Source organism: Haliotis cracherodii, unplaced genomic scaffold (assembly GCF_022045235.1).
Source record: "Haliotis cracherodii isolate W230 unplaced genomic scaffold, xgHalCrac1.p SCAF_30, whole genome shotgun sequence".
Classification (NCBI taxonomy): domain Eukaryota; kingdom Metazoa; phylum Mollusca; class Gastropoda; order Lepetellida; family Haliotidae; genus Haliotis; species Haliotis cracherodii.
This window is the reverse complement of record NW_027266287.1, coordinates 911820-1039034: the sequence shown is the minus strand read 5'-3', so window position 1 is coordinate 1039034 and position 127215 is coordinate 911820. Positions and strand designations below refer to the sequence as shown.

The following is a 127215-nucleotide window of genomic DNA, read 5'->3' as shown; positions in this document are numbered from 1 at the left end:
AGCGTATGTCATGACAAAAAAAATCAGTAATATGAAAGAAAGAACAGAGTAATTTTGAACTTCTTTTGTGTAGAACATATTTCTCAAAGGTCGGTGCGCTCTTCCCATTACTTTTCAGAATGGCGGATTCACGGACTTCTATACTGAATCTTATTTAGCAGCATCATGAAACGTTTCTGCTCTTAGTTTTTCCGAACAAGGGTGGAATTACTGGACTCGATCGTAGCGCCACCAGTGGCTATTACCAATTACGTCCCTTCTAAACCTCTCATATGGACCAATCAGATTCCACCTGTCGTATCACGTGCGTTTGTTTCCCACATAATGGTGGCGCCCAGTCTGGACGATCTGATCGATACTCGAGATCTATATTGTGATAAAACGAGTCTTACATCGCGAAATGCATCAAATCACGTCAGCACCTTGATTAAAAACATGAAAAGATTTGGAAAATATCTGCTGACAACAGTTGGCGGTGCACATGTTTTGCAAATCCTGCAATCGACCGAAATCTGCACGACAGTTTACGAACCGGATTTCGATTTCGGTGCGCGATTTTGATTGGACTATGCATAGACTCGTTAGTCCAGCCAAAATGTAACTCCAATGATTCCAACAGCCGGGCAATAAACAGAACGATGTCGCTTTGGCCAGTAGCAAGATTATTATGTAGTTCGGTGATGTCAAGTAAAACTGGATGCTGACACGAATTGTTTTGAATATCCGTAAGACAGGACAGAGGGTCTGAACATATAATGATTTGTTTTAGATTTAGACTGTTTGATATATTCTAGAGCTGTTAAAAGAGTCTTTGATTTGGCTGTAAGAATGGAAGAGTTACCTGGTAAACGAGTTCTGGATACAGCGATAGTGGCGCTGGCAACAGCGTCACCATCCTTGGAACCATCTGTAAATATCGTTTTGTATGTATTGAATGACTTTCTTAACTGGTTATATTCTAGTTGATATGGTAAATGATTTAGTTTAGTTGGGTCAATGACAGGTCTAGATGTGGCTTCACTTATTGCCAAGGAGGAGGAGACAGCAGCTGGAAAGGACATATGCTATCAAGTTCAATATTAGCAGCTGAAATAAAAACAGGATGTATGCAGGATTAGATTCATTGGAATATAATCAATTGGAATTGTGATATACTGTAAAAATAGTTTAATGCGTAGTTGTTGATGCGATGGCTCATCGGCTTCAACGTTCAGACTGTCCAAAGGAGAGGTTCAGAAAGATCCCAGACAGAGTCTTAGACCTTGATAGTGGATATAATCTAAAAGTGCAACATTAATTTTGCAGGCTCCATCGTAGATGATGCAGCCATAATCGAGTTTACAACGGATAAGTGATCTATACATTTGAAGATGGGTTGACGGGTTCCTGCCCACTTGGAATAAATTCAATAGATCTATTGCTTTCAGGCATTTTGCTTTCAGATATTTGTTACATGTCGATATTGAAACAATATGTTAATCCAGAAATCTTCAAGTAAAATAACTTAGTGTGAAATCAACAACCAACCAATAAGTTGTATGTAATCAACACATGTATTACAAACTTCACTAAGTTTACAAATCAGTATACATACTGCACAGCAATTATAATGACAGTAAACAATAGAGTGGTAGTACAATATTCAATGGCAATAATTAATATGATGGCAGTGGTCAGTATCAAAAACAAAATACATTGGTGTAAACTGAAGACAGTGATAATAATATATATTCACCCAGAGGCTACAGTGGTCAAGCTTTCGAGATGGGCTAGAAAGGAAATCAGGGATGATGAGCGATCCTCACATGAAAGCGGGCACCGAACCTATGAAAGAAGCTATGGCCAAACGCACCACCGTCCCCTTATATGCAACCCACCCAGCAGCTAGAAATATATACTCTGTAACTATCACCGTCCGCGGTATTCAGGCCGGAAGTTTACACACCACAATAGCATCTAAATTTATTAACTTCCTGTCGACTGATCACTGCCCAAACACAATGCAACCGAAACTCAATTGAAACGATGTTACAACACCGTTACAATCTTTGTTAAACAAAAAAATACACTGCCACATAACGCATTTAATATGTTGAGACTTTCGAGGTACATGTATATAACGACTCTGCAACGTCAAGCTACAACATTCACCGAGACATTTTTTCCACTGTTCATCACGTAAACATGTTCATGAATCGCACAATCATGTATCGGAATCAGCCCTGGAACAAACGTTTTCAGATTTGTAAACAACTGGTTTTGAGTAAATTCTGAGAGGACCTCGTGTAGGTCATACTTTTTCCAACAAGTATTTACATGAATGAAACCGAAACTTGTCATGTTAAGAAGTAGATTCAGACAATAACAATCAACATTGGAATTTAAACTCGCCAAAACATGTAGTTTAAGAGATAAATATTGATATTTGGTGGTTATATTGGATTTATACAAATGATTGAGTATTCTACATGCATGCTTGTGTCTGCTTACCCCAATATAGAAGTTCAAATCACTCAAATATGTCATCAGAGATCAAAAGTGTATTGATATTCTATGTATATATTCTAGCAATCAATCTGTTGGCGGCCATCTTGCAATTTTGGGCCACAAAGGGGCTCTGGTGACGGAGTGTTAACTATATCAGGTGAATTAGTGTTCCAAGTTATGTACATATAAGTCCTAGTACACTGTTTTAAAGTTAAAAGATTCAACAGAGTAAACACACAAAAAAACAACTTGTCAGCCATCTTGAAATTGGTGGCCATTTAGAAATTTTGCAGATTTGTCAATTGTCGAAAACGTTCAGAGGTTGTGAATATCTTTTTAGAAACATAATATGGCTATTTCACAATACAACACATGCTTTTTATCATCAAAATATTGAACATCATCTGAAATATCGAAGATATATTGATAATTGATGGCCATATTGGATTATGCAAATTAGACATATTCCCCAAACTGGGATTGCTTGTTTTCGAGATCTTGTAGAAATGCATTGTGGTGAAATAAATTTTGTTCCAAGTGCAATCTTATTTTGCCTGGACTAATAGGAGTTTTTGAATTAATTTTAGATAGGTTTGCCAAGACTGGCTTTTAGTTGGCTTGAAGATGGCGCTGGTTGTAGCCTTTGATGGACTGTGGTGTGTTTGCAGAAATACTTGCTTGTTTGATTACGGGATTTCCGTCTGTGTGGATTTGTAGAGGATTTAGGAATACATTCATTAGCAATTTTCTTTAATGGTGAAAGTTTAGTTGGAAAGTGATCACTTCCACACATGCCATCATAAACTGACCATTCAAATTAAGTAAACAAACTGGAATCTGTAAGGGACAAATCCAGCGAAGTGTATGAATCAGTTGCAGGGTCTAAATAAGTGTGTGCATCATCACTAGAAATACATGAATCATTATTTGAAGTAAACACCCTCAAGGATTTTCTCCTTAGTGTTTGTGTGTCTACCACCCCAGAGCGAGTTGTGACCATATAGGTCGCCCATGATCATAGATGGTTTAGGTGTCCGTCATACAATGACTGTTGGAGATTAAAAGAAAGGGGAATGTACAAAGAGCACAGTGTAAAGGCCACGTGTAATGTAGAGTGTACAGCTTAAAGGTTGACGTTTAGTGAGACAGGGATGTGGGTCACTCTCTGCCTCACGAAGTTAGAAGTGCCTCCAGTTGCCCTACCGCCTGGATGAGAAAAACAAAAGTAAGAGCTCTACTGACGTAAGTTAATTCTATCGTTTGCTTTAAATACGTTTCTTGCAGACCTAATGCTAAATGGTCTTCATTCTTGGACCAATAATTGTTTTCAATGCTCTCTAATTCCAATGAATCAATGTTTGGGAATTATTCATCTTCAGGGAGCATTGATCTGCCTCGCCAATTTTGCTAAGCGAAACACTTGTAGTCCTACGTTGCGTTGTTTCTGAAACATCCATCTCTCCAAGAGATCCTAAATGATCCTTTTGGTGTTCTACTGGTTTAGTTTTACTGCCCTAAAGTAGAGTCTGTTTTACATCTTGTTATGACAATTCTTTCTCTTCAAGATCATGCTGTGAACTTGATTTCAAGGTTGATTGAGATGGTTTTACAGAAGTTCACTTCAAGATTCAGAAGTCTGTGTAGCTTGATTTGGATCAGCAGTCGGTGTAGAAGACTCAGAAGGTAAGACGGGCTCAGGATTTATAGAATTTACCCATGTCTATCTTTTGGGCACTGAATTAATTATGTTGATGTTGAAACTGTTGGAGTTTTGGTAGCTGACGCATAGGTTTCAAACAACAATGATTTATGTACACCCTGGTAAACGTCATACAAACAGCTGAAAATCCTTGGAACCGTCTGTAAACTTTGATTGATATGTATTATATGTACTACTTAACTGAACATATTATTGTTGATACTGTAATTGATTTGTTTCTTGTTTCTTTAGTTCAGTCAATGTCAGGTCTACCCAAGGCTTTACCATTTGCCAAGGTAGATAAGACAGCAAGTGGAAGGTGATATACAAAGTTCAATATTAGCAGCAGAAATAAAAAGTTTAATTCTTATTCCAGAGACAGAATCAAAGATGATTATACAGATTTTTCTGAGTAGAATCTGGAATGAAAGTCGCCAGTTAGAAACTAATGTCTTACAGCTCAAGATATCTGCTTTCTAACTGGCTAATATCGACTTCTTGTCAGCTATTTCATTGATCTGCCAAAGTTCGCGAAATGTCCTTCTGACGTGACCTGTGTAGCGATGCACATCGTTGTTTAGCGATAGCGAGAACAAAGATCTGATTTTAACGAGATTGACAGAAAGAAAGACTTTAGTGTTTGTCAGGAAACGTATTGTTAGTATGCGACACTGACATTGTGTAGATTTATCAGCACATTTCCTAAGAAGACAATAACATGAATTGAACAACAGTTGACGCATGATCTTGAAATGGCGATAAGTTTTACAATTTTACAAAGGTGACAGACATGATCAACATTCCACATAAACATTTAAACACCGTCAGCATGTGAGGGAGTGAGTGAGTGAGTTTGATTTTACGCCGCTTTTAGAATATTCCAGCAATATAACTGCGGGGGACACCTGAAATGGGCCTCACACATTGTACCAGTCAGCATGTGAGAATGTGGGGAGGGGCTAGAGGTAAAAGTAGAGATAGGGGAAGACCTGGAGGTAGAGATGGGGGAAGGGCTAAAGGTAGGGGAAGGGCTAGAGCTGGTGGAAGAGCTGGAGGTATGGATGGGGGAAGGGCTAGAGGGGGAGTAAGGGCTGGAGGTAGAGATGGGGTAAGGGCTGGAGGTTGGGGAAGGGCTAGAGGTTGGGGAAGGGTTAGAGATGGGGGAAGGGCTAAACGTTCGCGGGGGGGGAGGGGGGTTGCTAGAGGTGTGGAAGGGCTTAAGCTAGGGGAAGGGCTAGAGAGGGGGAAAGGCTAGAGGTAGAGGAAGGGCTAGAGGTTGGGAAGGGCTAGAGGTAGAGAAAGAGGAAGGGTTGGGGGAAGGGCTAGAGGAGGGGAAGGGCTAGAGGTAGAGTAAGGAGTAGGGGTAGGGGTAGGGGCTGGATGTATCGGAACGGGAAAAGCTAGAGATGGAGAAAGGGCTGGAGGCAGGGGTAGGGGAAAATCTAGAGGTAGGGGAAGTGGTAGAGGTTGGGGAAAGGCCCGGGTAGGCGAAGTGTTTGAGGTAGGGGTAGGGGAAAGGCTGGAGGTAGGGGAAAGGCTCTAGGTAGGGGAAGTGCTGGAGGTAGGGGAAGGGGAAGGACTGGATGTTAAGGAAGGGCTGGGAGTAGGGGTAGGGGAAAGGCTACAGCTAGGTGAAGGGAAAAGGCTAGAAATGGAGAAAGGGCTGGAGGTAGGGGTAGGGGAAAGTCTAGAGGTAGGGGAAGTGGTAGGGGTAGGGGAAAGGCTGGAGGTAGGGGTAGGGGAAAGTCTAGAGGTAGGGGAAGTGGTAGGGGTAGGGGAAAGGCTGGAGGTAGGGGAAAGGCTAGAGCTAGGTGAAGGGAAAAGGCTAGAGATGGAGAAAGGGCTGGAGGCAGGGGTAGGGGAAAGTCTAGAGGTAGGGGAAGTGGTAGGGGTAGGGGAAGTGCTGGAGGTAGGGGAAGGGGAAGGACTGGATGTTAAGGAAGGGCTGGGAGTAGGGGTAGGGGAAAGGCTACAGGTAGGGGAAAGGTTAGAGTTTACGGAAGATCTGGGGGTAGGGGTAGGGGTAGGGGAAAGGCTAGGGGTGGAGGACGGGCTTGGGGTAGGGGAAAGGCTAGAGCTAGGTGAAGGGAAAAGGCTAGAGATGGAGAAAGGGCTGGAGGTAGGGGTAGGGTAAAGGCTAGAGGTTAAGGAAGGGCTGGGGGTAGGGGTAGGGGAAAGGCTCGGGGTCTGGCAAGGGCTGCAGGTAGGGGAAAGGTTAGAGGTGGAGGAAGGGCTGGGGGTAAGGTAGTACTAGAGGTAGAGGAAGGGCTGTGGGTAGGGTAGGGGAAGGGCTAAAGATAGGGTAGGTAAGGTTTTGTTTTCCTCTCTGGAGAAACGGTCCAGTCTTCTAAGGCACACCAGAAGCCGTGGATCGTGGTTTCGAATCCTGGTTCAACCCCAATGTATACATGTTTGTCAGCACCATACCCGTCTTGTCCGTTTCGGGCTTTCCTGTTACATTAAAGTGCCATCCCGTGATATTAGTGGAATACGGTTCATTCGCTATTTCATGCAGTGTAATTTATTGTTAAAAGGGGTCAAGGGCGTGCTTCTCTGATTTCACATTACATATCATACACCACCAAAGTCAGCATTTGTGTGAAGATCATTGTTTTCACCCTGGATATCCAGCCTAGGTTTTTTTTAAAGCTTTACCACTGTTGCTGCTCGGTGAATATTACTTCTGCTACTGTATTCAACTGTGCAATTGAATATTGTTCTGCCACTAAATTGAGTTCTGACATTGTTATTACCGTTCAGTAATTCTCAAAGTAAACAAAAAGCGTCTCATGTCTAAGATGTTACAATGATCGAGAAATATCAACACAGAGACATGATAACATTATCCATGAATTGCCCAGGGAGAAAATTTACTGGAAATGGCTGGATGAGACTGGTTTCTGACGTCAATGTTGGTGTGAAAAACATAGCCGTTTTGTATAAAAGACTTGGGATTGTTTCCATACCAGCATTCGTGAGATCAATTAACATTCGCTGCTGGACAACTGAATCCGTAACAAGGAAGGATGGCATATTCCTACCTGACTTCCGGCACCGCTTCTTCCACCTTCACATCATCAACGGTTGGAGGAGACACGTTCAGAATTGCTGTCATGGGAGCAGCCGCTGTAGGTAAGACAACCATCATCAGCCAGTTTGTACACGGCACGTTTCCTCGACTTTACTGGCCAACGGTGCAGGAACGCTACACCAAAGACATTGATGTGAATGGAAACTCCGTTGTTCTGGACATCTTTGACACCCCTGGGGGTTATTGCTTCTCTTATTTAAGAGAATTAGCCATCGCCAATGCTGATGCGTTTGTACTAGTGTATTCTGTCGCAGATGAGGCATCCCTTGAGACGGTGGCTAATCTCAGAGACATGATTGTCCAACGTAATCCGGCTGGTGTTCCCATCATTGTTATTGGCAACAAGACAGACCTGATACCCGCAGCTCCTCGTTTTATGTCAAGTGAGAAAACTGAATACATGGTGAATGTAGGCTGGCAGCATACCTACAAGGAAGTGTCAGTCAAGGACAGTTCCAACGTTTCAGACATTTTCAGAGAGATTGCCATTCAAACCCAATCTTTTCTGTTCCCTAAAAGAAATCGTATCAACATCTTCCAAAGAATCAAACGTCGTTTGAAGAGGAGCAAGTCGGGGAAAAAATGATTAACTAACTAGTGCTTAAAAGTGTAATATATATGTACTATGTGCAGTGTATAGACAAATATGACAAATGCGTCAGTATGACACTGACGTTTTACCAATGGATGAGTCTGATGTAAGGCAGCTTTGTTGAATAGTGAATAGTGGATGCCAAATAAATCTTCACGTGAATTCATATAAAATTGTTCTTTGTCTAATCTTTGTCTTAACCTTATGGTTCCCCAAAATAGTTTGAGGGAAAATGTCTAAAAACATGTTTGGCCAGGAAATATGTATAATGCCTGAACTTTTCAGGGATTATGTATTGTTCCCGATTGAATGACACATTATATATATGCCCGGAACTTTTCAGGGATTATACACATTCCCTGACATACATGCACTTCCACTACATTTGCCAATGTCATCTAAAGCACATATTGCAACTTCATGGTTTGAACACTTGTCACAAACAGAATTGTTGCAATATGTAGGTCTTTATCAATGGATTTTATCAATTGGTAATTTGCCCAAGTAGTTTTAATTAAGCTTCGGGCATAACGTTGATCTGATATCATTCAGTATTGGTAAAATAGTCAATTCCCTGATTTAACTACCTGTAGTAGGGGTTGGTGTTGTAGCCTAATGGTTACAGCATTCCCCGGTGACGCCCTGGGTTTGATTCTCCACATAGGTACAATGTGTCCAGCCCATTCCACGTGTTCCCCGCCGTGATATTGCTGGAATATTGCTAACAGGGATGTAAAACGATACTCGCATTCACGAGATGAGGGAATAAACGAGATCAGTGTCACATTTAGATCTTTGCAAAAAGATTCAGAATGACAGAAAACTCTCCACAAGACTTCAACTTTCCATAGTGAACATTCTCTTTATGTCGAGCAATATTTCATTTCCAGTGTTATTCTATGACCTTCGATTTCCTGAAATACGCGCCTACCACAACCTCATCTGACCCATGGGAAACACATGTCCAAGTAAGATAACTTTGAAACAAAAACTCTTATACATCTAGCTACATAACTACACACGCCTACCTCAGTAAGAAAGTTAAATGCACTTTCAATTGAATATCATTCTCATTTGTAAACTTACATGCAGTATGCAGTGCGGCTTTAAAAGAAAGTCTGTTGCTTCTACCAACAGTTATGATAAGGTTACATTTACTTCTTTTGTAAATACAAGCAACAAACCCTTTCCACAGCCACAAGACATTTCTACTAAAGGCAGAGTCGATTGTACGATTCTGACAGTATCATGTTAATGTGTTTATGAAGCCTGGTCTAGGAGACAATTTTTTTTGTTTGTCTCTGCAAAACCGGCACATTTCGCAAGCACATCGACGGCTTGTAGGTCACAGCGATGTAAACCTTGACTCGTTTCATTCAAACATAAGTCAAATGAGAAAAAGTGTCTTGCAGTGAGTTGTATATCGCTTTGGCACCAGCGGCAAGTCCATGATCCTGAGGAATGGAACTGGGGGTTGGCGTCTATGCCCGGGAGTACAGTGAACGTGTCGATTGAACGCTGGTTTCTGACGCAGTTTTCAGTGAATCCAGTTTTCAATGGAATTAGTATTGTTCCTGGATTATCTGTCCTACTTTAAGGTCCTGCTTTTTTGCCCATTATATCACGTCCTTTTCGTGGAGTGAACAGAGCAAATAAAGCCACAAACCCTTTCCATATCCAATAGGAAACTCTGCATAAAGCAGAATCTATTGTACAATTCTGACTATAGCATGTGATTATGAATCACTATCAAATAGTAATGATATCAGGTGTTCTCGAAAAGGTTAGCGTATCCTGCCTAACCGGTGGCACACGTCATAAAGAAATGTAAAGGGAAGTCAATGCGTCTAAAACAAACATGGGGAAACATGGTACAAGTTAAAGTAGGGAATTGCATCGGACATCATGTTTGTCACTGATGCGTCAAGTTTGTAAATGTCCGCCACATGTCTGCCATACAACTTTTTGAAAACTTTACTGAGGCCTTGAATGTTGTAACTGTGATCAAACAACTTCTGAGCAAGATTCGTATGCCACTCTTTGAAATCTGGGTAGAATGAGCATGCGCGATTGTATCTCAAAAGTTGCGAAATGTAAACACCAAAGGCTGGAGCTGCATGAAGGGAAAGTTGACTATTGGAAAGTTGAAGTCATCCCTCTTGTCATACAGTCTGGTTGAGAGTCTATTGTTACTCTGAATCTTTATGCATAGATTTAAATGTGAAACAGATGAAGCGGTCTCACTTGTCTCCCTTATTTCTAGTTCAGGTGGGTAAATTATTGGAGGGCAATTGGCTATTTGACTATTATTGAACGATATTAGATCATTGATATATCTGAAGCTTAACTTCTTGGCCAAATTACCTCATTTTGACTTTGGCGATCCGACCAGAACTTCCGATTCATATGCACAATGAAACAGATCAGCAAGAAGGGGAGTACAGTTGGTGCACATGGGGATGCCTACTTCGTGCCTAAACGTCGTACAGTTAGAAACAGATATAAGAATTAGACATAATTCAGTTTACGCGACTACTGTCTGTTTTGGATCTTTCACTTTCAGATTCTAGTTTGTGTAAATGAATTTACATGATCATTGCACGATGACCTTTCTGGAAGGGACCATTTCCCTTCTATTCTTACTGCCATAAACCCAGCTGATGAGCTGTGGAAAGTTTCAAAGGCAAATTGTGAGAATTAGTCGAAACCTGATATTTTTCAAAACATTCTTCATTATCTGATTACCTAGCTTATTTTCAAATATATAATTAGGAGCGAGAAAAGACAAATATTGAATTTAATCAAATTTACACAATTAGTTAACACAAAAAACTGAACTTAAAACAATTAGGTATGAAACCAACAAACAAATGGTACACAATCAACAATTGTAATACACAATTGATTAGGTTTACAAATCAAAGCACGTTACTGAACAGCAACGACAATGACAGTATGCAATATAGGGTTGGTACAATATTCAATGGCAGTATAAAATGTGAGCAGTAGTAATGACAATGACAAGAATAAAAATCACTTCGATATAACAGTGGTCCAGCTTCCGAGCTGGTCCGAGGTTGTGAATCTGGGGTGTATGAGTGATCTTCACATGAAAGCTTGTCTTGAATAATGTCAGATAAAATGTGAGATGAAATGTGAGATGACATGTCAGATGCCACAGGCATGCGCCCGCTCCACTCATATAGTCTAACTACCTTCCAGCTTTCTACACAGTGCCAGACAAATCCAGTGTCACATAGTCCAGAATATTCTATTACGCTTGACATCTACCCAAGACATTCTGATCGTTTACAGATAATTTGAAGATCTAAATATAATAACTTCCTCACCACTGGTTACATTAAAAAAACTACATTCCTAACAACTAATTATTGTCCAAATCCAAAGCAATGAACTTCTAACAATAAATGTCGACAATAAATTACACAGGTCCCTATACAAAAGCCTGGCAGGGCCATTCACATCCTTCAAATAATCGACCTATATCATTAACTATGTGTGTCTATAAAACCATGGACCGTATGGTAGACAATAGATTAATTGAGTACATGGAACCTGTTTTAAATGACTCAATTGATAAGTCATCATTTGTTGAAGATTTTAACATTTAGTGTCGTAGCAAAAGGATATATACTACTGAAGGACAATTGCAGCTGTGTCTGAATAAAATTCAATTACGGTATCTTCAAAATGGTTTCAAATTTTCAAAATCTGTGACAAATTGTATACATTTTTGTCAAAGCTATACACCCGACAAAGATTTGTTTCTTGATGGTACACCTATAAAGGTTTTACAGGAGGCCAGAGTTTCGTGACTTGTTCTGACGATCATTTGATTTGACGAGCATTCATGTATTAGGTATCTAACGACTAAATGTCAAAGGCTTTAGACTTGTTGAAAGTCGAATCCAATAAAAAGTGGGGAGGGGATCAGACAGACCTCCTCCACTTATACACATCACATATTCACTCAAAATTCTAATATGGCCCGATTATTTATGGTGGAGCCTGCAAGAGTAATATTGAAAAATAGACAAAATCATCAAGGACTGAGACTATGTTTTGGCGCCTTTAGGGCATCTCCCATTGATAGTCTCAATGAAGAAGCTGATGAACCTTCCCTAAGTTTTGGTTTGCTTGACTGTGCAGATTTTTTTCTGATAAGGGAAATCTAATATCCTTTAACTTCTTAAAAGGATCGTTTTGATAATGTCAGCACTCGTATAATTTTTGGATTTTTAAGATAAATATAAGTAATAGATAAATTTAGAATAGTTGATATATGTTTTAAAAGTAGTTTAACATTATCATGATATTGTTGATGGTGGGGCTACTCGGGGGTGAGAGTGGTGTAAGTATATTGCCCTTCTGCCAGTGGCACGTAAGCCTCGACCAAGGGATATTATTGACCAGTTATAACCATAAGCCACAAACATACCGTCATACAGTACTATAACCAGATCCAGATATGACATGACATGACATGACATGACATGACATGACATGACTTTCATTCTTTCATCACAAGGGATCCTCACATTTCAATAAATACTCATATGATCAAGACGACATATTCACATTGTGACGTCTTCAAATTTGGACTGACAACCAAAGTGGTTGTTCCCTATCCCTGGGTTGAGATTGATGTAGTTTATTCATAAATACTTGGGTGTCCCATTTCTTTTGCAATATATAGCTGCTGTAACTTCTAACCACAGGTTAATAATCACTGTTGGGGATATGCAGTGGTGTCACAGACGTGCATCCCATAGAGTGGGTTGCGCGTTATGCTTGTGTATGCAATCAAAGATATGTTCTAAAAATGTGGCTTCCTCCATAATGTTTATGCAATGCCATCAAGCTATGGCTCAAGATCCTCATGAAGTCTAATTTGCACCATAAATGAATACAATTTGTCCCGGTTTTAGACAATTTAATTATTTTTTCAAGACATCATTTCTGCATTTTGTTGAGACATAATTGAAGTTATCAATAGTATACATACTTTTATCCCAGAAGATCTATTGAAATCAGATCCTAGTTCCCGCAACCGCTAAGATCAACTGTCACCTCAGAATGATCTTTCACCCAAGCATTCAAGTGTTGCTTACCAGATCCGGAAAGTGAAAGTCGGAATTTGTTTTCTAATCGTGCCACTTGCAAATGGTAAACATTTGAAACGGAAGATACATTTTGGGGAGTGATGCCATACTATCTCGGCCGTCTATTACACATTCCAGAATTTTCCTTTGGTCACTTTTCGAAGTAAAATATTCTTCAAAGCAAAGAATTGAATGGACGTTACCACTTGTGCCAAAGGTGGGGAGTTCATAGTTTTGTGTTTTCAATACATTTCAGAGCCCGAGCGGTTCTTTATGGAATTGAAATAAAAAGCAAAAAGAATGCATAAAAATATTTACAGGGCGAAGTCTGGCTCAAAATATTGTCGATAGAACAGTAAGTTTCTAACGAAATGTGAATTTTTCCGTCATTGACTATATACTAATATTTGGACTCATTAAATCTGGGAATCTCAATAGTTTACATCTCGGTAACAATCGACGCTTGCTTGGGTGGAGATTTCTTATCAAGGGATTTGTCGATTTTATTTGCAGGAATATCTTCTCTCTTTTCTTTTTCATAAGTTTACACTATCCTGAAAATCTGCGAATTGAAGGATGCACAAATCTTAAAATTGAAGATCTCTTTCAAACCTTCAACACCTGAACGTAAATCATACATCATTTTACATACACACGGAACTTTTGAAGTTACTGTTAACCAACAAGTTCACAACATATTTTAGCTTTTCATGGTATCTTGTCTTTCATATCTGAGACCCATAGTCCCATGTATGAGTTGTGTCATTATTTCAGATGCCCGAGAATTAGAATAATTTCAGATGAACATGTCTAAAAGACCCCCCAGCGTTGTTTTGATCCAGGGTGACAAAACTCTCTCCACAAGACTGTATGACAAGGGGGGTGACTTCAACTTTCCAATCGTCATCTTTCCATTTATGTCTAATAATTTTCCTGCAGCTTCTTACAAAATTACGTGAATGACTAGTCAATTGTAGCATTCAAAATGGTGTGTCTTTTAATCTTGAATTGAGTATGAGCTTATCTGAGGCTGAGGTAAGGAGAGTACCATAGTGAAAGCAGCGGCATATTGCAAGGATCGAGAAGCAACAGAGTCAGGAGTCAGACATGTGACGTCAAAACGTTCGCGTATCTTGAGGCAATGAAAAATAGGGGAAATATAGGAATGTGGGTTGCTTCTAGTAACGATGTGAGCTGTTCTGTTTTTGAATTTTCTTCAGACTTGTGAGCAGCTGCTTATCAGATATTCCAGTTTCAAGGCCTTTGCAATAATCTCGTCAGGATAGAATAATGATTGAACAAGGATGGCAGTTGCATGTTTGGTGATAAAATGTAGGATAGATCAATTGTATCTTACATGGAGCTGGCTTATTTTATACAGAGGATCATATCCTATGGTGAAGCTAGGCACCTTGATGTCTAACAGTAAGAGTGCAAGAGTTGTCACTTGTGTCAGTTGTCAACAGTTCCTAAGACGCAGAGTTGAACCTACCAAAATAACCCCAGTGTTTTCATCGCTATGTTCTTACATTTGTAATAACATCCACTTTTGACATGCAACATGACTGTCAGTTGCCATACTGAAACTGCCAATCATCAGAATGTCCACAATCAGAATGATGAGCTCACGTAGGAGATGTAAAAGAGGTATCAAATACTGGGTGAAGAAGATGGGGTCTAAAACGGAGCCCTAAAGAAAACTTGTCAGATAATGCATTATCGATCAGCCATCTCTGATGTCCCCCGCCATGTTATTGCTCAAAGCTGCGTAAACCCATGCTCACTGAATCCAGTGTTTTGATATGGCCAAATAGTTGAGCTAGGCTGGTGTTATAACTATTTGAAAGTGATTCATAGACACATGCTCATGATGTAGTCGGAATCGTATAGTCGAGATGCAGAGTTTTCTTATGAATATCGACAGAGTTTTGTTGCTTCTCTGTACCTCTACAACCTGAAATATGCGTCCACAATCCATATTTGATGTGGACAGCTGAATCATCATCAAGAGATGAAGCAGTGTCTAAATCATCATGCAGTCTTGTTGTTTTGGAATGAGAACCACTTAATTGTCAGGTCCTCTTGGTCTCCACTCCCATGAAGTGTCAAACAAGGGCTGAAGCCAACTGCAAATACCCAGGCTAAAAAGACATATTGTTGTCAAACAGTACACATCAGGCGGCTGTTGGTAATTACCTCAACAAAACTAGAACATGTGGGCCAGTGATGCCAGATTGTCCTATGAGGCAGCACCTCATGCGACAAACAGTGGCGTGCTTTTGACACATTCATACATTCATTATTGATGTCATAAACTTGTGTTCGTGATAACTCAAGAAGTGTTTTTGACTCATGTGATCCTCAGAGGGGAGATTGAATTGATAAGATTTTAAGCGACAAAAATACCCCTACCTCGCAAATTAGGATTTAATCAGTGAGAAATTAGAAACCAACGGTTGTACCTAGGCAACAACAACACCTTCGGTTATCACGTCTCACACATTCGAATCACCTCGCAACACTTCTCCTGCGACAAATAGTGGCGTGCTTTTGATACATTCATACATTTATTCGTGATAACTCAAGAAGTGTTTTTGACTCATGTGATCCTCAGAGGGGGATTAAATTAGTAAGATTTTAAGCGACAAAAACACCCCTACCTCGCAAATTAGGATTTAATCAGTGAGAAATTAGAAACCAACGGTTGTACCTAGGCAACAACAACACCTTCGGTTATCACGTCTCACACATTCGTGATGCTCCCTCGCAACAAGAGAAATATACGCGACTAAAAACATTTCCATAGACAGCAATAGCTACTAAAAGCTGAGTCAATGTGCGATTCTGACTATATCATAATAATGTGTATATGAATCACAGCCAAATTGTGATGATACCGGGTGTTTGCGAAATGGTGAGTGTATACCACCCCATCAGTTGCACCCGTTACATACACATGCAAAGGCAAGACAAAATTTATCACATGAAGAAACAGGGATACAAGTCAAAATAGGGAATTGCATCGGATACTCACATCATTTTGGTCATTTGTGCATTAAATCTTGAAATGTCCTCCACGCGTCTACCATAAAACCTTTTGACAGCTATACTAAGGCCTTGAATGGCGTTACCTTTGTTAAACAACTTTTGATCAGGAGTCGTATGACGCTCTTTGAAATCTTCGAAGAAAGAACATGCTTGATTGTTCATGAAAAGCTGTGAAATGTAGACACCAAAGGCTTGAGCTGCTGGAATATTGCCTAACGTAAAGGGAACGCTGACAATTGGAAAGTCATCCATCTTGTCATACGGTCTTGTGGGGAGAATTTTATCACTCTGAATCTTTATGCATAGATCGAAATATGAAACAGATGAGACGGGCTCACTGGTCTCCTTTATTTCTAGTACAGATGGGTAAATCAGTGGAAAGGAATTGGGTATTTGATTGTTATTGAACGATATCAGATCACCGATATACCTGAAGCTTAAGTAAACTTCTTGGTCAACTTACCTTGATTTTATTTTGCCAATCAGAGCATAAATTCCGATTCATATGCAAAAAGAAAAAAAATATGAGCAAGAAGGGGATCACAGTTGGTACCTGTGGGGACTCTCCTCCCTGCCTCTTTGTCTTACCCCAAAATGTTACATAGAAGTTATAAAACAGGAAGTAAACTTCAGGTGGCATTTGCTTTCATTTTTGACATATTGTCCTGAACCTTTGAAGATACATATGTTACTATATGTATGGTCACCACGTTTAGTATATACGTGTCGCTAGAGGTGTCTAATTGAACTCCAGGCCCCCGAAAAAACAACCTGAAGGTGTACAGACTAGATTACCTTCTTGGAATGTCTCTGGTCAAGTAGCTACTCCATCCACATTGCAGCCATTATACCCTCAACCATCTCGCCACAACGACACACTCACAATGTTCTCAACTCAATCAGAAAAGTTTGACTGAAACTTGCACAAATATGTATGTGCAAAATCAGAATTGAAAAAAGGTTTGTGAACGTAAGACAAAACTGTATAACATAAACTTGAGTGAAGTAATTAAATTAGCAGCGCATTGAAGAGATTGTAAAGCTTTTTAGAAAAATACAAAATATGAGGAGATTATCAAATACCATATTTATTGCTTTAATTTAATGTAATCCTTGTCACAGGTAAAGTCACCGATGCATTGAATATTGGATTGATAATTTCAAATCAGGAATTGCCAGTCAGCCAAATAATTACAGATGTATATCTATGGTGAATGCCATGAGTACTATTTGCATTTATTGATGCAAAACGATGTAGAATGTGGCTTGAAGTAAATGATATAATACTAGTATCTGAAATTCATGCAGGGTTTCGTTCTGAGTATTCTACAGATGACAATATCTTTGTTTTACATTCACGTTGCTCCAAATATTTATGTACACCTAGCGGTCGTTCTTACTGTGCCTTTATTCACTTCCGCAAAGCATGTGACGGCGTTGATAGATCCCTGCTGTACCTATTGATCACAAAAGGATGTCATGGAAAACTGTCAATAGGTCTTAAAAATATGTATTCCTCAGTGTAAAACTCACTCGGGGATAACTTTGCATTTTTGAGAAAGCCAATGTCATTGTTTTTGGAAATCGTGGTATTGAAGCTTGAAATTTGGATACATTGTGATAAACATTTGAAAGTAGTTCATTGTAAATATTTTTGACTATTAATGTCCTCAAGTTTAAACTTGTCCGAGGCGTGTAAGCTCTTTTGCGCTCTAGGCGTCTAATGTAATGTTTCTGTTTATAAATTATTTGAGGAAAACAAATTTATCTCATTTTCCACGGCAATTGCTATATTCGATGGTAAAATTGCACTCATCGCTCGTAAATATGAGGCAGTAAGTATACTGAACAACAAAAGTTCCTGTGACATTGAATAAGATATAATGCAAAGTTATGTTTTTTACCAAATCTGAAGCAATTTCAGTTTGCAACAGATAACAGACTCATGTAAATGTTCAAATGGTTTAATTTGCCATACTGACTTCAGAAAATGCGTGATTTCATAAAAAAACATGAACATCCCAAAATGTCAATTTACAAATCAATAGCGTGTGTGTCCACCTCTTGTTGCGATGCAAGCAACACATATTCGTCTCATAGAATGGACCAGGCGTCGTACAAAGTCCTGTGGGATATCTTTCCATATCTGCTGGAGCATGTTTTGAAGTTCCTGAAGTGTCTGTGGAACACGTGGTTGACGTCGAAGGCGCCGATCCATCTCATCCCACATGTGCTGGATTGGTGAGAGATCAGGGGAGCGAGCCGGCCAGGGGATGACATTCACGTTGTTTTGTTGAGGGAATCCTGAACAAGTCGAGCAATATGAGGCCGGGCGTTGTCCTTTTGAAAGGTAATGCCTGGGCCATGACGACGCAAAAACGGTAGAACAACAGGGCCGATGATCTCGTCGCTGTAGCGCTGTACATTGAAATTTCCCTCTACCACTATCAAACGGGTCCTCTGTCTTGCTGTAATCCCGACCCATACCATAACGCTGCCGCCCTCGAACCAATCTTCTTCCATGACACAATCATTGACGAAACGTTCACCTCGACGTCGGTACACTCGAATCCGTCCATCGCTGTGGCTGAGGTGAAAGCGAGACTCGTCAGTGAAGAGAACTTCTCCCCACTGCATGGCCGTCCAGCGTAGACGCTGTCTGCACCACTGTAGACGTGCTTGACGGTGGTTTCCTGTCAAAATGTGACGTCTGGCGGGTCTTCTGGCGACAATCCCTGCACATCTGAGGCGGCGAGGTACGGTTTGTGAAGATATTCGTCGAAGGCCAGGTATGCTCCTTGCAGTCACTGTTGCTGGCTAGAATCGATTTCGTAGGTGTGTTGTTCGAATCCAGTTGTCTTGTCGATTATTGGTTACGCGTGGCCTGTCACTCCGAGGATGGTCTCTGACTGCATTCGTCGGTTCCAACGTTGCCATAAACACCAAATGGTGTTTCTGTGGACGTCTTGTCTTGCCTTGCAACATCACGTTGACTCGATCCTGCTTCAAGCCTACCAATGGCTCGCAGACGCTCATTTTTGGACAGGCGTGGCATTTCGTAATGTTGAATAATTGCATAAATGCTTCAAATAAGGCGGTATTTAGTGAAACTGGTCGTTGTAACTTACATGTTTATAGCCAGCTGCGTGTTGTTAAGTATTGGATAAAATTATTTAAAATGGAATTACACAGGTACCATTTTCGATGTTACAAAATACTAAACCCATCAGATGATAAAGTGAAAACGAATTTGGTGTGTGATGTAAGAAAATGAAAGTGACAAAACCATTTTCATATCCAATAGAAATCTCTGCCAAAAGCAGCGTCGATTGTACGATTCAGACTATTTCACGAGCATGTTTTGTATGAATCACTATCAAATAGTGATGATACCAGGTGTTCGCGAAAAGTTGAGCGTATCCTGCCCCACCTGTAGCACCCATCACCAACACATGCAAAGGCAAGACAATAGTTCACCTGAAAAATCAATGGAACATAAGCACAAGTCAAAAAAGGTAATCGCATCGGACGTCATTTCTGTCACCAATGTGTCAGATTCAGAAAGATCCTCCACATGCCTACCATAGAATGTGTGATTTAATTATTGATTTTCCTTTGTATGACATCGGTAGTGAAAAAGTATTTATAAACAAAGACTATTAGATATATTTCAGCAAGACTGGCACCAACAAATTTCTCCTCCCATTTTCTCAAGCATTATACTGGTATCAAGTCATTGTTGCAACCAGACAAATATTTAACTGTGTTACAAAATCTCTTTTGAGAGCTCTTTGTAGATTAAGAATATATCTCCATGACGTCAATGTCAATAGATATCGTAGAATCAAGAATGTTTTGTTTGTTTGTTGTTTAACGCCACACTCAGCAATATTCCAGCTATATGACAGCGGTCTGTCAATAATCGAGTCTGGACCAGACAATCCAGTGATTGACATCATGAGCATCGTTCTACACAATTGGAATACGATGACATGTATCAACCAAGTCAGCGAGCCTGACCACCCGAAACCGTTAGTCGACTCTTACGACAAGCGTGGTCGCCTTTTACGGCAAGCGTGGGTTGCTGAAGACCTTTTCTACCCCGGATCTTCACGGGTCAGAAACAAGAATGTAGAATCTGTTAATTGTATATGTAGTAACTGTAACAACAAGTAGGTTGAAGAAGAGAATCGATTTTTGGGGGTGAAAAATATAAAACGTTGAGATCTAAGATTCTATCTAATGTGAATATTACACATAAAGACAATCAATAATAACTATGTTGAATTCCAATCATGAAGATATTTAGGAGATAAACCTAAATTGATGTAGTCCCGCTGTAGAGTAGATACCTCTTATCTTAATTTGGAACCGAACGCTTCAGAGGTATCAACTCCTTTCCTACGAAATTTGTCCTGGATTATTTCCCGAGAAATGGACGTAATTTATCATCCTTCCACTACATAAGAAAGGTAACAAAAATAATCAAATAATCCAATACACTTACACTTTCATACACTTGTTTGAAATATCATTATTATTGATTGCCGATGGTGGTATTCTTGTCTCTGACACAATAACTGGTTTACAGAACCAACTTAATATTCTTGAAAAGTTAGCAGATTCACACGGATTAATGGTAAATTTAGATAAAACGAGTGTTGTTGTATTTAGACGACGAGAAGGGCGGTTATCTGTTTATGAGAAATGGTTCTATAAAGGCAAACGTGTTTCAACCGACAACTCCTATAGATATCTTGGGTTTGTATTCTCATATGCATCAAAGATGAACCAGTGTGTTTCAGATCTAGCATCAAGGGGTAAACGAGCTTTAATGGAAATATTTCGCAATCTATGTAAGATTGGTGTTGTTGACACTTCAGTTTTCTTTAAAATATTCGATACTCAGATTCAACCTATTCTTTTATATGGTGCGGAAATATGGGGTGTAGACAAATTTGAAAAAATAGAACAAGTGCATATTATGGCTTGTAAGAAGTTTCTTAACGTTGGTTTGCAAACACCACATGCTATTGTGTATGGGGAATGCGGTCGATACCCACTATATTTAAAACACATCTGTGACGTCATTCCATTGTTTGAACGCTCCATTATTTTTCAGGAATGGAGACTTGCTTGTCAACTGTACATTATCTTGAAGCAACATTTGAATTAATTTCCACTTGGAACAGACGGAACTATTTTTTTACATTTATTTACAAGTGAATATTTTCATTTTTTCCCGAAAACATGTGTCGCAAGCGGGGTTCGAACCCGTATCGTTACATTTGAAAACGTGTAATTGTCAACCTCAGCTACTGCGGCACATGAGGGCATGATGTGAAATTAACTATTAAATATTTTCACAATTTTGCATAATGCTTAAAAGCTCAAAATAATATGTATATAGTTTGTGTTAGAGCACGTTACCCACAACAATGTTCATATTTATAGATAGTTAGATAAACCTTTGACGAGAAAAAACAAATAAGGTAACATAAATATCGCTTGTTCGGGGCTCTATATTTCCAATTATACCCATCAGCATGTATTAACAATGTGCAAGCGATCGATAAATACTAGTTTAGGACCCAACACAATTATGAAGAGCCGTGTACCATGCATTGTAAATGTCAACTCGCCACGGAGCTTGGCGCACGTGCAAAAGCGACAGAGAACGCATTCCTCGTGCATCACGCAAGGTCGACTCACAAGTATAAATATGGACAACAAAGAGTTCTGGTTTATTTTTCAAATATTTTCAACTACAAAATATTTTGTCAAAGTTTAAAAGTAGGGATCAGTTTTAAGTAGGGGAATATCCTCGTAACTCTCCATTCCTTAAAAATAATGGGCCTCGGCCCCTACGGGGCCTCTGCTCCATTATTTTTTCAGGAATGGAGAGTTACTCGGACATTCCCCTCTACGTAAATGCCATGTGTCGTTCTGTAAAGTATTGGCTAAACGTTATTGAAATGGACGAAGAAAGGATACCAAGAAAATCTTATAATATGCTTGTATATAACGACAAGTGTGGCCATCATAACTGTGCTTCTTCTATTCGTTCCATATTATTTTCTCATGGATTTGGAGTAGTTTGGCTCAGTCAAGCTGTTGGCGACAAACCATCATTCATTAATAGCTTTAAAAACGTTTTGATAAATATGTTCTACCAATCATGGAATAGTACTATCAAGGCTAGTTCCAGGTACATCCTGTATAAAGAGTTTAACCAGAAAAATAGCTTTCCGTTATTATTGAAATAAAGTATCGAAATGTTATGATAAGGCTTAGAGCCGGGCTACTAAAACTTTAGGTAAACGAAGGTAGATGGGCTGATATTTATTTTCGTTTACGACACTGCCCCATATGTGAAACAAGTATAGAGAATGAATATCATTTTACTTTAGAATGTGAACATTACAACGATATTAGACAATTGTATTTACCAACAACTCTTTTGTCATAATCAAAATATGCATAAATTTAAAACGCTGCTGTCATCCTCATGTAAACAATAACTTGGAAAACTATGTAAATACCTGTATTACAGCTTTGACAGAAGACGTTATTATGAAAAGCCTGTAAATCGTTAAATCTGTACCTGACATTACCTTTTTTCATGTACCACACAATTTTAAGTGCATGTATTGTATATGGGCCAGTGGCCTTAGCACAAATAAAAGACTTCTTCTATACTCTACAGCGGGACTACATCAAATTTCAAAACACAGTAGGTTTATCTCCATTCTACCATGGCGGCAACAACGTTTTTTTTTTTAGCGAAAACGCTAAATAAAGGAAACCTCTTTTAAACCATTCAGAATAAAGCATTTATCAATGTCGTGGTAGAATACCAAATCTTCACCAATGTATTTAAATAGACTGAATAGATAGTTTATATTTTCGTTTAGACTACGATGTGAAATAGAATTTAAGGTTATAGAAAGAAATGTTATATTGGTTCGGAGCGTGTCGTGAATACACAAGGTAGAATTAATTTGACTGGGGTAGCGTCCCAAATGTCCACAACGAGGCGGGGTATGAGGCTGATGACGTATATTGAGTATGTGCATGTACGATAGAACGTACCGCAATCTGAAACAATAAAACTTCAACGTAAGCAAATATAAAATAGAATCTAATAAATATATACACACTGTTACTCTTTGAATGTATAAAATGCACATATCACTTTCGCCTATGATTAACACTGATATTACATCCATTTAGTATATTTACGTGGTACGTATCTGGACAAAAGATCAAGATACATGGATACAAATATAGTTATACTATTATTTAAGAAATGAACGACGAGGCGGAGTATATCAAACACGGCAGGGAGAATAAATCACGGAGGGTGCAGCCCCGATTAGGTTTGTTTGCCCTGGGTTGTATTGTACGATGAACAATGACCACAAGTCGTTTATTTCTTATATGACATTATGTTCAGCCTCTTTAAGGGTGTTATTAACATTTACAAGCTGAAAACATGTGTACCCGCATTTACATAATGATGACACCCTGGATACAATCCTGACTCGGCCATGTCGGACAAGTCCATTTATTGAACAGGGGGTTTATTATCTGTACGTTTTCGTTTTCTCGTCCACTTTTGCGTGCTATTGTTCGGCCATTGCGCTTATCTGCGTTGCCCAGCTACGTCCAAGGAGAACAAGTCACTATATGCTCCAAAATAGCTTCGTCCAATTAACGACATTATGAAGTTGCCAGCGTACGTTTGAATCTCCAGAAATGACGTGAACAATGTTCTATCGTGAAATAAACCACGCTTCGTTCTTCGTTGTCCTTTGCGATTTATCGCGTGCCTTCTAATTTATTGTGATAAATCTTAAGAATTGACGTTTGGCCCTTACTCTATGGATGTTCATACTCCAATGAACTCACACAACGTGTATTCAAATAATGTCACCATTAGATGAGAAAGGTCTTTTTAAGAACTACCTCTGTAAGTCAGTCACAACGACAGCGCGTGATAAATAATTACATTTACGTCAAGTACAAGGCATCATCACAGCCGACACGATAAACGTGAAGGGTGTGATTTCCGAAGTTGTTAATGAACCTGTGGAGGTTACACGTTTTAGTCGTTAATGATCAATTGGCCAGACATTGAAAGGTGACTCATATCAAACATACAACGCTCATACACCTGCACTTACCAAGATACATCAATCACCCATATCAAACATACAACGCTCATACACCTGCACTTACCAAGATACATCAATCACCTATATCAAACATACAACGCTCATACACCTGCACTTACCCAGATACATCAATCACTCATATCCAACATACAACGCTCATACACCTGCACTTACCAAGATACATCAATCACTCATATCCAACATACAACGCTCATACACCTGCACTTACCAAGATACATCAATCACTCATATCCAACATACAACGCTCATACACCTGCACTTACCCAGATACATCAATCACTCATATCCAACATACAACGCTCATACACCTGCACTTACCAAGATACATCAATCATCCATATCAAACATACAACGCTCATACACCTGCACTTACCAAGATACATCAATCACTCATATCCAACATACAACGCTCATACACCTGCACTTACCAAGATACATCATACACTCACATCAAACATACAACGCTCATACACGTGCACTTACCCAGATACATCAATCACTCATATCAATTATACAACGCTCATACACCTGCACTTACCCAGATACATCAATCACTCACATCAAACATACAACGCTCATACACCTGCACTTACCCACATACATCAATCACCCATATCAAACATACAACGCTCATACACCCGCACTTACCCAGATACATCTATCACCCATATCAAACATACAACGCTCATACACCTGCACTTACCCAGATACATCTATCACCCATATCAAACATACAACGCTCATACATCTGCACTTACCCAGATACATCAATGAATCATATCAAACATACAACGCTCATACACCTGCACTTACCCACATACATCATACACTCATATCAAGACCCGTGAAGATCCGGTTCAGAATAGATCTTTAGCAATCATGCTTGTCATAAGAGGCGACCATGCTTGTCGGAATAGGCGACAAACGGGATCGGGTGGTCAGGCTCACTGACTTGGTTTATGCATGTCACCGTATCCCAGTTGTGTGGATCGATGCTCATGATATCAATCACTGGATTATCTGGTCATGTCGCTTGAATATTGCTGAGTGCGGCGTTAAAAACAAACAAACACTATGATACAATACATCATCAACCAACCTTTCGTGTGAATTAAATTCCTCCTGTCCATGTATATCGTCACGTGACTAGGAAGGTTACTGAGAGCACGCCAATAAATGACAATAGGAGATATGTCCTTCCTTGAGAAGTAAAGCAGTAATTGATATTTAAATGTATTCAATCTAAACAATAAAGTTTCAGGTGTGGCCAGATCGGTCTAGCAAAGAGTGCTGTAAGTCAAAAGCATGCAGTGTGACATTTAGTGGAGGTTAAACTGAGAGGAAGCTTATTGTGCAGAGCTGTGGAATGAATGTTTTAAGGTATAACACACACTCTTCCTCTCCCTCTCTCTCTCCATCTCTCTCTCGCTCTCTATCCCTCTCGCTCTCTCTCTCTCTCCCTCTCTCTCCCTCTCTCTCTCTCTCTCTCCATCTCGCTCTCTCTCTCTCTCTCCCTCTCTCTCTCGCTCTCTCTCATGGATCTTTTACGTCCCTTCAATTTACCAATAAATTCCACCTCTCAAATCATTTAGGTTTGATTCAAATGGCGGCACCCAGTCAAGACGATTTGGTTGATAGTCAAAACCTTCATTGTAATAATGTGAGCCCTACCTCGCGAAGTGCATCAAGTCATCTAAGCACCTTGATTAAAACATGAACAGATATGGAAAACATCTGTCGACGCCCAGTTGGCGGGAAACATGCTCTGCAAACTCCGCAATCGACCGAAATATGAGGGCAGTCGCCATGTCGCCGAATGCCGATTTCGGTACCCGATTTTTAATTTGACTATGCATAGACTCTTTAGTCCAGCCACAATTTAACTCAATAATTCCAGCCTTGATCGGAAAAGGTGGAAAGAGTATACTCCCTTGCCTGGGGAAATGGCGTGAGGAGCATATGTGTTTATGAAGCGGACATAAAATGTCTGGGAACCATGACGTACACAAGTGTGTTTATAGGATTCTGATGCCCATCTCAATAGAAAAAGATGTAATTAAAGTACTGTCGGTAATGCTGGAAAACTGCTTTTTGCCTGTTAAAAAAGGATATATTTTTTCACAGACTGTTGTTATTGAAATATTGAGTAACTACCGATCGCCCTACCTGTGGTTTGAAGTATTTCAGTCACAACGAGTCCTATCGACAAGTTTACAGGAAACAAATTCGAACATAAACAGGAAGTTCACATTTATTCTAAGTGCAATGAGGACAGTCTGAAACGGGCTATAGAAATATGCGCATGTGACTCCGTTATAATGATAATAATGTAGTCTTCATAAAACATCTAATCCACACACAAAAATCATTTTGAGAAAATTCTAGATGTGCATCTTCTAAAATGACAAAATGACGCTGCGCTTTTTGTTAACATTGCTCCGATGATGCATGTTACATTACACTTGCATAGCCATAACCATGGTACACGATATGGAGTCTGTACTAGGAAATGTATACACGTTCTTTACACTATAGAGAGATAGGAGGAAACCATTGATTAATTTAGATAGGGTGAATTACCGAACTGCCCAAGCTATGGGGTTTTAAATTCATACCATCAAGTTTACGGTATGATAAGAAAACAAAACAGGTATAGGGGTGGTCTCAAAAACAAAACTGGGAATTAAAAGGGTATTTGGATAGCTGTGATACAGGGTGATGAGGCGTATAGCGCACAAGCTTCATCAGCAGAAGGTAACCCTGACTTGTAGTAGAATTTGGGAGGAATTAAAGATACAATTAATGTTTCCCAGACTGCACTAACTACATGTATTGCTCTCCAAAAGATTTCGATACACTGCGCGTGGCGATGACCGAGCACTTTTCAGGGGAAATATTCCATCCTGTCTATGGGGTCACATTATCTCCGAACCATTCCTAACTATCACAGTCAGGGCGTCCACATAATTTACCTTGATGGATCGTTCCACTGACTACATGTGGCTATCGGCAGATAGACAAAAAGCACCCATGGTACCATCAGGTAAAGGTAATTGTTTTGCACTCTGCAACCCATGATATGGGGCTTATTGATGGATGTGTAATAGTTTTCGAGGCGAAAAAGAAAACTGGTGATTTTCATAAGAAAATTATAGGAGGTGATGTGTTCATAGACTGGTTGGAACTTCAGCTATTGCCCTTTTTGAAACAGTGAGTGAGTGAGTGAGTTAAATTTAACGCCATATCGGCAATTTAAGCCATTTCGTAACGAGAAGTTAATATATATTATCAATTAATAAAAACTTGTCATCAATGGACAGTAAAATAACTAGAATATCCCAGATAAATCGTTAAAACTAGCATGTAGTCATAAAAAGATACCACTATATGTCACAAAACATTATAAAAATTTAGATCACCAAAATTCGGCCACCATACTGGGGACCATGGGGACTTACGGTACTTCTGCTACCTACATGGTACCCCAGCAGGATTTACACCATCCCTCTGGCTACTGGCGGTGGTCAGAATTTATTTATTAACCAAACAGTTAAAACAACAAAAATACTACGATTAAAATCACAGAGAAATGAAAAAAATTACGTTGAATGATACCGGACGCCCATTTTAAACAACGCCAGTGTTATTGTCATGGATAACGCCAGTTAATATAACATCCGGGAATCAGATACTGTCGCCCAAACCATGAGTAGTCTGAAGGCGACCATACAGGAATATATGACATTGTCGACTTCAGACCATATGAAACGAAAGTTCAACTGATGGAGAAATTCGGCTGAATAAGAAACCAGTTAAGTACAAGACATATGTGCTGGCGGCACAACACGGTTACGTTGTCTTACGTACGCCAGTCAGACATTGTGAGCTCAACCCTGTTGTGCCAATCTTGACTAAGTGTAACGGGTCCCTAGACATAACACAACATTCAAAAGTACAGTTTCATATACGTCATCAGCAGAGATAAATGCTACCTCAAGAAACCATCTGTAGAACAACTAATACCTCTGGATTCCAAAACAGCAAGCTTCCAATACTCATCCCGTTTCATAGCTCTTAACTAGTCCATCAAGTTTCCAAGCAAATATAATGCAGTACATATCCTAAATTGCTACCCTATCTACGCATGTCAATTAAATACAACAAAAGCAATATGTTGAGACCACACCCAACTCGGTGACATTTGCACCTGGGAGAATGCACGGACGGTGTGAGGTCATCACCTCGGGACAGGTGTTAGGTAATTAGGCCATTTCATACATGCATGACAGCACACGAATATTTTCTAAGTTTATCATAATTTTACCTATAAAAGTACATTTGAAGGGTAATCACAATGTCAGTTAGGACAGGCCAGATTAGGTCAATTCGCGTTATTTTGATTTTATAGTCATATGACTCGTATTTATTACATGAAGTCAGAAAAGCAGCGTTCTATCATTTCCGATGGTACTTACATACAATTTGAATTTTTTACTTATTTTACCGTCATGATGATTATTACACTTTTGGTCTGATAACGCAAATCGTTTAAGCTCTCTTAAAATACTCCACAACGCTTAGGCTTGCAAATGACTTCATAGGTAAATAAATTGGACTGAGCAAGAACAAATAATTAATTACATATGGATTATACTTTGACAAAAAATGTCTGTATTATCAGCCACTTTTTGTGTGTTGTTTGCATTGTTCAAGGAATTATGTTGTCGGTCATCTTTGAGATTTACACGCCGCCGAAAGGAGTGACCATAATATTGATTATGATGAATGTATGTACATAATGTAAACAGACGTTATACATGTACAATGTTACATTTGTCCTGAAGTATACAAATAGACTAGATAAATGTCTTCACCTTAACCTCACATATGCGATCTTTGAAAACGCTATTAACCCGTAACCTCATTCCTTGAAAAGCAGGAATGAAATGGTTCACTTTGAACAAGGAATACGATTTTCGATATGTTCATAATATTAGAAAAAACTAATAAATAAAAAAGTCACATGTACGACCTTCAAGAGCATCATTAACCTCATTCATTGAACAATAGGAATGAAATGTTTTGTAAAATATTATTAAAACATAATTTCTTATGTGTCTTTCAAAGACATAATTTATATATATTTTGTGCGACTCCCCTTACCTGGATCTGTTTGAAGCAATAAAAATCCTTTGATTCAATGTAAGCTTAACGATTAGTATTTCACTAAACTTTTCATATATAGGTACCCGTGAAGATCCGGGGTAGAATAGGTCTTCAACAACCTATGCTCACCGTAACGGGTGGTCAGGCACGCTGACTTGGTCGATGCATGTCATTATATCCCAATTGCATAGATCGATGATCATGATATCAATACGACAATCCAGACTCAATTATTTACAGACCGCCATCACATAGCTGGAATACTGCTGAGAGCGGCGTTAAACAACAAACACAGCATGTATGGGATCTGCTTGGTAAGACACAACTGATCTGAACACTGAAACGTTCCGCAAATAAGTATCAAATTGATTTTTGTAATCTAACCTATACATCCATATCATAAAAAGCCCTTTATCAAAATTGTGTGAGATAGAAATATAACATTTCGTTCTAGCATTTATAACTAACACAGCCACACGCTTTGGTAAAAGAAGATTATTTTTTACGTTTAACATTCTTTTCACTTGAATATGGATTTCACGTTACTGGCAATGCACAAGACGTCCACAGTCAGTATCTGTAAATGAAAAGGACGAATGGGAGACTCGATCATCTGATACCATCGATATCAATATGTCCCATGTGAAGGTAAGGTGTTAGGATGATGGGGCTTAGTGTATGAGTATGTGTTAAACAAATAGTGACAGGTGACACATTCACATTTTCATGATCACATCCAATATCCCTACTGTTAATTTACGTTGTGTCATATTGAATAAGGTTTGCTATTGCACCTTACATGATCTAATTAGAACCATGACAATATATGGAGACAGTATTCATGCGCATGCACTTTCATCAGACAAAAGTCTCTGTGTCAGACTGACTCGTATTGTGGAGATAGAAACAAGGCTCCCGAAAGAATAATGAACTCAACAGCCAGTACTGATACTGGAACAGATACAAATGAGGGTATATTCTCCCTCAGTGTTATTTATCTCATTGTATCCTTGCTGGTCATGTCCGCCAACGGAGTCGTCGTGTTCGTCTTCGCCAAGACAAAGGAGCTGCATATGCCAACGTTGTGGACCATCACTTGGATGGCCGTCTTTGATTTCTTCATGGGTCTGTATATCTTGGTTTTCGTCGTCCCCTCTGCTTTTCTAAACCGATTTGCCTACTCTGATACCATAGTCGGACTTGCTTCTTGTTTATTGACGCTTATAATAGGTCAAACGGTTTTCAACGTTGCCTTGACCGTCATGGAACGTTGCATTGCCGTGTGCTGGCCATTGAGATACATCCATATTGTTACGACCAAGCGCGTCATCATAGCAGTGATCATCTCGATGTTCCTCAGTCTAATCCGTCTGGTCCTGATAACTGTACCTGATGGGGATTTCTACTTCCGCGAGGATGCTGCACTTTGTGTTGTAGACTTTAATACCGCAGGTGCTGTTTTGGCATCCGTTGGATTTCCTATGGTATCACTGGCTTTGATCGTCATCTGTTTTATGATGATCTTCATCAAAACGCGAAGCCTGAAGATGCAAGTTCACCCTAACGGCGTTCACACGAGACCAGTGGGTCAGGTCAAGTTTACAATGACATGTATGGTGTCTACAAGTGTCTTCTGCATTTCGTACGTTCCCTTTACATTGGGTATTATTACAAATTACATATCCGGAAAAGACAATGTACCCCCCATCCTGGTTCGGATCCTTATGACTTCGATCTTATCCAACAGCCTGTGGAATGTGTTCATCTACACTGCCACCTACCAGCCATTCAGGGAGGCTCTCGTCTACGTGTTCTACAGGTCATACTTCAGAAGGAAAAGGCAACAGGAGATCATTGTAGTGCACTAATTTCGCTGTAACACAATACGCTTAACCACTCTTTATGCGATTACTATTTCTCTGGAAAGTTGAAATATTGTTATCAGGCTAACCTTTTTTTTATCGTTGGAAATATCGAAATCGACCAAAATGACTAATAATCATGGATGATTCAGTTAATGAAACAGTGATAACTCGATTTTCCAGGTGACCGTAGACTACAATTCATGAATGGTATTGATTGTCTGGTAAAATGTCATGATCCGAACAAACTTTCCACCAGAAGCCCACGGTAGTTGAAACAACAACTGGCTCTTGTATCGTGAAAGTATATTTCATGCCAGTTTTCTCTGACATTTCATGACTAGGCGACTATTTCCTACTCTAGGACTGGCGTGTGCTTTACGGGCAAAATAGAGCACAAAAATCATTTTGATCAACGTGTTGTTGATGAGATATATGGTAAAAGATGTAAATACATTTCTATCGCTCTGGATATATAGTTGGCCATATATTGAATGGCACTGTTCTGCCTAATGCATGATGCCAACAAGACAGTGAAAACAACTTGGTTTGGTTTGTTTGTTGTTTAACGCCGCACTTTGTTTTTAAACAAAGGCTATTAGATATATTTCAGCAACACTGGCACCAACCAATTTCTCCTCCCATTTTCTCAAGCATGATGCTGGTATCAAGTCATTGTTGCAACCAGAAAAATATTTAACAAAATCTCTTTTGAGAGCTCTTTGTCGATTTTGCATATATCTCCATCGTCAATGTCAATGATGTGGATGTTTGTACGAGAAGCACGATCAGAGGACACTATAAGGACCGACAAAATAGTATTGTGTGATAATGTCGACAGTGAGAACTTAGCATTCAGATATTCTGTGCAAACCCAACCCACTGACAATTTGGACCTAGACGTGTCCCTCTTTATACATCAGAAGGTTGGCAACAGTGCGATCTCTTCAATTCAGACACTTCGTGTATCGCTGATAGCCTGGACATGAAGTGAGTTGACATTATTGGAAAAGCGAAGCCGATAAAGAACTCTACAACAGGTTACCTGTGCAAGAGCAGTAAAACGCTAGAAATGACCAAGTTATCACAGAACAGTTCTTACATTTTATCCTGAAAAGAATAGAAGGTCTGTGTGGAGACATTGTGGGAAATGGAATCAAGAAAGCGTCGTGGTCAGTGGTGAAGGACACACTTTACGTCTCTTGAAGCTGCACACAACAGACACTCATGAACAGCCATAAATACAGGTTGATACTAAGGCATAATGAATATCTGTGAATAATGGTTCTGTCTTTCTCAAAAGTAAAAGAAGAAAATGGTTACAAGTAATAATAAGAGTGTAAAAAAACCCACAAATGACTGTAAAAGAAAAAAGTAAACTGTTTAATCCCCAACTCAGGAATATTCCAAGTATATGACGCCGGCCCGTGGGTCAGACAATCCAGTGATTGATATTGTGAAGGACTATCCACTCTATCAAGTCAACAACGACAGTGCACTCACAATCTCAGGCCCTGACGCCAATGCTAGTCTCTCCAGTGTTAAGGGATTAATTGAGTTTAGAATTCTACATTTTCTTTTGTGGTTATCTGTTTGATAATTGTGGTCTGGCCGAAATATTGTTGTCATTATTACACTTTGTGATTTTGTTTGTGATTTTGATTCCTCGTTACTCTGTTGTTAGACAGTATATGTCAAGCTTCAATGAGCGATGTGGCGGATTTCGTATTGTTGTCAACAGTTTTTAGCGTGTTCATGAATAAAACTTTAGTCTGTGGAGATATTGTTGATGAAGTATCATTATCTAGAAGTTCATTCCATGAACACACACACATGGGCAACGCATGCTCCGGGTTGGTCAGTAGTGTGGAACCCGTCCGCCATGACACCCATGTGCAACGCGCTGAACACGGATGTGTACCCCTTGACGCACGCATTTCGGGGGAAACTTTTGACCAAAGGTGGATCCATGTTAATCTGAAATTGGAGGTATAGACAAGGAGAACAATTTAGGATGTCCTGACGAAAATGTTAAAACACATTATGTAAGGTGCTTACTCATGTCTCCATTTGAGGGGCGGTCGGGTAGCCCAGTGGTTAAAGCGTTCGCTCGTCACGCTGAAGACCCGGGTTCGATTCCCGATGATCTTTTGCGATTGTGTAAGGAGAATTAATAATCCTGGAAAATGTTACTGTCGTTGAAATGTTTGTGTGATTTGAAGATGTGTTGCATTCTTGATGGAGTGAGTGAGTTAAATTTTAGCAACACACCAGCAATATCACGGCGTGATTTCCTGAGGGAACCTTAAGGACTGCACAAAGTAAGAACAAGACTTTGTGTCACTAAAAATATCAAACGACACAAGCAATTTATGTTGGTAAACAACACACATTATCGAGTGTATAGTTCTTGATATTGCTTTGAAACGTTTGGCCAGACCAGGATAAGACTCCACTAAATCAGTAAGTGTTTAAGATGTTTAGGCAAGAAGTTCGCATCCCCATAGGCACCAGTTGTGCTCCCCTTCTTGCTGATCTGTATCTTTTATGCATATAAATCCAAATTTCTGCTCCGATTAGCGAACTAAAAACAAGGCAATTTTGGTCAAAACCTTAAGCTTAAGCTTCAGGTATGTTGATGATCTGTTTCAATAAAGTCAAATAGCCGATTCCCTTCCACTAATTTACCCATTGTTCCACTAATTTACCCATTGTTCCACTAATTTACCCATTTTTTCACTAGTTTACCCATTTGAACAAGAAATAAAGGAGACTTGTGTGACCACCTCAAATTTCTCATATTTAGACCAATGCATAAAGATTCAGAGTGACACAAAAACTCTCCATGACAAGACGGTGACTTGAAATTTGCACCAGCTCGTGTTCTTCCCTTTCGGGTGAGTTGAGAAATACTTATTGCCAGCTTGATTGGATAAGAATCTAGTGTTTATCAAATCCAAGATTATAGTGTTAATATGCCTCGGTCGGATGAAGCCAATCACGTTTGTCCCTTGTGGACAGCCTAGTACATCTGTCGCATCGTTACATCTTACAAAGACCATTCATGTGTTTCATATGTTTTATTTTGGACGAGTCTACACATATAGATAAATATAATTTTCGATGAGAAAATATCCTAAACGTGAAAAACTATTTCAGTTTGTGTATTTATCATCCACGTCATGTCATCAAAGCCCTACGGAGATCGTCAGAGATACGGTCACTTTGATGTATAAACATATACTGTCATGCATCTCACAGTCGAAGTCTATATGAATATGAAAAACAGTATGTACAGCCAGAGTATATAAACGTCTTTCGTAAAGCGCACCGAAAGGCTCACATTAGGCCCGTCTGTTCTTATTTCAGAATATGTGCAAATATTTACAAACGAGAGAAATGTCGGGGCACGTGATGAGCCTACACCCGCAGTCTGGAGCCGAAAATTCTGTCGCGGAATAAGACGAGCAGAGACGAATAAGTTCGGAGGTTATTGTTCACAAACAAAGAACGAGAGTCGTGAGTCGTGCGATCCACAGATCACTTCGCAAACGATTTCGTCGAAATTATTGTAAACATAATGATAATCATTGAACGAAATTTTGAATATAATTAATAAAATATATTGCAAACATTAGTCCAGATAAACCATGATTTTTTGGGGGGAAAACATCGTGTCATTGGAAAACTTGAGTTTATTAAAAATATTAGTAAATATTGAAGCGCGCAATAACGAGGGAACACTGAAAGTAACTACTTGTAATGTGTGTGAAAAGTCGTACTAAAATACGCTATTAGAAGGGGGCGTGGCCTAAATGCAAATGTCCGATTGGGATTTTAAATTTTCCGGACCGCTGAATAAACACACAGAACTTTTTCAATGCAAACGGTAAATAAATGTATAATATGAAAACTTTCTTTTGTTTTAGTTTTTTAGTTTAATATCCCAATTTACGATGAGTGTTCACAGTGGGCCTATTCACCGTAACCAATAAAACACTGGGCAGGGCCACACTGGGAATAAACCGTCCAGATATATCTTAGTTTATTATAACAAACTTGAAACCTTGATTTGAAAGTCTCAGTTGATAAATCTGAAAAGATTGAGCATGATAAACTCTGAACGAGACTGTTTGTGTTGATGGTAGAATGTTTGAGGTGAATCATTATTCCGTTGCTTGAATAAACTATAAAACGTCGACACCAGAGAATACTCAACCTCTAAAAACTGCCGAAACGTGTTTCATTGACAAACATTATACATTGTATTATATTATATTTATTATATTATATATGTATCTGTTGCATGTTATGTTTTCAGTCTTCGGGGGTAATTGTGTTAATTGATTAATTGTGTTAATTATGTTGTCAATATCCCACAGCATATTCTTATCACCTGTGGTTGTCTCCATCCTCTGGTCTTCAGTGTATTGATTCATGTGTGATTAATGTATCACCTGCCTATAACGTGTGTGTTCAGACAATTGCGTATGGCATGTGTAGCAATCAGTGGTTCTCATTTGGCGTTTTCTCACCTTTGGGTAATTATTGGGTCATTGATTGGGTTATTAATGTAGTTTTGATCATTGATGTGTAAAATGACTTACTGCAGTCGTGTACCACTGAAAGAATAACAGGTCCAGTGCAATACCCATGGAGGTGAGGTGAGGTGAAATGGGGTTTAACGTCGCGTCCAAGATTATAGCACTTATATAGCGCATGTACTCGCGCGTGTGTGTGTGTCTGTGGCTGCTTGCCGATTTATAGTGCTAGCACACTGAGATGCCATGCCGCAGTTTAACATGAATACCCCACTCAGACACAGTATACTGACTCCGAGCCGACCAGTCCTTGTTTTAGCCCCTTAATGCCGAGCGCCAGTCAGGGTAACGACAAGTACCATCTTTTAACGTCTTTTGGTATGACGTGGTCGGGGATTCAGACATCCGGAAATTCAGTTTACCCGGACTATATATGCCAAATCGCAAATGTTCGGATAAGTGAAGTTTGACTGTAATACCTATTTATGAAGCGCTGCGTGTGAGGATAAGTTTAAATACGCTTGACTAGGAACCATATTTCAACAACTTTTAAAACATTCAAATGAATAGTAGCAAATCACACTTGAAATTGAAAACACTACAAAAAGGTACAGAATAGTATTTCGAAAACGATCTTCCCGAGGCAAGAGAGTTAACTGACTATAAAATTCAAGTTTCTACCTTGCCGAACTAGGCTTGAATTCCTGGGTTCGATCGCATGGCTATTCCGAGTTATGTCCTTTACAAGCCTCTCCTACTGACCAATCAGATTCCACCTGTCTATCACTTGCATTTGCTTCAAACAAAATGGCGGCGCCCAGTCAAGACGATCTAATCGATAATCAAGATCTATATTGTGATAAAACGGGCCTTACGTCGCAAATGCATCAAATCACGTGAGCACCTTGATGAAAAACATGAAAAGATTTGGAAGATGCCATAAGGTATATGAGTATTTATACATTACTTAGAATTGATGTAGGAAATGGGTTTTATCTTCAACACCCTCGGAACATACAATACAAAAACCTTGGTTTGCTGGGACTAGTGGATTTTTGTATCAGCCCTTTCAATACCCAACTTGAGGGCGTCACATCTCAGGGGAGCAAGGACGGATCTCTTATGGCGTGGTTGGTTGTTGTTGGTTTGTTGTTTAACGCCCCACTCAGCAATATTCTAGCTATATGACAGCGGTCTGTAAATAATCGAGTCTGGACCAGACAATCCAGTGATTAATATCATGAGCATCAATCCACGCAATTCGGATAGATGACGTGCATCAACCAAGTCAGCGAGCCTGATCACCCGATCCCGTTAGTCGCCTTTTACGACAAGCATAATCGCCTTTTACGGCAAGCATGGGTTGCTGAAGACCTATTCTACCCCGGTAGTTGAGCGTAAGGTTCAGTGAATAATTCTGACTTAAACAGTTTATAAGTTCTGAGTTTAGGCATTAACTGAATACTATACAACCTTACGTTTATCAATGCCGATAAATTGTGATAAAATATTGTTCAAAACTCTCGAATATGATCTGCAGGTGGTTGTTGAAATGTCAATTAATCCAAAATCAGTAAAACACGATGCAAACGCGACAACTTGTGCATTTTATATACAAGTCAATCTTCAGGCATGCGCTAGAGTCTACGCCTCAGACCGACAGTTTCCATGTACGGTTTCAACCGAGGATCAAGCCACCCTATGTCACCCCGCACAGCCAGCCTACACGTATATGACACTCCAAGGAATATACATGCTCGGTTCTGGATAGCATATACTTCCTTATTTACATATTCCACACAGGCCGGAGCAGTATGATACAGCTTGCACTACACTGTCATAAATTGAGAGAGTCAAACGCTTTTTCAAAATAAATGAAACACGAGAATGTTGATTTTTTCATATTGTTCTATTATTAACGATGCTGAGTCGAGACAAGAAATTCCTGTTCTGAATGCGTTCTGTTGCTCAAAAGCATCAATCGTGTATGGGATCGAGAGTATTTTGAGGGGCCTGTAGCTCAGTGGGCCACACACATCACTGCCCTGAGCTTCCTGAGGGGAGGGTTTAATCCTGCCTTTATTACAGATACTAGGAACGCTTCCCGTCGCGAAGCTGTGGGAGATAACTCTGTATAGTAGTTTTGCACATACTTCATCACAGGACAACACTGTCAATTCTCGTTGCTTTCCAAATTTTGGCTCTGTGTATGGCATAATCCACATCTTCTCTACTGATTGGAATTGTATACATTTGAGAGAGAGAGAGAGAGAGAGAGAGAGAGAGAGAGAGAGAGAGAGAGAGAGAGAGAGAGAGAGAGAGAGAGAGAGAGAGAGAGAGAGAGAGAGACTCTTACTGAGCTATATGACGCGAATATTTTCTGTAAACAAACTATTAATATTGTGTCACGTGAGAAATACCCACTAGACAGCACAATGACGACGTGATGTGAACCTGAAGTTATTCAGAAAAATTATATTTTTTTAATTTCACAACAAAAGCTCATCTTTTCGCGGACACTTTGTAAGTGAGCGAGCGAGTGATTGAGTTGGGTTTAACGCCCCTTTTAACATTATTCCATATCACGGCGTTAGTCAGCTTAATGTTGGAGGAAATCCCGAAGTGATGCCTCATGACACGACCATCATGAAACCGACCTTCATGACACCGACCTTCATGACACCGACCTTCATGACACGACCTTCATGACACCGACCTTCATGACACGACCCTCATGACACCGACCTTCATGACACCGACCTTCATGACACCGACCCTCATGACACCGACCTTCATGACACGACCCTCATGACACCGACCTTCATGACACCGACCTTCATGACAGGATCCTCATGACACTACCCTCATGACACCGACCCTCATTACACCGACCCTCATGACAACGACCTTCATGACACCGACCTTCATGACACGATCCTCATGACACCGACCTTCATGACACGACCCTTATGAAACCGACCCTCATGACACGACCTTCATGACACCGACCCTCATGACACGACACTTATGAAACCGACCCTCATGACACGACCATCATGACACCGACCCTCATGACACGACCTTCATGACACCGACCCTCATGACACGACCCTTATGAAACCGACCCTCATGACACGACCCTCATGACACCGACCTTCATGACACGACCCTTATGAAACCGACCCTCATGACACGACCCTCATGACACCGACCCTCATGACACGACCTTCATGACACCGACCCTCATGACACGACCCTTATGAAACCGACCCTCATGACACGACCCTCATGACACGACCCTCATGACACCGACCCTCATGACGCCGACACTCATGACTCCAGACCCTAATGACACCGATCCTCATGAACCGACCCTCACGTGTGGCCCTTCCTGAGAGCATGGGTCCTTGGGATCAATACAAGTGATAATTGTTAGGATTTTCGACTTAAAATGCAATGATAGTTTGGGATAATTGTTCCCTTTCCCTGAAGAGTGAGAACAGATGTGTTGCAGTAGAAACTATAAATACTAGAGATGCTGGTTTTGACATTCCACAAAGGTTACCTTCTTTACCTTGGCCATGTCGCCAAACTACTATTATTCGTACTATTAAAGGTTCAAGTCTTTGACTACCACAGTTCCCACCGACAATCTAAGGGTAATCTGGCCTGGGACAACGCAGAGTTGTGTTATTTAGTGTCATTAGGCGCAGGAGTTTCACCAGTTTATCCTTTGGAATTCTTAGCTTCTTGCAAGATTAAGAAACTTTTTGTAATGCTATTATCACAGCTGCTTACTTGCTGAGACAATTACATAATTATCAGAACATCTTGCAAACTCAATTGAGCTCCTAAAAATGCTCATCTCAAACCAAAATACCCCTTCCCCTTCCCGGAAAATGAATCCTCTCCCAGTGAAACAACAATGTAGGTTCTTGTGTGTATGCTATGTAAAACTCATGGACTTTTGCAATCTCAGAAAAGAACCAAGCTTAATTATGTCAAAACGTTTGGTTTTTCAACTTTGCACATCATTATCCAACACGTAAACGTTCACAGGACATTTGAAATTGAACTTGGTGACCAAAGATACAGTTAGCTCTTTTTCTTATAAGGTTCAGGACAATTTTATCAAGGATGGAAGCATTTGTCATCTGATGTTTATTGAGAAACCAATATGTGAAATACGTCATTGTGACATAGGATATTTGGGAAAGAAGGAGGCATTCCCATGGGCACCAATTGTGCTCCAATGCTTGCTTGGGATTTGCCGACTCAAAACAGGACAATTTGGCCATACAGTTAACTTAATATTCAGGTATATCGATGATCTTATTTCGTTCCATAATGGTGAGGGGCGCGGGTGACCCACTCGTCTAAGGCGCCGCGATTCGCTGTGCAGAGTTGCGTCCCTTGGGCACGCCAGAAACCTGTGATTGCGGGTTCGAATCTCGGTTCGCCCCGATTATGTTTCTAGGTTTGTCAGCACCATACCCGTGCTCGTGGGTTTCACCGAAGTGGTAAACGTCTGAGACCTGCATCACTTCGGGCTTTCCTCCCACATTAAGCTGACACGCCGTGGTATAACTGGAATAATGTTAAAAGCGGCGTTAACCGTTAACTCACTCACTCATTCAATAATGGTGAAATAGCCAATTCCATTCTACTGATTTACCAATAAAGGAGGACAATGAAACCGCATCATCTGTTTCATATTTTGATCTATTCATAAAGATTCAAAGTGACAAAATAATATCCACAAAAGGTCGTTTGAAGATAGCATTAGATCATTAATAATAAAAATGTACAACGATATGAGGTAAGCATTAATACGGTTCAGCTTTTGTCGTTTTTTCCTTCCGATATAGCTTAAAATATATCCCGAATCCTTAAAGGGTAAGGAAGTGTGTGTCATCTTGCATGTGATGCCTGTGCCCCAGGTGAAGTGGTATGATATCCAAGATAGGCTTCATTTACAGCTTTCAAATAAAAAGTGTGACATTTGTCATTTTTAATAATTCTTTTGCATAGCAAAATCAATACACTTGACACGGGGAGTTTAGAGTCTAGATGACATGTGTACCTGCTGATCACACATCGGTTGCCATAGCGATGTTAATAGAAGCCACTGAATCAATGATAAAGTCACTGATGTATGTATGTATGTTATGGCTAGTAGGTACATCTAAAGTGCATGGTTAGCTAATAGAAATGTGTGTGTGTGTGTGTGCGCGCGCGTGTGTGTGCGTGTGTTGTGTGTGTGTGTCTCTGTGTGTGTCTCTCTCTCTCTGTGTGTGTGTGTGTGTGTGTGTGTGTGTGTGTGTGTGTGTGTGAGAGTGTGTGTGTGTGTGTGTTTTATCTTTGTACTATTTTATCTGGTCATCATTCACTGATCAATTACATGTTTGTAAACTTGAGGCAAGCTCAACATTTTCAGTATTTTCTGAAGCATTGAAATATTTTAAAATACACCCAGTCGGACTCTAATCTTACAGACTAAACAACTAATGTGTTGTCTGCATCAAACGAGAATACCCAGGCGTCATCCGTCTAGGTTGATAGTTTCTATCTCTGGCAATATTTATGTTGAAAGTGATTGTAGTTCAGCGCGTACCTAAAATATCGATCATATTGTTTATCACATACCAATAAGTTAAAATCCTCAGATTGATATCTGAGATTAATACCTCCCAGCTTCTGTGCGACGGTTAAGAAGCATGAGCAATAACGTAGAAAGCAAGGGCAATCTGCTCCTTTAATCTATATTATTTTCTCCTTGTGATACAGAAAGATTATCCATTGCGCGCATTCCATTCCTATTTGCATAATCGTGAATAGTTCAATTGCCAATTCTAACCATTTCAGCAATAGAATCGAGCGCTAAACAGTATTAAACTTTGTATTTAGAAAAACACAACATTCGTTCGTTTTTATTTTGTCTAAATGACTGAGACACAGCATACATTGAATATGGCCGCATTTGGCAATATTCCAGCTCTTGGGCGGCTGTGTGTTATTGTGTGTGTTATTGTGTGTGTTATTGTGTGTGTGTGTGTTATTGTGTGTGTGTGTGTTATTGTGTGTGTGTGTGTGTGTGTGTGTGTGTGTGTGTGTGTGTGTGTGTGTGTGTGTGTGTGTGTGTGTGTGTGTGTGTGTGTGTGTGTGTGTGTGTGTGTTCGAGGCCGTCCATGAACCGCAAGGCTACCTTACCACCCGATACAGGGCATAACATGTCGAGCTAAATGACGGCGTTGAACAACAGAATCTAGATCTGGACAAGACAATCCAGCAAATGATATGATAAGCTTTGATCCCCGCAATTGGGAAACAATGACATGCCATCGGCCAGGTCACAGAGTATCACCGCCTGGTCTATTTAGTCGTGACTCAATTCTAACTAGAATAGGTACTATCTAACTATATCTAACTACAACGGGCAAGGGTTTGGAGATCCAGAAGACTAGAGGTACTAGTCCAGATAATATCTAACTACAACGGGGAAGGGTTTGTAGATCCAGAAGACCAGGGCCCCGTTCCTCAAAGCCATCTTAGCGCTACAATGATCGTAAGCCTATGTTAAAGTAAGGGACTTACGATTACCTTAGCTCTATGATCGCTTTGAGGAACGGGGCCCAGGGGTACTAGTCCAGGGCATATCTAACTACAACGGGGAAGGGTTTGGAGATCCAGAAGACCAGGGGTACTAGTCCAGGGTACATCTAACTACAACGGGGAAGAGTTTGGAGATCCAGAAGACCATGGGTATAAGTCCAGGGTACATCTAACTACAACGGGGAAGGGTTTGGAGATCCAGAAGACCAGGGGTACTAGTCCAGGGTACATCTAACTACAGCGGGGAAGGGTTTGGAGATCCAGAAGACCAGGGGTACTAGTCCAGGGTACATCTAACTACAACGGGGAAGGGTTTGGAGATCCAGAAGACCATGGGTTCTAGTCCAGGGTATATCTAACTACAGCGGGGAAGGGTTTGGAGATCCAGAAGACCATGGGTACAAGTCCAGGGTACATCTAACTACAACGGGGAAGGGTTTGGAGATCCAGAAGACCAGGGGTTCCAGTCCAGGGTACATCTAACTACAACGGGGAAGGGTTTGGAGATCCAGAAGACCAGGGGTACAAGTCCAGGGTACATCTAACTACAACGGGGAAGAGTTTGGAGATCCAGAAGACCATGGGTACTAGTCCAGGGTACATCTAACTACAACGGTGAAGGGTTTGGAGATCCAGAAGACCAGGGGTACTAGTCCAGAGAAATAGAGATTGTTATGATGTACTCAAAGAAACCTAGTTATATGGATGAACGGGATGACACCCTTGATATTAAATGAATGGAATAACCGCCAACTCGCTCCACGAAATATCTCGCCATACACTAGACATTCAATTTAACAATAGACTTTTATAAATACTGAATATGATATTTCCAATACCGGACATCACCAATGTGCCTCACCTTCTGGGTTGAGAATGTTGTGTGACGTGAAAGGGCGTTTTGCATTTCATCCCAACAAGTCACAGAGAAAGGACAGCGCCGATCAATAATACATGAATAACACATAATCGTGGTTCTACTTCTGACATCACCAACATGCTGTCGTGTGTGGCACAGTGAACAGTTGCGCTGTAACTTGTGACAAGCTCACAACACATACAAAGTAAGCTTCGGACTAGACGAAAAATGTACAATTTCTTTTATGATGTCAATTACTTAGTTCATGTGGTCAACGGCCTGATGTGCATGTATCTAACAAGTGCCTGTACGCTTGACATGCTTCAGTACGGAAAACGCCAGGAAGGGTCGACCTTCAAGGTGGTTGAGAAATCTAACTTGTTCTCATGTGCTACTGAATGTGCTTCATATAGGGTCTGCAAGTCTTTCAACTTGGACTTCGACGGACACACATGCCATCTCAACCAACAGGACGATATCACCTTCGAGGAAAACCAACGGAATACATCGGCATTCATATACAGTAGAATTACTCCCTGGAATGAGGTAAGTTGGCAAAAAAGACCTAAAATAAGGGTTCCTTCCGTTTGGAATTTAGATTGGGGAGAGGATGGGATGTTTAAATGTAGTTTCATTAGGAAAATGCGAGGAAACTAATTTGCTTCAGGTTTTACACACAGCAAATAATAACGTGTTATAAAAGCAGCATTTTATGGAACCCCTCTTGCAGAGGAGATAAAAAGGTTGTCGAAAACATATTTTGTCTCTTACCAACATTCCAGAATATCAAGTGGTCGGTCCTCATCATTTTAGATTACTAGATTATATGGCTTGATATAATGTGCCCCTTACGACAAGGTAATCGTTTCTTTAGCAGCTCCACCTGTCTCGTTTAGAACGTTTCAGAAAATACGCAAACACGAACGCCGAAGTGAACGTTCCACCATATTGAATGTGTGCCGGTTTTGAGATTCCTAGTACAGCGTGTGTACTTGAATCGAAGCTGTAGCTCAGCTCAGCAACATACATACCTGAATTCCTAATTCATTTAAAAAATTTAAATGTCAAATGATCTTTGCCACTAAAGCAAATGATCTAGATGAAATAAAACGAAATAGATTGGATGTGAAAACGGATCGGTACTTGTTTGAAATCTATACAAAGCAAAATTCAAATTTTACACTGTGTAGCATTTTCTCTTATTTTGAGAGATCCACTTGTTAATTTGTCGCATTCTTTGGCTCAATATTTTGAGATTTTACATGGGAAGAGTGTCCCCGGACTAGTTACCCATATACCCGTGACTCAAGAACCTGTGACCATATATATCCACGCTTTCCCCAAGATATATCCTGGTTAAGTACCCCTGGTCACCTCACGCCATTCTCCTGAATAGTTACACCCCAGACCAGTTCCCCTGGATGTCTAGTTGTCCGCTCCCTCACGGAATGGTTAGCTACACCCCAGACCAGTTCCCCTGAATGTCTAGTTGTCCGCTCCCTCACGGAATGGTTAGCTACACCCCTGACCAGTTCCCCTGAATGTCTAGTTGTCCGCTCCCTCCCGGAATGGTTAGTTACACCCCAGACCAGTTCCCCTGAATGTCTAGTTGTCCGCTCCCTCACGGAATGGTTAGCTACACCCCTGACCAGTTCCCCTGGATGTCTAGTTGTCCGCTCCCTCCCGGAATGGTTAGTTACACCCCAGACCAGTTCCCCTGAATGTCTAGTTGTCCGCTCCCTCACGGAATGGTTAGCTACACCCCTGACCAGTTCCCCTGGATGTCTAGTTGTCCGCTCCCTCCCGGAATGGTTAGTTACACCCCAGACCAGTTCCCCTGAATGTCTAGTTGTCCGCTCCCTCACGGAATGGTTAGCTACACCCCAGACCAGTTCCCCTGAATGTCTAGTTGTCCGCTCCCTCACGGAATGGTTAGTTACACCACAGACCAGTTCCCCTGAATGTCTAGTTGTCCGCTCCCTCACGGAATGGTTAGTTACACCACAGACCAGTTCCCCTGAATGTCTAGTTGTCCGCTCCCTCACGGAATGGTTAGCTACACCCCTGACCAGTTCCCCTGAATGTCTAGTTGTCCGCTCCCTCACGGAATGGTTAGCTACACCACAGACCAGTTCCCCTGGATGTCTAGTTGTCCGCTCCCTCACGGAATGGTTAGCTACACCCCTGACCAGTTCCCCTGAATGTCTAGTTGTCCGCTCCCTCACGGAATGGTTAGCTACACCCCAGACCAGTTCCCCTGGATGTCTAGTTGTCCGCTCCCTCCCGGAATGGTTAGTTACACCACAGACCAGTTCCCCTGAATGTCTAGTTGTCCGCTCCCTCACGGAATGGTTAGTTACACCACAGACCAGTTCCCCTGGATGTCTAGTTGTCCGCTCCCTCACGGAATGGTTAGCTACACCCCAGACCAGTTCCCCTGGATGTCTAGTTGTCCGCTCCCTCACGGAATGGTTAGCTACACCCCTGACCAGTTCCCCTGGATGTCTAGTTGTCCGCTCCCTCCCGGAATGGTTAGCTACACCCTAGACCAGTTACTCTGGTCATCTCGTTCTCTGCTCCCTCCCCGGAATAGTCAGCTACACCCTGGACCAGTACCCCTTGTAATCTCGTTCCCCGCTCCCTCCCCGGAATAGTTAGCTCCACCCTGGACCAGTACCCCTTGTAATCTCGTTCCCCGCTCCCTCCCCGGAATAGTTAGCTCCACCCTAGACCAGTACCCCTTGTAATCTCGTTCCCCGCTCCCTCCCCGGAAAAGTTAGCTCCACCCTAGACCAGTACCCCTTGTAATCTCGTTCCCCGCTCCCTCCCCGGAATAGTTAGCTCCACCCTGGACCAGTACCCCTGGTCATCTCGTTCCCCGCTCCCTCCCCGGAAAAGTTAGCTACACCCTGGACCAGTACCCCTGGTCATCTCGTTCTCTGCTCCCTCCCCGGAATAGTTAGCTACACCCTGGACCAGTACCCCTGGTCATCTCGTTCTCTGCTCCCTCCCCGGAATAGTTAGCTACACCCTGGACCAGTACCCCTGGTCATCTCGTTCTCTGTTCCCTCCCGGAATGGTTAGCTACACCCTGGACCAGTACCCCAGGTAATCTCGTTCTCCGCTCCCTCCCCGGAATGGTTAGCTACACCCTGGACCAGTACCCCTGGTCATCTCGTTCCCCGCTCCCTCCCCGGAATAGTCAGCTACACCCTGGACCAGTACCCCTGGTCATCTCGTTCTCCGCTCCCTCCCCGGAATAGTCAGCTACACCCTGGACCAGTACCCCTGGTCATCTCGTTCTCCGCTCCCTCCCGGAATAGTCAGCTCCACCCTGGACCAGTACCCCAGGTAATCTCGTTCTCCGGTCCCTCCCGGAATAGTCAGCTACACCCTGGACCAGTACCCCTGGTCATCTCGTTCTCCGGTCCCTCCCCGGAATAGTTAGCTCCACCCTAGACCAGTACCCCTTGTAATCTCGTTCCCCGCTCCCTCCCAGGAATAGTTAGCTACACCCTGGACCAGTACCCCTGGTCATCTCGTTCTCTGCTCCCTCCCCGGAATAGTCAGCTACACCCTGGACCAGTACCCCAGGTAATCTCGTTCCCCGCTCCCTCCCAGGAATAGTTAGCTACACCCTGGACCAGTACCCCTGGTCATCTACCCGGGATTAGTCCCTATACGTACTACGCTGAGTCCCCATCAACCTATGATGAGCGTAAGACGGGATTTAACTTGGCTCGGTGACTTGGCTGACTGCATACACTCGTATCAGAATCTTGTGCAAATAACATATACATACTGCATAAAAACAAAAAAACAACAATTATCATCGGTATTGCACCCAGCCTTTACAGGCTTATGAGACATCGTATGTACATTTAAACATGTTTAAAAGCATCCAAGTAAAACATTGTAAGCTTTTTTCTTACATCATCTTTTCTTATTCCAGCAGCCAAGGAGCTGTCACTGTGAGCAAGAGTCTAATGCATGCTCCATTGTACATCAAAACTTGTGAATTGTAAATATCAAAAGCTGGAGTTTCAGGAATATATATATATATATATATATATATATATATATATATATATATATATATATATATATATATATATATATATATATATATATATAGAGAGAGAGAGAGAGAGAGAGAGAGAGAGAGAGTAGTTTATTAAGATGTCACGTGCAAATAACATATACATACTGCATAAAAACAAAAAAACAACAATTATCATCGGTATTGCACCCAGCCTTTACAGGCTTATGAGACATCGTATGTACATTTAAACATGTTTAAAAGCATCCAAGTAAAACATTGTAAGCTTTTTTCTTACATCATCTTTTCTTATTCCAGCAGCCAAGGAACTGTCAATTTTGTTGGACGCCATATTTTAACGTTATATGTGCGTATTAAGATCGCTAGTTACCAAATAGCGGACTATTTTTATTACAAAATAATAAGAAAAATAACGATCAAAACACCTATTTGTGTGTATGTTAACACCAGTATGATTAAACCACTTGATTAGTACATACAAGTTTTAAATGTTTGGGAATATCTTCTAGTAAGAATACCAAATGATAATTTCAAAAGACATAGTGGGCGGAGCTTATACGAATGATATGACAGGTCAATATGACGTCATTAATAACACACACATTTCATTGGTTAATACGTAAACGGGTGATGAGGCGACACACATTTCATTGGTTAATACGTAAACGGGTGATGAGGCGACATGATATGTAAACACCCACCCCTGTGGCAACAAAGACTCACTATTAATGGTAATAAATATTCATCAAACTATTCCACGACTTCTCAACAAACGCGTACGTCTTTGGTTTCAAAACCTTTCTGCTATTTCGTCTTCGGTGATGGCGTACATCTTCATAAAATGTCACTGAGGAATGTCCCCGATCTATGTTTTCATTCCAGTCTAACGCACACAAATTCGTCCTGCGCTTGTATTCTCTGGACGAGAACGAAATACGTGATAAATAAGAGCAGTGTTATTAAAACATTCAACATAATGTGTGTCACTGCACCACAGGCTGGAGCTGGAGCTGGAGCTGGAGCTGGAGCTGGAGCTGGAGGAATATTGGTCAACATAAAGGGAACGTTGACTACTGGAATGTTGAAGTCATCCCTCTAGTCATACAGTCTTGTGGAGAGTGTTTTGTCACTCTGAATCATTAGGCATTGATCGGAATATGAAACCGGTCTCCTTTGTCTCTAGCTCTGGTGGGTAAATCAGTGGAAGGGAATTGGCTATTTGGTGGTTATTGATCGATATCAGATCATCGACATACCTGAAGCTTGAGTAAAACGTCTTCACTAAATACGGACCGCCTCCGTGGTCTAGTGAAGAGCGTCCGCCCGGAGAGCGGAAGGTCCGGGATTCGATCCCTGGTCGTGTCATACCAAAAGACGTTAAAAGATGGTACTTGTTGTTACCCTGTCTGGCGCTCGGCATTAAGGGGCTAAAACAAGGACTGGTCGGCTCGGAGTCAGTATACTGTGTCTGAGTGGGGTATTCATGTTAAACTGCGGCATGGTATCTCAGTGGGCTATCACTATAAATCGGCATCAGTCCGGACTATTACAAGCAGCCACACACACACACACACACACACATACACGTGCATGCACGTTGCTATATAAGTGCAATAATCTTGGACGCGACGTTAAACTCAATTTCACCTCACCTCACTTCATCAAAAACCTTGTTTTCACTTCGAAAATCCGTGCAGAAATTCTAATTCAATTATAAAGAAACAGATCCCCATGAAGGGGAACACAATTGGTTCCCATGGGGATGCCGACTTCTTGCCTAAATGTCTTTCCCCCAAATAGCATTTAGATCACCATGACATAATACGTTGTAAAAGCATTTGGATTGAAATTCACCACCAAGACAATTCTAAAGGATCCAAATCTCAAGAATCAAGAAACTTCTTCCTGAAGTCCGATATGTTCCAGTCACTGAATATTCAAATGTTCGTTTGGATTCTGGAACTACTTTACGACTTTGCAACCTGTTGTTAATATTTATTTTTCAAATCGCTATGTAACTATCAAGAGCGGACGATTGATTGGGTATTGCGCAACGGTTATAATGTCATTTTTTGTGGATCTCATCACCTATTTATAAATCTATGGTCTGAGTGATGTGAGTTTAGATGGACATCATTGTCAGCGACAAGACCATGGCGACCAGTAAGAGGGTACAGGGTACAAATACAGTCTGAACCTCAATTGTAAAGTGTATTGATTTGCAGAAATTATTGAAGGGATTTCAAGCACTATTAGATTTGAAAGCAGATTCTATCGATTCCTCAAGTTACTTGGGACATGTCATACTAAATATTTGAAAGCTGAAAACAAAAGCTGGACGACAAAAGAGAGAGAGGCCTGAATTGGCTCAACCTGTGTCAATATCGACCTCTTCAATGTTTGTATAACAAGACGAGCTGATGCCCACTTGCTTCAAAGGTTTCAAACATACAAAGGCCTGTTGCTTGTTTTTGTCGCAATGTTTGCCTTACCTTAAAACATTATGTACAGTAAAGTACGGTTATAACGAACTCAAAGGGACTACTAATTTTAAGTCGTTATAACCGTAGTATAACTACAGCAAAAAGTCGGGACCAAAAAAGTATGTTCGTTATATCCGTCAGTTCGTTATAAGCGTGTTCGTTATAACCGTAGTTTACTGTATTGTATGTAGAGCAGGGAATTATTCCCTTTTCTCAAACACCTGGTGTCTTCACCGATTTTCAGTGCTCATTTCATGTACTTTTTATCATTGCGTGGCCTTTTATGTATCATATAATCTGTTTCTGGACTGGCCATTCTCTCTATATATTTTCTCTATTTTATATTGTTACATATGTTGAGTGCTGCTCAATACGTCGACTCTGAAAAGCTTTAAGTTATGGACCACAAGGGAGATCTAGTACGTTCATTGTTCCACTTAACTGCTTGCATCGTATTCAGCGTTTGTTTATGGGAATAAAACAATCAGTGACCTAAAATCCTGCATTAAGTATTTACGATCAAACAGTCCTCTTTGTATATCACTACGCAAGAGCAATCCAGTCTCTCCAGATATAACTCACATATATCGTGGCGTGTTTTATTGCAAAAATCAATGCAATCCGTAATTGCAAGGTGTCACAGTGACTGGCTACCGCTAACGTAGAGATGCTGCTTTTGCACGAGATGATGAGTATACTTTACCTATTCTGCATCAGGGGGCGGGGTTAAGGAGCGTGACGTCACAGCAAACAACTGTCTGAGATTGCAAATACAGGGGCAATACAGGTGAGTCCTCGCGCTAAAACTATACTCCTCACAAAATGTTAGCAACAAATCTATTATGTGTCAGTCCATGTTCATATATTCCAATACCCCTAAACTGACTAAACAATACAAAGAAAGAGCGCAAACACACATTGTCCTCAAAGGGAACTGAAAAGCCTAACAGGTTTACAAATGATCAAAAACAGTATCATGAAAACAGTCCATGCAAAATGTGCTGCACTGAAAGATGAAAATCTTTAAATTTGAGTTAAAGTCATTTTGAAACAATGATCCAATGTTCAGTAACGTGTATGTCCACCATTGTCTTGAATGCAAGCTTCTACACGTCTTGGCATTGACCAGATAAGCCTATCAAGTGTCTGTTGTGGAATGTTCTGCCATCCTCTCCTTAAGGCCTGTTCAAGTTGATCCAGATTCTGAGGACGAACATGAAGACCATAAACACGCCTTCCAAGAATGTCCCATGCAAGTTCAATGGGATTAAGACCCGGAGACCTTGCAGGCCAGTCCATATGCGTGATGTTGTTGGTCTGAAGAAGATCAGTGACAACTCTTGCTCGATGGGGACGAGCATCATCATCCATAAAGATGAAGTTAGGACCTGCTTGTTGTGCCAGGGGAATGATCACAGGTGTGACAATCTCGTCCCTGTACCGTACTCCAGTCATGGTACCACGTCTGATGACCACAAGATCAGTTCTGTGTCCAACTCTGATGCCACCCCAGATCATCAAACGTCCACCTCCGTACTGGTCATGTTCAGCAATTGTACAGTTGGCGTATCGTTCATTACGGTTTCTCCACACACGTGCCCTACCACCGTTGAAGTCAAGGCAGAATCTTGACTCGTCTGTGAAGAGAACGTTACGCCAGCGATTGACCCTCCAGTTACGGCGTTGACTGGCCCAAGCAAGTCTCTGTTGTCGATGGTGTTCAGGCAGTGGGTTACGTCGTACTGGTCGTCTGGACCTCAGATCCTGAGCGTGAAGTCTGTTTCTTACTGTCTGTGTTGAGACTCTGTTTCCTGCAACTCTCTGAAGGTCATTCTGGAGAGATCTGGTCGTAGTAAACCTGTTTCTCCGGGCTAGGGTGGCTAAATACCGGTCCTCACGAGGAGTTGTCACCCTTGGATGACCTGTACGTGGTCTCTCTGTCATCAGTCCAGTTTGATGGTATCGAGGTATCGCTCTTGAGATGACACTGCGATGAACATTAAAATGATTGGCAACAGCAGTTTGGGTTGAGACCCCCCTGTGTCTTTCCAACAATCTGAGCAACCTCAGTTGGCGTTAAGTCACGCCTAGCAATGTCTAAAGTGTTAATGTCGCCAAATTGCCCTTGCTGGCAGTTTTTAAGCAATCAGGGTGCATGGGTGAAGTGTGTAAAACATGCATGTCGTGCATTTTGCATGTGTGTTTTGAGGGTGGTTGTGTTCAGGCGATGTTATCAGTGTTATCAGGAAAATCTACATGGAAAAGGCTTTAAGTCGAGTATTCGTAGGTAATTCTCCTGCCTGAATTTGTTCTCAATGGATGGCATTCAACACTGATGAGAATGTTGCACGGAAAATAATACTTGTTGCTTAACTTTTTGTGAGGAGTATAGGTCAGAACCTCATGTCAGAGGCTAAAGATGATAAACGCATCTCACAACTGTTTACCCGTACCTCTCACCATAAGAGTGTCATCATCTTCCTACTGTTGCAAAATCTATTTCCAAGAGGCAAGGAGTCACGTGACATTGCTTTGAATTCTCATTACGTGACACTGTTTAATTCTCCTGTGGACAGACATCATGTCAACTTGTTTGCCAGGCGCATCTATCCAAACAACACTGACCGTTTTATGTCAGTGTATGAAGAAGCAGTTCAGAAACCCTATGGTAATTTGACAATCGACCTAAAACCAACTACCTTGGAATCAGGAAGACTACAACCTAATGTACTTGACACAGTCAACATCTCACAGCCTATAAAAGAGGAGCAGACTGTCAACCAGTATCATTTAAAGCCATTCCCTAGAACAGACCACATCTCAGAAGTAGTCACTCCTATGGACAGTGAATCAGAGGACGACACTTGTGATACAGCTATGCCTTCCTGTGACCAGTGTGGTATTGTGTTTGCAAACAATCATGACATCTAGCATCATGTCAGATCGTGGTGCCCTGAGAATGGAATGGAAGTTGAGGAAACGACATAAAATTCAGACAGTTGATGAAAGCGATCTCCTACGGCCTACATTGACCTCTGAATTCAGTGAAGCTGATAAAGAGTGGGAGGTGAAAGGCTTAGAATACATGTTGGAGCAAACTATAAAGTACTGTCAAGATGATGTCTTTAAGAAAAAAAAGAGTACCAAGATCAAGGAAAAAGTGAGAGATGGATTGAAAACAAGCTCAAGAAATGCTGGGAATAAACTTTTCTAGATCGACTCTCACAAGCTATCAGTTATGTCAGCCACTTGGGTAGGGACCCCTTTTCAAGACTATTCTGGAGAAAGTGAGGGCATTGGACCCTGATACAGATCCCAAAGAACTTTCCACTAAAATCATCCAGTGGATGAAGCCTATTGTGAAAGACATTTTATCTCATGTAGATCTTTCTGAGGCTGAAGATCTAGAGCCTGAAAAGGCAGATGTTGATGATGATGATACAGACACTGATTAATCGACCCATGTACATTATTGTGAGATAGTGATTGTCTTAATGTTTGATTTTGTGTTTTAATGAATAAATCATGTGTTTAAAGTTTACATTTTTGTCTGTTTTTCATATGAAATGGAATGAATGAGATGGTTATATCATGATTTGACATCAATCAATCAATCCTTGTGGTTATGCAAAACCCTTTTGAACTGATACTGGTGAATCAAGGATGGCATTACTTCATTCCGAAAAGAATCATAATTGCTCATGCTGCTTTATGCAACAATTCACTCACTAAGCTAAGCTCAGTATACGATGCTCAAACTTGACTAAAACAGTTTTATTGCAACTGAAGAATGTTGCAAATTGTACACATGTCTTGTACTTGAATATGACCTATTTGAAGTGTATATCCTTCGAATAAATGTATTGCACATGACTTGTTTTGTATGTTATTCTTTGTGACTGAGCTTAGCTTCGTGAGTGAAGGGATTTCAAGCACTATTAGACTTGAAAGCAGACTCTACCGATTCCTCAAGTTACGTGGGACATACTAAATATTTGAAAGCTGAAAACAAATGGACAACATTCACTCTATATATTTTCTCTATTTTATATTGTTACATATATTGAGTGCTGACTCTGAGAAGCTTTAAGTTATGGACCACAAGGGGGATCTAGTACGTTCATTGTTCCACGTAAATGCTTGCATCGCATTCAGCGTTTGTTTACGGGAATCAAACAATCGGTGACCTAAAATCCTGCATTAAGTATTTACGATCAAACAGTCCTTGTTGTATATCAGTACACAAGAGCAACCCAGTCTCTCCAAATATCTCGTACATATATTGTGGCGTGATTTTTGTTGTTGTTTAAATCAATGCAATCCGTAATTGCAAGGTGTCACAGTGTGACTGGCTACCGCTAACGTAGAGATGCTGCAACCTCCTTTAACACGATACTCCTGAACCCTTTCTGCATTACAATGTCACAAAAAATCCTAACAAAATGAGCCATATAAACCAAAACTTTCACTGCATTTTAAATTGAAATTTGAACAAGTCAAGTGAGGTCCCACCTTAGCCAAACCATTTGGGCATTTCGATGTACCATTATTATTCCCAGAAGCCATGCTGTGCGGAACAACTAATGGAGTGTGGTTACACGGTGAGGGACACCAGGAATGGGCTTTACACAGTGTACCCATTTTGGGAACCGAACCCGGGTCTTCGGCTTGACGAGTGAAAGCTTTAACCACTAGGCTACCCCACCGCCCCGGGCCAAATAATGAGAACTGCATGATCAGGGTCTGTGACGTGTTTGAGTAGATCCTGTTTTTTCGCGCTGATTGTTGCTCATGCTAACTGTCACCTGCCCTTGATTCCATTGTTGATAGCACAACAGATGGAATAGCGCTCACTGCGGTAACCAGACAAAATTTACTCATTCAAAATAGTTGACCCGTGAAGATCCGAGTTAGAATAGGTCTTCAGTAATCCATACTTGCCGTAAAAAGCGACTATGCTTGTCGTAAGAGGTGACTAACGGGGTCGGGTGGTCAGGCTCGCTGACATGGTATCCCAATTGCGAGGATCGATGCTCATGAAGTCAATCACTGGATTGTCTGGTCCAATCTGGTCCACGATTATGCACAGACCGCCGTCATATAGCTGGAATATTGCTGAGTGCGGCGTAAAACAACCAACCAACCAACAAACAAACAAACACTCATAACAGGCGGATTTATTTGTATTTGTAAGGACCGAACATAAGATTTATAGAAATTTTCTAAATATATTTGGCCTCAGGTTTATTAACAACATAAATCCCCTGAATGTCCTAAAACAACATTTGTTCCGCTCGTCGTTTAGAAAAAAAAGGTCTTTAAGCAGCTACTGATAATAATAAGTGAAAACACTGGTGCACTGTATGACGGCTTGAGTTTCCTTGATTGTCGACATGATCATGTAGGTCAACAGCTTATCAGGATTGACATGTTTATATATTCTCATCGCAGATTACACTTACTCCATGTCAAGGGGTCTCGTGTGGATATGGTCAAAGATGCGTTGTCAGAAGAAACGGTGACGCTCAATGCGGTAGGTTAGACCTGAAACTCTATATTGTGGATTCCTGATGAAATTTTGGTCCCAGCAACTAAAACTGGCCATCAGAGGCGACATAATGGTGGTCAAACCTGGTCATTTAATTGATTGAGTGTCGTCGCGCCCCGATGGCAGGGGACGTTAGTCATAATATCAAACAGTTGTGTGTCTTGGCTTGATTATTTACGACCGCCTCCGTGGTCTAGTGGTAGAGCGTCCGTCCGGAGAGCGGAAGGTCCGGGGTTCGATCCCCGACCACGTCATACCAAAAGACGTTAAAAGATGGTACTTGTTGTTACCCTGTCTGGCGCTCGGCATTAAGGGGCTAAAACAAGGACTGGTCGGCTCGGAGTCAGTATACTGTTTCTGAGTGGGGTATTCATGTTAAACTGCGGCATGGTATCTCAGTGAGCTAGCACTATAAATCGGCATCAATCCGGACTATTACAAGCAGCCACACAAACACACACACATGCCGCAGTTTAACATGAATACCCCACTCAGACACAGTATACTAACTCCGAGCCGACCAGTCCTTGTTCTGTTGAATTGCATCATGGTATCTCAGTAACCTCACACTGTAAAACCGGTATTTGTCCATCTTCCCGAGGCAAGGGAATTAACTGACTGTAAGATCCTGCAATCGACCGAAATCTGCACAGCAGTTTACGAATGGGATGTCGATTTCGTTTCGCGATTTTGATTGGACTGTGCGTAGACTCGTTTATCCAGCCAAAATATAACTCCATCATTCCAACCTTGTTCGACAAGGGTGGAAACTGGACTTTTATAGTAAGCTAACTCACTTGCCTCGAGATGGTATGAGTCCTCACTAGTACACGCATCCAGACATTCTCTTATAAGTGAAATAATCTTGAACGCGATGTTAAACCCCATTTAACCTCAACGTAATAGACTAACGAGCACCTTTCTTACACAGAGGACGTTTTACCAAATATTGCACCTCAGAAGCCAACAGCTGCAAGTTCTGTCTGGAGTATGGAAAATCCGCCCAGTGCTGCTGCAAATGGTCAAGTGTCAGGACTATGGGCCCCTGGTAACTGCTTTGCTGTGAACAACAATGATTACACGCCTTGGTGGCAGGTGGATCTGCTGGCCACGTGCATCATTGTGGAGGTCCGCGTGACCTCCAGAAATAGTGCTCGTAAGACTCTTCACCTTCCATACTCACTTCACCGTAAACCTATTCTCCAGGGCATGTGTATCCATTTTATTATGATGAATATCCTACAACCAGTAAGCTTGATTCACGCAAGCAAAACCTACCATTCAAATGGCTTGAGGTCAGAGATCTGACCGATGGAGGTTATGGGGTCACGTAGCTTTTATGGTATCATTATCGTAATAGACTGGATATATGTACACTGGATAATACCTTGCCCCCTTTTAGCGATTTTCATCTCCGGCGTCGTGTATCGTTATCTGTGATGTGTTTGATGCATTTGATATGCACTCGAAAGTTCCCATGGGGTTTTAGAGTTTTAGAGGGCACAGCAGTCTGTGCTGGTTGTACGAGCAGATTCTACTCTGTATCAAGTGATTTGGTAATTTATCCCGAAGTTTTTTGTTGCTCATAAAATCAACCACTGGTCTATATTTCCAAGACTTTAGTAGTGGCAGACCGCCGTCATTCAGATAGAATATTGCTGAATGCGGCATAAAATAACTCTCATCCCACACGCTTCGTCCTTCATCCCACACATCTCACCCGACACATTGCACACCACATCCCACATCGCTCACCCACCCTACATCCACATCCCACATCCCTCACCCACACCCTACATCCACACCCCACATCCCTCACCCACACCCCACATCCCTCACCCACACCCTACATCCCTCACCCACACCCTACATCCCTCACCCACATCCAACATCCCTCACCCTACATCCACATCCCACATCCCTCACCCACACCCTACATCCACACCCCACATCCCTCACCCACATCCCACATCCCTCACCCTACATCCCTCACCCACATCCAACATCCCTCACCCTACATCCACATCCCACATCCCTCACCCACACCCTACATCCACACCCCACATCCCTCACCCACATCCCACATCCCTCACCCTACATCCACATCCCACATCCCTCACCCACACCCTACATCCACACCCTACATCCCTCACCAAAACCCTACATCCACACCCCACATCCCTCACCCACATCCAACATCCCTCACCCTACATCCACATCCCACATCCCTCACCCACACCCTACATCCACACCCTACATCCCTCACCAAAACCCTACATCCACACCCTACATCCCTCACCCACACCCTACATCCCACATCCCTCACCAACAGCCCATACCCACACCCTACATCCCACATCCCACATCCCTCACCAACAGCCCATACCCACACCCTACATCCACACCCCACATCCCTCACCCACACCCTACATTCCACATCCCTCACCCACACCCTACGTCTCTCACCTACATCCCACACCCTACATCCCTCACCCACACCCACATCCCTCACCCTCACCCTCACCCACACCCTACAACCCTTACCCAAACCCACACCCCACATCCCTCACCCACACCCCATATCCCTCACCTACACCCTACGCCCTGGATCCCTCAACCACGCCCCATACCGCTCATCCCACACCCTACATCCCTCACCCACACCCCATATCCCTCACCTACACCCTACGCCCTGGATCCCTCAACCACGCCCCATACCGCTCATCCCACACCCTACATCCCTCACCCACATCCCACATCCCTCACCTACACCCTACGCCCTGGATCCCTCAACCACGCCCCATACCGCTCATCCCACACCCTACATCCCTCACCCATACACAACACCTCACATTAAACCCTACTCACTCAGACTCACTATACAATTCCCTTTGCAGCTGAACGCCTTCACGACTTTGCCCTTGATGTTTTCCGTAAAGACCCACGTTCCCATGACGACGCCACGCCTCAGCTGTGTTTCATGTACAATGGAGCTGTTACCGAACCAGGCCAAACGGTAGCTATAAATTGTACGTCACCCGTGACCGGTCGCTACTTGAGAATAAGTGGCAAGAAAACCCAAAACAGTCAAGATGTTCTGCAGCTCTGTGAAGTCCAGGTCTTTGCCTTCAGTGTGATATACTGGTATGTTTATACACTGCATTACCTTATAACATTAACGTAGCCAGCAAGCGTCCATTCTTAGCACGGCTTATTCCCCAAACGAGTGCATCCAAGGTTAGACTTGATCCCCAGAAATCCATGCCAGTGGGATACTGAATGGGTCGCGTGGTCAGACTCAGTGTCATCGTTTGATGCATGCCATCATACCCCAACGACATGGATCGCTGCTAATAATATCAATCACTGGTTTATCTGACCCGGAATCGATTATTGCCAGATGCCAAATATGCTGCCATGTAGCTGAAATATATGTGGAGTTCGGCGTAAAAATAACAAACAAACAAACGGCTCTGTTGAAGCACAAAATAACATTAGAGTTAGAGTGAGTGAGTGAGTGAGTGAGTGAGTGAGTGAGTGAGTATGGTTTTACGCCGCTGTTAGCAATATTCCAGCAATATCGCGGCAGGGGACACCAGAAATGGGCTTCACACATTGTACCCATGTCGGGAATCGAACCAGGGTCTTCGGCGTGACGAGCGAACGCTTTAACCACTGGGCTACCCGACCGCCCCTCATTGGAGTTTAATGACGCACAAAGCAGACTATGACTGATTTGCATTAAACTTGCTGGGACTGGGAACTTGGTCATGAAAAACTTAAATATCCGGACACGACAAAGAGACATACAAGTATAATGTTTTCTCTAATTCGAGCATGTTCCGACAATGCACTTAATAAAAATCAGATCTAGAAGTCCACGTGAAGATCATGCCAACATGTCGTTTTCGCACAGCATTCGCCTGATGCAGAGTAAAAACTCTCAAGTAGTCTATCATCAAGGTTGTCTGTTTGTTTATGGGAACAAGGGGCTGTCCGTTGCATCCATGTTAAGAAGTAAGTATTTACATTGACACCCGAAAAGAAGACCGTTACGGCCATGCTGTCAACAGTGTGACAATGTCAACAGTGTGACACACACATACTACAACCTCTCTGCCAACAGTATGACACACAGTTACAACCTCTCTGTCAACAGTTTGACACACAGTTACAACCTCTCTGTCAACAGTATGACACACAGTTACAACCTCTCTGTCAACAGTTTGACACACAGTTACAACCTCTCTGTCAACAGTATGACACACAGTTACAACCTCTCTGTCAACAGTTTGACACACAGTTACATCCTCTCTGTCAACTGTATGACACACAGTTACAACCTCTCTGCCAACAGTTTGACACACAGTTACAACCTCTCTGTCAACAGTTTGACACACAGTTACAACCTCTCTGCCAACAGTTTGACACACAGTTACATCCTCTCTGCCAACTGTTTGACACACAGTTTCATCCTCTCTGTCAACTGTTTGACACACAGTTACATCCTCTCTGCCAACTGCTTGACACACAGTTTCATCCTCTCTGCCAACTGTTTGACACACAGTTTCATCCTCTCTGCCAACTGTTTGACACACAGTTACAACCTCTCTGCCTACTGTTTGACTCACAGTTACAACCTCTCTGTCAACAGTATGACACACAGTTACAACCTCTCTGCCAACAGTTTGACACACAGTTTCATCCTCTCTGCCAACTGTTTGACACACAGTTACAACCTCTCTGCCAACTGTTTGACACACAGTTACAACCTCTCTGCCAACTGTTTGACACACAGTTACAACCTCTCTGCCAACAGTTTGACACACAGTTACAACCTCTCTGTCAACAGTTTGACACACAGTTACAACCTCTCTGCCAACTGTTTGACACACAGTTACATCCTCTCTGCCAACAGTTTGACACACAGTTTCATCCTCTCTGTCAACTGTTTGACACACAGTTACATCCTCTCTGCCAACTGCTTGACACACAGTTTCATCCTCTCTGCCAACTGTTTGACACACAGTTTCATCCTCTCTGCCAACTGTTTGACACACAGTTACAACCTCTCTGTCAACAGTTTGACACACAGTAACAACCTCTCTGTCAACAGTATGACACACAGTTACATCCTCTCTGCCAACAGTTTGACACACAGTTACAACCTCTCTGTCAACTGTATGACACACAGTTACAACCTCTCTGTCAACTGTATGACACACAGTTACAACCTCTCTGCCAACAGTTTGACACACAGTTTCATCCTCTCTGCCAACTGTTTGACACACAGTTTCATCCTCTCTGCCAACTGTTTGACACACAGTTACAACCTCTCTGTCAACTGTTTGACACACAGTAACAACCTCTCTGTCAACAGTTTGACACACAGTTTCATCCTCTCTGTCAACTGTTTGACACATAGTTACATCCTCTCTGCCAACTGCTTGACACACAGTTGCGGCATCTGTGTTACCGGTTTTTTATAGATGATTCAATATGCAGCATAAAAGCAAATGTTCTTATGCTAATTATGATTGGTTTTACAGATTCAGGACACATCTACAGTATTCCAGTCGAATGTACTACCATGTTTGGGCATAAGAATGACTTCACATCACCCAAGGACGAAGTCTACAGTTACTTCTCTTCCTGGATTTACACACTTCGAAATACCGTTACCTTTCTTTTTCCGGACTAAGATTTAAGGATTTAAGACCGTGTGAATTCTCAAAAAAATATTCAATGGATTTGCTTTGGTTTGATTTGCTGTGTAATCTCAGAACAGAACCAAGTTTGATTCTGGTAAAAGATTAGATTTTTCAACTTTTTACTCCGTGATCCCACATAACAAATTTAAGGAGAAACTCCATTCCTTGATCCATGAGTCTTTCATTACTAAATGTGATGACCATAGATAAGTTACATATCTATTTTCAAAGTTTCAGGACAATTTGTCAAACATGAAAGCAAATGCCACCTGAAGTTTACTGAAAAAAACATGAAATGCTTGACTTCCTCATTGATGACATCTATGTACATTAAGAGGTAAGGCATTGAGGCAAGAAGTGGGCATGCTGGGAAAATGCTGGATTTCCTCATAAATAGCATATATGTGGAGTTCTAGCATAAGGAGTTTGGCAGGAAGTGGCTTCCTCTTGGGCTCCCCTCCTACCTGACCTGTTTCTTTATGCAAATGAATCGGAATTTCGGCACGGATGGGCAACATCAAAACAAGGTATTTGGGCCAAGACGTGTAACAATCAGTCGATTTCCTTTCACTGAGCTGCTCACTTGAACTAGAAACAGAGGAGACCAGTGAATGACTTCAACTTTCCATTCATGTCCAGCAAACTTCCAGCAGACCCATCTCCTGATATCCACATTTCTACATATTTCTATATTTCACAATGAGAGGTACAACCAACAATGCTGTTTATGCAGGGATTTCGGGGGCTGTTTGTTTCAGGTGAGCAGTTGACTTGCTTTTGCATGTTATTATGACGGGTTCCCCCGTTGGGATAGGGTACACCCATCTTTTCAGGAACGGGTGGCCCAGTCGTCTAAGGCGCCGTGATTCGCTGTGCAGAGTTGCGTCCCTTGAGCACGCCAGAAACCTATGATCGTGGGTTCAAATCCCGGTTCGCCCCGATTGTGTTTTTAGGTTTGTCAGCACCATACCCATGCTCGTGGGTTTCACCGAAGTGGTAAACGTCTAAGACCTGCATCACTTCGGGCTTTCCTCCCACATTAAGCTGACACGCCGTGACATAACTGGAATACTGTTAAAAGCGGCGCTAAACCCAACTCACTCACTCACTCACTAATTGCGTCATAAACACATGCTCATGATATGGTCGGAATCGTGCTGAGTTTGCTTTTGGCAGAGATTTCTTGTGGACATGGAGAGGGTTTTGTCGCTTTTATATATAACTATTCTAACTGTATGGAAACATTTTTCAGGTTGAGAAACATATTCTCATCCATATCGCGAACACCCGGTGTCCTTATTGTGTTTGACACAGCGTTTCTTGAGTGTTGGTTGTAAACCTTTTTGCTTTAATTTATTTTGATCTTTGAAGTTTGTATATAGATAGGAATATTATCTTAATGACTTAATGGTTTACATAGTTGGGCGCGATTGACGTGAGTTATCAGACTGTTACTGATACCTGTCTTTTCGCTTTCCGTAACCAGCCTCCAGCACTGGGGATAACAACGTTAGTAATATACACTGATGAGTTGATACAATGTTAGTAATATTCACTGATGAGTTGATAAAATGTTAACCAACTTGCTCCGATGTCGCATAACTGTTGTCGTACATATATCTTTTGACATTTAAATGTGCTGGGTATAGCACTCCCACTCTTCTCAGAGTGGGTTGGTTCATCTATCAGTTTGTACTATATCCTTAAGAGGCGTTTCAGAAGCTGTAGTAACAATGACGAGAGATGACTTATCGATTTCAAAGCAGTTCTATACAGTCAGACACAGATGCTAGCTGTTCTCTACATGTGTTAGTACCTGTATCAAGCAAGTTGCAAGTCAGATACATATGCTAGCTGTTCTATACAGATGTTAGTAATTGTATCAAGCAAGTTGCAAATCGGATACAGATGCTAGATGTTCTATACAGGTGTTAGTAATTGTATCAAACAAGTTGCAAGTCAGAAACAGATGCTAGCTGTTCTATACAGGTGTTAGTACTTGTATCAAACAAGTTGCAAGTCAGAAACAGATGCTAGATGTTCTATACAGGTGTTAGTACTTGTATCAAACAAGTTACAAGTCAGAAACAGATGCTAGCTGTTCTATACAGGTGTTAGTACTTGTATCAAACAAGTTACAAGTGAGAAACAGATGCTAGCTGTTCTATACAGGTGTTAGTACTTGTATCAAACAAGTTACAAGTCAGAAACAGATGCTAGCTGTTCTATACAGGTGTTAGTACTTGTATCAAACAAGTTGCAAGTCAGAAACAGATGCTAGCTGTTCTATACAGGTGTTAGTACTTGTATCAAACAAGTTACAAGTCAGAAACAGATGCTAGCTGTTCTATACAGGTGTTAGTACTTGTATCAAACAAGTTGCAAGTCAGAAACAGATGCTAGATGTTCTATACAGGTGTTAGTACTTGTATCAAACAAGTTGCAAGTCAGAAACAGATGCTAGATGTTCTTTTCATGTGTTAGTACTTGTATCAAACAAGTTGCAAGTCAGAAACAGATGCTAGCTGTTCTATACAGGTGTTAGTACTTGTATCAAACAAGTTACAAGTCAGAAACAGATGCTAGCTGTTCTATACAGGTGTTAGTACTTGTATCAAACAAGTTACAAGTCAGAAACAGATGCTAGATGTTCTATACAGGTGTTAGTACTTGTATCAAACAAGTTGCAAGTCAGAAACAGATGCTAGATGTTCTTTTCATGTGTTAGTACTTGTATCAAGCAAGCTATTGTTGCTCAGTATCTACGTTGTCTGCACCTGTGGCGTGGGGTTGCCATATGACGGCCATTCAACCGTAGGGTTTCACATTGCCGTCGAGCATGCAGATGAGCTGCAAGAAGTCGATTTCGAAATATTGTCCTGAGAATGTAACACCAGTGGGTGTAGGTGGATTTCCAGTTGACTGACTGTCCTTTTTACCTTGTTTCTTCTCATCTGGGACAGAAGAGCAAATATAATTCACACTCGTCCCTGTAGTTGCCTCAATGCAGATTTATTTAGACTCAATTTATCAGAATGCTTAAAATGTCTGTGTGAAAACGTCTATCCCCTTTTCTCGAATATCCATAATATGATGCCATTATAATTTTAGTATGTAACAATTTTTATCAGTTGGAGGTCTCATATGGTGATAATTATTTCTCGTTGATACATAACATCTTTATATTTATCAGCATTCATCACATCTGTTTATGGTCAAGTTTGAACAACGTTTGCCCGATCCATTTGTATTTTAATATCAATAAAAAATGTTATTATCAAATCGGTCATCAAAAAGCTCCCCAAGAACCTATGCTGGTCGTAAGAAGCGACAAGATGAACCGGTGGTCAGGCTTGGTTCGCTGCTCATAATATCAATCACTGGATGGTGTGGTCTGGACTCTTGAATTGTTTTTCTTGTGATTTTGTGAAAACGTGAGTGAATGTGTTAGGATGAGATGGTTATGTGATCGTAAACCTATGAGCGCCTCACAGGCAGTTTGAGTTTTATGTTCCCTAGGGAGCTGAGATTAAAAATCGAGTGCACACTGATGCATTCACGGGGTAATGATTATGTAGCGTTAGTTATTAGTATACATATTAAATTAAATGAATGCAGAAAAGAGGGTTTAGGTGGTCCTGGCACAGTCAGTATACGGGCTTATTCCAAAGAATATTGTATTTATCATTTTCCATGACGCCCTCTACATAATCCGGGTCGTACCATGGATGGAGCTCTGTGTCAAAACCACATGCATGGCACAGACGGTAATAAATTGATAGAACATATCCATCATGTCGCTTAAGATACTGTGTTTGTGCCAAAGCTGGGCATCCACTGACAATGTGTTGGGTGGTCTCATTAAATTCATTTCATAATCTACAATTCATATTTACACATTTGAAGCAAAAACACACATTGACGATTTCAAGTGGGAAGTGACTGGTCCTGAACAGCAAACTGAAAGCTGTTTCACTTTTTCAAGCCAGCCGACTTCATCCAACCGAAGGACTCTGTCGGGTTTCTGATCTTCTCAACACACTTCACATAAACCCGATGCAGTGGTTCAGATAGCCTGAGCCGATTTGATATGGCACTTCGCTTGGTTGACAGTCATTTCTGTAGCGTCCAGTAGTACAGAACTATCAACGAAATCAACACTGATATTGAGATTGCGTCCCACATCCTTGGCTCGTTTCAGAAAACTGTGAAATGCCTTGTTTTCGCGAGTCTTGACGTGCTTCACAAGAGGATCATTAAACAAAAACGTGTGCAAAAGTGCACAAAACACTTCTATCAGAAAGAACCTCCACCTTATTCAAACAACACCCTCCTATAATAGGTAAATATAAGCGATTTGGGGAAGAGCGAGGTGGGTGGGATCTATTGTCTGACACGATTCGTGTTGTGAGGGTATCAGTACCCTGATTTTCTTTTTTCGTCCAAGCAAGACCAAAAGAATATGAAAGGACAGGTACAACATAAGTATTTTAACATTTGTCGAGTCAAAGGGACATGCTGATATCATTTGAAAATGAGAATCTGTTTATTAGAGTGGATTCTCCTTTGGCAAGTTCAAGGTCATCCGTGTAAAGGAGGTGAGTATAGGTAGTTGGGGATATATGCTGAGAAGGTCCAGGATGATAACCTTCCTCTTTGCTTAGCAAAAAGCTTAAAGGATTTAGTGACAAACAGAAAATCAAAGGACGAAAAGAATCTCCCAGAAATATTCCCCTTCTGATAGAAATGGGTTCTGAAGTCACCACCTGCCCCCACGAATACATCTTAATGAAATAATAAGGCTAACCAGGGGTGAAACCATCATTGTAGCAGAAAAGCAATTGCTTACACCAAAAAAGCACATTTTTACATCTAACAAAGCACAATTTTGTTTTAAAATAAGAAAATCTAAATTTACCCATCTATGCAGTAAATTATTAATTTAAACTCTTCACAATCGAGCTTGATATTTATTGTCAGACTTGAAAATTGGAATCTTAAGCACTTTATGATTATATTGGTAGGTAGTTTATCAAGTTGTGAGAGTGACGTCCCTTTGTTGACACGATGCACGTTGTTTGTGTAGAGGAACCCGTGAAGATCCGGGGTAGAATTGGTCTTCAGCAACCCATGCCTGCCGTAAAAGGCGGCTATGCTTGTCGTAAGAGGCGACTAACGGGATCGGAAAGTCAGGCTCAAAAGTAATAACATGGAAGGGCTCTTATAATCTGCCACAGGACAAAATAACATTCGATTTGTGAAACAGCAGGACAATGCCCGACCCCATATGTCAACGTTCACAAAACGTTAGTTTGCAGAGAGCAGGTTGTCGTGATGGATTTTCCGGCCGCTTCGCCGGATGTTAATCCCATTGAAAATGTCTTATTTCTTACATTGAAAATCTACTTAGGGAAATGTCTGGCAGCTCATGAATCGACAGACTGGTACCCTCATTGGGTATTGTATAGTGTATACAGTGTATTGTATTGTTTAAGAATGATTGTAACTGTGTTACATTGTTTCTGTTGAGTTGCCACAGACGCTGATTGTATTGTGATCAGTCGTCAGGTTTTACTATATTTAGATGTCAGTGTGGTGTGTGGTCACATCTAATCCAGCTTTCATGTGAAGATCACTCATCATCTCTGATTCCCTGCTGAGGCCGATCTCGGAAGTTTGACCACCGTCGCCCCTTGAATGCTGTCACCACTATTTGTGTATTTCAAACTGGCCACTGCATTCATATTATATATTGCCATTGAATATTGCAATACCATTCTATTTTCAACTGCCATTGTAATTGCTGTGTAGTTATTTGCGGTGATTTGTATACCTAGTAAATTGTATATAAATGTTAATTCTACACCATTTGTTGGTTATTTCACGTACAGATTTCTGGGTTAACATATAGTTTCGATGTGGGACACGTAACGATATCAATACTCTGCTTGTGAAACAAATGAACCCTTACACCGCTTATGGCATAAGTACATTTCCATAATAATATGTTTGAAAAAATCCGGCTGTTTTGGCACAACGCTGTACATTCCGCATCCTAATTCTTACATTAGCAATTAATAAAGGGAAAAAGGCATTTTAGCAAATACTTTATATAGTATCTTGATATGTGCGGTATATAAATGAATAATAATAATAATAATAAGAAGAAGAAGTACCGTTTTATCGTAAGTTAGGATCATGAATGTGTTTATGTAAATGTTATGTATAGTGAGCAGCTAGGTAATATGTAAGATGGGAAAAAAGCGTACACTCGAACTTATCCGTAGATCGAGACAACGGGATGTGAACGTTAACATGTGTCCAAAGCATCGGTCAGGATTCTGCTGGGACTCAACAATATACCTTAACGATAAAACGAACTCTATTTAATTAATATTATATGTATATCTTACCTTGTGCAATTAGTGTCAATCAGCGAATTGAGTCTAGAGTCAGAAGGATAAATGATAAAAGGTATCATATATTGTATAAGTGTTCAATTAGTGTGCAATGTAGATCATTCAATTACATGGTTTCGGTCTGGAAAGTGTGCTGTGCAAGAACCCAACATGCCGACCAGAATGAACAGCACCTGTCCTGCAGTATGGAGAAACGTCGTGGGTGTTTTCAAAATAATTGCACCTAAAATATCTAAAAATATCAAATGTGCAACATCATTAATTATAGACCAGGAAGACGTTTTAATTCATTTGTAGTCAGACTCACCGCCCACCCATTGACCCTTTAAATCTGTGTTGTGTGTGTCACATACTGGGTCCAGTTTGAATTTGCGTAGCGTGTCCTTTTATAATGTATTCTCATATATAACATACGCGTTAAATAACACGCACGTTAGATAAAAGAGTCTCACTTGAAATGTGCGGTTTATAAATCCATATTCCTTATATGTCATCATTTTTCAACTTTTTTGTATAGTATATTACTATTGATAGTCACAAGCTTTCTGCCCCTTGGCCTTTGACAGGTAAACTCTTTGCTTTAAAACTACATTACTAGAGACAATGGACAATGGCTAGATGTCACAATTAGAAATGACAAGCAGTAATGTAGTGCTAAACGAGAAGAGTATACCTTGTGAACAGAATAAACAACAAGAGTTCATAGACCGACAAAGATGCCTGGTCAATTCCAGACAGAGTGGGTTTCAGTGTTCAAGAGATAATTGATGAGATTGTGCATAACTGCATGAAACAGTAAGATATGAAGATATATAACACAGAGTATATATTGTTAATAGTTTATTATGCTTAAAAAGCATAGGTACAATAACATTACGGGCACATGCCTTACGTGATATCGACAGGGTGCACAGAACACGCAGGCAGAGCCATATTCTGACGGCCGTACGAAATAGGATGTATCTACAAACAGCTCACAAGGGTTAGTAAAGTGCACTATCACCATATTCACACGTACAGCACGCATCACTTGAGTGTTTTATCATAGTATTAAAATATTTCAATGTACAATGTATAATTATAATATTATCAATGTTCAAATAGTGTTCAATTTAAATAATTTAAAATGAAATTTAATTGGAATGCGTGCTGTCTTTGCATTACCTCTACACAAACTATTCATGCACATTTCAACAGGTGTACATATTACAAGCTTTAGGCATCTTAGGCGCTAGAATGAAAAAATACAAAATATTTAAAAATTTGAAAATACGAATGTAAAATTCGGCATTTTTGTTTCGGACAATGAATATCTTTCGTCGCCATCAGCTGCGCGTGAGTTAAAATGCATGTTTGTGCTTAATAGATCAAATCTGGGCACAACACAAGGCATCAACACTTCAAATTAACGACAACCAAGCCATTGAATGCAACTTGTAAACAACGCGTGAGCAGATTATGAGATCAGTATAATAACAACAAAGAAATGGTTTGAAACATACATCGGGTTTAGTTAAAAAAACAATCCGACTTCCAAATTTCGAGTAAAGGTTTTAAGAAGATTGGTATAAAATTCCATCGTATTTTCCTAGGGAACATATTATGCTATTGTGAAAGGATCTTAAAAGAAAATGTTAAGAAGAAATGACATTACTTTCTCAGAGGCAATGTCCAAGCGAACCAACCACCTTTAGAGCTTCCATGTTCCCAAGTCCGAGGGCTGTTTGCTTTACTCCGCGAAACTGCCATGGTTTGGAGAAGAGTTTCTATGAGAGGGTATCTCCAATTAAATAAATGTCCACATAAACGACCGCAGTGCTGTCTAGGGAAGAAGTCGTGGCATGCTTCTCCTTAATGGCAATCAATCGCCAATGGTAACAATTTTACCTGATTGGTTCTGGATAGGTGTATTGGTACTTTCACTGTTTACCTTATGAGGGAGACACAGGTCACAAGAGTTTCTGAACCAAGATGGTTAGGCAGATGTCACCCAGTGCTACTTCACTGTACCTTTAATTTTAATTTAAAATTTAATTTTAATTTTAGATATTTAATTTAATTGTCCGTCATTTAAGACACTTGTAATTGTCAAACCATACAGTCATGTATGTGATGAATTTGTGTCAATCAGAGTGGACCCCCCTAGTTCTATTCTACAGATGATATGCTGCCTAGACATAACTGTAATTCTCTTTTAATGCATAAGGCTAGATGAAAACAATATCATATAATGGTAAATATTATGAAAAAATAGTTTGCAAAAAGTATATAAGATGTGTTCTTTGAAAATCTTTAATATATTACAAACAGATCTGGTACATCAAGAAACGCCTGAGATACAATAAAAGCAGAGTTATCTACCCTTTTTGAACAAAGAATTTGAATCCAAAGATGTACAAGGGATACATTGTTTGGATTGTTAGATTCACAACCACAATGTAATCATCCAGTTGATACAGTAGCACCACATAAAGTATTGAACTGAAAGACGTAAACACAAGCGCTGATAGATAATCGTCATGCGCTTTTCTAAAATTCTAAACTTAAAGTATTTTCCAACTAATCAACATAGAATGGTTCAGGAGAGTATTGTCATAAATATGGTTGATACAAAAGCATGAAAATTAAATAAGTCCACGATGATACTCAAAAGGCGATATTACCATACACATGTTGTTTTTTTTAATCTGGACTGGAACAATTGAAATCTCTAGCTATATTCTAACTCAATATAAACAGAGGATAGGTAGCTTTGGCCGTAGATGACTACAGCTTAAACAGGTGCGCCCTCTGGTGGCGTGACATGGCAGTGCTTGGGAACGTTTAGGAGTAGTTGGTCTTCTGGATGTGACAGGCCTTCTCCTGCAAGACAATTTATTGGAGTGAATTTAAAAAGAAGAGGTCACGAAATGTACCGACATTAACTATGGGTCAAAGAGGAAGTGCGGATTATATTCTGGGGGGATACCTATTAAAAGCCCCGCGCCGTCGACAGACCCACCCATTGTGAGTGGGTCTCGCTTTTGTCACTGAACATGAATTTCTACATAGATATTGTTTAAAAAAAAGTTGTAATCATTTTGAAGTAAAAACTTTCAACGTAAGAACCCCGGGACGTTAAATAGCTTTTATTTAACCAGACAAAAGCTGTAATTTCAACAACAATCGAAAACAAATGACAGGAGTAACTTGTTTTCAATATTAGCCTTATTTCAGTGCCGTGTTAACCAAAGTAAGTTATCTCAAAACAATCATGCATAAAACAGGTGCTAATCGTTGACACAAATGTACCCCTGAAAAATATTATCTGCAATAGTTAATCGGTCATTACAACCAGCATGCTGACGTGGAGTCTTGACCATAATACATGTACATACCTCGCCCTTCTCATTGATGAGGGTAGTGGTGATGTTGGACCCTGTTCCCCACGTATCGGCGTCACGGAACACCAGGTCGTTCAGGCCGGCGCTCGTTGAGGACCCCTTGGCCCAGATCTACAAGAAAAGGTGCTACTGTTGAATATATGCTGGTTGTGTCACACGTTGATGGAAAGGTAATTGCGTATATAGATGGCATTGGATAAGCTCGTCTCCACATAAGGCTGCTCTCTTCAACAATGTACCCGGCTTATTGACATTTAGTAAAATAAATGACAGAAAAGAAAAAAGAAAAATACATTGCACATATAAATACTTACCCAAACCTAGTTTTTCTTTAAAATTATATGTTCATTTTCCACAATATTTATCATTCTTATAATTGAAACAGCTGTATTGCCAATTATTACCAAGGCAATATTAATAATATTAGCATAAAATGCATTACGATGCAATGCGCATCAAACGGTTTCTGGCTACCATTCCGAAGAGCCAGGACACATGTTCCACTGACAAAGTACAGGTGCCTATTAGGAGCAATGGTACCAGGTCACGGAGATAATGGACCTTGCGATCCTTACACAAGCCATAGACGTTTCTCAACGTGTCCATTACCTTGACTTGTTTCCCGGCCTTCAGTGAGAAGTTTCTGAAGGTGTATGACAGTTTTCTCTTGGAGTCCAAGTCCCTCTCAAGTCTGTACCTGTCGAGGTCGACATCCTGAAGAAAAGTAAAGACCGATACATATACGCACAGCATGGATGCTCGATATTAATGAAAGGAAGGTAATCCATCCACACATACTTCTTAACTGTTCAGAACCTGTTGTAACAACACAACGAGCAAAGATAGGACATGTGGATGAAAAACTTCTTTATTATAATTAGGAGCGACGTTATCAAGCAAGTGATGCTTGATTTCGATGTTAGAACCGACACCGAAACGTCGCTCCTAATTGTAATAAAGAAGTTGTTGCCATACGTCTTATCCTTACTAAGTGCTCAAACTTGTAAATGCCTCTCAAAGAAGTAACACCAGCTCCATCAAATGTTCACGTTCTGTAAACATCCTTGGTTTGCGAACATCTGGTGTCATCACTCTTTGATGGGGATGGTGCACGCATGCTCATGATATAGTCGGAATTGTACACTCCACTCTGCTTTTGGTAGAAGTTTCTTATAAATATGGAAAGGGTTTTGTCGCTTGTATTTATCGATATGTTACATTACATACCACGCTGTAGCTGGAGTTCCTTCACAGTTGCCTCTTACAAGCATAGTCGCCTTTTACGGCAAGTATGGGTTCTTTACAGGTGCATTTCGTATAAATATATTAGGTATTATAAGGGCCTTGCTCGGGAACATTTGCAGTGGAATTAAAGTCATTCTAACGCCATTTCCATTGTCTCATAACTCTAGTTTATTATGTATGATAAACAATAAGAGTTAGGGATCATGAATATTTTTGGGGATACTTTTTGTAGTGAAGACCGAACACACAATTTCATGAACATATCTCCAAAAATATTCATGATTCCTAACCGTTTCCGTTTGCTCAGTATATGTCACACTATCAGTTAATGGTAGCATGTTAAGTACATAAAGACGTTTCATGGTTAGGCAAAGCTGGTCATTGGCGACATATTGTGAATCATAGGTTTCATGTCCAAAATGTTAGTTATTTAAAATGGTCAACTTTTTTAAGGCACATCGTCTTCATTTGTAAATTCCGAATCGATTGTTTGTCCTGACATTTGTCAGCCTTAACTTCCAAAATATTTACATCTGCAAGTATGGCTTTAATTGCAATCAGTTCATGTTCGTGGGACTAGATGGAAATGGGAAAGGTTAGATTTACCCTGCGTGAAGTTCCTGACGATGTGTTCTCAAGGACGATGAACTTGCCCTCGGGGTCGACTGAGGCGACTACGACGGGGCCGGTAGAGGTTCGCTGATACGTCGTCTTGGCAGACACTTCACCTCGCATCATCTTCATCGACACTTGGGATGCATCTCCTGGCAACGACAACATGGATACAACTTACTCACCTGATTATTGTCCACAAATTCAATTTCATTTACAGAAAATATTTCACACACACATACTTGTTATCAAATTTATTGATCATTAACGACCATGTAGCATTAATTCATGTTTAAATAAAAAATGAACTTAAATCCTTTTTGTTATGGTATGTGCTTACAATTACATTTATCATCTCTTTTATCCTTGTTATCATGTATCATTTACATTAAAACATGACTTTATGTTGTTCATTACAGAATAATTCATGGCTATGATAACTATGAATAAATGGTTAGCTCAATGCAATACTTACCAAAGTATATATATAATTATCCTTGTTAATTTGCGGGTGTGTAAATATAGTGACTGTGGTTAATGTTTGACATGAACAAATGGTGAATAAAACACATAAATCTATTTCATTAATTAATATATATCAATGGGTCCATCGCCAGGGTTAGGGGTAAGTAAGAGGTTTGGGAGTTAAGTTGAACAATGTGTATCCTGTTACTATCCTGTAACACAACTGTTACAGTTTGTCCCTCCTTTTACAAAGAACCACAAACTGGCATTTTGAAGAGGACATTCTCTTAGATCAAGAACATTTGGTGGTTTCTCGAAATCATTTTTTTATATAAAAGTCATTATACCAATGTGCCAAATATCTCTCAAGGTACATTCGCACTGAATGAAAGCATTCATTTATCAAAGATAACATGTTTACACCAGCGTATTGTCAATAACGGGTACTCAAAGAGGAACTTCAATACAATATGCTACCTTGATGAAATGTTTGACAAGTATTCTCGCCCAAGAAAATACCATACCAGCAAATGACAAACATGTTTGTGTCTTTATAATGTTCAGCTCAGTATTTCACATATAACACCTACAGAGAAACGTTGTTACTTCGAAGTTCTGGATCGGATAGATATTGGGTTACCCGTAGTTCGAGACAAGCGGATTATAGCAAAAAGACATACTGCTGATGCAGATTTAACAAGGGAATCGAGAAAGCAGAGTTCGAGTAACGAGATGTCACTGCAGTATTCATTTCATGTGTACCCAAAAAAATGTTAAAGAACACCCGAATTGTTTTATATGACTTAAGTTAATCTGTCATGGCATTGGGTGTTCCTTAACTTCTTTTGAGTAATATATTAAAGATGTCATTTGTTTGTATAGTATCCATGTTTCTCCTTCGTATTGATATATCGCTATCAGAAACAATGTTTCTAAGAGCGTCATATCATCTCCCTCTGTAAAATAACAACATGTTAGAGGTGTTAGTTTATTTCAATCGCTGCTTACAGAAGCTCCCCAAGATCGCAGCAATCTAGGGGGATATTGCCATGGAAACCATATCGACAACAAGGGAAATAACTCAGACGTTACAGGCAAAGATGTTGTTTTATGATATTATCACCGGTTAAACTACATCTATGGGAAAGAGAAGAAGAAATAGCGATTGGATGGCAGTGTATGAGAAATTGATGCCATTTATTGAGTAATCACTAACCATATGTGCGACACATGTCCGACAAATAACGTGAGATTCTTAATCGTAATGTGCCTGAAAGGCGGATGTAAAATAAACAAAATCCAAAACTGGGTGATGACGAAGGTATAGTTATGCAAAAATGTAAAGATTTTCCATGAGTATTATAAGAATGATGAGACATCACAGATGTGTTATGCATATGAGCTCAAAAGAGCTTATCACAACTTTAAGCATATAACAATAAAGACATTGAATACCTATAAACATATGATAAGCTAACCTATATCTGTAGCACGATCAACACTGCTAACGCCATTTACTAAGCGAGAAGGTGGCAAGAAATACACTCCGCTTGGGCTTTTGAGATCATAAAACTGATGGGAAAAATTGGCACGTTAGAAAAAGATGCTGGCGTCATGAGAAGCAAAAGCAAACTGTCTAAGAAATTCTACTTGTGGATAAATTGGAAGCAAGATATTAAGGGTAATGCCCATGCACAGGTGTCTATCCCACACTCCTCAGATAAAGACATGCGTAAGACGTTTCTGTTTGTTAGTTGCGCATAAGCCCAGGTTAATCCTCCTCCTTCTGTTGTCTAATACGCACCCCCAACTTCAAAATGTCCAGACTGGGCAGCGTTGATATAGTCAACCAGTCGTGAAGAACTATCACTTTGTACGTTCATAACTTGCTCCACGACTTGCCGTAAACCGACTCTGTGAGACAAAGGTCAAAGGTCAATGGTCAAATGTCAATGATATGTCAATATTAGAAGGGGAACACTTGTTAGTATTGTGGACACAGCTGTGGACTCGTGGTTTGGGTTTACGACGACGCAGTCTGCTCAGTACCAGATTGTTTCTCGTCCTCCACTTTGGGTTTAGCATCTTCCCCCTTCCCTGATTGGGTTGTAGACTGGCTCGACATTGAACTAGATGAGACTCGGGTTTTCCGTGAGGATGAGCTCATGTAGGATGATGGTCTTCATGATAGAGAGTGCATGAAAACAAAATAAATGTTGAGCAAAGAGTTGATAACAAATCAATGGAGACACCAAAGAGCCACAAGTCACAACATAGTCAGCAGAACTCATCGGTGCGGACTGAAGCTAAAAAAAAAGCGACAACATTTTAGGACGCAATATTGTGCATGCAGGTGACCACGTGACAAGGGACATGTGACGTCCACCTACCACCCTGACACCCTAATTATCACCCGATTTCTTGTCGCCGGGAGATTTGTCACCACCACCTTCTCCCGGCTGGCTCTCGTTTGGGGAAGCACTAGCTTCCTCAACTCTCTCTTCAACGGGTTTAGGATCAGGCAAGCCTTGGGGCTCCTCTAGGCGGTCCTTCTCCTCCTCCGGTGATCGAGAGCGTGCGCGTCGACTGGAGCTCGAAGAAGAAGACTCGACCCTGGTTGTCACCATTCTCACAACCTTTCCTTCAGTGTCAATCTCCACGCCGTTTACATTGTATTCCCTGAGATGTTTATAAACATGTGAACGCTACATGCGCCTACACCGGTCATCAAGAAACAAAAGCAATTTCCAGACAACCATCTACTACAGACGGACAAGACTCACTGACAGGGTAGACTAACATACCGGTCAATTAGTAAAAAAATAGTTCATTTTACCGGCTTAAAAAAGCCGAATTAGGATTTTGAGATTTTTTGGTTAATAAAAATAAAAATTTTGATGTTCAATTGACGGGTATGCCAGAATTTGGAGGTGACAAGGGCCACAAAAAACTGCAACTGAACTGAATAATAAAGGGTGTTGCTTTTTGCATTGACAGAGTGAAAAGGATCTAAAACTAAATCCACGCGGAAAGTGACGAAACAATGCAATTGATATTTGCCACTGATAGGGAAAACCAAGGTCTAACCTGCAGTGGTCGTGTCGCCAGCTGTGGAATACTGTCTAGAAATTCAAAATCAACCAATCATATCACTTGACAAGAAAAACAAACCAATCATATCACTTGACAAATACAACCAACGAGTCAGATGCATATCTCTCTTGACACATAAAATCAACTTATTATATCACTTAAAACAGGAAATCACTTGCAGTAATTTGTTGACAACAGCCGATATCAATAACTGTAGTTGCGGTTGGCAGTTGTATGTCTAATACAGAAACTGAAACTAAACCATGTGCCTAGACGGCATTCACATTCGCAAAAGAAAACACCTGACAGCTAATTTTAAATGAACCAGTAAACACTCGCATTCACTTTTACCACAGTTACTTCCAATTGTAAATGACACTAAGAAAATATAAATATTGAAATTAGTATCACAGATAGGGCGATAACTAAAGGTATTTCACAGATCAGCTGTATTATTCGTCACACAATGTCCATGCTAACGTTGACACTAGATTTAATATTTGACTTACAGTGTTGAAATCGATATAAAATGCATCGTAAGCGAACAGTAAATAAAATTATATCACAACATTTACTGATGCGTGTCTTTTTTCATACATGCGGTAATAATAGCTGACAAATTCAAACAAAATTACAGAATTTCAGATCAGAATGAAAGAAGTAATTTTATTACGTTGATGATATGGAGTTGTTAAAAATTTGCCCAATGATCAAATTGAAGTTTTCTTAGAATCAGTCTTCATACGTGATAACAAAGTACCGATCCCAAAACACTTTCACATTTGTTACAGACCACAAAACTTCTTATTTCAAAACAAATAATTGTTTTAAACGGTTTGTACTTTGTATGACCATAGCCGTTCTACTGTGGTAACAGCTTCATCTTTATCTTCAAATCATCTTAGCTGCAATTCTCAGTATCGCCAAAAGATGCTGCCAGGATGAATACTTTATATCATGCCGGAATGTAATTTCGAGTCAGAAGACATCTCGAAGTGCTCATTGGCTCAACGAACTATTGATGATCAAAGGGACAATTCTTGAAACTTTTCTCACCTTGTTTCTTCTCCCTCCAAGAGCTTCCTGTAGGCAGCGATTTCCAGCTCAAGGGACAGTTTGGCGTCCATGAGCGTCTGAAGCTCCTGGAGGATGCTCTCCATCTCGGACCTCAGCTTGGTGATCTCCTCCTTCAGCTGGCTGGTCTCAAGGTCATGGTCATGGTCCTTCTGTTCCATCTCTCTCAGCAGCTCCTGGTACTGCTTCTCCAGCTGGCTGTTCTGTAAGTCAGAGTGTTGTTGTGTTGTACAGACAGATTGTTGTTGAGTTGTACAGCTTGTTGTTGTGTTGTACAGCTTGTTGTTGTGCTGTACAGATTGTTGTTGTGTTGTACAGACTGATTGTTGATGTGTTGTACAGATTGTTGTGTTGTACAGATTGTTGTTGTGTTGTACAGATTGTTGTTTTGTACAGACTGAGTGTTGTTGTGTTGTACAGATTGTTGTTGTGTTGTACAGATTGTTGTTGTGTTTTTCAGATTGTTGTTGTGTTGTACAGATTGTTGTTGTGTTGTACAGACTGTGTTGTTGTGTTGTACAGCCAGATTGTTGTGTTGTACAGATTGTTGTTGTTTTGTACAGACAGACTGTTGTTTTGTTGTACAGACAGACTGTTGTTTTGTTGTACAGACATATTGTTGTTGTGTTGTACAGATTGTTGTTTTGTACAGACTGAGTGTTGTTTTGTTGTACAGACAGATTGTTGTTGTGTTGTACAGATTGTTGTTGTGTTGTACAGACTGAGTGTTGTTGTGTTGTACAGACAGATTGTTGTTATGTTGTACAGATTGTTGTTGTGTTGTACAGACAGATTGTTGTTGTGTTGTACAGATTGTTGTTGTGTTGTACAGACAGATTGTTGTTATGTTGTACAGATTGTTGTTGTGTTGTACAGACAGATTGTTGTTGTGTTGTACAGATTGTTGTTGTGTTGTACAGACAGATTGTTGTTATGTTGTGTGGTGTTATACAGGCACAATGGAAGGTTACGCTAAGTTTCATTTTGAGGTAAGGTGAGGTGAGGTGAGGTGAGGTGAGGTGAGGTGAGGTGAGGTGAAATTGGGTTTAACGTCGCGTTGAAGATTATTGCACTTATATAGCGACGTGCATGCACGTGTGTGTGGCTGTTGTAACAGTTCGGACTAATAGCGAATTTAAAGTGCTAGCCCACTGAGATACCATGTCGCAGTTCAATATGAATACCCCATTCAGACACAATATACTGATTCCGAGCCGACCAGTCCTTGTTTGAGCCCCTTAATGCCGAGCACCAGGCAACGTTACAAGTACAATGTTTTAACGTATTTTGGTATGACGCGGCCGGGCATCGAACCCCGACCTTCCGCTCTCCGGGCGTACGCTCGACCACTAGACTACAGAGTATGAAACAATAATTTCATGATTCTGCTTCTGAAAGTCTCTTATAAATGGTTGATATGTAAGGTGTCTTTTAACACTCATTCACTTCAAGAACATTATCACTGAGGTACATGTTGCCATGGGAACATGTAGCACTCGTGACATCTGAAGCGCACGTAACTGTTGTACATGTACGGTCTTTGAAACACATGTGTCGACTTCTTTGGCGTGTTTCATATACTGTTCTTTTAACATGTGAACAATTCCAAAATGCACGTTAGAGCTACTTACTCTAGCCTCTAGGTCCGCAAGCCGGGCACGGGAGTCGGAGAGTTGCTTGATGTATTTCTTGGATTCCTCCTTGGCGTGTGTGACCTCCATGTTGTGTTTGGTCGCGCCGGTGCGGAACTCCTGGACCTAGATCATACAGTCACACTTTAACTAAAGTCTGTTTTAGAGTCTGTTTGTTCATAGTTTGAAGCGTTACGTCACTTTTGAATTTATGAGCAAAGATTCAAATTTAAACTTCCACCTGAACTGGTTCTGTCTTCTCAATGACATCTTACTTGAGGAAATACATTGAAGCCCCATTCCTGGTAAGACCGAGGATTAACAAATAAAGGGACATATGTTGTCTCAATAATTATACAGAGATGTTCCTGACAATAATCGCCCGAGTGAGGATTGCCTGGGAATATCTGAAGAGACATTGTCGCGTTGTCGCCCTTTTGTAAAGTTCAAAAGTATTATTCAATAAAAGTAACGAAACCCTTCCAATACTCATTAGAAATCTCTGTTAAAAGCGGAGTCCATTGTACGATCCCGACTTTATCGTAAGCATGCATCAAATAAATCACACATGTAAGACACGTGAAGTGTTCACCTGAACACATGACTATATAGTACAAATCAAATAGAGAATTGCATCGGACATTATTTTTGTGTGTTAGTGAGTGAGTTAGTTGGGTTTAACGCCGCTTTTACACAGTATTCCAGTTATATCACGGCGTGTCAGCTTAATGTGGGAGGACAGCCCGAAGTGATGGAGGTCTCAGACGTGTACCACATCGGTGAAACCCACGAGCACGGGTATGGTGCTGACAAACCTAGAAACATAATCGGGGCGAACTGGGATTCGAGCCCACAATCATAGGTTTCTGGCGTGGCCAAGGGAAGCAACTCTGCACAGTGAGGCCTTAGACGACTGGGCCATCCGTGCCCCCTCATTTTTGTGAGTGATGAGTCATATTTGGAAATGCCATAAAACGTTTCGAAAGCTTCACTGAGGCCTGTTGTAACATTGACTAAGAGTCGTATGACTTTCTTTTAAATCTTCGTTGAAAGCGCATGCTTGACTGTTTCTTACAATGAAGACAAAGGGTTCGGACTGCTAAATTATTGTTCAACATGGAGTGAAAGTTGACTATTGACAATGTGGGAATGGGTCAAAATGTCGCGTTTTGATTAATATTGTAACTTTTGGCGACAATGTCCATTCTGGGATTCCATAGTTTCGAAATTCAAGGGTCCGTACTAGCGGGGTTTCGCTGTTTAGTGTATTGCAGTATGTTAGTTACCTTGAGGTTGTAGTACGCTTCCATTTCTCCCTTGATCTGGTCACACTTGGCGTCGTACTCGTTCTGGATGTCTCTGATGGCCTGTGACAGCTCATTCTTCCAGAACTCGCGGTTCTCAGCGGTGGTGTCACGGTACGCCAGGGCTGCCAGCTCCTTCAGCTCCTATTAAGAAAAACAATGAAGATAAATGAGTGAGTGTGCTGATTATCGTCGTTTTGAACATTGCTTATATTTATATCACGGCATGTCAGCTTGCTATGGGAGGTGATGCCGATCTTAAACGTTCATTAATTTTGTGAAAACCACAAGCCCGGGTATGGAGGGCGCATCTTGGATTATACACTGTAATAACAGGATCCTGACACAGCACAGGGAGGTAACTCTGCACAGCAACTTATTGCGCCTCTGACGACTGGAACAACATGCGACGTCACTATAACTTAAATCAAACTGGTACCCAGCTCAGTATGTATTTGCGGTTTATTTGTATATCTGGACAATGGGGTAAGCACCCATTCCTTCCATGGTAGTAGCAGCCCAGACGCTTTGTTTGAATACAGCCTTCTTGAATTCAAATTTAATTTGATCAGGTCTCATTACAGGATGAATGATTCTGCCATTTCGATCATTCCAAAACCGAACAAATAGTCATTTTATAAAATTTCCATTACTTTATACACTTATTTTGAGATGTCACATTTACCGTCCGTAAAATTTCTATCAAGGGAGACAACTCCTGCAGTATAGATGGTCACGAGTCGTGATTGATGCTGTAATCTGTCTAACTGATGCAGTAACACGAAATGTATCGACTTGCACAGGGGAACGTGATCACAGACATTCAAACCATCAAGAGCTCACGTGATCTCTTTCATCGTCACTGCACGCAATCCGGATTACATAACTACATGCAAATCATGAAAATAGAAACGAAAAAACGCCTCTCGTTTATAGATTATTAATTCAATAAACGCTCTGAGAGTAATTAAACACCGGTCTGCAACATAGCATTGCTTAGCAACTCTATTGCGACCATATAGTGGGACATTCCCAGGGGGATGGATACATCAGCTTGGAGAATTTTATGGAGGAAGCATTTATACCTCCGCCATCACCTGACTTATTTACACCGCTCCACCTGGCTGAGGCCTTCACGAGGCCTCCCCCTGAGATAAGGTCACACTGACAACGTGTGAAGTGAGCCGGACAGCTTAGCAACCACCAAGTCTGTTTCGTGTCTATTGATTGCATCCTTTGGATGTAATAATTTCTCTGAACTGTGTTATTTCACAAAGAAAGAGAAATGTAGCTGACTATATTCTACTAAATATAGAAACTAAAGCTCAAAAGCATGTCCTATGAATATTCATAAGAGGATGTCGACAAGGAGCAGACCATCCCAAAAGGCCGCAGGACGTGTGGCTGAGCGTGCTTCTGGCTGCAAACAAACGGGACAATGACAGTGGGATGGTGTTGCTCGCCCGGGTGGGTGGGTGTAGATGAGGTATGCAGTGCATATAACATGTTCAAAGGATCATGTACTTGTTCACATTATTCATGTGAGCTGATTCAGCGAAATGGGTGGATGGTTTGTGTGTTTATGTCAGCATTAAGCAGTGCAGTAGTTGTCCTCGGACAATCGGTGAGGGGGAATATGCTATTGTGGAATGTTGATCACAGTAACTTAATGTGATTCAGGTACGACATCAACCTGCCATTCCAAACACTGATTAAAACGAGACTTGCGTTAATAGTTATTATTAATAATAAATAACAATAGTCCGCTTGTGATGGGCATACTGCCTTCCGCAATGCAATCTCGAAGCTCTGCATTATCATTACCTCGGTCAATGTATCCGTGTTCACTCTATATTTAATTCTCAGCTCCCTTGGGAGTATACTACCCAAGCTGCATGTGAGGCACTAGAAGGTTTATAGTCACAAAACTATCTCATCCTACTGGGTGCTCATTCACCGTTGTCTTAGGCATATTTCAAATAAAATCCCTTGCATTAGGAGACACCACAAGTGATACACATGCTTCAAGGTTTGGAAGAACCGATGCCACAGAGACAGGAGTAAAGGAGTAAAGCTGTAGAACATGGTCACCAATCCATGTCTCAGTAACCGCAGCCGACGTTGCTTAACCTTGCCTGGTTTGTGACCTGTGCGCTGTACCAAGTCTCACAGCACCGTGTTTTGTTTTACACCGTGAGATAAACCGGAATTCCGGTCAGACTTATTTAGGACATGTGTTACTTCAGGTCTTCCAGCCTTTGGGTATCGCTCGTTGGAGTCCTTTATGAAGTAATGTATGATATAATGCTTACACCAAATCTGTGTGGTATCATTCGACCTGCAATCTCTTTTTTCCATTCTGAATCGTAATGTGGTGCCAGATTGCCTGTTAGCCTTGTTCTTGTCATGACTTAAGGTCAGAGTGAGTGAGTGAGTTGGGTTTAACACCGCTTAAAACATTATTCCAGTTATATCACGACGTGTCAGCTTAATGTGGGAGGAAGGCCCGAAGTGATACAGGTCTCAGGCGTTTACATCTTCGGTGAAACCCACGAGTATGGCGCTGACAAACCTAGAAACATAATCGGGGCGAACCGGGATTCGAACCCACAATCATAGGTTTCTGGTGTACCCAGGGGACGTAGCTCTGCACAGCGAATTGCGGCGCCTTAGACGACAGGGCCAGCCGTGCCCCCACCTAAGGTCAGATGTTCCATGTTGCACTGGCACCTGCATGCACCGTAAGAAAGCCTTGAACCTTGCTACTTTCAATTTGTCCTTATTGAGTCTCCATCATATTGGAACATATTACAACCACCGAGGATGAGGAGAGATGATGCAGTGTGATGAGACAAGGCTATGAATCGACCAGGAATAAACAAGAACGGTATTTGTGTTCACTCAGCCCTCAAATATTAATGGTTTGTGGCAGCAGTGTCTGTGCGTTGTCATGGCAAATCATTCAAGCAATTGATGAAAGTTTCCACTTTTACGACTAGATGGCAGCATTCACCCAACACGTCTGAAGTGATTCATCAAACAGCTCCATGGAGAGCGATGGCGAGGCTTTAACTCTCCCGTAAAAATGGATTCTTCCGCGATACCGGAGTTAAAGATGTTTGTGATCAGAGACCGTACAGCCGGAGTGTGGAATTAAGTTCCTTGGTGTTAATACTATCACTCACAATCAGGTTCCGCGTTGGTTCGTATTTCCTAATATTATGCATTAAAGATGCCGAGTCATATGAGCTATGGCTTTAATTATTGCCAGATTCAGACAGAAATATGCGATCGCTTTTGATGTTAAATTAGATGTTATGAATTATAGAAACTCTTTTGGAAGTTTGGAAATGTTTTTGTCGGTTCCCAAAGTGAAGCAAATCCCTTGAAAATTCAGATAAGGGCATGATTTTGACACGTTTGTTTCATTTGTCCAGCATCAAAAATTATTTATTTGAAAACCTTATTTGAAAAACGCCTGCCTGTAAATAATGATACAATCCAGTGATTGATATAATGAGCACCGATCCATGCCTTCGGGAGTCGGTGACATTTTATCAATCAAGGACTGCGAGCGGTCCATTAAGTCCCTCAAACAACCAGCAGGAGTTGTTGGGAACCTAACTTACACCCTGAATCCACAAGGACTGTACTCTTGTACTCTGGGAGTATTTTACTGACCTGTTCGTGGACCTGCTTGAGGAACTCGATCTCCTCTGCCAAAGTCTGGCGTCTGTTTTCAGCCTCCATGCGAGCGAGAGTCTCGTTGTTCAGATCCTGCAATGTAAGCAAATGTGGTTACCTCATGCATTGTACACTGTGGAAATTGCATGAAAGACATCATGTTGTAATTATCGGACAACATTAGGGCAATATTAAGTTAGATCATAATCTAATATTGGTAAGAACATTACAGCCAGCTTTGCTTTGCTACAACACGGAGTAACAGGGCTTGAACAGGCAACCGTTGCATGATGGAGTGAGGTGTACGAGAGTATGAGTACGGGTCTCAGCTTTTAGCTATATTGCAGGCATATTGCGACAATTTTTGAAAGGCTGACTGAGGCCTAAAAGACATCTGATTGAAGATGTTAAACAGTTGGTGAAACCAACAAACAGACCAAGGGTCCAATCAGGGTAACGAACTCTCTGCAGTCATGACACCTTAGAACGTTTGGCTCTTTGTGTGAGTACAATCGCAATTATTTTTTACTTTTCCACATTCAAGGACTACTACTAACTTAACAAATACGATTGCTATATGGTCGTTGTTCAGTACCATGCATGGTCTGTGTGTGTGTGTGGGGGGGGAGACATTTTAATATAAAAATATAAAGTTACTTATCCAACGCGATTTGGTAGAAAATATGTAAATTAAATGCATTTCAGTAATCCTGATTCATTGCTAGGCAACCAGGCAAGTTTTATTCCGTATAATTCATATCCCCAAAATCACATATCACTGTTTGGCAAACCAGAATAAAAAACCATTATGCCTCACAGTTGAAGTGTGAATAATTGCATGGGGAAACCTGATTTTGAATAAAATGTGGCAAAGCAGAAGGTGTGTTGAAAAGATTATGTAGTGAAGAAAATACAGACGTTGTTTGAAATATAATAAGTCATGTAAAGTATATGCCATTACATGATTTTGTATATCATCATATAGGATGTTTGCTTATTGGTGAGAATATGACTTATTGCCTTGCCATTTCAACACATGGCAAGATTCGGGTGTAAGAACGTCCCCTTCAGGGGTTGTGAGAATCCATGCATGGACGACTTTCATATGAGTAGTAACGCCACAATGTAAGACTTAGGGTTAAATCAGAAGTGTTGACGTTGCAAAAACGACCAAAAGCTATTGACCTAGATGTTTGAGATCTATTGCTTGGAATAACATGCTGATCATTGTCACTTGAAGGAACACCATTCATGGTTTTCGTCTATGGTTATTCTATGAAAGGAACGTTCACATTCTTTCTAATGTGAATACTGTATATACACAAGCTTAGACCTTGTATACCTTTTCTTTGTGGTTTACAGTCATAAAATGATTTTGTTGTAGTTCTGGAAACGTAGTTCTTGACGTCCTGTTGATAGGAATGCTATCTTTTCCACATTTGTGCTTGTCATACTGTATTCAGCAAAGTGTATGGATTAAAAAGTGGTTTGTGTAGTTTTGTTTTGGGCCGATAGGGAGAGTCAAGGTCTTTGGAGAAATGATATATAAGAACCTCAAGTAACTATTCACAGCATGCACCAGCACATGATAGAATGGACATTTTTTTGTTTTTGGCCAATAGGGAGAGTCAAGGTCTTTGGAGAAATGATATATAAGACCCTCAAGTAACTATTCAAAGCATGCACCAGCACTTGATAGAATGGACATTTGTAAAACACCAGATCGCTTGTCACACCTGTCGTTCCCTAAAAATCCGTTAAAAACGTAAAAGCTGTCACATCAATTAAAATAACTGAGTATTCGTTTCTTTGGTTTAGAGTACTGAGCGCAAACGTTGAATCCCCGATGCAGTATCGATTCTTTGGGCAGATGTGTTGAAATGGCAACAGTTCATTTGGAGTCAGCTGACAACAGTCGTCACAATGTCGAGACACGAGTGAAAGGAATATTTTCTACTCGTTTCATACATAAGATGAACGGCGTGGATAACTGACATGCTGTTTGCAGTCTTGGCGCGCCATACCGAGAAAGTAGGTTCGGTTCCCAACACGGGAACAATGTGTGGCGTTCATTCTCGTCGTACCATGGTCTTAAACTATACACGCCCACTGCAACTCATAGGACAAAACAGAAGTGTACATATTTGCTTTGTGTTCTCATTCTAGCTTACACTTCGCCCATATGCATCCTACTGAGAAAATATGTTACGTTTTTGTCAATGAGATTTCTGTGGATTGGTATACGTTATATTAGTTCATGGCTGTATGTGGCGGCCATAGTGAGTTTCACGCTCTGGGACATATGCAGCGCAGGTGGTCCGTGACAAAAGGGGAAATCGATAGCGTATTGTAACATCTGGGATATGTACGTTCAATATGGCCTATACAAGTACCTGTAGTGTGTACTAGACACGGGTAATGGACACACTGAGACATAAACTAGGATTTGGGCAATCTGTGGGTCAATCCATATGTGAAATAACAAGGCATTGCTTCTTGCTCATATGCACTTACCCACGTGTTAAGGGGTTTTGTGTCATCACAAACAGACCCCTATTCCTATTCATGCATTATGCTGGAGAAATACTTAACATTAACTGATGTACCATTGTAGGGCGTACAGTTTATGTGGGATTTGTTATGCAGGATACGAATACAGTTGAAGAGGCGTGGTGTTTACCTCTCACGGATGTACCTCTCCTCGTGGCAGGGTCATATGTTCTTCATGGCAGATGATAATCCATCTAAACGGTTTTGAGATTAATGACCCATGCTTACTTCAATTCTGTTTAGGGGCGGTCGGGTAGCCTAGTGGTTAAAGCGTTCGCTCGTCACGCCGAAGACCTGGGGTCGATTCCCGACATGGGTACAATGTGTGAAGCCCATTACTGGTGTCCCCCGCCGTGATATTGCTGGAATATTGCTAAAAGCGGCGTAAAACTATACTCACTCACTCACTCAATTCTGTTTGCTCAACACTGTGTGTCAAAATATTTGTGTCTAATACAAGTCCCGTCAGTTCAGACTGTAAACATAACTACGGCGTGTCAAAGTCGTCAGCAAACTTAAGGACAGTCTTAAATCATTTAGCTGTTTGTGTCGTACAAAAAAGTCCTAATGACCAGACAAATTAACTTTCGCCACTAAGAACTCCTCTATTCGTAACAGAGGTGGTGTCCAGATAGTCTTCTGAACATGAATAGCTCTAATAGTTTGATTTAAGACAAGAAGCGATAATGATAAACGTTCACTCGTCACGCCCAAAATGGTTGATTCCCAAAATATGCACAATGAGTGATGACCAGTTTTGGTTACCCCTGTCATGATCTTGCTAGTGTACTGCGAACATTGCAGTGAGACTATATTTCTTCAGTCAAGCTTGGGACAGTATCCTATTTGAGGAAATGACTTACGATCCTGAGTCTCTCCAGTTCGTCGTTGAGTCTCTGGATGGTGGCCCTGTCTCGCTGTCGCTCCTTGTCCATGGAGTCGTTGGATCGCCTGAGCATGCTTATCTCGCTTTCCATCTCCGACATCTGCTGGTTCAGTTTGTCGATGATCTCCTTGTCTTGGACGCGCCATCTCTTGGCCTCGTCTAGTCTGCAAGGTAACAGAAGAAGGTCAGTCTAGATCTGGTAAATCAGCTTACGCTGCACTAATCTCACAGAAGAGGCCTTTGCTTTTGCATTCTCCTCCTGAGAACCATTTATGTATGGTTCATCCACACGTGTGTATTCAACACCCCATCGTACAGTAGTAGCAGTATCGGATTTATGGTTGCATCAAAACACATAGTAGTGTGACAAAGAATGCAAATAAAATACAATAGACTACGGTTATAACGAACTGGAGGGGACCACTAATTTTAGTTCGTAATAACCGTAGTTTGTTAAAAGCATACATACACCATATATACAACAAATGATCGGGGGTAAAAATAAGTTCGTTATATCCGTCAGTTCTTTATAAGCGTGTTCGTGATAAACGTAGTTTACTGTACAATGAACTTAATAAAACAATTTCACTAAAGATCCAAATGTTATTCAAGTGCAACTTTAGTTTGGATTGTGGTGTGTTAATGTATTGCACTGGATGCAAGTGTACATTGATAGCAGCAGGGTGGGTATATAATTTGTATTAATGTGCAAAAAAACACATATGCAGAACGACATAACAACGAGGCTTCAAACAGAAATACATGAAAAGGTGTTTTTTATATTAAAAAGTGATGTACATATATGGATGTGGGATTGTATTGGATCATGAACCGATTATCATATCGCGAGTGTTCAATTGTTCCAAGTAAAACGTCAATAAAACTTGACATGCATGGCACCAAAGGTATAATGATTTCATCATAAATAAGGAAATGAATGACCCGGTATTGTATTCGCTAGGCCATAAATCGAACGTGTATTGTATGATCAACTTTCGCATGCCACATAAACCATTAGAATTATTGATTGAATTTGATTACCACAAGCAAATATGAACGAAATGGTAGATAGCATTATAAAACATTTATACCTCCTGAGAACAGAATGCAGTGTGCGTGTCAAATTATATTTCTCTCAGTAAGTGAGACGTTTGAAAATATTCTTTTCCATTTGCGATTAAACTGATATTCATATCGAGCATGGCGGTTTTGGGGTAAAACCGAACCATATGATATACATGTATATGCATGGTGTGTGAGAATGATCAGTAGTTCGAAGTTTGTTCAGGATTTGCTTGTGATGATGCCATAGGTTCTTATATTAATGGTCATGGGTATGTATTGACTGAATCAGGAAGCGACAGGTGTAACTGATTGGATTGGTATGTATCCGGAAACTAGCATGTATTCACGACATCGTTGCCATTCAAATTCCAACACACGGAATGTATGTTCCACGTAACATCTTATACATTTGAATTCTTTTCATTTTTCAATGCAATGAGTTCATATACATTTGTATTCCGGTTTCACTATCGCAATGTCTGGGTCATCGTCACCTTGTACTTGACCTTTGAGAATGTACTTTAGGTTTCAGGGCAACCTACCGTTTCAACAAGTCAGACATATCGACCGACTCTGAAGAGAGGGCCTTGTGTTTGCTGTACGTGACGCCGTGTACTTAGCTCTAGCCCGCGACACTTCTCCGTAACCGACACAATGACAAGTTGACCCGTCACGTCGCAGCAAATTCACATAGCTTGGTTAATTGGAAAAATCATTTTGACTTGAACGAATAACTGGGTAAGACAGGGATGTTTAACTGTTGACTTAAGGTTTATATTACGTTGCGTAGTGAGTGAGTGAGTGAGCTGCTTTTAATAATATTCCAGTTATATCACGGCGTGTCAGCTTAATGTGGGAGGAAAGCCCGAAGTGATCCAGATCTCAGACGTTTACCACTTCGGTGAAACCCACGAGCACGGGTATGGTGCTGACAAACCTAGAAACATGATCGGGACGAAGTGGGATTCGAACCCACAATCATAGGTTTCTGACATGCCTCAACTCTGCTCAACGGGGCCTTAGACGACAGGACAACCTGTGCCGCCCCCCCCCCCCTCCCTACATTGCGCAGAACATGCATAGTTCATGCAATAAAACAACGTGACCTTGACCTCGATTTATGTGAAAACAGATTCAATTCAATTCACGATGTAAGAAACCAAATTTTCAAAACTGGTTTGGACATCGTACATTATTCACACTTGTCTACTGTGGCTTGCTGTATTCTTAAAACATGAAGGTCTGTTTGGCAATGTCGTATTCATGTATAGCTGATTGGCATAATACACTTATCACCGTATATAGGAGGGAACAAATTTCATTTACGCTGACAACTTAACGTGTGACATCGTCTGGCAGGAATGGATGTTTCACAAGTAACGCCAAGTAGCTGAGTCAATTTGTTACGGTGTATGGAAATCGTTCAAGAAATCTTCAAATTCATCACCATGGTCTAGCCAAGTTCAATTTGCCTCAGGAACGGTCTATACTTCATTTGATCTGTGTAAAGAAGCTACTGTCGTATTATTGCTTAGACTTGGCTTACGTTCAAGACATATACATGCACAAGAGGCTTAGTCGTGGGACTTGGAGATAGGATTGATTCGACATCCATCAAGCGGAAAAAAACAGTATAGATTGTCTTGTGTATTGCACTGGGATTACCTTGCCCAAGAGTCGATGGAAATATATAGTTCCAGAAATACCTCAAACGTGTTCTTTGTCGCAAGTGATGATTAAGTAATCGTTACAGTATCAGTATGGTCTGAGGTTTAAAGAAACCCTACTCAATCTTTTCTGAGGCTAGAGGTGAGGTTAAACGGGGTTTAACGTCGCGTCAAGATTATTGCACTTATATAGCGACGTGCATGCACGTGTGTGTGTGTGTGTGTGTGTGTGTGTGTGTGTGTGTGTGTGTGTGTGTGTGTGTGTGTGTGTGTGTGTGTGTGTGTGTGTGTGTGTGTGTTATAGTGCCAACCCACTGAGCCACCATTCATTTTACCATGAATACCCCACTCCGAGCCGACCAGTCCTTGTTTAGCCCTTTATTGCCGAGCGCCAGACAGGGTAACAACAAGTACCATCTTTTAACGTTCTTGGTATGACGCGGCCGGGGATCGAACCTCTGTATCACTAGACCACGGAGGCGGTCCTCCCGAGGATAGAAGCCAAAACTTATATATATATTTCAACACTGACTTCATCTCTAATGCGGCGCCATTGTGTCAGACGCTGCTCCAATCGTTGATACATCCTAACACGGGATTCCGATAGCAATCTATAGTGTCTGAAGGTATTATAATAAAAAATGTAGGGAAATTTATGACAGCCACGAGTTTCTTTGGAATGTGCTGTTTGGGTAGTTTAACCACCTTTGACTTCTTGTGTTGAATTAAATTTACAATGTCTCGATTGGAATGAACATTAAAATATATAACTCGTCGTCACAAAAAATGTACTTGTGTTTGGATATAATTCCAAGCTGTGCATACACTCTCATTACTGATAACGCGAGTGACACTTGACATATATCCCTTTTCCATGAGATGTAATCAACTACCCACCGCAAAGCTGACAATGGCTATCACGACGTGTTTACTGTGTCAACATCTTGTTACGGCGGCGATCAAGAACAGATCTACGACAGATAGTGTTAAAGGACATGGTCTTCAAATTTGGGGGACGTCCCAGTTTTATTGACCCAAGGCGAACAAAACAACTGGTTTGTAATCCACAAGCGATGGTCTGTTTATCAATAATGACCACCACACCGTGCCATCTCTCATTTATGAAGATGACCATCAGGCTTGAACAGAATACACTGCATTTGGAGAACGAAGGCTATTTGAGGTGAGGTGAAATGGGGATTGACGTCGCGTACACGGTTGCATTTTTATAGCGACGTGCATGCACGTTTGTGTGTGTATGGCTGCTTGTTCTAGTCCGATTTTATAGTGTAAGCTAACTAGGATACCATGCCGCAGTTTAACAAGAACACCCACTCAGATACAGGATACTGACTCCGAGCCGACCAGTCCTTGTTTTAGCCCCTTAATGCCGAGCGCCAGACAGGTTAACACCAAGTACAATCTTTTATCGTCTTTTGGTATGACGCGGCCGGAGATCAAACTCCGGGCGGACGCTCCCCGGTCACACGCACACGCACACGCACACGCACACGCACACACACACACACGCACGCACGCACGCACGCACGTGCGCGTAGTGTATGCACGTCGCTATATAAGTGCAATAATCTTGGACGCGACGTTAAACTCCATTTCACCTCACCTCACCCAAACGCAAAGCTTGGTATACTCCTTGGCGTTATGCCTGCTAAGCAATTAACTTAATATAAAGAGTACTCGCTGTACCTATATATTATTCAGCAAGCGTGTAAGAACGGTACGACTACTGTATGGTAAGAATCAATATTGAGGTGACATTACGTAGGTACAAACTTAACCTGCTTCGCGTGAAAGACGCTGTTTGAAATACTGCTGACACAGCAAATTCATCAGAGCATTCATAGTTCTCACATCAGTGATTGATAGGTATTCATTTGGATTTTATTGTTCTGTAGTGAGAGACACGCAACATCTACGTAACGTCTTACATACTGTTTATGTCACTGGGCACTGACCAGTGACAGGTGCTTGACCTGTGATCCATCAGCCGTGACCACTTCAGAGGTGTCCTTTTGCCCCCGGGTCGATGGTATAGCAATCTATCTTCGTAACCTTTTGTATTGATCTCTACCCGATGACACTGCAGATACAACCATCTGGCTTTGTCTCGTTAACAGTCAGCTCATAATCCAATGTACGACCAATTTCAGTTGCATCTCTAGGCTTTGAATTCCATATCGCACACATTGTTATTCATACCATTGCCACGTTAGAAATATTTACATTACAATATCTTGACAGCGAGTTGGCTGGTGTTAATTCCATGTATGTATTGGTAACACAACAGGGTTTGTCTGACTGTGATTTAGACAGGAAGCAGTACCTTTCCGATATGAATTTTGAAAATCATTTGCGTTCTCGTCACGTTGTGTTCTCTATGCATAAAGTTCCCTATACCCAAATTGGAATCATTTTTCAAATTATTATTTTTTGTTGTATTTTGTTTGCATGTTTAAGTTAATGTGGGACATTATTTACAGTTTATTATAACACAATGGAGACTGATGGAGGTATGACTGTGATGTCGATGATTGACTGTATGCTCAGAGCTGACTGTTGTATTATGCTTGACTGTGAATGTGATATCATGTTTGACTGTGAATGTGATATCATGTTTGACTGTGAATGTGATGTCATGTTTGACTGTGAATGTGACATAATGCTCGACTGTGAACGTGAGATTATGCTCAACTGTGAATGCGGTATTATGCTTGACTGTGAATGTGACATAATGCTTGACTGTGAATGTGATATCATGCCTGATTGTGACTGTCAGCACAACTAGTGTCGTGTTGACACGCAACAAACGCTCTCGATAGCCCTGTATACGATGTATCGATTATTTCACTTCTGTATATCGTCGATGAAGGCTGGTCATAAGCAGCCCATGTTGCCACTGGCAGTGTCGATTTCAGATGAGTCAGTCCACATCAACCCCACTATCCATGTCGCGCTGACCTGGTTCGTGCAGACAAGACTATCTTGATGTATGGTTGGAGTGATTAATCACTGGGGTGGAAATTTATGTTCAAAAGCCAGGGGTCATATTCACTAGTGACAACGGGCGTTAGCCGTATTTGCTGTACCAGTCAATCAGGCGAGCAGTGTTTCACGACACAGAATATGTAGAACCATAGGGTTGTTTTTAACATTGTCGATAGTCGCGTGTGTCTTGCGTATGACGCTGTGAAGTTGAGAACTAGCCGAGACGTTTGAAAATAATGTAATCAACAAAGAGGGTTGATATATTTTATAACTTTTGCAATGTTACATTTTGAAAACTTGCTTCATTAAGGTTCTGATACCCATATCAAAACGTTGAATTGTAAGAGTAAAGTTGAATACAATACGTTAATCCTCCCGTGAAGATCCGGGAAAGAATTGGTTTTCAGCAACCCATGCTTGCCGTAAAAGGTGACTATTCTTGTCATAAAAGGCGACTAACGGGATTGGGTGGTCAGGCTCACTGACTTGGTTGATGCATGTCATCGTATCCCAATTGCGTGGGTCGATGCTCATGATGTTAATCACTGGATCGCCGGGTACAGACTCGATTATTTACAGACCGCCGTCATATAGCTGGAATATTGCTGAGTGTGGCGTTAAACAACAAACAAACAAACAAACGTTAATCCTGTCTTCATTCAACGACGTCACCCAAAAACACAAACATTATCACATTGGTGCATCACCTGTCAGTGAATGTGTGTAATGTTTCAGTGATTATGGTGACCGCCTCTGTGGTCTAGTGGTAGAGCGTCCGCCCGGAGAGCGGAAGGTCGGGGTTCGATCCCCGGCCGCGTCATACCAAAAGACGTTAAAAGATGGTAATTGTTGTTACCCTGTCTGGCGCTCGGCATTAAGGGGCTAAAACAAGGACTGATCGGCTCGGAGTCAGTATACTGTGTCTGAGTTGGGTATTCATGTTAAACTGCGGCATGGTATCTCAGTGAGCTAGCACTATAAATCTGCATCAGTCCGGACTAGTACAAGCAGCCACACAAACACATACACGTACATGCACGTCGCTATATAAGTGCAATAATCTTGGACGCCACGTTAAACCCAATTTCACCTCACCTCACCTCACTGATTATAGTAAAATGTAGCAACATGACACTGGGACACAGACACCAACTTGTTGCCAATGTTGAAACCTAAGTGAAGATAGCTGTAGTGTTGTTGCTTTTCGTTAATTTTATTAAACATGTCGGGAGTGGGGGAGTATAAATTTAGCACTGTAACAGCAACACACTGTCACTGCATAAATTATATATGGGAATCGAACCCGAATCGACGGCGGGACGAGTCACCACCCTAACCACTAGATTACCCCACCACCCCTTTAGTCAGTCAGAGTGGTTTTAATTGAATACACAATACCAGTGTGGCGTGATGGAACTATTTCAAGACCTACCTCGCAAACAGGTTAGCAAAGCTTTTATCAATTGTGGCAGACGACAATGGATGACGTCACACAATCAAGCAGACGACAAAATGGAGAAAGGTAAACAGTTTGGTGAAGGGACTCAACGACTCTGAATCCTTGTGTGGAGGCGTATTCAGCAAATAGAACAGAGATAGCCCAGCGTTGAAACGTTCCGCTGAGTGCGGGAAGCTATCTGAACAGCGTCTGTACATTGCACTGATGCGCTGCAGCGATGCACACGCCCGATGCTGCTCAATGCAGTCAACTCACTATGGCGTCGTTACAGACTGCAGGCTACACAGAATGAACAGAAGAATGTCAACTATTTACATCTGCATGGGGCAGAAGATACAACGTCAGCGTCCTTGAGCACCTTGTTTTTCTAGTATATTTTTTAGTATATAAAATACGTCAGTACTGCGATAAACTTTGTACAGATAATTGTTTTTATGTGAGTGGGTGAAGGATGTTTTACGCCGTTTTAGCAAAACATCAGCAATTTGTTATAAGGGGACACCAGCTTCACATTAGTCATGTTGGAAACTGAACCCCGCCTGACGAGCCAACGCTTAAGTAACATGGCCGGGGAGAATGGGTGAACGAAGTAGTGTGTCCTTGAAACGTAAGTGTGCGCTTTTATAAACATCCGCTGTCGTCTACCATGCCACAAATTGTATATCAACGAATCAGCTATCAGTAATACATTTCAAAAGGTCATTTCTATATTGATAAGTGACGGATCCGACACTTTTATTTCATCTGTTACAGTTTTGTTTTTCATGTCTGTTCATCGACTTCTGAAAATTGTCATGTCAACGTGTTCAGAGCTGTTGCGTTTCTTCTTTTGTTGCGTCTTGTCTCGGTTCAGAGTCATATTTCACCCCGGTGAACTCAGGTGAACTGTTTGCAAGCACAAGTGCTTCCTTGCCTTGTAAACATTTCGAAAGCACGGCATAAGCAATGATTGATAAATAAAACGCGACACGATATGACTTCAATCCACTTAAGGACAGGATGGCTCAATTTCAAGGTTACACACACCATAGAGTAGGAACTGCTATAAACATCGAAGGTGATCGCTTGGTTCAACAGATCTGACAACAAGTTTAGTGGTACAAGTATGTATTGTACATGTAATCACGTTAATCATTATGTTCAGACGCTATGTTCTTACCACACTGACCCCATTTTACAAATAATATCAATGTTGAATTTAAGAAATATACTCTTTACACCAATGTTAATTACATCATACTAATAATACCACAGTTGAAATAAAGACAATAATCAAATTATACCACAGCTTCCTTAACGACAATAATCTGATTATACCATGAATTAATTATAAAGACAATATCCAATTACACCACAGTTGAATTGCAGTCAGAAAAACAATTACACAACAGTTAAATATGTATATCAATATATTAACTATACCACGGTGAGACAATGTCATAAGTTGAAGGGCCTGTTATAGCTTCCTGTTGAATTGAGACAATGACACTCAAATATTTTACATCTTGTGTTTCTGTCAATACATATAGGTGTAAGAGAATCGCCTTGGCGTACTCCAGCGATAACATTTCTTGTACAAAGTGGTTCGTATACGTATCGCTTTATGTGCGTGATCCTAATATATGTAAGCTGGCAGCTCTATATTCATCGAGTACGTGACCTAGCAGTTGTATGCCGGGGCTCTGGCTCAATCCCGCTAAATTGTTTGCGTTATTGTGAATGGCTCCCCAAACTACATGACGCCCCCGTTAAAATAGTATAGATCGGGGGCGCTTTGCCTGAATGCGTACATAGTTGTTAGAATTTAAGAGATAAGGCAAACAACAGCGTTTTCACAATTGTGAGTGGCATTCTCAATAACATGTTCTTTTAATTAGAAATATTAAGTCTTGAAATAACCATTATCTTGACATAAACAGCTGAACGTTTGCTTTCACAGAAACAGTAAACTATACAGTGACACCTCGTTAACCAGGACAGTACTGTTCCTAACGTAATCGCAAGAGGATTAAATATCCTGATTAACGAATCATTTCTCAGAATTATGATGATATAAATATAGATAGACGTTCCCAATACTACTGTCGGATGCGAGGGTTCTGATTAACGAGGGTCCAGATTAAGCAGGTGTCACTGTTTATTGTATTTAATCATCCATTTCTTAGTTTAAATTTATTTCATTCCGATACAGCACCCTTGAGTTTGATCCAAGTTAAAACTGTTCTTCAACTTAGACTCTTACGTAAAAGATCATGAATCTGACTGAAGACCCGAGGGCCACCACCACGTGACATGTTACAAGTTACTCGAGCTAACAACCCAGCCTTGTACCATGATTAAGTCAATAGTCTCACATTATGAGCGCCCTTCTTATCTAAATCCTTTAAGACACACTTTAGTGCGTTATTGGATATAAAGATATATAATGTCGTCAATAGAGTGATAGAGCTCAAACATTGCATACATCGTGTAAGTATCCATGTGCGGTGTTAATCAAAGAAGCGCTACCATGCATGTTCTGCATATGATTCATGAGAGTGAGTTAGCTGAAGAGGTTATGCGTGACTGTAGAAGCAATATATTGATTACAGAACAATTCTTTCACTTGATTTAGGAAAAGCTTGTGATTAACCCCGAAAAAGATGTTATTCTTCCTTACTTTCAAACAAAATGACACTAGCCCTCATTCCGAACGTTCAATTTATGGAGTCACTGAAAATTCCAAAAGTGAAAGACATTTTAAATAGCATACTCAAATAGTTTACAAAAAATTGATTTATTTCGATTGGATTTATTTGTGTTGGTTTGTTATGGGTTGCGATAGATTAGTTTTGTCTTTTTAGTATATTTTATATATTGCCCAAATTTTTGAAAGAATTGTTATTTTATGGAAATAGATAATTCATGGTTTAAATAGGCTGGTACGTTGTATTGGTTCAGAATATATCTAATTCCGTCGACATATCGTCATGTGATATTTGCTGTAAAGGTGTACACCACTACAAACTGTCTTGAACAAGAATAGCCTATATTTGTCATAACAAGAACAGCTCGGGCGATACCGTACGTACGCAGTCCTTTGTAAGTGCTTGCGGGTCAAATATAGGTCTGAATGAGGCCTGAATGAGCCGGCAGAATATAATGTCTATCCCCAGGCAAATATTGACACTTTCGGGGATAGTCAAACATACTGAAGAACTCGACCTAGGTATGAGCATACATGTTTGAGAGACGGAAAGGGGGACTCTGTAAAGATGGTGATATCAACCTGATTCAGCAGACAGCTGCATCATGGTATACGCATCATCACTAGTGATGTGAGTTGTACATGTAGATGCGTTACATGTTTCTGTTTGATGGTGTGGATGACACATGTTTCTGTTTGATGGTGTGGATGACACATGTTTCTGTTTGATGGTGTGGATGACACATGTTTCTGTTTGATGGTGTGGATGACACATGGACATGTTTGATGGTGTGAATGACACATGTTTCTGTTTGATGGTGTGGATGACACATGGACATGTTTGATGGTGTGGATGACACATGGACATGTTTGATGGTGTGGATGACACATAGACATGTTTGATGGTGTGGATGACACGTGGAGATGTACCGAACAAAACAGTTAATCATCATAAATAATTTGGGGGATTTTGTTTGACATGAAGACTGAGCACACACTTTCTCAAAAATATCCCCAAACATATTCATTTAAATTGTTTTGTTCATTATATAATGTTACCGACCATGTGTTAATTGGTGCGTCAGTATAATCAGTGTTGTGCCCTGGTTCCATGAGATACCCACGTAAAACGTTGAAATACCAGACACAAAGAGATTGAACTGTTCACATGAAGGAAGTTATCGTGAGGCTACTTCGAGATAACACTCTTTCGAAAAAAAACGAGTTCGATAACAAATAAACGTCAAAATAAATGTGCATGATTCGGAGCGTAAATAATCTACAATAACTTTACCGTAAGCAAATACCCCTCGTTAAATTGTTATGATAATGTCAAAACGATTTGGATATTTCGCTACGGGACTATTAGTTTTGTCCTTGCTATAAAAAGAGAAAAGAAGTATACCCAGGCCTACAAGGAGCTGTCTGCAGTTGCGATACGAGATAAAATGCTAACGACAATGTCATTGAATGTCAAGGGCCTTGTAAAAATCTTGCTACGAGTGGGAGGTGAACAGTGACAAGAATAAATTTCACAGGTGACATATACCGCCGACATATTTTTAGCCTCTCTCAACAGGACGTCGTTTGTCGGGTTTATAATAGCTGGGCGAGACAGCGTTCATGGGCATGGTTACTGTACAAACAGCGTTGCCCCTGTGCTGGGATTAACTGCTATACAGGTAGCCTGAACGATATAATGCTGAAAATACTAACTGAAGCAGGGTATGGCAATTGTACATGGTGATGCATTAAAATTCATTATAACGAGTTCTCTTAACTCGAAGGTTGACACAAAGAAATCCAATACGTCAACGCCAACGTCAACAATTAATCTCGAATATCTGCCAAAACAGATTCCATAATGATGTAAATTATATAAATGGATTAGTGAATCAATGATGACACCAGGTGTTCGTCAAAAAGAATGTTCATTTAAAAAGGATGTGACAGTGAATAAGAAGAAGCGAAAAAAGCTTCACGTAACGTAAGGACAGAGTAACAGGTTTCAAGGAGGAACGTCCAATGCTCGCCAATAAAGACAAAACATTTTATAGATGACAACTTCTATATTGTATTATGATGCGACGTTTCAGTATAGATTCTTATACTGTCAAGCAACCCTGTCAAGCAACACTCTTGATTGACAACGGTATAAGGATCTATGCCGAAACGTCGTATCACAATAAAATAAATAAGTTGCCTTTCATAAACTTTCATAATCTTGTCTTTACTGTTACTTGCCAACTTCTAATAATGCCAACATAACAATTGACTGCTCTCCAATTGACATAAAAGGTCAAATGTCAAACATTGATTGAAATACTGAAAAATATACGTGACTGTATATATTATTATCTAAGTCAAAAATCCCTCTCCATGGAGTAACTTTCTTTAAGGCATTGTCATGACAGAGTAATTATGGTAATATGAAAGAATCGGGTTTACTTTAACTTCTTTTAGTAGCATACGTCATATTTTCATTACTTTACATTTTTAATTCAACAATAGCAGCATTAACTGTTTCGTACTTTCCAAAACGAAAGGTGTAGGGTCCATTACAATACCTGAATATGGTTTAACATGTACTGTGGAGGCAAGTAGAAGTCATCAACAGACAAGAGAGTAAGACAAAAAATATTAAAAACATAAAAATCGCAACATAACACTAACTGGACGTGAGTGGAATATGATTGTGACGAAAAGACAAAGAAAAGAAATAGGATATTTTGCAAAAACATGAATCTTACAAGAACGGAACCAGAAGCTAAATTGAATTACCTTGCACTAACCTATCTCTGAATTAAATCAAACAAAATTACATGGTTCTCAAGTGCTAGAGTGTGAAGAGCAGCGCGTCCTCTTTGTCGGTAATTGACGCAAGCGAGTTGCAAATCCGATTCCTCGATGTTCCTAGATGAAGGTCATTCCTGCTTTCGGATGAGGCCCACCAGCAACGTTACCAGCAGCCTGGCATCCTCTCCTGGGTAACAGTTGTCTCAAGTAATGCAGGTCACGTGACCTCTTCCTCTACCCCCGGGGCCCCACTGTTCTGGCATAAACTAGTATTCTACATTGACGCGGCTTATGGACGCTGGGGTGAGAGACCAACAGTGATGAATTTAAATAAGGTTCTTCAGCTAACTGGATTACTGTCATCCTGCTTGTTTTGTGCAATGTCTGTTCCGTTGGTATAATGGATGTAAGACCCATCTTCATTTATGAAAAATACATAACACGTGGAACATGTACCTCATTTCAAACAAGGGGGCACGGGTGGCCCAGTCGTTTAAGGCGCCACGATTCGCTGTGCAGAGTTGCGTCCCCTGGACACGCCAGAAACCTATGATTGTGGGTTCGAATCCCGGTTCGCCCAGATTATGTTTCTAGGTTTGTCAGCACCATACCCGTGCTCGTGGGTTTCACCGAAGTGGTAAACGTCTGAGACCTGCATCACTTCGGGCTTTCCTCCAACATTAAGCTGACACGCCATGATATAACTGGAATAATGTTAAAAGCGGCGTTAAACCCATTCACTCACTCACTCATTTCAAACAACCGTTATATGGCGTGTGTTGTCATCACCAGCTATTGTTCATACCTGATCATATCATGTCTTATTCAGCGATATGTGTTCAGTTCAATCTATGTTGCTTAGCAATATTTAATAATTCATCCCAAAGACGGTTTCGTGACGTCAATGTTATGGTAACTGTGGCAATGGGACGATGTAGATTGAACATAACATGGGCAATGAAGAACAAGAGGAACACCACTTGATCTTTCAGTCAAAGTATTGCTTAGCTTTTCCATATAGTGATCCGCATGACAAAGTCGGAATTGACTCGGCTCTCAACAGAGATTTCTTATATGGAAACAGTTTTATCGTTTTTTTAACATACTTGTTGCATCTATAGGATTTTGAGCTTTTCTTTATTTGCCTTGGATAAAAATACTTTTATTAAAATATTTTATTCAATATAAAGCGTCAGTTATTGAATGCAGTCGTTATTGAATTATGTATTTTCCCTCATGCGACCTTCTCAAAGCACATGATCTGCAAGGCACAGGTAATATACACTTCAAAATTACAACGTTGTCAAAACGTTCCAAGGCTGAAAACAGTTACTGAAACACTTCAAACTTTAGATCCCAAACACAACTATGATCCCCACATCAAATACATCACCATCGAATAACCATTTCTTGTTTGTTTCATTTAGAGCCACAATCAAATATTAATGTATATTTTCTTTTGCGCGCAGTTTATATAAGGTTCGTCATAAATATCCAGAACAAGGCAAAGCTCTGCTTGTAAAGTGTTATGGGCCGGCTATAGGATGAGTTCTTTTACTGTAACACGTAAGGAAACGATTTCTTCTGTAAGTTTACGAGTTGTCATCGGCAACAAACCTGAAGCCCCTCATTATGATGAATATTTAAACATTTTAGCAGCACTTGAAAGGTCTCGCCAGACATGGTCTTCACGCTCTTCGGGAACAATGCATATTCAATAATACTTCAAAAACAGTTCCTTGTACATGTCTCGGTGAATTAGAATGGTCTTTCTGCGACACCATGACACCCACACTCAGTTAAATATATAAAATAGATATTGAGCTGCGCCGGGACAGTCTCACCCGACCAAAGTCTTAGTGAATAGTGATTAAAGCTTATTCAGCAAAATGTGCAAAAGGGTCTGCAATGCGATGTAATTGGCTTTTGTTGTGCTAGAAATTACATGTATTTCAACCCGTGTCAGTTTACGATCACATTTCAATTACAATCCACGAACTGTTAAATTAGACGATAATTAATTGGGACTAGGGAATGGCAGCCATAGAACAGACTTAATCAAAATAAGCGACAGGATATTACTCCAATACCTGACAATTGGAGAAGCCGCTATTGGTTCATTATGAAAAGCGACACCAAATTTCCGGCAAATTTCTCAAGGGAGCGAGAGAGCGTAAACTGTATAACACCTTGACCCTCCACCTCGAGGCCCGACCCGTACACATTCCCAAGCATCCGGAAAGGCAGAACAAGACTGAACTTATAGGAGACCCAATGACGGGTGGCGTGTTAACCCGCTGAACCTAAACAGTCGTGTATATAATTAAAACGTACCTCCTGTTCTTGAATGAAATATGCAAATTGTAATATTCATAAAGTAATATCAGTTAACAATGAGTGACTGGATGTTTTAACGCCACTGTCAGTACTTTTCCAACTATATGACGTTTGCCTGTAATTTATCGAATCTGGACTAAACAAACCAGTGACTGAACGCATGAGCACCGGTCGAGACAGCAACGTGATATTTTGTTCTTCAGTCTTTTGCGGCAGCGCGTTGGATTTCCTGAAACTGTTGCAGAACGCCATGGTTGTTTTCAAACATGAAACTCTTTGTGGAATTGAATTCGAATCTCCTGTGTGGTGGCCCATTCGTCGAAGCCTCCTTCATTCGCTGTGCAAATTGTTTCCCTTGCGGACAACAGTAACCTATGGTCGTAGGTTGGAATACCGGTTTGCCCTGATTATGTTTCAAGGTTTGCAAGTACCATAACCGTTTCATCAAAGTGGTAAACGTCTGAGGCATGCACTTATTAGAGCTTTCCACCTACATTAAGCTGACACGCCGTGATATAACTGGAATACGAGTAGAACGGCATTAAACCCAACTCACTCACCCACACCTCCCTGCAAGCGAGCGTCCTGGCTGCCCCGCATGACGTCATCTCAAGCGCGTTCACGTAAACTATCATTATCAGTCTCGGTTATTGTAAGGAGTGGAGTTGGCATTTACGTGTGGATTATTTTTGGTTGATATAAACACTCCTACATAGAATCACAACTTAATTATGTTGTATTACCGGCGTTACTGGTTCACTATGACGCCCGGAATCTGTATGACCAACACAATGCGGCTTGACATGTTAATGACAGGACCGTGTTTGGCTTGGTCAGATCGTGCTGATAACAAGTATATATTAGATCTATGCGTCTTGTCGATATCCCAGTTTGACATAAAACACCGATGAGCAACATGTAGTGGAATGTGTGCAAGGAGAAAGTGCTGTTTGAGACGTATGCTTCTGTTACAACAAATGTCCCTTCTTTCACGGGTCATGACTGACACTACACTAAAGCCTTGCCTAACCCATGCCCGATAACCCATATATACTACTCAAAAGAAGTTAAGAAACACCCGATTCTTTCATATTGCTATAGTTAATCTGTATTGCCATGACAGATTAACTTTTTCAATTTGAAAGAACTGGGTGTTCCTTAACATCTTTTGAGTAGTATATTATATCTCAGTATCTCAAAATATAAAACACTAGTCATATTCGCCATCATATCGAAAACATACCCCCGAGAACGCATAATTTCCAGTATTGTTATACCCATGTGTGCTCCTGTTTGTTAAACATATTATACTAGTCTGGTAATTCGTCTCTGAAAAGACGCCTGGTCATGTATTTTGCATGATCACATGTGTCCGATATCAAAGCAGTTGCACATCAACCACCGATTGCCGTGAGTCTGATGGCAGAGTTGTCCCAGCAATCACACTCATCAAGCTTCACAGCATGTCCACTTCATCGCGATCACCCCAGCATCTCAGAAAGCGATTACTCAAATCCTGGTTTGTCTGCATAGCCAAGTTGCCACAGACGGCGTTTCGCACGAGCCATGGTTGTCAGTCTAGGTCAGATGACCTCATTCCACCCAGGTCATGTGACCCGTGCTTCACCATAATGTCAACATGGAGGAAAAGACAATATGTTCGTGCCTGGGTTGAAGCAGGTTAAATTGGTTCAAGTGCTGACATGTTTCTGTTGAACGACTGAGAACCGAGGGTAATTGAGTAATCATGCTAGAAATATTTATTTAAAAGTGTATCAGTGAGCGGAGGGGTTCTTTACAGTCATAATTTTGGCAGCGGGTAGGCACGTAGTTAACGCCTTGACTCATGCGGTCGTGAAGTCAGAGAGTGAGTGAGTGAGTTTAACGTCACATCGGCAATATTTCAGCCATATCGTGATCCTATATGATAAGAGGAGGAGCATGAACAAGATACAGAATTCAAATTTAGTGGTCATATTAAGTGCGAAGCCTATTTCTGATGTTCCGGGGTCGGTAGGGTAGCCTAGTGGTAAAAGCGTTCGCTCGTCACGCCGATGTGTGAAGCCGATTTCTGGTGTACCCCGCCGTGATATTGCTGGAATATTGCTAAAAGGGGCGTACTCACCCACTCACTTGTTGTTCCGCTGTGATCAAGTTGTTAACATGTTAACGCAGAACTAGCCTTACTGGTCATAACAGTGCAATAACAGCGACAAAAGCATTTCCATATTCATATAAATATATCTGCCCCAAACAGAGTCGACTGTACTATTCTGACTATATCATGAGCATGAGTTTATGAATCACTATCAAATAGTGATGATAGGTGTTCGCGAAAAGGTGAGCATATCCCGCCCCACCGGTGACACCGGTCACAATGCACGAAATATAACAATGCCATCATCCTAAAATACGCCACATACAAGATGCACATTGGATGAGATAACGTCATTAACGAGCCACACTGGACACCAACGGCAGAATTTCTGCCTCATATCATAACGTTGTGTCCAGACGTTTGTCTTCCCCTTGTATGATTTAATACTACCCCTGTTATTCAGAGAAATGGGATACCAAATTAGGCACATCTTTATTAAAAAACCCAGTGTTAGCATTTGGTTTGATCCAAACCAGCAGATAATTTCCCAACATGCCCTGTGACCTTGACATTTCCAAACCAACTACACTTTACTTATTTCAGGATGTTTAAATGTCAGACATTCGTCCTGCCTTTGGTTTCTCTGTTACAGTGCAATCTTGTTAAAGTGCTGATGTATCAGATTCCAGTGTAAACTGAATTTACCAGACATTGATGACCTTTAGTATTGATTCGAGAGAACAAACTATCGTTTAGAACTTATTGATTCTGGTTCAGACGAAACATTATGACCAACACATTGTGTTTTTCACACCGTAATTCTATTTTCTGCGGTGAATAGCCATGTTAACAAACACCATGTGTGGCATCCGCGCCAAAACTCAAGGGTTGATCAAAAAGGTGAACAGGTGAAATGTGAAATACAAGTCCATACTATTTCCTCTTGCGAACACCTGGTGTTATGTTTTCATTAACATATAATTTATTTTATTTAATTATAAAAAATAGGTTTGGCTTCTATTCAGGTGGCATAGAAACAATATGAGTACCCCTAAAGCCTATTTTAATTCCTGCTAAATTTTCACGTTGTTATCTACAGTTAACTACGGTTATAACGAACACGCTTATAATGAACTTATTTTTTAGTCCCGACCATTTCTTGCATATATGCTGTATATACGCTTATAACGAACTACGGTTATTACGAACTAAAATTAGTGGTCACTTTGAGTTCGTTATAACCGTAGTTTACTGTACAACTATATTTTGTTACAGATGAGGTACTGTGGCAGAAATACGACCATGCCATACACAATTTATCTGGAAAAGTTTGGTTAACATATCTCCAAAAAACATTTAAGTGCATCTTCGTGAATCATTCACACGATGGAAAAGGTAATCTTCAAAGTGTACCTCTAACATTAGTTTTAATGCTATCAGTTTCACGCCACTCCTTTCACATCCGCTGGTATCAGAGGTTTTAACTGTGATGTCAGGAACGATGGCTGCTACGCATGTAACGAGATCTGGCAAGACTGGTGCCAGCGCTGGAAGCTTATGGAACATTATTCATGAAGTCATGGCATCAAAGTCACCATCTTGCCTGATGAAATGGCCTCGGATTAAGCCATGATCAAAAGCCTCTCTGCTGAACAAGGAAAAAAATAACATTGACAGGCACGAAGCCAAGTGACTGAACTAAAATGTGTATGTGACAAAGTAGGTTTGGTTGTATAGAGCATCAGCCTTGCAATGGTATTTGGATTTGGAGTCACTATCCACATGTCAGTTAGCGGACAGAAGAGGTCAATGTTTAGATTATCTTTAAGGTTGCTGAAATGATGAAGCTGTTTGTGGGATGCTTGTAGCTCCGGCAGGTACGTACAGTAAGTAAAGGTTAACGACGATTTCAGCAATATTACATTAATATCACGGCGGAGGAAACCAGAAATGGGTTTCAGACATAGTACCAATGTGGGAAGTCATCGGCGTGACGAGCAAAAGCTTAACCACATGTCCCCACCACCTCCCCAGGGAGACGTTTGAGTTGAAACAATACCGATCAGGATTCGGCATCACAAATCACTTTGATGCAGTACACATTGACGTGCATTAACCACATAATTGATGTGCAGTAAATTTGCAAGGGTCTTAACGTAAACTGGCATTTCATTATCGGTGCTGAAACCTCAAAGGGAGTAGGTGCTCTGTAGATGAGGCGAAGGTGGGCATTTATTGGTAAGCCGATAGCTTTCAGCACTGCATTATTTCTACCCTATTATACCTCCCCAGCATTGCACGTTGGCCAGTGATGTCGGAAATCTCCCGTACAAAGCAATGCATTATCGAGGTTCCAATGAAAGGGTCATCACGCCAAATAGCTATAACTCATTTGCACGAACAAGAGCAGCATACAGTTACTGCCAACATCTGACAGCAATTTCCACAAACAGGGACATTGCCTGAGGACTGGTGGTCACCAATAGACGTGGTCAGTTTCACGTGGACACAACACCATACTCTGTCCTGATCGATCAATCGATACGTTCAATACAGATAGGAATAAAAATACACCGATCTAATGAAATGATATGAGACTCTGACATTAGTGGAAAGGCAATCTGTTGGAATCAGGAAGTCATTTAAGTAGTGATAGTCGTCAATCGAGAAGTGAGAGATATATTTGTCGGACGCAAATGTTGACCATTGGCTCAGGGGGCCAACGTTCCGAGTCATCAGTACAAAATACTCTTTACATTTTGATTGGGATTTCCTATCGCTAGATGTCTACTTGAGCCGCACTTGGTAGCTGGTGCTTGTCTCAATAGTGTGTGGTTTGCTCAAGGCTCAAGTTCAAGCGACGGAGTGAGTGAGTGAGTGAGTTTGGTTGAGCACTGCTTTGAACGCCGTTTCACTTGTATAAGTGGTAGGGAAGCCAAAACATAACGCGGGCAAGAGAGTTGTGACACTTTGGTGAAACCCATAAACATGGGGATGGTACTTACACCAGAGGATCCTGAAACCAGAATCTGAAATTCATACCCACGAATAATTGATTCCTTTACGTTGAAGAACAATCTCCCCCTCGTGCCTCATCAGCTGATAGAGAGAAAGGATACACTGCCTTACAAGAGATGGGGTTATCCCTTCAAGGTAGACAGAGGTTCCAAATAGGAAAGATTCTAGGCTGCTGAGGACGATCGACTCAGTGTCAGGCCATATTTCACATACGGCAGTTTTACTGCTTGCTTTTTTATATTAATCTGGATAAAATCTATCTTTACTGCAACATCAAATGTGATCTTCATAATCGTAGTGAGACATAAGATAAATGTTCAAGGCAAAAACCACCTCGTGGGTATTCCGGATCAGAACTTGTCACCATCAAACCATACATGTCGTAAGAAGCGTCTGAATGGATCGGGTGTTCAGGCTGGCCAGGCGTCTGCCTGACAACGTGGAACATTGACAGATATCACTCACCCCTTTGTCTAATCTAGAATCCATTTACAGGCTACCGTTATATAAGCTGATATACTGAGTGTGGAGTTTAAAGGCAAACAAACACACACGTAAACAAACACACAAACACAGGAATAACAATGTCCACGTGTATCTACTGGTATGCAACACCTGCTGTAGACCCAGATGGTAGATCTTCACAACACTATAATCACATACACAGTCTTCTAAATTTCTCCCTTAATCTGCAACCACCCAATTCGCGAGTTCGATTTTAACGGACCACCAAACAGATTATACAGCAAAGGAATTCGAGACGTATAATTTTCTGGATAAAAGGTAATTGTGTCTCTTTCCTTATTCCAAAAGCATACCAAAGTTTTCTCTAAATCTCATAGGTATCTTTTGTTCCCGCATCCTATCGTCTACTTCCGTTCACCATCCTTTCGCCGATTGCGTTCGGTTGTACATCTAACCACGGACACATCCTAGTCCTTGGAGAATCACTAATACCTATTTGGATTCGATAGAAGATGTGATTAACCATCTCGCTGGATGCACTGACGTTTGCGGGGGTTGGGTGTTCAAACTGGATGAATGTCATTGAACTCAAATGATGCCCTTCAGAATAAACATCCATTAAGGCAAAAAGTCATTATCGGGTACGGTCGGGACGGACATCATCAGCTTCAGCGTCAAATAAAACTCCAACTAGAACCTTTCAGATTTTCATCGACAACTTTAGCACTCAACGAGAAACGTGACGCCATTAAAGTCCTTCTCTCCGAGGTGACCTACTCAAATTAATTCCTCAATTCCAAACAGTCGACATTTCTAAATCTGACCCAATCACCCTTAATGGGGCTACCAGATTTCTGAATTACAACACTGACACAAATTCGTCCACAACCTGATTAGATTTGTAAATCAGAAACACGTTTGGGTGAATTTCAATTCCACATCCGCGATGGAGGAACGTGTGCCACTTAGTTCAATCAGGAAGTACGTGCATCTCAGGGTTTCTGCTCCACATCACTCTCCCGCATTTGACTAAAATATGTGGTTAATAAGAAACCACCTCCCATAAATTATTAACATTAATCGGTATCATTACATAACAAATCCATTATCCATCCGGTTTCTTATGCTCCTATCTACAGTACTGTAAAAGATAGAGTTCGATCACAACATCTTTCTGTAGTCATCATGGGAGCACCAAGCACAATGTATCTGCATCTCCTTGATCAGATCAATACTCTTTGGCACCGTTCCATCTCAAGGTATCGAAACTTCAACTTCAAAATCGTTCAGAATTCTAATGTCCACGACACCATTCAATTACAAACACAGGTCAAGAATATTTTAGGATTTTGATCTGTTGAATAAGTCTTTGTCCATGATGAGAAACAGATATGTAGAAAGGTCTTACATATTGAAGAAGTTACAATATATGCAGATACACAACATTGCGTCACTATGACAACCCAGCAGTGAATATAATGTCACTGCGCCACCATATAAAGGCTGCACGCAAAGATCCGCACCTACACCTACAGTTATAATGCTATTTTGATTACAATGTAACCAGCTACTGTTACACATGTTACAGATTACAGTCTCCGGTCTGTGCCTTCTCAACCCTAAGCCAAGGCCCCGTCTGCGATAGGAGTAACGATTAATCCTTATGTATGACAATAGCACTATCCAGGTTTGGGTCTGGAGGCAATTTTAGTGTTTGCCAGAACATGGTCATCGCTATGTCCCTGTCACATACGACACATGGATGCGTAGCCGTGACTCACTACAGGTTATGGGAGCTGAAACCGGTAACGCTATTTTAAGAATTTGCAAGAAGGGCCTATTTACCTTAACATAAAAGCTCGGCAATGAACTTTCAGCTAATATTTGTTGTATTATTTTGTCAACAGAGTTTTATGCCTTCCGCAAACTTTCCAGCAAACAAGTGTTGAGTTTTTGCTTTTGTAACAACAACCAGCATTGTAATTAAATTTAAAACGTCCCCACCTTTAGAATGAAATACCGCTGGTTAAATAGCAGGTTACACAAAGCACACAGTGATTACCTGCAAAATGCTAATGTGTTGTGCGAGGCTTGTAGACGCAATGCGCAAAATCAATGTCACATGCAAATTTGCGTACCTCGTGATCATGTCTTTGTTATAAACGTTGTTATATTGCTGATTGGACATGCAAATCACATTACTTTCAATAGCTCAAATGCCCCGGATGTCACTGACCTATAATGCCATTAATGCTGCATATTTATTGTTTATAAGTATGATATTTTGTAATCTAGTTTTCATGACGTCAGTTTGGTAACTAAATTAGTGGCAACTTGCAACAGGTGTTAAAACTACAAATCGTAGGAGGATATTGATGAAGTGAAATAAAAATAAAAGCGATTGATGTAACATTCTACACACACACACACCCCCACCCACACACACACCCCCACCCCTCAACACGCCCTCTCTCACTCCCCCATCAGTTCAATAATTCCTGTAATGACCTGTCGTCATAACCCATCAAAAGTTATTAATCAATACCCGTAACCATCAAAACTTTATTCATCTTATTATTATTATTCACACGCAAATATTCCACTCTGTGTCAGAATGTTTATACAGGGATAAGCTAAATCCTGTCAAATCTCGTCTGAATGGGTACAAGTACTTCCCCATAAATTTACATATGTTGCTGCGACCATTGTTCGCGTAAACACACCTGTGAATGCATCGTTGAGCGGCTATGGGTCACATAGAGGTATGGGCATACAGCCACACCGGGCCTATGGTCGGCGTGTGAAAGACACATTGAGTTACTTGAACATATTGAGCAGAACATAAAGAAGCGATATGACCTAGATAGACGCTATCGTATGAGCCAGGTTACACACACCTTGCCTAAGGCTCTCTACCAGGCACATCATAAATGTTACACTCTCGCTTGAAACGCTAGCCGTGTAGACGTGGTCATGTAAGTTATCAAGACTCGAGTATGCATGACGATACTTAATATGCATGCTATCAAATGCATGGATGCGTTTGTAGTTCGCTGTTTATGCATTCCCATGTGTGAGCATGAGTGGAATTTCTCTTATCTTAATACTATTTTGTTCTGGGCAGAGTCTGGAGAGTGAAGAGACGTACTGCCTGTTGTATGCAACAGGTGGGATCCGGTACAGTGTTAGACAAGGCTGACTGTGATAGTTCATAATAGCACTGAACAATATTTAACGCATTTAAGAATTGATTTAATTTTGACAAATTTTGTTGAAGAGAAGTTTCTTAATCTGTAAATGTCTGTTGCGAACATGGCTGCTTTCGTTACTTTTTCCAGATATGCTTTTTAATTATTCATCCGGACCATTGTAATATTGCATGTATTATGTGAGAATTGGTAATGCGTTCTCGATGTGGATGCGTCATACCTAGGAATGCATTTCATATTTACTAAGGTACAGCTATGACGTGCATCATCCATTGACATTCTTTGTTCCCTGGTATATATCAACATTTGTACATTTCACAGCTGGCTGAAGGCTGAAGGAACAGCTTGGTAGACACATGTGTGATATAACAATCAAAGAATTATAAATAACTTCACATTATTTCCTCATAACATCATCATAATAAATATCACCACCTGGTAATCAGAATTCATTAAATACCTGTGCAAGTGCAGCTACAGTTGAATTCAGGGCTGTTAAACGTATGCAGAAAAGTGGGCGTGGCTTTATAAGTCTCTACAACTATACCACGTTGTGGTGAGGGCTTGTTCGAGCCGGCTTTGTCAATGAGTGGAGTTTACAATAGGTAATTGTAGTATGTGTGTGTGAGTGTGTGTGTGTGTGTGTGCACTCGCTGGGTTGTAAAAGAAGAGCAAATAAAACATGAGTACTTACTGTCGCTGGAGGTTGTCAAGTTGGTCCTGGAGGCTGCTGACACGGATCTCAAGTCGGGACTTCTCCTTGTTGGTGTCATCAATAAGTTTCCTAGCTTCATCCAACTCTGTTTCGTACATAAGCTTAATCTGATTGGTTTCCTTCCCCCACTTGGATCTCAGGGCTTCCAGCTCGTTGCCCAACTTTTTGTTCTGGGCCTCCAAGAAACGGACCTTTTCAATGTAACTTGCAAACCTTTCGTTCAGATCTTGCATATCCTTCTTTTCTCTCTGCCGGGTGGTTCGGACACTACCCACCCCGGTGGCAGAGATGGTGCCATAGGCGCCTGGGTTTGAAATGAGCCCCGCTGAAGACGACATCTCCACAGAACGACTGTAGCCCGTCTTAGGGGAAAGGACGGAAGAGAGAGAGGTACGGTTGATTCCTCCAGATCGTGGCCCGATGTTAGACTTATAGGATCTAGTGTAGCTCTCTGGACCATCATCGTATGATGAAGAAGAAGATGTAATGACAGTTCTCTTCTCTGTGATCTGCGACATTTTGAATTTCTGTCGTCTGCTCTTTTTCCTTCAGCCCTACTCACGCTCTGTCCGATTGCACGCTGTGTGTCCCTGTCGCAGCTCGAGTATACTGAGTGTGCCTGCCTGGCCTGCTATTTCACCTGAAGCAGCATAATGTATTATAGAGCAAAATCCCACCCGCGGAGGCTACGGGCCTGTTGATTGGTCGTCGCTATGTCACATGGTACCGGCTTCGCTCGGTCGCGTTTAGTGCAGGACACGAGGTCGGGAATTGACCTCGAGCTGTTTTCACCTTAAAAACTTCTATATATGGATGAAAGAAAATCTACAGCATATGTCTCTCCTGCCTTACCTGTTCTGCAGCCCCGAAAACCAGCCCTGCCACAGAAATCAAACAGAGCCCAGTCAAACTGATCGCTAGCAGACGACATTTTGAACGAGCAGACGAGCAATGAAAGGGAAAGCCGAGTGCGTTTGTCAGACAATTCTGGACGGTTGTTAATCACAGGCTGCTTGGGAGGATCTGAGACCCGGAATCGTTAACATCCCCTTCCTCGAAAAATCGCTCTTTACTAGACGTAGCCGACATGTTAAGATAAACACTCTAACCCTCTGTTATTTTAGGACACTTTGTCCATCGTTTCAACCCAATCAGTAAACAAAAAAACCTTCACGCACTAAATAACCATTTTGTCATTTATGACACAACCTGATAGGACAATAGCCCATGTAGTATTTAAACATACAAGAGTCAATACAACGTACAGCATTTCTAGATGTATGAGTATATCAAGGCCTCAATGCAGCAGACCCTCGAATGCACGGACCCTCTTTAGAGTGGAAACCCTATTTCCGGGCAATTTCTGTTGGGGCAGTCTATACATAATTTCGTTGATATTGATACTTATTCTTGATTAGTGTATCCCGACGTGTTAATCCGGACGAAAAATATTTCTGTTTTTGCAAAACGAAACCTCGGTAAATCGAACTTCACTCACTCGATACATCAGCATTTGTATCAACACAACAGGCTAATATATTCAAGTCTATGGTCCCGAGGAATTCGAGATTTTTGTTGTATTTGTTGTTTTATATCGATCAGTCAACATTAATAGCATATTTTGTTTCATCTCACAAATAAACAATCAATCATGTAATACTATGTAAATATGATATGCACATAATGAAGATAAAAACGAGTTTGTAACCGAAGTATTTCGTTTAAGTAAATATCATTTGCAAAAATTGTTATTGTTTGCACAAAATGAAGAAGTTGTTTCCTGTTAGTAGCAATATTTCGTTTAAGTACAGATGAATCGGGTCAAAGAATCAAATGACCTGCTACACTGAAGGATTTATTGGGTATGCAATAAAATGCTTTCAAAGGGAAGAATTGTGATGGCGACATTACGTACAACACGTGCTGCACGCTGTGAAAATAACGATTCTCTGATTGCATTTCCAGTTAAAAATCAACCCCGGGATATATTGATTGAATACTTGATACGTTTGCTGCTGATGCTGGCGATAGAGTTGGGAGTAATCAACGATATGACTTCAATGTGTAAGATGTACATTGCGTAATGTGAAACCCCCTTAATCCGAACTGTGACGTGCATACTGAAATTGTCCTGATTAACATACGTCCAGATTAACGAATATGCTAAATGACGAGTGTCATTTTGTAAGCTTGAAAGCCTTCACAAATATAATCGTAGGTTCGGATTAAAGAGGTCCGCATTAAGTTATATTGTAAATAATACCGACAAAATGCATGTCCATAATGAAACGAAATTAAAAGCAGAGTTAATCGTGCGATCTATACTTACATATTTATATACTATATGTGTTTATGAATCCCAATCAAATAGCGTTGATACTAGGTGTATGTTGTGTTGATTTATAATAATTAGAAATATATTTGAATACAAAATATTTAATTAGATTATACATGTATACATAAATAGATCATATATCACCAACGCATATAGCTCATTCAAATGTTACAAATCTCTTTCAATGTCAAACACCTCAGATCGTTTCTAAACCCTCTCGTTAGAGACCAACAACAAACGCGAGAATCCAATGAGCTCAATGAGTCCGTGCATTCATAGGTCTACTTGACCTGGGGCAACACAGATTATCTGCTCAAAATACGTCTTGAAGATTTGTTTACAAATTCCGAGCAATATTTCACACATGAGTAGGACGACTGGTTAACTGATAAGGCCGCGACCTTGCTAATTGTGAGCCTTGAGTACAGGAGCGTGTCCTAAATCCGCGTAAATCAGTGAGATCCTATTTATTATGATGTAATTGGATAAGGGCTCGATAAGTCGATAAGCGTTCAAACGAATGGTTCGTTGGTGTCGAAGTTAGGACTTAAGACTCCGATTTATATTCATCCCTAGACGATGACCTCTGCATTTTACAGTTAGTGAGTGAGTGAGTGGTTTTACGCCGCCTTTAGCAATATTCCAGCAATATCGCAGCGTGAGACACCAGAAATGGGCTTCACACATTGTACCCATGTCGGGAATCGAACCCGGGTCTTCGGCGTGACGAACCAACGCTTTAACCACTAGGCTACCCAACCGCTCCTGCATTTTACAGATCACAGTCTCCTTAACAGAACCTGTTTCAGTTTGATATGTTGTCAAGCATGAAAAATGTAAAAAAGGTCCACTTTTTAGCATCATAACATGTTGTTTATCATAAATAACCAATGTCTGATCATCACCTTGACTCAATTTTTATTCATGAGATACGCTGGAGGTTGTAGGTTCCAACTGAACTTTATATTAACAATTGCTAGTGATAATGCAGAGTTGTGTCCCTTTGCTGTCAGGATCTGCTGTTTGTAGGTTTGGATCCATGATCTGTCAGCACCTGCCCTGTTCGATGGCGGCAAACGTTTACGTCGTGAGACTCCCTCCGACGTTACAATTGAGTACGTTGGGTTTAACGCGCTTGTGGCAGTAGTTCATATGTGTTGTTAGATTCTGTGAGAGGTAAACTCGAAGTGATAAAAGTTTACATCTCCAGAGTGAAAAACCAGGGGCGGTGGGGTAGCCCTGTGGTTAAAGCGTTCGCTCGTCACGCCGAAGACCCGGGTTCGATTCCCGACATGGGTACAATGTGTGAAGCCCATTTCTGGTGTCCCCCGCCGTGATATTGCTGGAATATTGCTAAAAACGGCGTAAAACCATACTCAGTCAGTCAGTCAGAATGGAAAACCAAGAATCGTCAGCATGGCGAATCTCGAATTCGACTCTAGCGAGTTCTGCACAGCGAATTGCGCCGCCCGAGACAACAAAGCTAACATTATACTACCGCCACCTTGTGCGTTAAACAAAGCCTTGCTCGCTGATTTGTTTTGAAAAGGGTTTAAAGTATCGATTTCCTGGATTGATCATTCCTGCTTGTGAGTTGATATGATACATGTGCGTCAATCATTTGTTTTTCATGGAACATAAAAGTCCATTCAGACCTCAAAATAGCATTTATATTTGGCTGAACGAGACAAAAAACTAGATTTAGGAATCCATATCAGGAAAATTGCAAATTTTCACGAATCCCAAATGTGAAACAAACATTTTTTTTCAGTTTCATAATTATCGTCTTTTCCTTTTCTGTTAGCAAGTGCAAAATGTTTGTGCATTTATTCAATATGAAAACTTACATATATCATGAACAACATTGACGTCAACGATGGATGAGAAACATAATTTAGTGTCTGCTGTTATTGAATAGGATTTAACACTTTGTTTCATGGTATTTGAAGCAGAAAGTCATTTTCACAGCTTAAAGATGTTTTCTTAAAACATTTGCAAACTGTGGTATTCAGAAAAGTGGTATTGATGTGTTCATGATATCTACTGAACAGAAACTGTTTGCTTCAGCTGATGCTTCTTAGCAGACTATGCGGTTGTCAAGGAAACATCTATTGTTTGATGACGTCATTGAATTGTGACGTCATACTGTCCTATTTGAAAACACATACAAAGAAAAGGTTACGGAAAATTACCGATAACTTTTAATTATATTTTATTATTCAAGTTATGTGTAAATATATAGCTGTTTTGTTTTATAACATTAGACTTGTAAGGCGGTTTTCAAGCTTTATTAACTCGTGATGATCTCTTGTGGATTCGGGCGGTCGGGTAGCCTAGTGGTAAAGCGTTCGCTCGTCACGCTGAAGACCCGGGTTCGATTCCCGACATGGGTACAATGTGTGAAGCCCATATCTGGTGTCCCCCGCCGTGATGTTGCTGGGATATTGCTAAAAGCGGCGTAAAACCATACTCACTCACTTACTTGTGGATTCAGGAGCAGACACTGAAATGCTCCCCAGCAACCTAATGTACAGTAAACTACGCTTATAACGAACACGCTTATAACGAACTGACGGATATAACGAAATGTGTTTTAAACCCGTCCCTTTGCTGTATGTTTGCAGTATATATGCTTATAACGAACTACGGTTATAACGAACTAAAATAAGAGGTCCCTTTGAGTTCGTTTTAACCGTAGATTACTGTATGTTGGTTGTAAAAGGCAATTAAATGGATCGGGATATCAGGCTCGGTGACTTGGTTGAATGCGTGTCATCGTCACCCGACGGCGGGATCGTTGCTCATAATATCAACCATGGATTATCCGAACCAAACTCGATTATTTAGAGGCCGGCGTGATATAGGTTAGGATATTGTGAATCTAGCTTAATACCGCTGGGGTATTGTTCAGTGCGGCGTAAAACAACAAAGATGCTCATACTATCAACCACTAGTTGCCTAGTCCAGTCTTGACTATTTACGGCTTGCCATCCTACAGATGGAATATTACTGTCTGCGGAGTTAATCGATATCGTTTATTCAAGTTTCAATATACATCCTGAATTATTGGTTGCTCATAACTCGGGTGTCCCTGAGTGAATGAGTGAGTGAGTTGGGTTTAACGCCGCTTTTAACAGTATTCCAGTTATTTCAGGGCGTGTCAGCTTAATGTGGGAGGAAAGCCCGAAGTGATGAAGGTCTCAGACGTTTACCACTTCGTTGAAACCCACGAGCACGGGTATGGTGCTGACAAACCTAGAAACATAATCGGGGCGAACCGGGATTCGAACCCACAATCATAGGTTTCTGGCGTGGCCAAGGGACGCAACTCTGCAGAGCGAATCGCGGCGCCTTCGACGACTGGGCCACCCGTGGCCAGGTTGTCCCTGAACATATGTGGACGTTAATGCTGTTATCGTGCACACTGTAGTCAGTCTTTTTATGAACAAGCATGCTTAATTTTTTTTTATTCTACAGACTATCCATTAAATAAATTGATAATGGTAATTGTTGATATTAATGTATTCTTAATGACTGATGTCAGTTATACGGCAATGAATTATAAACACGTTAACCACAGACCCGTTTTGTGCCACCGGTGGGGCAGCATACGCTCACATTTTCACAAACACCTGGTATTATCCCAATTTGACAGAATCCGTAAACACGTGCTTATGAAATAGTCGGAATCATACAATGGACACTGAGATTTCTTATGATTATGGAAATGTTTTTGTTGCTTTTATTTACCATACACAATCAATCATTTAATGTGAAATTAATGCAAAGTGTTGAGCAGGGTTCGAGCCATAGCACTTCATTAGTAACCCGTGGGTTCGCCTTAATTATGTTTTTTCGCGTGCTGGTTCTGTTCACCAGCGTGGTATGTATAAAAAGCCAACGACAGAGAATAACCAGTTTCGATTATCCGACGAAACAGATTCCATTAGGCGTAAAGGCATCATAGCAGTGAAAATTATGTTCATGGTCAGTGAAAATGAATGTGTTTGAGAAAATGTTAAGCCTGTCATGCTCTTCCCGCTTCTCACATAATTTGCATATATAAGTATGCGTTTGTTGCCTCAAACCACACAGCAATACTCAAGCCATCTTAACATCTTATACCTGCATCACTCCGGTTCCTCCTCTCTTGGAGCCGTGATGTAACTGGAATACTCTTCACAGAGGTGTTAAACAAAACTACCTCGTGGTCAGAATGTTCTGACACGTCTGCTCAGTATGCTGTCAATTGACACAACTTTTACTTTTGACAATTACAAGCAACCCTTGCAGGTAGTCAAAGCGTCAAACTATATTTTGAAGGGTCTATCAATAATGTTTCATCGACAGCTTCCTAACTCCGGCATACCACACAGCGGCGCCCTCGCCCGTCGCCAAGCAATTCTTACCCTCACCAACGCCATTGATCAATACTGAATACACCTACTAAGTATTGAATGTTGTATTGTCCCCCCCCCCCCCCCCCCCCCCTCTTGATAGGCCTGTCATATGATGATATGGACATGTAGATCAATGTTTTATTCTGACGCAGCATCCCAAATTGATTAGGTCTACAAAGAAGCGTTTTCAAAAGCATCCGAGTGATCACTTAAGCCCTTAATGTCACCATGACATATGAGAGCCATTAACGATAGGTGTGTGCACCCTTACAGTCTTACAAAGGATTTGTGCACGTGGACCGTTTTGGAACAGGTTTTATATTGGTCGATCATTTGGAATTAATTTCCCAGGGTGCATATGCACTTATATGGACACAATTTATATGTTTATAAAAAAGGATATTGAATAACTCGTACACTAGTTACAAACGATACACTATACATTCTACATACGCTTTAACCACTAGGCTACCCAACCGCTCCTGCATTTTACAGATCACAGTCTCCTTAACAGAACCTGTTTCAGTTTGATATGTTGTCAAGCATGAAAATTTTTAAAAAATGGTCCATTTTTTAGCATCATATTATGTTGTTTATCATAAATAACCAATGTCTGATCATCACCTTGACTCAATTTTTATTCATGAGATACGCTGGAGGTTGTAGATTCCAACTGAACTTTATATTAACAATTGCTAGTGATAATGCAGAGTTGTGTCCCTTTGCTGTCAGGATCTGCTGTTTGTAGGGTTGGATCCATGGTCTGTCAGCACCTGCCCTGTTCGATGGCAGCATACGTTTACGCCATGAGACTCCCTCCGACGTTACAATTGAGTACGTTGGGTTTAACGCACTTGTGGCAGTAGTTCATGTGTGTTGTTAGATTCTGTGAAGGGTAAACCCCTTTCAGAATGAAAAACTAGGGGCGGTGGGGTAGCCTTGTGGTTAAAGCGTTCGCTCGTCACGCCGAAGGACCTGGTTTGATTCCACACATGGGTACAATGAGGGTAGTCTGTTTCTGTTGTCCCCGTCGTGATTGCTAAAAGCGGTGTAAACTCTCTCACTCTCATAAGACCAATCGCTGTGATTTATGTGAGCTTGTAATTGATGTAGCATTTAATATAGTGTATTTTGCATCTGTTGTGTTTGTATGGTATTAAATGCCGGTTGATGAGCAAGTACGGGCCAGACAAGATGACCAGGGGATGCTATTTGTAGCAAAGTCCCACGCCGTCACGATGACACGTCCTTGGCAAGACCATTGAGCTTGATCACCCGGTCCAATGAACTCGCCACTCACAAGCAATAACGTGCTGGGACCTAATCTGGTTGGTGCCCTCGTGTACACATACCAGCTTTGGAGGTAAATGGCCGAAATAAATGAAGGTTAAATCGAATCTATCGTGTCAAACTGTATGGACCAGATAAATAGTTCGATTTATCCGGGTTCGACACATCCGACTCGATTAACTACCGTTGGACGAATGAGTCCTGCTTAGTAAACACAACATTGATGATAGCGCGTCCACTTTGGGTCAGAAGACCATTTTAAATATAAATTTAAAGTTCATGAATGATCCTTCTTATATACGAAATAATGTTCGGGGCACCGGTGCCAAGTCGTATAAGGCGCTGGAATTCGATACGCAGAGTTGCGTCCCTTAGGTCGCGACAGAATCCTTAGTTCGAATCCCGGATTCCGGCTTGTTATGAGCCTTTGCTTAACATCACCAGAGTGCTCGAGAGTTTAGTGTAAACGCCTAAAACTTGTATCACTTCGGGGCTTCTCCCACATAAAGCTCCCACGCTTGTGATATACATATGTACTGTTCACAGTGGCTTTCAACTAAGCTCTATCACTGGCCCATGAATCAAATATAGTTCATTTCACAAGTATGCATATGTGCGGGCACAAAATCATTGGAAACTGACAAATAATAAGTGACAATGTCGCTCTATCAACACACGATGACTGACCTCACTCGTCTTTCATGAACAAGCCCTCGCCTTTGATGGGAGGTATGGGATGGTCAAGGGACGTTTCAGCTGATGGACAAGTCTGTATCTCGGACAAATGACCGTAGGGATGGTCAACGATGGCCTTGTAATTTCCAGTTATCAAAGGAGCAGTGTCGTTGCAGGTGGACAGTGTGGAATCTTGTGTCACCCTGACATACCAGCTTGTGATGTTTGCAGTAACAAAACCAATTTAATGTTTCTCTCCTCCAGACTATTTCATGCAAAAATGACAACAAAGCCATTTTACTGAAGAGAGTCTCACGCCTCCCCTTATATCTATAGATGTCCTCGTCTCGATCATCCGACGAAACAAATTCTACCTGGTGTAAAAGGCAAAACAATCATGTGAATAGATAACTGAAAATCAGTGTTTACACCAGGTGTTCGCTACGGTGACCCATAAGGGACATCGAGTCTGTTTATCCATATTTTGATATTTCACGTACAGTTATCGTAACCTTTTGCAAATTAACACGATTTGTCATACACATATGTGATTAATCATGTATAAAAACAACTGAAAACATGGAAAATGTACTTTCAAGTAGCTATTGAGTCGCTGAAATGTGAAGCGAAAATGTCAAAAACTAAAATGAAAATACAGAAAACTATTTCCACCGCGGTGATAATATTTCCACCGTGGTGTAAATAGTTTTCACCGCGGTGGAAATAGTTTTCTGTATTTTCATTTTAGTTTTTGAAATTTTCGCTTTTGTTTTTGACATTTTCATTTTAGATTTTGACATTTTCGTTTTTGTTTTTTGACATTTTCATTTTAGTTTTTGACATTTTCGTTTCACTTTTCAGCGATTCAATATCTTATTTACACATGATTTCTCACATATTTGTAAGACAAAACGTGTTAATTTGCAAAAGGTAACGATAAAAGTAAGTGAAATATTAAAATATGGAAAAACAGACTCCATGTCCCTTATGGGCCACCGTACTTCGCGAAAAGGCTTAAGAACATTACAAAATCCATTCTGAAATAAATGTCCATTGATACAACATATTGATTGAGACGAATTACATGTAATTGATTTCACGTCATAACAGATCGACAGTTTCAGTAAAATAGCGGTAACTTAAACCCCATTACCTTGATACTTTGTTGAAGACGATCGAACTTAATTGTCTTGCCAGAATTCGGTATGTACTCGACTTGTCAAGTTAAACATTGTACAGTAAGCTACAGTTATAACGAACACGCTTATAACGAACTGACCGATATAACGAACTTATTTTTTAGTCCCGGCCATTTGTTGTATGTATACTGTATATATGCTTATAACGAACTACGGTTATAACGAACTAAAATAAGTGGCCCCTTTGAGTTCGTAATAACCGTAGTTTACTGTATATGTACAGTCTAATTGTAATAATATTGATGTCTCTGATTATCTAGAACTACGGATTACTCGATTTGTATTCCACTGTCCCAGGTCTTCGGGTTAAAAAGGTTTCAGAAGAATCAGACAAGTATCTGCACTTATACTCAGCAGACGTAATGAACATATAGTTTTTGGTTTCAACAAAATCCGTAAATGTCCTATCGTGTCTGTGAAATGTTTGGTCCATCACTTGATTGTCTGGTCAAAATTCGATTGTTTACTTCCCGCAGTCGTATGGCAGAAATAATGCTGTGCGGCGTTAGGCAACAGACAAACATTTACCTTTTTATGTAAATTGTGCTATCGGTAGGGAAGGACATGCTTGTCCTTTTCGCGAACAGTTTGTGTCATCGCTGATTCTAGTGATCCTTTCATATAAAGTTTAACCACCAATCGCTGATTTTCAGTGATCCATTTATATACATTTTAACCACTATTTAGCTTTTTACGCTCATTGGTAGATGATCGAGATTGATAATTCTCTCTGGCGGTGACATTTTCAATTCTCTAACTGTTTTATATTCATGTTTTAGACTGTCTGTCATGGAGTTTCACATGATGAACGTGTGTGCCACGAAAGGCTTTGTTTAGGTCTAGATACAACACCACCTCCATTCATCACAGGACTTGATTGTAGAGGCAACGTATCTCCTTGCAACGATCTGACCTCGTTACATAGTTTGTACGATGATTCCTACAAACTAGGTTACAGTAAGAGGGAATCCATGTAACTATGTGTAAAGGATGGGTTGGGTTCCTTTCAGCTCACAGTCGCTATGTTACCAAACCTGTCTTCATCCCTGTTTGATGAGGGCCATAGCGTGGCTATATGGCGCTAGAAGTGGGTAAATAACTGTTAGTGTTTGTCGTAACATGGCGCATATTTCCACAGTGTTGTCAGGGAGTGAATGTTCATGTCGATAATATAAAGAGGTAAGGGGCGGTCCGTTAGCCTAGTGGTGAAAGCGTTCGCTCGTCATGCCTAAGAGCCGGGTTCGATTCCCCAAATGGGTACAATGCGTGAGGCCAATTTGTGTGCCCCCCCCAAACACACACACACACCACACACAACCAAGATATTGCTGGAATATTGCCAGAAGCGGCATAAAACCATACTCACTCATTCACTCACAGTAAAGAGGTAAGTACTACGAGGAAATACGGGTAACTTGTCCTCAGTGAATTACTTGTGTCAGCCCAACTCATATTTAGGAATTTGTGACATCATTACGAGAGAAGGATGAGGTTTACATTATATATAATTAAATGCTCACATATAATCCTTTCTCAGGAAAATAAGAGCATAAGTGTTTCGCCAATAATTTCATCTCAGTCAACGTAATGTTTGATCGACGTCACTGTGACGTCATGAACAGGACATGACGTCATCTGCAATTATTTCTGACAATGTTTCGGTGTTGCTAAAACAATATCAAGTGTGCACACAGCAGAAGCATCACCGGCCTAGTCATCACCATGGCAACTACCAGTGTTATGTCACAGGCAAACAATGTAATGTATTCAGACAATAAACAAACGCTTATTTTTTATGTGATGTGTGTCAGTGGCGGCTGCTGCCGGGCGATGAGACCCGCTTATCCCGTGTCACCACTGATTTCCAGCGATCCATTCAATTCAATTCACTATGTAACTTTCACCGCAATTTTTTTTTTTTTTACGCCCAATGGAAACTGTTTCGGCATATACTCGAGTCTGATGATATTGTGGCGTTGACGTCAAACACACAAGCACAAACAAACACACAAACACAAACAAACAAACACTCACACACAAACAAACACACACACACACATACAAACACACAAACACAAACACACAAATACAAACAAACACACACAAATCCACACACACACAAACAATCACACACACAAACAAACACACCATCACACACAATCACAAACGCAAACAAACAAACACACACACAAACAAACACACACACAATCACACACAAAAGCAAACACACACGCACACACAAACAAACACACAAATACAAACAAACACACACAAAACCATACGCACACAAACATACACAATCACACACACAAACAAACAAACACACACAATCACAAACACAAACAAACAAACACACACACAAACACACACAAACAAACAAACACACAGAGAGAAACATACACACACAAACACAAACAAACACACACATAAACACACACACAAACACACACATACAAACACATACACACAAACACACACAATCACACACACAAACAAACAAACACACACAATCACACACACAAACAAACAAACACACACACACACACACACACACACACACACTCACACTCACACACACACACACACACACACACACACACACACACACACACACACACACACACACACACACCAGTCCTATACAACATTGAAATGGGATTAAGATATGTATGTCCATATCCTACACTATTAACCAGACAACTATCCCTATATGTTTCGTATTCCCCTGACAACCAATAATTATCACGCTCAGTGCAGTATCGAGCGATCGGCGCACGTCCCCGAACGACTGCTGTTTTGTTGAGGGATTCAGTGCGTAATGTTTAATGACCCGTGCAGTTGTATCACAAAGCAAATCAAGCTGTGTAGATTAACAGTTCTTTTAGAGGGACGCTGCAAGCTGCATCCATTCACGAGATATAGAGCGTTGGGTGTGTTTCCATATCATAAATATCATATAGTAGAAATAAAAATTGTATGCTGCGAACCTTCAGCGACGACAATACATATTGGTATTAATAGTATATGATATTTACGAGACGGAAACACACGAGTGTAATATTCTTTACCATTATCATAACGTCGTTTGAAAACAAACTGAAGTAATAAAACGTTATTTCGCTCAGCGACGTAACTTAAGAAACTGCGGATGAATACGATGTTTGAGTAAACCGACCCATTTGTCAAATAGTGCAGTGGATTTGAAGTCATGTCTGTCGACAGAGTCACCCACACATCGGAGAAAACCCATCTCAAGTCACACGGTACGTTCGGGAACAGCTTGTTCGGAAAGCAGACAATTGTATCGATGTGTTTAGCTTTAAATGAGTTCGCGTACGTGACCTCATTTGCAAGGTTATCGGATTGATTTAACACGTCGATGACATTATTCAGTATATAATAAATAGATATATGCAGATCAGTTCCGGAGTGAACTTCTTTTATAGTTTATTCCGTAATGACGCCACTGGCTCATTATACTAGTATAAGTATATACTCACACACATACGACAGGGAGCGCCACATGTTTGCCTTATGGTCTACGATAGTTGACAGTATTGCTACTTGAGATAATTAATAACATCTTTAAAATATATGTTCCGTTTCTTAAGTGCTAGAAAAGAATGGGTTTATCGTCTATAGTACAATGATTCATTTACATCCTGTTGTGTCAGATCTGAAGCCATCTCCTATTAAGTTATAAACATGTTATAACATGTTATATACAGGCTATATCCAATATATGCAGGTTATATGCAGGTTCTAAAACACAGGTTTACTCTAGGTATGTAGTCTGTCTCCCCGAAAATAGAGAATATGTTGAAAAGGGAGTCCAACTTAAGTATAGAATGATTTGGCAAGTCTAGATTGCATTAACTCTGAAATTAAGGATTATTCTAGGCTCCATTTGGAGAGTATCTTACCCGTCGGCGGCACCTGTCACAAAATTACATGCTCGGTTCTATCTCAAACTCTGTGAAATGGCGACACAAGAATGGAGCTGCTGTAACATTAATCGACACGAAGTTGTCCTCTTGTGGATCTTTGGTCATTTTGAATCTTTATGCATAGATCTAATATGAAACAGATGAGGCGGTCTCACTCGTCTCCTTTATTTCAGTTCGGATTGGTCAATCAGAGGACGGTAATTGGCTATTTGACCATTTTTGAACGATATCAGATCATCGCTATACCTCAAGCTTGTGTCAAACTTCTTGACTATATTCCTTTGTTTTATTTTGCCAATCTGCGAGGGAATTCTGACCCATATGCATAAAAACCGATCAGCAAGGAGGGGGGCACAGTTGGTGCCCATGGGGATACCTACTTCTTGATGCAATGTTCAGTCCCCCAATGTCACATGGATGATTTCCATGGGAAAGTCCAGCAGTTCACGGACTGTTTTCTCAGTAAACTTCAGATGACATAACTCATATCTAGTGATGCAATAACTCGATATACGTTGGGTTTTTTCATTTGTGTTTGTGACGGGTGCCACCGGTTTGGCAGGATAAGCACACCTTTTCGCGAACACCTGGTATCATCAATATTTGATAGTGATTCATCAACACATGCTTATGATATAGTCGGAATCGTACCCTCGACTCTGCGTTAAGCAGAGATTTCTTTTGGATATGGAGAGGGTTTTGCGCTTTATTGTCTTTGAAACAAAATATTTCTCAGGATCCACAGAATCAACATAGGGTGTTTTAACCAGAGGAATATCCACAGCGTACTGGTCAGGTTTCAGTTATTTATAACTAGTGAATGAAGATGTCTTTGTTTATATCAATAACATCAAACAAATAGTGAGGTATTATTTAATTCGAAGTGAATCAAATGCACTAGGAACACCTCAGATATTCCAATTGATCCATTTCGAAGTTGCAGTCTCAAACTGAAGTCTCCATCACTTTCGAGAAGACGGGAAGTTACATTCACTATATCCGACTCTGTTAACAGTTGAAAGTGAAAATCCTTTTACATTTAATCCCTGCGATACTTTGCAACCATTACGCGATAGCCGCAGCATTTTCATTGCAGTGTGGGCTGAGTCATAGCGTCAGGAACATCTTGTTGGCAAAGACGTACGTTCTTCCAATCCAGATACAGCGAGACCTAATTTCCTGCGTGAGTGAGTGAGTTGGGTTTAACGTGCCAGCTTAATATGGGAGGAAAGCCCGAAGTGATGCAGGTCTCAGACGTTTACCACTTCGGTGAATCTCACAAGCATGGGTATGGTTCTGACAATTCTGGAACATCATCGGGGCGAACCGGGATACGAGTACACGACCATAAGTTTCTGGCTTGCCAAGGAACGCAACTATGCACAGCGAATTGCGGCGCCTTAGACGACATGGCCACCCGTG

General features: G+C 40.8%; 4 protein-coding genes across 6 annotated transcripts; 3 read left to right on the top strand and 1 right to left on the bottom strand.

Moving 5' to 3' along the window:
- The first annotated feature begins 7212 nt into the window (after positions 1–7212).
- Positions 7213–7863, top strand: LOC139476923 (ras-related protein Rap-2c-like). Its single transcript, XM_071259488.1, has one exon. It carries the CDS (start codon positions 7213–7215, stop codon positions 7861–7863), a length of 651 nt encoding a protein of 216 aa, XP_071115589.1.
- Positions 7864–30330: 22467 nt separating this feature from the next.
- LOC139476939 (trace amine-associated receptor 4-like) lies at positions 30331–31272 on the top strand. Its single transcript, XM_071259499.1, has one exon. The coding sequence runs from the start codon at positions 30331–30333 to the stop codon at positions 31270–31272; it is 942 nt and encodes a 313-aa protein (XP_071115600.1).
- Positions 31273–43506: 12234 nt separating this feature from the next.
- Positions 43507–61063, top strand: LOC139477061 (uncharacterized). The gene is made up of 5 exons (XM_071259621.1): positions 43507–43824; positions 55273–55354; positions 56301–56525; positions 58267–58513; positions 60919–61063. Coding segments are annotated over exons 1-5 (873 nt in total). The 3' UTR covers positions 60920–61063.
- Positions 61064–68326: 7263 nt separating this feature from the next.
- On the bottom strand, positions 68327–112597 carry LOC139477047 (70 kDa neurofilament protein-like). 3 transcript variants are annotated; one of them, XM_071259609.1, is made up of 11 exons: positions 111927–112597; positions 87404–87590; positions 83988–84083; positions 80289–80450; positions 79003–79128; positions 77354–77574; positions 76292–76326; positions 72734–72891; positions 71492–71596; positions 70877–70993; positions 68327–70361 (listed from the first exon to the last, which is right to left on the bottom strand). In XM_071259609.1, the coding sequence occupies exons 1-11, from the start codon at positions 112463–112465 to the stop codon at positions 70323–70325; spliced, it is 1785 nt and encodes a 594-aa protein (XP_071115710.1). In that variant the 5' UTR covers positions 112466–112597; the 3' UTR covers positions 68327–70322. The 3 variants fall into 3 exon arrangements, with proteins under 3 accessions (XP_071115710.1, XP_071115709.1, XP_071115711.1); XM_071259608.1 differs by lacking the exon at positions 76292–76326 and adding an exon at positions 75009–75118; XM_071259610.1 differs by lacking the exons at positions 68327–70361; positions 70877–70993; positions 71492–71596; positions 72734–72891; positions 76292–76326 and adding an exon at positions 75292–75883.
- Positions 112598–127215: the final 14618 nt, after the last annotated feature.

What these genes read in the sequence shown, in the direction of transcription:
- LOC139476923 (XM_071259488.1), top strand. Translation starts at nt 7,213, where the DNA reads ATGGCATATTCCTACCTGACTTCCGGCACCGCTTCTTCCACCTTCACA.
- LOC139477047 (XM_071259608.1), bottom strand. Translation starts at nt 112,465, where the DNA reads ATGTCGCAGATCACAGAGAAGAGAACTGTCATTACATCTTCTTCTTCA. An exon ending in TCAAGCAGGTCCACGAACAG is followed by an intron (nt 80,451 to 83,987) that starts GTCAGTAAAATA and finishes TTTTCTTAATAG; the next exon opens with GAGCTGAAGGAGCTGGCAGC. An exon ending in TCATCAATGAGAAGGGCGAG is followed by an intron (nt 70,362 to 70,876) that starts GTATGTACATGT and finishes ATTGTCTTGCAG; the next exon opens with GAGAAGGCCTGTCACATCCA.
- LOC139477061 (XM_071259621.1), top strand. Translation starts at nt 43,507, where the DNA reads ATGTACAATTTCTTTTATGATGTCAATTACTTAGTTCATGTGGTCAAC. An exon ending in GAATTACTCCCTGGAATGAG is followed by an intron (nt 43,825 to 55,272) that starts GTAAGTTGGCAA and finishes TTCTCATCGCAG; the next exon opens with ATTACACTTACTCCATGTCA. An exon ending in GACCTCCAGAAATAGTGCTC is followed by an intron (nt 56,526 to 58,266) that starts GTAAGACTCTTC and finishes TTCCCTTTGCAG; the next exon opens with CTGAACGCCTTCACGACTTT.
- LOC139476939 (XM_071259499.1), top strand. Translation starts at nt 30,331, where the DNA reads ATGAACTCAACAGCCAGTACTGATACTGGAACAGATACAAATGAGGGT.